At 44.1% G+C, this 140,419-nt stretch overlaps 3 protein-coding genes across 3 annotated transcripts; 2 read left to right on the top strand and 1 right to left on the bottom strand.

Moving 5' to 3' along the window:
• Positions 1 to 28,664: 28,664 nt before the first annotated feature.
• On the bottom strand, positions 28,665 to 38,486 carry CCDC77 (coiled-coil domain containing 77). Its single transcript, XM_088521528.1, has 11 exons — positions 38,401 to 38,486; positions 36,526 to 36,715; positions 35,597 to 35,739; positions 34,576 to 34,672; positions 33,712 to 33,778; positions 32,896 to 32,990; positions 32,187 to 32,335; positions 31,600 to 31,840; positions 30,665 to 30,790; positions 30,375 to 30,527; positions 28,665 to 28,837 (listed from the first exon to the last, which is right to left on the bottom strand). Exons 1-11 carry the CDS (start codon positions 38,445 to 38,447, stop codon positions 28,691 to 28,693), a joined length of 1,455 nt encoding a protein of 484 aa, XP_088377654.1. The 5' UTR covers positions 38,448 to 38,486; the 3' UTR covers positions 28,665 to 28,690.
• A 2,602-nt stretch (positions 38,487 to 41,088) lies between these two features.
• KDM5A (lysine demethylase 5A) lies at positions 41,089 to 89,755 on the top strand. The gene is made up of 28 exons (XM_088521561.1): positions 41,089 to 41,262; positions 43,097 to 43,174; positions 44,246 to 44,368; positions 45,278 to 45,448; positions 45,913 to 46,047; positions 51,220 to 51,325; positions 51,877 to 51,965; positions 55,037 to 55,195; positions 58,839 to 58,958; positions 59,988 to 60,146; positions 61,724 to 61,905; positions 63,659 to 63,821; positions 64,394 to 64,513; positions 65,773 to 65,967; positions 66,079 to 66,264; positions 66,534 to 66,654; positions 66,902 to 67,052; positions 69,861 to 69,978; positions 73,103 to 73,458; positions 73,974 to 74,112; positions 75,064 to 75,243; positions 76,723 to 76,884; positions 78,093 to 78,644; positions 79,426 to 79,569; positions 82,921 to 83,080; positions 83,298 to 83,518; positions 85,430 to 85,840; positions 87,065 to 89,755. Exons 1-28 carry the CDS (start codon positions 41,095 to 41,097, stop codon positions 87,275 to 87,277), a joined length of 5,082 nt encoding a protein of 1,693 aa, XP_088377687.1. The 5' UTR covers positions 41,089 to 41,094; the 3' UTR covers positions 87,278 to 89,755.
• An 8,781-nt stretch (positions 89,756 to 98,536) lies between these two features.
• LOC104564538 (sodium- and chloride-dependent GABA transporter 2) lies at positions 98,537 to 133,247 on the top strand. Its single transcript, XM_088521546.1, has 15 exons — positions 98,537 to 98,914; positions 103,232 to 103,493; positions 107,425 to 107,559; positions 109,070 to 109,210; positions 109,842 to 109,926; positions 113,013 to 113,145; positions 118,563 to 118,697; positions 125,187 to 125,290; positions 127,859 to 127,983; positions 128,574 to 128,686; positions 129,304 to 129,441; positions 130,849 to 130,951; positions 131,430 to 131,530; positions 131,949 to 132,119; positions 132,752 to 133,247. The coding sequence occupies exons 2-15, from the start codon at positions 103,262 to 103,264 to the stop codon at positions 132,869 to 132,871; spliced, it is 1,836 nt and encodes a 611-aa protein (XP_088377672.1). The 5' UTR covers positions 98,537 to 98,914; positions 103,232 to 103,261; the 3' UTR covers positions 132,872 to 133,247.
• The last annotated feature ends 7,172 nt before the right edge of the window (positions 133,248 to 140,419 follow it).

Here is a 140,419-nt window from a genome sequence, read left to right as displayed (position 1 = left end):
GATAGTCTGTGAGCTTATGCATTCATCCTAAATAAAAGCTATACTGTGATGCAATATGCCAGCAGGTAAGCTGAAAAGTTCAAACAGAATGGCCCGCACCTGGTTCATTTCTTTACAGTTGCGCACTTCATCTTGGTGACACTTAAGCCGGAGAAGATCCGGCTTATTGCAAGGAACAGATTCAGCAGTTTCAGAACTGACAAGCCATTCCTAAGTCTTAACCTGGTCAGCTGATGCCATGAGTAGCGACTACACCTGATTTTTACCACTCTTAAGGGTCTGGTCTGCTTGACTGAACTTTTTCATGTTTTCTGCAAGGCTGACTGAAGTCATTCAGAGGTGTTGGTTCTGCACTCTCTTTGCCAGCTCACCACTTAAGATGGAGCTTCTGCCCTGTCTGAGAAGCTGATATATAGGATGAATGAATTTTCATGCATCAAAATGCAACACAGATGAAATATTTAGACAAGCACTGGGAAAAGTAAACCCAGAATGATTGTGAACCATTACTATACCAACATCAGCAGAGATGCGTTAGCCCACCACGTACGTGACTGCATTAGTGCAGCTGGTGATATCTGGCGTGTCCTAGATGCTGGCTTCCTCCCCTTGACTGTTCTTCAGTCACCGTATGGTGGTGAGAATAGCATTTAAGAGACTGCCTGCTTCCCAGGAGTGCAGGAAGACTTGATTGTCTCACTCACTAAAACACTGAAAATGAAAACACCAGAAGCCTAATTCACACGGTCTGCACATTCAGGACTTTATGCAGAACTGTTGCTGGTCATAACTGAAAAGTTTGTCCTCTAGGCATTCTGAGCCGCATTAGCAATAAAAGACACTTAGTAAGATAAAAAAAAATCCCTCATCCAGGAATCTCTGCATCTCTCCAGCTCCAAAGCTGGCAAAATAAGCCTCAAGCAAATCGAATTTTAAATGTTTATAATACTGCATAATTGGGAGATGTCAGAATAATATTCCTATGCATGTTTACACATGATTAAAAGCGTGATTGTCACTAACCAGATCAGAGACACAGCTGTCACAGGACCTTGGCAAAATGAAGTTTCAATTGCTGTAGGTGACCTTTGCAGAGGGATGCCCTTTATAAACACCTCCCATAGTTTTGGTCTATGACGTATGCAAGAAGAGTTTAGTTAGTAACTTCATCCACACCACACACTGTTAAATAATAGTTACAATACACTTTTAAAACACTAACAATTTTCCATTGAACTCTGCAGAATTTTTTAGAGTGCTTCTAAGTTTGAGTCTCATAATTAACCCTTGAAATTGCCTCCTGTTTCTCCATGAAGGCAGAGCTCACTTATGGTAACCACATGGCAAGGGCTCTGTGGGTAAGCTCTTATCACACACCACTACAAACAGCAAGAAACACACCCTAGGCATAACACTATCATGAAGTTAATAGCAAACGGGAAGAAGATGCCAGAAAAGGAAAAAAGAAAGAGGCTTTTCTACCAACGCTGCTATAACAAGCTCACTGCTCAGTCTCTACCATCTCCTCTCCACATTTCCTTTCCCCTTGTCATTTGCTCATTCTCTAGGACTCTTCCAGCCTTTTCCAGTTTTCAGGGAGCATCCAAATCCCCCCAGCATCCTTCCAAAACTTCTTCAAGTGCTCTCACGTTTCTCTGTGAGCTCCATCTCCTCTTTCACCAGCTGCCTGCAAGTCCAGCCTCAGTCTCACAGCACTGGAAAGAAACACGACCTGATGATATTAATAAGTGATAGCCAGGCCCTTCCTTTCCTTTTCATCTCCTCTTCTCTGGGTGAAAGCGATCTGCCTGTTTCAGAGGCAGGGAGCAAGAGCCCGGCCTGCACTGCTGATTTCAAGCCCAGCCGACATCCAAACAGCTTCACAAGTGAGCCAAGACCTCGCTTACCTCATCTGCTCCATGCCAGCACTCTCAGGTGGAGATGACCCAGGAGGTCCAGCTTGGGCTCCAGGTATCCAGATCTGCCCTCCTAGGGAGCATCCCCTGGAGGAGACTTCTACCAAGTGCTGCTTGAAGTGGCTCAGGCAGCTGTTTTCCCCCAGGGCTGCGATCCTGACATGTTTCATCTGGAGATGGGGGGGTATCCATCTCTCAGCAGCTGCTCCCTCTCCTTTCCTGCTGGATGCCCTATTTTTATTCCTAAAAGTCAATTAGATACCTGACTCATATCTCCTTTCTGGAGAAAGCAGAGGAAACAGACTATGGCATGACAGAGCAAAGGATAATTAAGGTGTCATATAAGAAGCAATTTCTAAGATATTCTTCCCTCCCAGGGCTTTCCCATATAAAACAGAGAGGAAAAAAATCCCATGGGTTAAATGGCTCCAGCAGACTCCTGGAGCCATGGGAACGGCTGAGTGTGATAGACATCAAAAAGCCTTGCAGATCCCCGAGCTGTACAAGGGCAGGAGACATCCTTAGTGCTGATGTGCCTGCTGATGGTGCGGGATTAGACTTTTCACAACAGGAAAAGCAACAACCTCTGCCCGGTCTGACACGCTGTAGGCCTGAACTTGAACAGGTGAGCTGGGAGCAGGATTCAGGGAGGAAGAGGCACTAATGAACCTGAGCTCAGAAGCTGCATCACTAGCAAAACCCTGACAGCTCCAACGCCACCAGCAAGACAGCAGCCTCTGGCATGGGCTTTAATCAGACCCCTCAGGACACCGAAATGCAGTTACAGTCGGAGAGGTGATACAGGGGAGCATCTCAGCACCCCACACTTTGTCTCTTCTAGTTGCTTGTTCCAGTTTGCTCCATTTCTGAATCAAAAGGGAGTTTTCTAACTGATAGTGCTGAAAACCACAAGCCGAGAAAACAAGCTGGGTTATTTTTTGCTGAGAAAAAAATAAAAAAAAAAGAAAAAAAGAAACCCACACCCACAGTCACACAGAGGTCTCATCCAATGGTAAAAACTGACCAGCTGCTTACGTGTGGATGCAGCTGCATACAATTTGCAGGGAGCTGCATAGTTATAGGAGTTGAAGGAACAGAGAAAAAAAAAAAAAAAAAGGAGTTGCCACAAACAGTAACATTATTTTTTCTTAACTATCCTCCCAGGGATTAAGGTAGATTTCTTTCCATTTTCTAGAGGATTGAACTAACCTAGGAATGGTGCAAGGAAGAAAGAAAACATATTTTAACCCCATATTTTAACTCCATGATTTTGTTTACTCAGAGATGGCCAGTTTTTAATTCACATTCTACAAGCATTCCCAATGGAGCTACACGGCCAAGAAGCTCCTCTTAGCCAAACCAGGAGAAAGGAAGCAGAGCCTGTGTAATGTGGCTGCTGCTAAACACCATCAAACACATTTGAGGAGATTCTGATCCTGTAAGTTCCATGAACAAAACACACAAGTGAATTAAAAAGATTTCATTATTTAATGCAATTTCTTCACTCAGCTGTAAGAACTTCTGCCAGAAACACAGTTAACGTGCATGGAAAAAAAAAAAAAAAAAAACCCACAGAGGCCCGCCCAGGGGGGCCAGTTGTGGTCCAAATTTACTGTATTTTGCTGGTTTCAATTAGGGACCAGAGCTGGTGATTTAACTCCAGAATGAAAACCTCTCTCCGGAAAGTCACGGCACATGCACAGTACCTCCCTTAGCATGAAATTAAAGCCTTACACAGGAATTTAGTAATTAAGAGATCAGATCAGAGCATCAGTTCATCCCATCAGATAATCTAGCTTTGACCAGTGGCCAACATCTAATTCTTAAGAGACAGAAGAAAACAACCTTCAAAAGCACCTTCAGCTGTATTACTTTACAAAAGAGAAAAAAACGTCCTCATGACCTATGCAAACAGTCAGCTCATACCCTGCAGCACAAAATCTAATTACTATTTTCTTACCATGCATAGTTGCTAGTGTTATTATTAGTCATAAAACTACCTTGCTTGTGAAAAAAAAAAGAAAAAAAAATCCAGCCACATCATTTGCATCATTGACTCCTGTAGCACTGAATTAATGATGTTGAAATTACCTTGCACATACACGATAGATTTTTTTTTTTATAAACAATGTTTTTTAAATTTAATGGAGTGACTCCTTTACAATACAGGGCAGAAGGAAAACAAGAGACTGATCAGGTTTTGTAGCCATTTTGAATCCTGCTGGAGCATCAGCTTTAACTCCACTCTTTTCACAGCAAAATAAAAACCTTGCATTCTCTTACCACAAGTAAATTTATTTTGTCCTCAGCCATAACTGTGGTTTCTTCCCCTTGTTCCTTTTCGCACCACAGGATATTTTATGAACACTGAAGCATTCAAAGTTAACTGGGCTGTTTGAGATGGAGACATAGTGGAACTCCATAGATGGAGTTCAAGGGAACTGCTGAACTCTGAGTTTCCTTAATTCTCTTCTGTTTTTAAAACAAAATTGCTCTTGATCACATTGACTTCAGCATCTCTAGGATGCTGAAGCCTTCACCTTGACTACATTTTAATCTGCTGCAGCAACCAAAGCAGGCAGCTGCGTTGCTTAGCCACTTTTTTACCATGAAGCCTAATGAATAATTTCAGAGTCCCTTACCATCCAGGGCAGCTGGGCAGCTCCTTACATGACAATTTTCAGAAGAGTCTTGCTTGGATTTTTCAGATCCAGGTAAACAGAGTCTAGTTTCCTAGTGAACTTTCCCGAGAATTCCAGTAAGTCGGAGGGATTCAATTACCCGATGAAAGATGTATTGGTCTGACCATATCAAATATCACACTAGCCTAGCTTTAATAAGGTTCTTATGGCCTGGTTTTGATCTCAGAGGCCCTGTAGTAAAACTGCAGTCACTCTCCTGAGCTGCAGAGTGCCGAGCACAGAACTGCACCCCTGCAGTAAATTCTGACCTTTTCATATGCTCCGTTAGGAGGTGATCAGCAAGAAGCCATCAGAACGACTCGTATTAAAATCAAGCTTCCAGGGCTCAGCTTTCAAACCCAGGTGCCATAAACCATCAAGTTCCTGTCCAAAGAGACACTACCTTGCTGCAGCACACTACATTCGCCTCCCATACTGACTCTTGGGAACGTGGCAGTCAGGTCCCGAGCCAGGAGTTCTGGCTGTATCAGTGCAAGCACGTGAGGAAAGGGAGACTTTTGAGCTCAGCTTCTGGAGAGTGCAGAGGCCTGCAGGGTGGATGGTGTCCCACCCGGGGGCGAGGTAGGTGGCTAACCCAGCAGCAGCAGATGTCCCAGGGACAAGTCCCCGCACCCGCTTGTCCTTCCAGCCTGCAGCAGCATCCGACGCCAGCTGACACCTTCCTGCCACAGCAATACAATTCCTGATACAGCCAGCCAAGCACCGCAACTGCTTAGCTGCTACCACAGCCCTCTGTGCCACAGACAGCGCGCCTGAGGTAAGGGCCTGCTGAGGGTCTGGAAACTGGAGGAGGTTCTTGGAAGCAACTGATAGCATTTGGCCTGTCATGTAGGAAATACACTTGTACAAACATGAGTGCAGACAGTTCCTCATCAGCTTCCTATCCCATAGAGTGCCAGGGGTTAGTTCATCCACCTTGGGGACGCTGCTGACCCGCTGCCCCTGGCCATTCCTGCTCTGCTGCCCCTATCCTAACGTCTTTTCCATTATGCACTAATCCCGACTGCCTTGTACTTGTTTCTTTGGATGCTCATCTGTACCCTTAATCCTAGCTAAAGCTCTTGTCGTTTCCACTTGGCTCCAGGCCTCCCTGTATCCTGTTCCCTTTGCACCCTATCCAGGGGGCAAAGTCCAGGTCTGGCAGTCTCTTCCTCAGTGCCCTCCCTAACAGGCTGCTGACAATTTCGTTTATTTGAAATTTCCCTCTCCTCTACCCTTTTCCCCCAAGCTACATTCTTTAAACGGCATCAGGCTAATGTATCTGAATTAATACAGGTATCATTCAAATTAACCAGTGCAGTAATGCTCCTACTTGGGCTTGCACGGTGGAAAATCATGCATAATCTTCCCAGCTCTCTGAGTCCGTATTAGCACCTGTCAAGTGTACCTATGGAGGAAAGAAAGGGCTCCATTTTGCTTTATTGGCATTTTGCCTCCACTTCTCTCAAAGTATTGAAGAATCAGCTGCAGTGATCTCTGCTTTGGTCCACTTTAGATCAGTAGGATTTTTGCCATTGACCTCCAGGGAAAACCATCAGACTAGCACTGTTTTGCTGAAATATATTTGGAGATGCCTGGAAATGCACAAACACTGTGGTTGATGCTGGCTTCTTCTCCAGATATAACCCCTCCTCACACCACATTTTCTGTTGTCTCAGTGCTAAACAATTTAGTCTGTCTCTTTACTGAGTATCTCTTGACTGTTCATTTTCTTAAGACTCTGCCATTGCCAGGTACCCAAGCAAAGTGCTCCATATATTTGTCCACACTTGTGCTGGGAACACAAATAGACTGCCAGAAATTAATGACTATTTCGCAGGACTGGGGGCTCTTTTCTTAAAGTGACATTCTTTTCACCTTAGTGAGCTACAGCCCTTCAATGTCTTCACAAATATTTCTGCCTGCTGGGACGTAAGAGGTTCTTTATGGACATGCCTAACACCTCTGGGTACTTGCATACTTGACAGCATTTGAGAACTACAAAAACATCTGGGGAGAGAAACAGGAAGATCTTGTAACTTTAATTAATAAAATGAGAGTAAGAAAGCTTTTGTTAAACAACTGAGGAACAGGATGCTAAGAAGAATATGGATACACTCCCCTAATTAATTACAAACTCTAAATATACATGTGTCTCCGGGTACAGTTCCAGAGTTGATGAGGTGTATACATTACAGACAGACACTTCCTTATTAGGAGCTGGTTGATAATTCAGCGTAGAAAGCTCCAAGACTGGAACAGCCAAGAATGCTGCCCATCAGGACTAGGAAAAGCTGTACAAAAGCCCTGGATGAGTCGCACTAAGCTGAGAAAGAGAACAGCAAGTGATTTTGTAGACGGCACATACATCATCTGCAGTCTGTTCTCCTTATGGGCAAAGGGCCTGCCTTTTCCAGCTCTGCTACGCCAGATGAGTTAGGTTATCATGACTGAGGCACGCACTGTGGTGCAAACAGGCACGTATGCAGCCACATTAGTTGGCTGTGTTGTATGTAGTAGGAAAGAGAAGACAGTGCAGAGGAGGAGAAGAGAGGGAAGGTGGGCAGGCTTGAAATAGCACAGTGGGTTGCTGGTCTGCATTCAGATGCACTGGCAAAAGCAGTGTTGGTGTAAGCTGCAACTGTCACACAGGGCAGTGACAAAGTCGTCCTGACTGGTGTGGGACAGTGCAAGAATTTGAAACGGAGCTGCACAATTGCAGCCCTAGAAAGGAAACTTGCAAGTGCCATGTCCATGTCATGTCTTATTTATTTCAGGATCTGACCTACCACATTCACAACCACTCTCCGTCTTGAAAGGAACAAGGAAGGGGAAAAACACTGTAATACATATTAAGCTGTGCTGTCCCTGGAGCTTGGCAGGACAAAAAGGCTTTCAAGGTTGTATAAACAGGCAAGATAAGAATATTTAAGTGCAGAAAGTAGATAAGGTCAGCAACATACAAATACATACCTGCTGGGGTGGTCAGGTATGTCCAAGAGGGGCAGCAAGTACATGGGGGAACACATCTGCACACTCAGAGGGCATGTGGAGGTGCTTGCAGCAGTGAGATGAGGAGGACGGACAGCCTAGGAGATGAAGAGGTGGAGGCTGCCAGAATGAGGAGAAGGAAAAGCGAAGTGATGCATAGGAGAAGGAGAGGCAGAGTAATGCCTACCTCTGAGTGAGGAAACCTGCCGAGTGCTGCTGGTTTCCCATGGGTGGTGAGCAGGTACAGAAATTGCACCACACACCTATGATGTGCCTGGGTATGTGCAGTGATTCCTTAGAGTACTTACAGAGGAGACATCAACATGTATTAGATCATCATTGTTTTCTGGAGTCTCTCACCTCTGGTGTTTTCACTGCATCAACACCCCACGGCGGGGAATCCTTGACTTATCCCTATGTATGAGGGAAAACAGGAGAGGCCCTATGTTGACAGGGAACCAACATTAGAGGTAACCTATTCAGCTGTGATTGTTCCTTGTTCCGCTTGTTCCCCCAGTTGACTGCAACAGCAGAGCATAGCTGAGGTAACTTGAGCAATTTTGCATCTATTCCTGTGGTCTCATAAATCCCAAGCTGGCTTTTAATGTTAACCCTAAGAAAGTGGACAGAATAGAATAAATGGAGACTCGTGCCCAGGCTTCATAAGGGAACACCATCCTACTTCACACCATAGCCACTCCAGGCTAAGTTAGACAGCATTTTCCTTGAGAGCTTCAATTGCTACTTCCATGAGTTCTGGCTGATTTGGTGCTGCTTAGAGCACACAAGGACCATCTCGAGGAAGAAAATGCCTTTAGAAACTGATAGATGCATATCCACAGTGACTAAAGTTACAACCACTTCTTTGCAAAACTACAAATCAGACATCATGGTCACATATATGAAAAAAAAAAGTCTTACTTATGGACAAACGTATGCACAGAAACACACAGCATGTTTTAAATTAAGCTGAAGAGTGAAGTGATAAGACCCAGGCGCCAACAGTCATAGCTGGGAAAGTCTAGCTTAAAAAAAAAAAAAAAAAAGAAAGAAAAATTAAAGAGAAACAGGGTCCACACGTGTGCAGCTGCACATATATACCCAGAATACTCTTGCTAAAAAGCACCCTGGACCCAAACCCACACAGCCCAGGGCACAGCAGTGCCAAGCATCCCTGCCTTGCCCTTGCAGAAGATCAGCTTGATGGAATTACTGAAGCAACTGGCATCAGACCAGGTCTTTCCTTAGTGTTTGTCACCATCCTGAGCAGTGACACAAGGACATATCACCATCAAGAGGTGTTTTTTCCTCTGCTTTTCTCATCTCTATCTCGCTCATTCATTTTTCCCTTGAACATGCCTACCTTCAAGCTCTCCCCAGTCAAGGCACCAAAGAAGCCACTTGCCCCCTGTAAAACGCTTTAGAGAGCTGAAGCCTTAAGATGCCCTTGCACTGAGACCCCAGACCTGTCACCAAAGGACGTGGGAGCTCCTGCAGCAGTAAGAAACACAGAACAGGGGAAGATGAAGAAGGGGCAGAAAGAGGCCACTGGGCACAGACCCTGGTCTCCTGTGCCACCCAGGACCCCTGCATAGGGACTAGCAAAAGACATGGGACAGCTCTGGAACTGAGCTTGGAAAGGGGGAGGAAAGGCGGTTACCCCCGCATTTCTTTAACTGCCTTCTTCACTTAGCTGAATCAGTAATTAAAAGTTTGTTAGCTGGCAATAAATTAAGTTCCCTCAGTCAGGACTGGCTTAACCACAACAGTCATTCAACTTGATCTGCTCTAGTTTTGGGGGCTAAGCCAAGAGTTACAGGCACTTTTTAGATCTGCAGAGTCCAGGAGACAAGACCTTGACAGAGCGTGCAAGGCAGCTGAGCATCGTGATGGCAGGTTTTAATCAAGCTGTTCTCAGAAATACGCTTACCACAGGAATATGGGAGCCACCTTCCCCTTTTGCTCCAGCCCTCAATTCCCCTGCCAAAGCACTAGCAATTCCTGTTGTCCCCCAGGGAAGCACCAGGCCCTGCTCTCAGAGCAAGGAGGATGGCCATTGCTACCAGCAAGCACAGGGGAAAAAAAAAAAAAAAAAAAGGCAAACCAAACACACACTTCTCCATTGCAGAACAACATTCCACTCCAGAAAAAAAAAAAAAATCCTCAGGTTTACAAATTGAGGTGATGCAACTGGCCTAACCTCCTTTCCCAGCAGCGCCGCAGGGTCTGTGCGTTCCTAGTGCCAGCTCAGAGCTGCAACCGCCCTCTTGTCCTTAATCCCTCCAAACCAGAGGTGCCACCATAAAGTTGCAGCAAGGACCCTGCGTTGCAAGGGTGTGAGAGCCTGAAGCACAGGGTGTTGGCATGAGGGTTGTCTCCCATGCCTCCCTCCCTCCCTTGTACCAGAGGACTTGCCAGATTTCTGCTAAAGGGAAAGAGCAGGACAGAAGTCTTTTGCTCTCTCAGTTTCCCAGTAAATCTCGGAAATTGGGTGGTGCTGTTTTTTTTATAAACTAGTAGCCCTGAGATGTTTTGGCACGGAGTGCAAGTCCGCTTGCAGCTGCCCCAACATATGTATTTTGCCTTTATTTATCCATGCTATAAATACTTTGATTGCCCTCATGTAGATGTTCCTCATTCTGATGCCAGCAGGGAAAAGGGAAGCCAGGGACCCACTTGAAAAGTTTTCTTTCCCTTATTTCACTGGAATGAAAATTACAGAGTGGTGCTAAGAGGGAGGCATCTGCAGCTGGAGCTGGCAGAGCAGCAAGGATGGATCCTGCACCCTGGCCAGTTCCTGGAGCTCTCCCTCCTGCACACCTAACACAGCTGGAGAGGACACATTGCAGATGAGCTGGTTAAACATGCAAGACACAGATCAGGCAGCTTTCCTGTTTGGGGAGGGGGGATTTGAGGTTTTTGTCTAATCTTTCCTTCTCTCCCTTTCCTTCCTGCCCTTGGCCTGCTTTTCCCCATGAGAAGCGCCTGCAAGCATCCCTTCCAAGTTCCCTGCCCCTCCAGGCTCTGGACATGCAGGAAACAAGAGTTCACTCCAGCCAAGGAACCTCACAGAGTGCACTGCACATTTCCCAGCACCCCCACACTAAAACCTGGCTCTGCTCTCCTGTGGCTCTGGCATCCCGACACCCTCCGGGCACAACCCTGCAGTGCCTCGGAGCATTGCTGGAGCGAGTCTGCACCCGAGGCCGTTGCCTTGGTGTGGCAGAGCCCTGCTGACCCTCGCACTGCCTCCTCCTGGGGCACATGGTGCCCGCAATGTGACACAGCTTGTTGCAGTTCTCTGCGGGATGGGTACCAGGGCTGCAGCACTGCCCCGGGCCACACCGCAGAGGGACGGTGCTGGGGACGAAGTCTCCCCACTCGGGGCAAGTGCTCTTTTAGGGCGGGCAGTGAAACCCTCAGCAGCTTGTTATTATGGGGACGGCAGCAGCAAGCACGCACGAGCGCAGCCAAATCCCACGTGTGTCCGGAGAACGGCTCCCTGTGCCTGCCATTCCGAGGACATCCAGGGACAGCACTTGACCTCCTTACCGGTTTGTACAACGCTTGGAGCGAGACGGAGGAGGAAGCAGAGCCTGGAGAGTCAGGATTTCCTCCCGTGTCCCCAGGCTGCCCCGGCCATGCCCCATTCCCCCGCTGCTCCAGCATCCTCCTGGCTGGGCAACGCACCCCTCCGGGCGGGATGTCGGAGCAGGGCGCTCCGCGCAGCGGTCGCTTTCCTTGCTGCCTTGCCAGGCTCGGGTGGCCCGGGCACTGCGTTTGGCAGGAGAAGCACATTCTGCTAATTTTAGCATCCAGCTCTCCACCCAGGCAGCTCGAAAGCTACGGAAAGCTGGGCAGCGCCGAGGTAATGAATGACTGGGAGAGTCTGTCTTCGAACAGCCCACACGGCTGCACGCCGCCAGCTAAATATAACCCCGCGGGAGCAGCAGGGAGCCCACACGGGCTCCGGCTGCAGCAGAGCCCTGCCTGCGCGACACGGAGATAGGGAAAGGCCGGATCACAGCTCCTGCAGGGAATTCTCTCCAGGGGTCTGGGCGGTGCTTGCAGTCTGCCCAGGGGCACCACCGGTAATTTGGTCTGCGAACTCTTGAGCTCTTGACAGTTGCACGAGCTTTACATATTTATGGGCAGAGCGGAGGCTCGTGCCCCAGCGCGCCAGTCAAGGCAAGCACTGCTTGCAAGTGCAGCTCGTACAGCGGGAGCGAGTGGCTGGTACGGGTCTGTACCTTGCCTGTCCCTTCCGTGCCATGCATGGACAGGAAGCCAAGGCACGTGGTGCACAGCATCCTTGGAGGCAGCAAGAAGTCCGGGACATGCGGCAGGGCAGGGCCAGCAGCCTCTTCTCACACAGGCTCCAGCAAACAAAACCTGTCCCTCCATATAACAGGCCCTAAACAACCCCCCAAAGCATGGGCATAAAGGCCAAAAGAGAGGCCTAACACTTACGACAGAAGCACAGGTAGCCTGAACCTCAGTAAAAGTGGGCAGAGTTTCTGGATTAAACTCTACCTGCAGAAAGGTTTAATATGATGCACAGATAAACCATCTCCTGTTCGGTTTTTGCTGTACTCAAGGAAAAGGGACTTTACAGATGTTTTGAGAGGGACATGTGTGAAAAACTGATCCCTACATAAGGGAATCTATTTTTTCCCCTATGGAAAAAAATAGCAAAGTGCTGAACATTTGCTAGACACTCAGGACAATACAGGTAATCACACTCCGAGCCGAGTAGAGGGGTTGCAATGAGAGAAAACAGGTGTCTTGGCAGACACAGACTGCGGGAAAGAGCTACTGTGGTACCAATTTTCAAGGCACTAAACATCCTCATGACACAAAATACCTTGTTACCCACCTCAGCACAGACAGAAGCTGTTCATCAACCCTGCCATCTTCCGCAATTGTTCTTCCTGCATTTTCCTCCCCACCTCCGCCCTTCAAAACTGCGAGTCAGTGGTTTACTCTGTGCCTTGCAGTCCTTTCTGTCTTCTCTCTTTTGATCTCTGCAACCAATACTGTCGATTCCAGCTTCCTTGAAATCCCAAGTATTTGCTTCTAATGTAGTCTTCAAGTCTTTCCTTCCTATAGTTTCTGGTGGTCCTTAGCCTTTCTAGTCACTCCGTTCTGATGCTCATCTTGCCATGTCTCATTTTTGGCTTCTTCCCATTTTGTGAAATAATCTCTGATCTCCAATTTCCTCAAGTTCTGCCTCTTCTGACCTGCTTTGTTCGTCACTCACTTTACATTTCTTACCTCCCATTAATTCCGCACGAGCCACAAGACTTACCAAAATGTTTCTTTCCGCTCAATGTAACTATAGAAGGTGTCTAAGTAAAACACGGGGTTGGAAGGAAAAGGTGAAGAGAGTTTATAAAAGGGCTAAGGTTAAAAAACGAAAATCATCACCACCATGCCATTTGGGAAGGAAGCGGTTTTGGGACAGACTGTTCAGAGATAGTACTGGAAGACCCAGAATTAACCGGCAAAACAATTACAATTTGCCAAGCAAAGGAAACCATCCAGCAAGGCTGAATCTTGTGGAATGCAGACAGTGATCAGACGTTACAAACCAAACTAATACCGAGACCTGAGACAGGGAGGCAGCTGGAGTTCCAAGCTGGAGAGCATCCTCCCCAGCACCACGAAAACACACACCATTGAGAGGCGTTTGGAAAAATATTGCAAGAAAGGCAAGAAACTCTATCATGCCAGGAGAACTTGCATGTGTTGGGGAGGGGGCACAATAAAACAAACAGGGTAAACTGCAGCATCCTTAGGACTTCTTCAGAGGTTCATAGAAGAGGAAAATTAAGATTTAGCAGGAGGTAAAACGAACCTATTAATTTCATTTCCTTAAATGCCAAAGCATTTATTAACCATTCACTAGACACAGATATGCAGTGTCAGCAATAGAGAAATTGCCACTGGCAGGAGAACCAAGGAAACTGTAGCCTAGTACGAAGACAATTGTAGTTCCACTACTGCAGCAGATGAACCACAGGGACAGGTGCAAGGGAATATACATGCAAGGGAAAGAGAAAATACCCATTACTGAGGCTACAAACTCCTCAAACCCTGGTCTCATAAAGCAAGTCCCACTCCCTGAAGATGCAGGAGACCGAAACAGAGGCAGAGGTGCAGTACCTCTATGGGAAGATAAGGAAACTCCCAGCGGAGTGAGGTACAACTCAGTTGCTCAACCTGCTCCTCAGCAAGCTCCTGCCTCCTCTAAGCAGTGGTTGAAGAAGAGCTGGACCGGGTAACTGTCCTGGGAACCAGTCACCCAGCCAGAGCAGCCCAGGGCGGGCAGTGCCCAGCGCCCTGCTGTGCAGAGCAGGAGGAGAAGGAGGCAACGAAGCAAACTCTGCTCCCTGCTCCTTCATCCACAGGGCTGTTTGCTGTGGTAGGCACTGAAAATACCAAACACCTTTATAAAGAGAATGTCACCTCCGCCTGTAAGGAGAGGCAAGAACAATGGCTAATATCAAATTATTTTTGGTGCTTCAGGAGCTCGCAAGTGCAGCCTGGTCAACACACGACAAATAACAAAACTCATATTTGACAGATGCCATTTTTCTCACCTGCTATGCAGGTTGCATTTGGCACTGAAGATACTTCTAGGCCCATATGAGCTTTAGTCCACTTAGATACTCTGGGGGAAGTCCTTGCAAATCATTACCTGAGGATCTGAAAGTGCGAGACTTGCTGGATCAAAGCTAAAAAGAAAAAGTAGTCTGTCCAGACCAAAAAAATCAAACACCAAACCAAACAAAAAGTTAACAAGGTGAACAGGAGCAATGTTGAGGCTCTTGCCAGAGTACCTGTTCTCAAAAGCAGAAGGAAGGGCAAAAAGATTCCTGAAACAGGGGATTTTAAGAAAATTTACTAGTACGTGAAAAAAAAAATGACCTATGAATAAAGCATCCTGTAGGCATAAAGTTTGACTTTTAACTAGGAAATGGAAGAAGAAATGAATACTGGCTTATGAGTCCAAATGAAGTTATCCACACATGGGTTTCTTTTTGATGTAGTTTTTATGTACTGATCTACTTTACAAACTTGAGTGTAAACACAAAAGGGAGAGATGGTAACTGCAGACACTTTCCAGCATACATGACAGGGGAACAAAGTCCAGCAGCAGATTACATAATTGCTTGTGTGACTGAAAACAAATTTAAAAACTGTCCTGCTGAGGACAAAATATGAATTATGATGGGCAATGTTAATGCAGAGTGAGTTGCTGTAGAAGATAATCGAGTCTATTAGTACATGGTGGTCTGGACAGGATATTCTCAGCCCATTACTGATTTTGCTCTGTGTCCAAGATTGGGTGAATAGCACCTAGACATGACTTATACAATTTTACAGAAAATAGTATTAAAAAGCAAATAAAAATAAGCTAATTTAGGAAGTGAAATATTTACGAGAAGGGCTGGAGATCTCTTTACTAGCCTCAAATGAACAGCAGCACTGAGGAAGCTGTCAGAGTTGCCAACACCAACCGTACAGGCCAAGTCAAACAAACAGTCCACATTAGCGTCATGAAAACAATAGGCCTCTTAAAGAAAAGCAGAAGCAGATTTGTTCAGAACAACAGGGAAAATACACATATTAATGTAGATTATTCTCACTTTAGAGAGGCCTACCAAGCAAATCTATAACCTAAAAGATCATATATTTACTGGTAAATGTGATATAATAGTGCCTGATAATGATTCTAGCGGCCATTTCAACAATATCAGTGAAACACAGGTTTGCATGCATCCCTCATAGTCCCTATTACCTACAATCCAGTGGGTTAGTGAAAAAAAGTTAAAAAGACAAAGTGTGCCTGTTTATGGACCTTATATTCAAGTCTCTCATCTATATTTAGTGTTTTTAAATTACTGAGCAGCATCAGCTGCCCACTGCACAACCTAAAACACACCAAACAAGTTGTACTAAACGAGTGCAGGAAAGTTCTCAGGGGACCAGAAGTACAGAGGAGCTCCAGTCAAGATCCTGGCTAAGGCTGAGAGGCAGACCTAGTTTCCTTGGCTGTCCTCATGCTCATACTCCTTCCTTTCCTCCCTCCTCCATCCCTAAAAAAGAGAAAAAAAAAAAGAAAAAAATACCACACAGAAATTATTCAGAAACAAGTCTGGGAGGAGAACAAGAGATGAGCTCAACTACAAAGGCCCAAAGCTAGAGGTTGAATAGACTCAAGGTCTATGGATTTCTAAGCTCATAGAAAGTAGGGCTGTCTCAGGACATGATTCACACCTGTTGCCACCCAAGATGATGAATGGATTCTTTCTTACATCATGCACCATATCTAAATAAAGCAACTTTTTTCCTTTTCTGGAAAGCCCTTCTCAGTTATCACTGCACGTCTGGGGAAAAAAAAAAGAAAAAAAAAAAAGAAGAACTGGGAAATAGCTGGAAAAGGGAACATCAACATACAGCAGGAACAAACATAAAAGGGAACCTCACAGTAAAACACACAACTCCCATCAATTCTTGAGGAAATTGTTACAGCAGCTGGAGAAAGAACTTTATCATCATTTCACCCCTTACTGCCAGAACCCACATGGCGGCCTCTGCCTTTAGGAAAACTTCCTGCCATTTACCTTATTGCAACCACTGCCAATGAAAGATGATGTCAGTCATCTCTCAGAGCCACTCTACATTTGCTTGAACTTGCAGAGGAAGGAAGGCAGAGCCTTCGCATTACCATTTCAGATCGCGCACACAGTTTGTTTGCATTGAGCTAACGAATCTTCAGAAGACAATAGCGCTACTTCACTATTGCCAAGACTCTTGCATTGCTCTTATAGTAAGGAGGAGACGCACAGGAGGGTGCAGCTCCATTATACCTGACTCAACCCGATCCCAGCTGACTCAACAAGGCGGGAAGGTGCAGTGCAGGAACACACCGCTGCGTTGGCACATCTCTACGCAAGTCCATCACGGGCAACATATGTACATAAAGCGATTGAGCAAGAGTCTCTTTCTAATGATCGCATGCAATGCTTGTTTGGCCTCAGAAGATCTCCAAATTGCTTGCACAACATGGGCAGATTCCACGAACAACAAACTCATACAACTCTCATTAGCCCCTGCACAGACACTCAGCACCTCTCCTGAGGAGGTGCTCACAGCTACTTTGGAGTCAAAACTTTGCCTGACTTCAGGTCAAAAAAGGGGAAAAGTTAATCTCACAAACAACTCGCAGTACAGGCCTCAGCAGCAGTGGAAGGATAGCGTGGTGCTGGACAAGCACAGCATAGCCCTTGTGAGGAACAGGCATCCCCCAGCTGCTCATTGGCCAAACTCACAGCCGAGCCAGAACAATCATTTGAAGGATCTAGATTGCTTTCAGAGGCCCTGGCTTCTCCGCCAACCATGCCAGTGAGGATACCGGTTCTGCCAGTAGCTCGTGTGCCCTCGATATGGACTCAGAGTACCAACCCATCTTACTTACAACACTGCAGAGCAGGATGTGAGGGTACTTCTGGTCATTTTCCCAGGGATGACCTTGAAGTGGAAAACCTGTCCCATTTGAAGTGACTAAAGACATCTACTGCTCACCCTCCTAGGGTTGCTAGGAGGGTGATAGGGTTGATAGGTCTGCTCAGCACAGGTGCCTGTGAATGAACATCATTAGCATCTTCAAAAGCAAAGGGACACCAAATGCAGCCTTCACAGCATGGATGTTCCCTTGCTGCCAAGACTTTTCTTCAGTCAGGGTGAAGTGCTTTGGGGCTTTAGTTTAACTTGTCCTCTGGGCCAATGGTTTCCACAAAGTGAAAGCAAAGATACTTCAGCCACATGGTTGAATCTCTCTTCATGGTAACCTTCTGGAAGCAGAGATACTGCAGCCATATGGTTGAGCTTCTCCTCTATGGGCCCACAACAACCTTCTGCACAGTTATCTATGCAAAACAGTGATACTATGCAAGTACAGGCAAGTAACCTTGCATGTGAGTGATTGCAAAAGTCAAGACTGTGTGCATGTGAATGAACCTGTGTAGCAAGTGTGCTCCATTTGGTACAGGTGATTTGAAGGTGCCTGGGCACAGCAGCTAGAGAAGAAAGATGATGCATTGCTTTAAATGAGCAGCTTCAGCTCTCTGCCAGCCATTTCTCCTCATGCAAACATGTGCACCTGACTATGGTTACCAAGATTCAGGCCAGGATTTAAGCAATCCACTCTATTTCATAGCAGTCTGGAGAACTGGAGATCAGAGATCCCGCCATGGAAGGGGTGCACAGGGGTGGAGGGAAGACAGTTTTTCTGGGGGAAGGAAAGGGGGGCATTTTGAGGCTGCATATGTGGGTAGATAGCAGCCTTGCTGTATAGAAACTGTGGCCCTTCAGAAGGAATTTTATTAGCATGTCTCTACTGTTTCATCTGGGCCCTTCTTCGGACAAGTCTCAGCTCTGCTTAGATGCAAAAGCAGCACTCCGAAACACTAACAATGAGACAAAAACCACTGCTGTTTACCTCAACACAAACCCGCACTGGGAGGCAACACACTGCCTGTGCTATTTACACACAACAGAGATGTGGGGGAAGAGGGGCGAGCTGTGGCAGCCGGGAAGGGCAGGTTGCAGCAGGGCCCCCGTGTCCCTTGCTCCTCCACGCTGCACCCCCAAGCAATTCCATCTAATCCCACATGCTCTGCTCCCACCGGGTGCCCTCTCATTCCTGACAGCCTCCAGGGGTGCCTGCTCTGTGAGCTTTGGTCACCTCATTCACCCTTGGGAGAAAATAAAATAATAAAAAAAAAAACTTTCCGTCTACAGCACGGGCTCACACGTGAGTGCCCTATTGCCGTGTGGCAGCTGGTAAGATGAGAAAAGTATTTCTAGCCCACTCCAAACTGGCCGGCTCCTGACAGCAAGCAGGGAGTAAACAGACGGCCTCTGACTCCTCGGGTTTCTTGGCAGGGAGGCAGCATCCTGCTTGTTAGAACGTGTTTTGGATGACAACAAGCCACATCTCATGATGGCCGTGGACACCTTTGACTCACATCAGCCCGCTTGTTTTTCCCTGCTCACCGTAAATATGTTTAAGATACCTATAAATGCCTATTGGCAGCAGACCAGCAAAATACACACTTTTGAAAGGGGAGGAGGGGAAAAAAAAGAGAGCATAAACTCTGAGTACAAATTCTGCACCTCACCTTAGCATCTCCGTATCTGACTTTAAGGTTACATTAAAATGAGCAGTCCTTCTTCCATATAAGGTTATAACAAAACACGTCCTCCTTCCCTCGTGAGCTGGTGAAGCCCCGTAGAAGCTAGTGGATATTGATTTATAACACCGGTATTCCAAGTTATTACAATATTTTCTGTTCAGAACTTATCCTGTTTAGCCAAACAAGCCTCTTCACAGGCCTAACCTTCTTGTATGGTAGAGCTGCACATGCATGAAGGGGAGGACAGTCAGGGTCTCAATCTTTAAACACCCCTTACTTTAACTCCCACACTTAGGCCATCTGACAAATGCTCCCTCCATCACGCACGGACCAGGCGAGGAGAAGAGGAGAACAAAGCTCCAGAAGAAGAGCAGTGACTGCCCTGAGTCACAGAGCCTCAACTCTTTGGGAAGAGGAAAGGTGCTGACCTATCCCTGCATGGGCTACCCAGCAATGCCTTCTAGTGTCAAAAGGAGAGATATCTGATACAGACATGAAAGATGCAAGAGCCATCTCCTGTAGGGCTCCTTCCAAGTCTAACAGCTCTCAGGTTTTCTATGTCCAAGAGAGAGTCTCTCTCAGGTTTTGCCTGGAAAAGTTACTGAGTAAATGGCCTTCTCATTTCATGAACACCAGCTGGGGAGGCTCTTGCATCAGCCAAGCCCAGACCATAGCCCCAGGATTGGTCCCCAGGTGAGTTACCGAAAGGTTCCCCTGGGACACCATGAAGGAAAACAACACAGAAAGGAGAGAGGAAGCAGCATTAATTGCTCGGAGGACCGACCCGTTAGGTCACTCGCTGCCACCTCTGGAAAGAGTCAGGATGCAGAGCCACCAATGCGGCCGCCCCATGCGGTCACCCCAGTCCTGCTGCAACAGCCCAAAGAAAACAAATACTATTTGTTTTTCATTCCAACCCCTGATTTCTCTCAAAACAAAACAGCCTTTTGTAGGTACTTGGGTGGGTAAGAGGAAGGGTGTGGAGGGTCATGTTTTAACCTTTCTCCTGCTAACAATTTCCAGGATCCTCCCCACATGGGCAGGAGAAAAGGGGCTGCTGAGCGCCCAACACACCCACAGTCGCAGGCACTGCAGCATTGCATACCCTGTAAGGGGCTGCCAGCCACAGAGCTCTCTGGCGGTAATTAAATGCCTTCCACAGGCAGTAGGCATCATCTTGGGTGCCTCTGGGAGAACCTGGAACTTCTATATAATTGAACTTTTATGTAATGTAATTATTTTTTCCTCATCTTTGGTTCCAGGCAGCAGGGACTGTAGTGGTGTCACTGCTTACAGTTTCAGGCTGAAAACAGAATGACTTTTATAACAAAGATGTAAAAATAATCTCTGTCTAGAAGGGAAAAAAAAAAGAAGGAACAACCCAAATCATAATAAAACTTGCTTCCCCCTATGCACCTCCTCTGTCCTTGGTCTCCATGCCTTTTTTCCCAGTTTCTTCCCTCTGTTGCTTTGCAAGGCTATTAGCAAAACAGCCTCCAGCTGCATGGCTCCAACCACCTGATTCAGGTCCTCTTTCCTTATAACCACTGTTTTAAATACCTCACTGTGGGTTGTTCTCTTCCTGAACCTGTACCTCAGAAGTCCTCTCTATACTTTTAGCATTTACTCTAAGGATTTCCAGGCAATGCTGTACTGGTGTAGATGGCTTGGCTAGATCCCATGGAAGATGTAATGTGGAGTAGGCAATCTGGCTTTATAGTGCCCAACTGCCCTTCCAGATTATAACTGGAGGATCTGTCCTGGCCAAAGTCATCTCTGTCACTGTTGGAAGCAGGAACCTTAAGCCTTTAACCTGCGTGCCGCAGATAACTCTGAATGAATGGACAAGTTTAAATCCTGATCTTGTAGTGGGCTTTGCAGGAACAGGCACTTGTGAAGCCCCTCATACAGCCTAAAGATGAAAACACCAAGTGACCAGCCAGAGCAGCAATCAAAAATGCTCTGATGTGCGATGACCAAGGTGCCTAAAGACATTGATAAGTAAAAGTTCTCATGTATTTAAGATAATATTATCAATTTAGATCGGCACCAGTCATTGTTTTCAGTAGAAGACAGCAACCACAAAAAGGCAAAACCTTGGGCTGTACAAAACATGCTTGAATTGTAAGAAAGAAGAGAAACTTCAAAACCCAAAGAACGCCGATAGAAGTAACCAGTTCGGAGCAGTAAGAGCGGGGAGCCCTTTGATCGCAGCCCTCCACTTCGGGAGGGAAAGACCCCTCCTGCCTTTGGCTGAGCCCTGCTGCACCCCCGAGGGTGCACACCACGATGCCTCCCCAGGGCGCACATTCCCCTCGTTTCCATCCTGCTGCCTCTGCTCACGGCCGCGCTCAGGGCATTCCCGCTGCTCTCCCGGCCGGCTCCCCACGGCGGCTCCGCAGCCCCGGGACGGTCCCGCTCGGCCGCGGGGAAGCCGAGCCCGGCGGAGGGGCCGGCCCGGCGCCGCTCCCGCGCCGGGATGGGACGGGACGGGACGGGACGGGACGAGCCCGCTCCGCCGCGTTCCCCGGCCGGGCACAAAGCGGGCGCTGCGGCGGGGGGGCTCCGGGCGCCGCTAGACCCGGGTCCCCGCGGTCCCCGGCCGCCCCCCGCCCCGGGTGACTCACCGCGGCCCGGGGGGGCCCCGCCGGTCGCCGCCAGCTCCAGGTAGGCGGCCCCGAGCCCCAGCGCCAGCAGCGCCAGCGCCAGCAGCAGCCGCCGCAGCCGCCGCCGCCGCAGCCGCGCCAGCAGGCGGCCCCGCATGGCCCCGCTCAGCGCCGCGGGGCCCCGCCGCCCCGGCACATGCTGATCCCGCTGCTCCCGCCGCCGATCCCGCCGCTGCTCCCGGCGCGGCCCGGCGGCTCCCGCCCCGCGGGGCGGGCCCAGGTGCGGGGCGGCGCTCGCTCGCTCGCTCGCTCGTTCCGGGGGAGCAGCTCCCCTTTGGAAGCGGCTCCCCAGGCGTGAGGTTCCCCTCTTCAGACGAGCCAGAGGGAGGACGTTTGAGGCCCCCACGAAGACCTTCCTTGGCTGCCTTTAGCAGCTCAGGTCACGTTTTGCACCCACTTTTATTAAAGCGACTCCCGTCCCTGAGCTCTTGGTTCACTTCCCAGCACAGAGTGGCCACAGAGGCGGCAGAGCCGCTCCCTCCTGCATGGAGGGAGCTGGAAGGGAGTCTCTTCAGTGTGGATAGTGCTGTCCTGGGGGATCCTAACATCTTCCTGCAAGAACTGTGGACCACTAGCACTTTTCCTGCACAGCTCTGCTCCACCCTGTGACTGCCAACAGCCCCTAATGCTCTGTACACTCAGGAACAGGAACTCTGGGACCAAAGTGAATTTTCTTAGGTCCTCGCTAGCTGCATCCACTTTCCGGAGGGCTGCATTTCACTCCATAGCAGTCTTCTCACATGTGCAACAGCAAACAAAATTTGCCACGCTCTAGCTTCAGCGATGACGCTCATGGCCTTGGAAAGGTCATGGAAGTGCTGGCAGAGCAGTGCAAGTTCCAGCAGGGACAGGCAGCATCAGCGGGTGCCAGCACCCCCAGCACCGCACAGGCAGCCCTTGGCCTCCGTTATCCCCACGCTCCTTTGTCCAGACATACAGGTTTGCTGTGATCCACTCCATCCAGTTTTAAACAGTGCAACATTTACAGCTTTCCTGCGTTGACAGAAGTTGCAGACAACCGTGGCATGAAGGAAAAGGTGAATGAGCCTGTGTGTGGTGCTGCTTGCTCGGGTGCAAAGAGGATGGGCTGCTGGCGCCCAGTGCCAGACACAGACACATCTTTCTCCTGTGTATATCTTATCATAGGGGTAACCCCCATGTGGTTGACTTTTAAACAAACAAAGGAAAAATTCCTGCTGGAAGGACTATGCTATAAGGAAGATACGGAAAAGAGCCCATTGCTGGAGAAAATAATGGAGGAAATAAACGTGTCATCCCGATGTGTATCTGCTACGCTGTAGTTACAATAGAAAAGTATTAAGGAACAAACTTAATGTGGCTATGTATAATAAAAACAGGATTGAGGAACTTGAATACCTTCATACCCTAGTACTAACAGTAACTTATTTTGGAGAACATATTAATTGCAGAAAGTATTTATGTCCAACAAGATTACCACTAAAAAAAAAAAAAAAAAAACTCAAATGTTCTCACCTCAGCTCACCAGCAGTTCTGTACTAATTTCTCTGAGCCAAGCTACACAAAAAGGAAGTATTTTTTTTTTCTGTTTGCCTGATTGTTTCTGTGCTCTCTAACCCCAGACTCCCATATCTCTGATCTTAACCGGGTGCGCGGCCATAGCGGCTGAAACTTTTACTTGCAGTAATGCTGTGTACCAGAGAGAGCCTCATTTGTGAGAGAAACAGCTCGTGAACTAGCAGTAGGAATAGTGACTTTGTCATGCTCAGCTAGCTCAGACACGAAACAGACACCGTTTCCTTGACTGACAAGCCCTAAGTGCTGCCCAGATTGCTGCTGCTTTCAGGACAAGTCTATCCTAGCCTAGCCCAAATATCTGCCTCAGAGGAGCTGACTATTATTTGCCAAATGAGCCAACTGGAATATTTCTTTGTTTGGGGTAGTGTTTGTTTTCTATTTCGACTACATTTCCTGATGATAAAAGCAGCCTTTGATATGAATGCGGTATTTAATGACACGCGTCTCCTGTTGCTTCTGGCTCTCCGCTCCAGCTACATCCCTGCTACCCCTGCCCCTTCTGGGCTGCTTTTGCTTCTGGTTCTCTAAACAACCACTTCTCTGTTCTCTGAATTACTTGCAGGTCTGCTCCAACATCCATTCTCTCTAGCCTCAGATGTTCAGTAATCTGCCTCTTGCTCCCTCCCTTTTCTGCATAATTTTGATTTTAACACCCAGTTAGCAGTTCCACAGCAAAAATACCTGGCCATCCACTGCTTGCACTAGCCCTGCTGACTCCACGCTCCTCTGCCTGACCTTACTTGTGTTCCCAAAAAGGTTTTGCTGTCCCACTGGTGTTACGCTAAGGGGCATTATTTTTCCCAGCAAATAGGCTACCAATATTCTTATTATGGGCCTGGGTTTGGGTTTTCCCGCTGTTCAAACAACTGCTATCCCAGTGCTGTTCCTGAGCGAGCAGCACCGCGGCGCACCATCCCTCCCCTGCGCTTCCAGCCGGATGGATGGGAAGCGCCGTCCACGCGTTTCTCACGCTGCAGAGTGATGCTCTCTGCTCCAGCCTTAGCCCTCCAGCTCACGCTGCAGGAAAGGCCCATCCTTCTCTACAGGGGCAAGGACAGTTCACGCGACTCCCTCCCAGTATCTCTAGCAGGTCCTGCCCTGCAGATTGGCCCAAGTTGCTGACAGCCCCCACTCCGCGTTGGGCTTCAGAGCAGCCTCTCACTATATAGTGCCCATCAACCGCTGCTCGGCTCTGCCTCCCAGAATAAACCGCATTCAACCTTAAGTTCATCTTGTTCAAAAAAAAAACTCTTCAGGATTTAGACATACTATCCCGACGAATGATACGTATCTACATTTTTTATCATAGGGAGGAAGACCTCTTTAAATCTGACTAGAGCCTTGCCTGAATTTCCTCCTTTCCCAGCAAGGGAAATCCTGCATGTCCTGGATGAGCAGCCACTGGGCCAATTCAGAGCTCTTTATTCAGACCAAACCCTTTTTCACAATGCAAACCTTGTAGGGAAGCCCTCTCTGTTCTGAATATTGGCAGGTAACTTATCTACCTATTTGTATTCTATCCACAGTGCACTATAATGCGTAAAGCGCACTGTGTGAGTGAATATCAAGCCTCCATTGAATGCTCTGTTTATACAGCTATATTTGGAGCTCATTTGAAGGGCAGCCACTTTAACTGTTATTCAAAGACTCCCTTTCTCCAAACAATTCATCAGATGCTAAACAAGAACTACCACAAGCCCTAAAGTATTTAGGGTACCCCCTAAAGTACTTAAGGTATCATAGCAGAAACATTTCCCTCTCACGGGAGAAGTTTAAGTTACTTCTGACAGATTATTTCAAATAGGGGAGAAAAAAAAAAAAAGCCACAATCCACCACACGTACAAGCCCAGACTTCTGGTAGAGCAGGAACTGAAACAAACTTTGTTCTGCATCTAAATCCTAGGAATACAGCAGCCAGAAGGAATCATTGTAACTTCCCTCTCATACCTTGTGCTGCACCTGAGCAGACTTTGGCAGATAACCCCAGTCTGTGCAGTAAGCACCACACAAACCTATGCACTTCATACAACAAAATTCAAGAGTTTAGGAATAAAGAAGCTTCATGCCCCAAACAGTTAAACAAGTCAAAGGAAAAATATAAAAGCAAGATACTGTGGAAAAAATAATTAAAATAAATTTTAATAAAATAAATCTTAATTAAATTTTGCTTTTACAAATAAGCTATTATGCTTCTTTGAATGGGGACAAATGTGACATCTTTATTAGTGAGGGTTTTGAATAGGCATGAATGCACTCTAGTGTAGCAGAATGAAGTGTGTTCACATGCTGTAATTAAAAATCTGAAGGGCATGGCTTTTCATGAACGTGAAGAGACCTGAGAGCACCAAGCACACCGGGATATTGCTCCTACAGGTCTCAGAGGGCTTGCTTATTTACCTTGGAATTACTCCCCAACCAACGGAGAGGTAGTACAATTCTTGAACACGAAGCCGCCTACAGCAAATGCATCTACATTGGTGACTGTTTCTGAATACAACTATTTATGCAAACAACTTCCAAGTATAGCTGTTGCTTACAAGTACACATTAGATCCCTTCAGACATCTGTCACCACTAAGGTTACAGTTAATTTGCCTCTCTAAATGCAGTCACAGCATCAACACACTTACTGCAAGTTCTGCCCTTGAAGAGGAGGATTTTTGACCTTGGTTAACCTTATTGTGAAGGGTGAGCTGCTACAGCATACATTCCTTTAACTACAGCATGAGTGCTGAAAAATCCTCAGCATTGCCTATAAAAAATTAATCGGTTTAGAGCCAGAAGGGACCATTAAATGATATATCATTTATGTCATATATTGTTACATTTTTATGAGTTGTGCTAGACCCAGTAACTTAGTAAAACAAGTTGGTTTTTCCAGAAATGCAATAATTTTTGTTTGCAGGTTGAGAGCTATTTGCCTCCAAAAATAGTTTGTCATAGTGAGAAAAAAAAACCTCCATTAAAAACATATACTCTATTTAGCATTTAAAAGCAGTTTGAGGCTACTGTTTTTCCCGCAGTGCTTCTCTGCAGGGATTAGGGCCTCTTTTTTTCCTTCAAGGTATTTGCATATTAATCAATGTTAACTTAGTACAATTTGAGTTCTTACACAGCATTTTTCCTCTGCTGAATCATGTGTTGTTCTGTCTTGCCCAATATGTCAGCTTTTGTAAAATAGGCACTCTATCCTGATTCTCTTGAATCATATACATGAGAGTTTTAACTCCTGACCATTTCTCCCCATTTACACAGGGAACATTTTAGCATCCTGATTTTCAACAAAAATATTTGTGTATTTGCGACCTCTAATCCTTGCCTGCTTCCCCATTCCATGGTCCACAGCCTTTAGAGCACAGGCTTAAAAAAAAAAAATAAAAAAACACTTATTTCATATTCAATCCCCAAACCCTGGAACAAAGCTTGAGCTACCCTGGGCCTTTGAACCTTTTACAGGAACCCCCCTTAGACATGTCAGTTCTCCACTGACAGAGGGTAGCTGTCTGGTTAAGACCACTCAGTTATTTAAAGCAACTTGTGGCCTGAAGGTCCCCATTTGTTTTGGCAATAGCATGAAAGCAACATTTTACATGGTCACAGGAAGGTATCCCAAAAAGTATAGAGTACTTTTTTTTTTTTTTTTTTTTTTTTAGGACAAAAATAAAAACCAAAAACCAAACAAACCCACTGAACACTTACAAATCAGCACTATCAGCACTAGTGCAATTTCCCTCAACTTACTGACCTACCTAGCAACAAATCAATAATAATGTTTAAGCTGCACTATGATTTTGATGCATCAGAAGAAATAGTAGAAAAGCAGCCCTTCTTGCTTGAAAAAGTGAAGCAGGTAATATTGGTAAGGATGTCAAATATCCCTTTCCCCATCTGCCCCAAACTTACAGTCCTAAATATGAAGTGGATAGAGACTATGGGCTTGGACAGCTTTCAGGTGAGGAAAAGTTATTTTTGCAGGCTGCTCTGGCTTGCGAGAACTGAAAACAAGCAGAAATCAATTTCTACAGATTCAAGAGACTAATTTGCTAGCTTCCTGATAGCAGAATTCAAAGTTGATGCATTCTGCAAAATCAGCATCTAGCATTTTGTTATGTGGTCATTTTTCAGAAGCAAGTTTGCAGCAGATATCCATCTCCAAAGTAGCAGCATGTTATTCCAGAAAAGCTGGCTAGCTAAATAAAGCTTATTGGATAAGCTATGAATCAACTGAGAAATAACAAAACTGTGCCTTTGTCATTCAGAGTCCAATAACCTTCCCCTGCTTGGCCACATTGCATCAGCACCCAAAGTGTTCATTAATCAATTTTTGGACCACTACAGCATTTTAAGCTGAACAGCTCAGTGAATACAAGAGATAGATTGTTAAATGTGTAACTTGTAAAAGTAAGTCGGCAACATATGTTTGAACATCCAGGCACACAAGTGGTCAGCCACCCACACTAAAGTCACTGCTTGTGGAGAGTTTGGCTTTAAAAATACATATGCCCAACTGAAGCCCCATTAGAGGGCTGTAAGGGCCAGGGAGCCCTTTACAGAAACACATAATTGAATTCTCTCTCTACCGCTTTAGCTGGCGCTACAGAAAATAATTCTTTCGCCAAATCTTGACAGGATTTTCTTTTTTTTTTTCATCCCAAACACTGAGTGAGGCTCTCCATGACTACTACCTAATCCAAAAGAAACCACTTTCTTTGACAAAGGCATGATTACTTTTTAAATGGGAAGGAAGTTTTGGTAGTCTATGGATGTGTATTTCAGGAAAGCACCCTTCTGCTTCTCACAATTAACAGTGTGAAGTTCTGGTAAGAGATAGTCATACAACCTGACACCATGTAGAATCATTGCCCACCCCAGTCCATTACTTGTCAGCAACAAAAGCTGATAATGAGTGTGTTCATATGCATCTGTCACATTGTTAGAGCTACAAAGGTAGATAACAGGACTATTAAGGAGCACAGTAACTGCCTTTTATTATGCGCTCCTGTACATTAAGATAACTTGAGTGAAATGGGAGGGGCAGATGACTGAGATAGTCTTTTACCCCTACTCAATATCAAGAAAACACCAATTCGGTTTGTCCCAATTAGGTTAAAATAAAGGAAAGGGAAGCCATTTTAGAACAGTTATGCTGTGAAGATTAGATGACAAATGTAGTACTGACTTCCTTTCTCTAAAGAAAATTTCCTCTTACATCCTGAGATGCCTAGGCATTTTCATCATTTAAATATCTTTAAAAACTGATTGTCTCACATATAGAAACATCAGACAAGCAATTCAAATCTAGAGAAAAAGATCTGGAGAAAAGATCTTTTCCAGATCTTTTCATGATTATTAACTCCACATGTAGTTTGTACTGTTCTCTAAATATAACTGAAGACCAGCATGCAGTGCCCTCTAATGCAGATAGAAAGAGGAGAAGAAGTTCTAAGCAAAGTCCCAATAAGACCAACAAAAGTACATGACCAATTATCACTATCATCTCTCAGCTGAAACAGCAGCATAGGCCGGACATGTTAGGAATGGCTGGTATAGGATACCATGTAATTCATTGCAGATTTCCTCAAGCCTTCTGTCACTAGATGACCCTTAAGGATGACTATTCCAGTCTAGCAGTGGTCCTTCTCTTGGTCAACAAGATGCTCCATAATATCTCAGCATCAGCAGACCCGTAGTTCCTTCTCCAAGCCATAAATTTTGGCTTTTAACGTTTTCAGTTCTCCTTGGATTTTATGGGTTTGTCTGTTTCCTTGGCGGACCTCATGCAAAATTGCAAGATCTTGATCTGGTCCAATATTTAGAGTCACCTGCAGAGGATAAAAATAGACTTATAAGAACAGTACAGAGTAATTCGGAGAGTATTACAATAGGGATACAAGAGAGAATTCCAAAGAAATTACTTGGTAACTAGCTGAGAAGATGCTTAAGCTAATGTCACTAGGCATAGGACTAATAGAAAGGTTTTCCAGAAAAAAAAAAAATCATAAAGCACCAAAAAGCTTTGATACATCATGGTATTACAGCACTGGAGAAGAAACTTATGCAAGAATGAGTCCAAGCTCACCTATAAACTACTGGCTCATTTTTATTTCCTGAATTGCCTCCTTTGAGTCTCTTTAAGGAAGTTACAATATTTAACAACTTATATTAAGTTGATCTTGGCATATTTTGTCATTTTATATTACTAGCTATAAAGCTAGCTTCTAGCTTTATATTACTATAGCTAACTAGAAGCTTTTTTTTTTTTTTAATATATATATGACCATCAAGAGCTTATCCTGTTTAGCTGCTGTGGCCAACTTGTTGCCTCTTGAACTGCATGCAATTCAAAAGCTGTTCAAGTGCAACTCCTTGTTTCAGGCCACACCAGAGTCAGCAGTAATGCTGTGCTGGGGAGGAGGCTGCTAGATAACCAGCATTCCTGGTGCTGAGCTAGCAGGGTAGGGTCGTATTTCTTGTCACTGTAGAACCGGATTGCCCCATATCCGATAGGGAAGAGTCTTGGAAGCTGCTCCTAAAGCCCTTTATTTTCCCCTCTCAAACTTGACTACCTCACTGTTGTGTAGTTTTTGTTAAGAGATTTTAATATCCACATCAGGGAATTTAGTCATGTATAATCATTTTGACCTTAAATGAGATGGATTTAAAAGATCATGATAGAGATTCCTAACAATTGTATTATTTCTCTGCCCTCTTGTGGTTAAATGTGGAAAGAAACTAAAAGATAACAAAACTTTTGCAGTATTAAATAGCACCTCTGCACATTACATTAGAGATGGGGAAAATTGCAGTAATCTGAACATTTTAGATCATCCAGACACAGTGATTCTCAGTTCACCCATACACATCTATTTTTGCACAGAGCTCTAATTCAACAGGAATAGAAAAAACTTGTTTAACACTAACAACTCACTTTAAAGCTTGAAGTTCTTCTATATCATACAGTTCTACAGTACAAATGTTGTAAGATGTTCCCCCCACACAGCAGTACACCAAGTTTAGTCCCAAAAATTTAAATTTTTAGTGAGAAAAATGCTTTAGTCTACAGGGATAACTGTCAGAAGCAGATACACAAGAAGTTTCAGATACTGCCAAAAGAACACAGCTACTGTATGAACAAAATGATCCCTGGACCAATTTGGTCCATGATTAACAATGGCAAATCTTTTGTGCTTCATAAACATACATAAAAGAGTCACATTTTATCAAGTATTTAAGCAATACATACAAAAGAAATGCTACTCCCCTAACAACTCAGACTCTAGTGAAATATTCAGTTTAAATGCTGAGAATACACCTCTATACAGCAAGTCCACATCAGTCTGCCCTCGCAGTAGCCATTACCCTGAAAAGCTGCTTCTCCACATCTTTCAGCCTCTGCCGAAGCAGCTTGATGTCATTTTTGAAGCCTTCCACTTCCATATTTCGGCGTTTTTCCAAGGCTTCATATCGCCGAGTCATCAGCTGCAGGCGCTTTCCCATCTTTTCTGAGCGCTCCTATGGACACAAAAACGCAGTGTGGTTTACAGAAAGAGGAAGATGAACCCCTTTTCCATACTTTGTGTTGTAAGTGTGCAAATAATCAATCCAGGGATGCAAAAATAGCTAACAGTAGAGGATTACAGGATAATTACCTTAAAGAGCTCTCTGCCAACATCTCCCTCCTCGCGAATCCTAGCCAGCTCACCTTCTAGGGTGACACACTGCTCTCTGTACATGTTCGATAGGCGCTGCTCCTGCTTTAGTTTCTCCTGCAGTGACTAGGACATAAGGAGGAAGATCAAGAATTAACTCAACAACCAGTAAGTTGAGAATTTCCCTTCCTTTAAAGGATAAATATGAAACAGAACAACTACAGTGTGATAAATAGAATAATAAAATAAATAAATGATAAAATTAATTGGCATCAGAGCTAATGAAATAACTAGGTAGGGAGCCCTCCTACTGCATCTAAAAACACTTCAATTATTAAAACCATTTAGTTAGATCGTCTCTGTGCTCAACTGCTCATCAACAGTTACAGAAAACTTTCTCCATCAAGGAGAACACTGTAATTCTGCTTTTCACAGCTGCTTGCCTAGTACTTTCAGAGGCAACTGCGTTTCAGCAGTTTATGAAAGTGATTTCATATCATCTTTTACCCACTTCAGGTCACCAAACTTTTCCCTGAAAGTGTATTACTAAAGGATGAAAAAATCCCAGGCAATACAGAAGAGTGATAGGGACACAGCAATCAAATAGAATTCATTCTCCTTAAAACAGCAAAGACAGAATGTTTTTAGGTTCAACAGCTTTCATAAAAAGGTGGCATGCACAACAAGCAGGTTAACAACTTTCAGTCAGGTCATCTGCCTTGCAAAACTCTGGAGTACCTTTGCTCTAGGCATTAACAAAATGCCCAACACTCTCTGAGATTTGCAAACAAAATGCACTGTTGCCTTTAAAATTAGCGCCAGCAACAACGTAACCTGCAGTAAGCTAGTCCAGCTTTGGAACAACTATCGCTTTCTATTACTTGCAACTTTCTATTCAAAGAGTTTTAGAGAGCCTCTCCCCAGGAAAGATTTACCTTGACTTCTCCACTACGGAATCTCCGATCTTCATAATCCTCCTGAGGAATCTTCTTGACATCTCTTTGCTTTCTCTCTCTCTCAGTCTTTTTGCTGATGGGCAGATCCGAGCCTTTGTCAAGTTTCCTCAGCAGACTGTCCTTCTCTGCCATCCATGCTTTCTCATTAGCTCGAGTGTCAAACTTTAGCTGAAGGAAGTCTCGGGTACTCTCATATAAGAGATTTTGGGTCTTATGAAGCCTGTAAAGAGATCCCTGTTAAGTCAATTCACTTTTCCTAGATGTTACTTTAATTTCCCCAGTTAGGGAAAGTTGAAAGTAGAGAAAAAAAAAAAAAAGATAGGCGCTTCCTACTATATTTAGATTTTCCTCATTTGATGTCAGTGATATTCTTCCAACATGCAACAGAATTTTTAATATGAAGATTACTCCATCCATCTCCCTCCATATGCCAAGCAGCTGGCTGCATAATTTGCTTTTCTGCCTACTGCAGCAAACAACATAATGAAAACCAGAAGACTGATGTTTAGATTGTTTCCCCTTTCCCCCATCCCATGATTAAATCAAAGTCATTCTCTTGTACTCACTTATCTGTTATATTTTTGATCTTGTCCTGGTCCCTCTGATGCTGGACCTTGGCTTCTTCCATATGAATCCGTCTGTCCTCTAAGAGTGCCTCAAGCTGTTCCTTGGATAATTGTGTCTGTTCTTCCATCTGAGCCTGCAGAGCCTCCACCTGGATAGGGGCGTAGAGAAGCTGCAGAATAACCTCCTACATAAGACCCAATCCTGTCGTTTTAAGTCTCTTTTAAATTCCAAGATTCAACTTAGACTCCTTGCCCTATAAAGATTTGAAAGATTAAAATTGTATATAGGATGTGATGAATCCTGTAGAACATAGACCTAGCAAAGAACAGTTCACTGACCTAATGAATCACAGGAAGGGCAGCACAATTCTGAGAGACTTCCACAAAATACCTAATCCTTCAGCTTTTCCATGGGTCTCATGTAAGTTGAGTGCCATGTCAATGAGATAGTTCTCAGCAAAGCTTACATTTAAAGACACCATATTCTACTTGATTTTATGGGAACATGTGCTTATAGAAAGCTTCCAGAAACTGGCTTAGGTTCTTAAATCTAAGCTCAACTAAATAAACGGAAAAAGTGGAAATCCACAGCAAGACTTGGGGGTTGATAAGTAAAATGCAGACATACTGATTTTAAACAGCTGGCATAATTGTCTATCAATTGCTGGACAGACAGGAATTATGCCCTTTAATTAGCAAATGTTTTTACCTGGAGTAAGAGTGTTTGATTGTCCGCTTGATATCTCTCAGGACTTTCTAGATTCTCCATACTTGCTGCTGATTTTGAAGTGCTCCTCTTGGTTCCTATTGCAAAAATCTGTATTAGAAATGGTTGAGTGTTCTCTGTTCTGCAGTACTTTTTATTTCAGCAGGAAATACTGCACTGCTGGGATGTAAGAACGTGCAACTACTAGTCACTAGGGCCTGAGGAATAACTTTTCATCCAGTTTCAAAACTTATGGTGATGATTACCTTGTGTCACCATGTTGCAATACTCGGATACTTTCCTATTTTTCTTGGCATATATGGAAATTAAACTTTTAAAACAGTTTAAGTGATGCTTGTGCAGCTGTCCTCTGCTTATTCATCAACCCCTTAGTGAGTTTGAGGAGCCCACCAGTCAACTTGAATCACCTTGGAAAAGGGAGTTCTTGCAAAGGTATCAGAGCTGTCACAACAAAACCAGTAAGTAAATGCAGAGACTCTAACTGTCTACACGCCAAGTAAGTAGAATACCCCCTCTTGAAAGGATACGGGTTAGAATGGCTGTGCAGTTCAATGCCTGCATACCAAGGTCCCCTCCTCATTAGCCAAACAGATAAAAAACAGTTCCTGTTATTGTCAGAGACTTCCAAGAAGAAGCAAAATGCACTATATGCATATGGATGCATATATGGCTGCATCTAAGTAACTTAAACAAGGAAATTGGTTTTCACAGGAACAATTGTTTGGGATACAGGACACAAGTACCCAGAGAAGCAAGTATTGATAGCTGTGCTCCTGTTAAATCAGTTTGGTTTGGTACCTGTTCTAGAAATACCATTTCGTTCATGAAGATCCCTGGATGTAGCTGGTCTTTGCAGAACAGTGACCTATAGAAACAGATTAGATCTCAGCTGAATATTTACACTTCTCCAAAGCTGTAATAATCAAGAATTTAAGAGGACTTAAAGTGAAAACTCCAGAAGAATAATGCAAGGATGACATTCACAGAAGTAACATCAGTAATGAAAAACTTCTCCTCCACAACAGCTAGATTTTGACATTTTTGTCTGTGCCTTATTCCATGGCAAAACTCACATTTCATCATACTCTGATATGCCCAAACCAAGTCATTGCTTCCTGTGACATATAGGTTCAACTACATTACTACTCTTATACTACCACTTGAAGAGTTTGACACCATTGCTGAGATGACACACAATTGCCCAGCAGGAATGACTCTTCTGTAGTCTCCTTCTCAGGAGATCTCAGTACCGACCCCAGCATTGCTTCACTCTTTACTGCAGACCTAGCTACAGATTACAGCGGTACCTGGCTGATCTTCAAAGAGTCTTCTCTGATTTTCTCCAGCTCCCTTTTCCTTCCCTTCAGCTTTTCAATGGCCTCTTGCCACATGGCCTTAGACTTCTGCCTTACATTTAAAGGTGCAATTTGCTCGTGTGCTCTGGAGGCATGAGGGACTGGATGCCAACAGCACTGATCTCCAGTTGTTCCTGTTTTGTCTGCAGCTATACTAATAGTGCTACAGATACCTCCTGCTTTGCACTCACTTTTTTTTTTTTTTTTAATTGTGGGCCCGATCTCCTCTATGTTCAGTGTCTAGAATATGGATATTCCTGGGACAGAATATCAAGAACAGTTCTAAAAGCCTTCCCTGTGATCTTACCTTATGTGGAGGTTCCTTGTGAAAGTACGTAACTTCTCCCTTATCTGGTCCCATTAGAGCCAAAAGATGTTGAATTTTTTTTCTATCTTCCAATTCCCTGGAATTCAGAGAAAGGCATCAGAATACTGCTCTCTTAGTCATTTACTAATTAAAACCCCTGATTTTTTTCCCAACAGTCAGTTTGTGAACATACTGCTTTAAAAAAAAGCAACACCTGAAACACACTACTCACATTGCCTATACAATGACACCAATAGCCATTACACTGGCACTTTCTTCTTTTCAAAGATGACATTTCAGCTCATACAGTAATCGCGCATACTAGTAAAGTATTCCAACAAAATTATTTACTAAAAGTCCTGGCAGATATTTTGTTCCAAAGACAAGTGTCCACTGTTTTTAAAGAAGGTGAGATGAGGACTGTGTCTGATTTTAGTCACCCTCTTGAGAAACATCAAAGCACACCAACAAACCCTGACACAAGCTCTTTAAAACCTAGCACAGAGCCTGGGATTAGCACCTAACAGTGCTCCAAAGCAAGTGGGGAAGTCCCTGTCCAGGGGCAGCTGCCACAGCAAGACACACTCCAGTAGCTAAAAGGCATGAAAAAAGGAATGGCTGCCAACATGACACTGCAGGGTCAGGGGAGATCATTTGCTTTGATGTGTGTTTTCTGTCTTAGGGTTTCTATAGCCAAGGGAGGAAATCTCACAACGTTGGTGGAAGCTCTCATTAAGTCAAAACCTCCACATCAAAGCTGGCAACTTGGAATTTAAGCCTGGATCTATGTTCAACCTCTGCTCTTTCCTGCTACTGGAATAGAATGAATAATACACAGAAACATATTTGGCAGCCCAACAGACTGTATTTCAGTTCAAAGACAGATATGATTTTATAGGAGCCAACTGTGTAAAGTGCAGCATAATTGCTTCTCTGGGGACTCCAGATCCCTGCAGAACTAGAACAGAGCACGCGCAACTCTGCTGGAGCCAGTTCCACAGACCCCATCTAGACAGCACACCTGATTTTCAGGCGATCGTTTTCTGAGTAAAGGCGGAGGACTTGCTCCCTCTCCTGGAAGAGGTAGACTTGCATGTCACTCAAAGCCTTTTGCAACTCCACTATCTCTTCTTCTCGCTGACGTACTTCCCACTGCAGTTTGTGCTATGCAAAGAGAAAGGAGCAACTGAAATGACACCAAGATTCAGGCAACACCAGCAAACAGACTATGTGCACCAAGGAAAACCCTGTAATCAGTTTATAACAATTGCAGTTCCAGAGTATTATTTTATACTTCTACAAAGAAAACAGAAACAAAAAAAAACAACAACAAAAACAAAACAAACAAACAAACAAAAAAAAAAAAAACAAAAAAGACCAGATGAGGGCAGTATTAGAAAATTATTAAAAAGGTTCCAGGGAAAGCATTTGGAAGCCTTCAGAGAAGGCAAGTACTTGAGTGCACATGTGTGCACACGGGCAGGCACCTGCACATGTGTGCACCCATGGGAACATGCCCAGGCAGCCATGCACCTGCACATGCGTGCACATGCACCCACATTCCCAGACACCTGCATGCACACACAGGCACACGCACACCCACGTGGGTGCGCCGCAGCTCACGCACAGCCGCACGCAGGCACACACAAACTGGCACCTATATGTGCAGTACCTCATGATTTTGCCTCTTAAAACACAAAGATTTTCAGGTTTTTGAATGGTACCTTTCATTTATTTGTTGGGTAGGTTTTCCTTTTGTTTTATGACAGAGGACAAAGACAACTAGAATTCACAACTTAGCTACTTTTTCTTAGCTTAGTTCTACCATGCTACTAAAAATCTCAGTATCACCTGTGTATTTTTTTTTTAAAAGAGATTTATTCTTCACCAAACAATAAAGCTTAAACAAGCGTATATAGTCTATCACCACTTAAATACTCTTCTCCTTACCTGCTCATCATACGTTTCTTTGTATCTCTCCAGCCTTTTAATCAAATCTTCTTGTTCTTCATCAAATTCAGCAATCTTCCTGCGATAGTATTCCAAGAGCTCCCGCGAGGGGAGGAGGAAAGCAAGGCGCTCATTGATGGAGGGAAGAGGAGTAAAGTCCTCCTGACCTGGAGGTGGAGATCCAGTACATCTGGAAGAGATGTGAGAAACTGCTAGCCTGGGCAGAAACAATTTCTAATGACATATAAACTCCAGACAATAATAACTGCTAAAACAGTTAGTGATATGACAACACAGATATCTATTTATTGCGAATTTTAAACACAGGCTAGTATTTCTGACCTCCAAGGAAGTCACAGCATTTATGAGATATAAAAGCTTTCAAATAGATAGTTTGCAGACTTACTAGGCTGCAGAGAAAGGGCCTACTGCTGGAAAAGCAGGAAAGAAAACTACTATAGGAAAAAAAAAAGTCTCTTGGAGTATTTGAGGAGGATTAACTTGAAAGGAAGAACCTGAAAAGAGGGCTAGAGAAAGAATGATAAGAGTTCATAGTCTGGCAATCAGAAGAAGCAGACACTACAACAACAACAACAAAAAAAAACAACTCTAACAGTCATTGCCTGTCTTATTCATCTTCTCTGGGTTTAATTTTGCATATGTTTTAATCACAGAATGTTTGCAGTTGGAAGGGACCTCAGAGCTACTCAAGCAGGATCACATAGGATATGCTGCACAGGACTGTTTCTAGACAGCCTTTGACCATCTCCAGGGATGGAGACTCCCCGGCCTCTCGGGGCAACCTGTTCCAGGGCAATTATTCTCACAATAATGATTTTTTTTTCTTTGTATTCAAACAGAAGTTCCTGTGTTTCAGTTTGTTCCTTTTGCCTCTTGACCTACTGATGGGCACAACATAAATGAGTTTTATAAAGAATAACTGTTGATTGCTGAGATAACATCACATTACCTAATGGATCAGTCATCATAGCTTTTTATAGCATATGTCCAGGTATTTATATGTTTCTCTTTCCACTGTACATGGTGGCCAAACAGCATCATTGATAGTGAGGGACAAAGAGAAACTTTGGGAGCTTGGGAAAGTTCGGGAATTTGATGCTACAGTATCATATTGAAGAGAATAAGTCAAGTTGAGGGTGTGCATGTGCAGTTACCTATCTGACATTCATTATAGACAGCACATACGGCATTCAGGTACTTATTTTATTTACAGAAACAAACACCAAGTTTGCATGTGCTACTGCACACAAAAGCCAAGATTTGCTTTGGAAAAAGTATTGTCACTTATGTTGACTACACAAACACCTTTTTATAATACCACCAGTAACCAACATAGAGAAGCCTTCCAAAGGTAGCTAGGGAGATCTTTATTAAACAAACACACGCCACAACCCGACTACCCACACCAGAAGGTTGATCACAGAGCAACCTGGTAGATGACATAGCAGCAGAGCTTATTTTTATAGACTGCTCATCAGAGTTGCTTGGATGGGAAGCTCAGCAGCCTGCAAACCTTACACACTCCACAGCAGGAAAATATTACATGTGATAATACTTTTTCAGCTACAGCCTCCCCATCAGCTGTACCCCAATTTACCTCAAACAATACGCTTGGAAAAACAAACAGCAGCAAGAGAGGAAAGTTATGCAACTACAAGGCAACTAATTCGTGACTGAGGCAAAGAAGAGCACAAATTGAGAGAATGGATGAATTAAAAACAAAACCTATAAGAGAACCAAGAGAAGCCTGTGCAGCAGGCAGCAAATAGGAGCTCAACTATGCAGGGCTCAGCGTCGGGACCCGGCCCGCTAAGGGCAGTGCAGCAGCAGAGAGGGACACAGTCCCCACGGTACCTTCTAGAGGGCGGAGAGGCCCCTGGGGAGCAGCCTGTGGCGCTCATGTCGGCCGAGCAGACACGGCCCCTCAGGAGTAACGACCGCAACAACCGCCAAAAGTGGACAGCCAACCGCCCGCAAACTTAAACTGCGGGGGCAACGTATCACCCGTCCCCGCCCAATCGCAGGCAGCCTTCCATGCCGACCCACAGCCTCTGCCAATCAGCGCTGGCGACACGGGCGGCACCCTCCCGCCCCCGGCGTGCCTGGGAGTTGTAGTTTGCAGGGAGGAGGCAATGCGCATGCGCAGCTGTCGCGCCCCGGCCTTGGGTTTCCTAAAGCGTCTCCTCATGGCGGGCAAGGGCCCGTTCTGGGGCTACGGCGGCGCCTCCACCGTTCCCGCGCCCCGGGTTTGGCCCCAACGAACCGGGTGGCCGGCAGCCCCGAGGAACGCCTCGTTCGAGCTGCGCCTGAACGGCCCTGAGATTATTGTATCGTGGGCTCAGCAGGGAAGTGATAAATAGCTCCAGATGGCCAAGAAAGAAAAGCAAAGATTAGCATGGGGCACACAGCTCCTAGCGTGGGCTGATGCTTCAGCAGCTCATAATGCCCAACATGGAGCTGGTAAGTGAAAGAAGCATAAAATTCTGATGCAAAAATGAGATCCTGCAATGAAAAACAATGCCCCCTTTCAGGTTATTGGGGATTTTTACCTCTTCAGCCTGTCAGGATAAGAACCGTCCACTAGCCCACGCATCCAAAAGCAAAACAACCTTGAACAGTGTCCAAGGAAATCAATAAGAGGCTGGTTCTCAAAACTAAAGTTTTGCATGGATTAGGCCCTTCACACCATCAATTTTTCCCCTTAGTATTTCCTGATTAAATCACTGCTCACCTTGCTAACTGGAGGTGTTGGTTATTCAGCTGTTGACAGTGATCAATCTATATCACCAAATGACGAGGATTTCTCTAAATATGTACATTTTTGGCAGAAATGCCTGGTATAGTTCTTCAGAAGAGAAAGACTACAAAAAATTGGCAGCAAAAAGTAGAAAATATAGGATAAGTTCTACAGATCCGGTTAAGGAAACACTCCACATGCTTTTCCACTCAGAAAAATCTTGCGTATCCTGGTAAAAATATAACAGTGCAACAACTCAGCAACTATCAGTAAACTTGCTCGATACTTGGGGGGGTGAGTTTGCTGTTGCCTCTAACTTTTTCCAAAATTAAATGTGTGTCCTGAAAGCATTTGCTTCTCTCATATAAAATACATGTAACACCTCTTCTATCGAGCAGGGAAGTGGTGCCAATAGGTTTTTTAAACTTTGTGAAGCAGATGCTATAGGCCTTATTGTAAGAAGAGAAGGGAGTCAGTATTATTGAAGCTGAGACTTAACTGATATATCAAAGCAGGTTCCAGGGACCCTGGAACTATGTAGCAAAGAGAATAAATTAAAGCGTGAAATGCTTCAATATTTAGTGAACACTAAATGAGGCCAAGGGTGTGGTTAAAAAGTTACTTTATTTTGGTAAAGATTGCTATAATAGATAGGTTAACTGGGTATCGTGCAAGCAAGTTCTAACTTGCAAGTGCTTGACTTTGAAAATGGAACATTTTTTTAGGGGGATGAAAGAGTGCCCAATAGCTACACTTAATACACAATTTGAGAGGAAACCTTCACACAAGGTAATTTATTGCTTACTCGACTGCCGAAACCTTAATAAAAGAGCCTTGAACAGTCAATAGCAGGTAGCAGGCGTTATTAAAAACAGACGAGATTAAATTCAGGACTGGCCAGAGCATGGTGGAGCAGGGCAGCTGGTTCCTGGGGCTGCTGAACCCTTGGCAAGGAGGCACCCGACATTTCCTTTCTGCGGTGTGAAAATCAGAGAACTGCAACAAACCAAAACAAACCGAAAGAGCATCGAAACTCGGCAACGAAGCGCAGGTCCCCAAAGAAGAAGCCCTGACACGGCGCGGCCCGTATTTATTATCGTTATTATTTATGATTGTTATTACTTGTAACTCCCCTCCCCCGCGGGCGCCGGCCCCGGCATCATGGCGCCCTGGGGCGGGGCCCAACGGCCGCCGTGGGCGGGGCCCAGGGCCGCCGTGGGCGGGGCCCGGCGCGGGAGGGGCGGGGCTGGCGGCGCGACCCGTGACGCGCGGCTCAGACAATGGGGGGGGAATAGCCCCTCGGCACCGGAAGTGAATAACTCCGTCCTCTCCGCACATTCCTCCGCGCCGGAAGGCGACGGGAGCCTCCCCTCTCCGCCCCCTTCCTCCCTCTGAACCGCTGTGGGGGCCGCGGCGCGGCGCGAGCGGGGCGGAAGGGCCTCCCGGCGGGGTGTCTCGGCGGGGCCGGCCTGGGCCGCCCGCTCCGCGGCCAGGGCGGGACTATTTCGTCGAGCGGAAGACCACAGGCACTAGAGTTCCGGGGGGAGGGCTTCGAGGCGGCCGCGTAGCTTCCGGCGGGGAGCTGGAGCGAGCGCCCGAGCGGCTCCGAGGGGGGAGGCGGCCGAGGGGGACGGGGCGCGACGCGGTGCAAGAGCCGCCCCCGCCGCCCGGCACCGGCCCCGCCGCCAGCCCCGCCGCAGGATGCGCCCCGGCCCCGCCGCGCGCCCCTGAGCGGCCCCCGAGCCGCCCCGGCGCCCCTTCCCCCCGCTCCGCCGCGGCCCCGCAGCGCCCTGCCCACCCCCCCGGCCGCCATGTCGGGGGGCGGCGGCGGGTCGCGCTACGCGGCCGAGTTCGTCCCGCCGCCCGAGTGCCCCGTGTTCGAGCCCAGCTGGGAGGAGTTCAGCGACCCCCTCGGTTTCATCGGCCGCATCCGCGCCCTGGCCGAGAAAACCGGCATCTGCAAGATCCGGCCCCCCAAGGTACCGCCCGGGGCTGCGCCGCGACGGGGCTGCCTGGGCTTCCCGACGCGGAGGCGGCTGCGGGGGCGCCCGGGGAGGCCCCTCGCCGGCTCCCGGCGGCCGTGCTCGGAGCTGGACCCCGTGCGGGGTCTCTGTCCTGCTCCTTGCCCGGGCCTTCGTGCGGGTTGGCCCCTTAGGCCGCGGTGCCCGGGGCGGGTATTTTATCTGAGGGCTTGCTCTGGGGCAGATAAGGAGCGGGTCATGCATGGTCATGTCCAGGGCTTCACGCCCTCCTTGCTTAAAACAAAAACAACATCAAAAAACAAAGCAAACAAACACCTTCTGCTTTCTTTCTTCCAAAAACCCACACGCTTACAACTGCCAATCTCAACTCTGTAAAGGTGTTACATGAGAAATAAAGTGTTTACTACTTAGCAGGAGGTGAGCGGGGAGGATTTTGTTGTTTAGTGGATCTTTATCTATAAACATAATCCTGTGGCTATTAATAGAAGAGCTGCCTACCTGTTTGAGCAGAGGAATCATGTTTATTCCGAGCAGCTTAGAAAGTACAAGCTCAATATTTCGGGTGACCTGGCGGATGGATTGTCGTTTATCATAGTTTGGTCTGTGACCTGGGAAACCATTTGACAAGATCACAGGGGACCTAGAAAAATGTTTTTAGAGCCCATCAACATCCCAATAAACCTTAAATACATCCATAAGATAAGAGAATAACGAATGCGGAGGGAGAAAGAAGAACCTCAAATAAGAGAATGTAATTTAGAATATCCTGTGCCCAGGAGTCTGATTGGATTTTATGACCCTTCCCTTCTTCCTGGTCTGTCGGGTTGCTGGAATCTGTTTAGTGGGCTTAGTGACAGTGTGAAAACTTGACCTCCGAGGGGCTGCCCTTTCTAAAATAAGCAGAATGGCTTAGATTGAGAGGCCACAAGAAACTGATCCAGACCCTGTTCGTTGAGGAAAAACTAGAACTTTCTTAGCGGTCAAACATGATGGTGTTTCTGCATGATTATTTAGCTGTTTGTGGTGCAGTGTTTTGCAGACGCAGGGGCAGGTCGACTTGCAACCTGCAATAAGGGCTATATCAGACACTTTATACTGGCCTTACGGGTTCATTATTCTTTTCCATTATTAGAAGCTTGAGGCTATAATAAATGTTTATTTGTTGTCCACTTAAAATGTACTTACTTCATTGTACCTTTTTTATTTTGCCAGGCAGACTTTATACAAAGATTTAAGGTGTCTTAGTAAAGAGATGAATGTGTTTTTTTTTTTTTCTTTTGATGACATAACTCAGTTTGAGGAATGGTGCTGAGAGGTATTTATGGCTGAATGACTGCTGATCATATTAAGAAAGTCATTACTTGGCTATGTTGATGTTAGACCCCTGATTAGTCTTCCTATCTTTATTGAAGTATGGTTGTAGGTAGACATGATTAAAGTTAGAGACGTAATAATGTATTTTATTTAGTATTTTAAACTGTTGATAGTGAGATTTTGCTCTATACAGGATATATAGATTTTTATTTATTAAAGAAATAACCAGAAACCTACAGGGCATTTCTCATATTTTAGTTCAGGATAAGGAACTGCCTTAAACCATATTTCTTTTATATTTTGAATTTTATGAGGATCTGTTGCTTGTGACTCTGTTATGGGAAGAACACTGTGTTAAAAGCATAATAATATCCTAACACTGGAAAATCATATTGCAAAATGTACCAAGAAACTCCTTAACTGTTGGAAACTTGGTTGCTCAGAAGTTAGGGTTTTTTCTTTGCATATTTTTCAGAGGTTTCTTGAAATACTAAAAAGTCTTTCTGTCCCTGTTTAGGACTGGCAGCCACCATTTGCATGTGAAGTACAGAGTTTTCGTTTCACTCCACGAATCCAGCGTCTGAATGAACTGGAGGTGAGCTTTTTCCTCTGGTGATAAAATGTTGTATTTGCACTGAAAGCAGTGCAAGCTCTCTCCTTGCGGTGATTTGTGTCTTGGCAGGTTTGTGGGTGGCAAGACTTTAGAAACCTATAGACCACATCAATGTTTATACTTGGCACGGGCAGAGTTTGGGTAAAATAGTTCTCCGTGTCTTTGAGAAAAGTCTGTTTTTTATTTTATTACCCAAAATAACCACAAGAGTTTTTCACATTCAGCTGCAAATGTCTAAAATGGATGCCAAGTACCATATTGTGTAGTAAGAGCAGCCAGTATCTAGCCTTTAAACCTCCACAGGCACTCTGTGTGTGTTTATATATATGTATATTTTCTCCAAGAATGTATACTGCTATTCTTATGCTTCTGGCTACCTTATGCTTAAATACCTTGATAATGCATTTTAAGCCTCAAAATTAAGTATTATTTTGTTGTTGTTGTTTTTTGTTTATTTGTTTTTATAGGTTTATTTACGGTTACTTAATTTTAAGTTTCAGAAAAGCATGGAAGCTTTCTTGAAAACAGTGCAGGTTCCAGTCTGTCTTGTTTTTTTCCTTTCCTTACAACATTCCGCAAAAGTCTTGCTCTGTTTGTGTACCAAAAATGTAATGTATTTGGCTGTGATTTTGATACTCCAGAAATTCTCAAGGGAATAGACCCTTTTGCAGTGTTAAGGTATGCAGGAAAACTGTTAATAACTATTTATCTATTTTTTTAAACATCGTATGTCTATTTTAATAATTTTTCTTGTGTTTCTTCCTGAGATGCTGCTGCTGCTTAAGTCTTTTTTCTTCAAAAAGAGAAATTGTTAGGTAGGATTTGGCTTATAGGATCTTGATTGTGGAGAGAGAAATATATATAATATTCTGTTTATGAAGTCTTCTCTTTTTATGTATTTTTGACAAAACTAAGAAAAGCATCACCTTGCAGGTCACATTTCGTAAATATGAACAATTATAGGAACTTGTTAGGTGCCTTCTCAGGACTGTATGGTAGTATTTTCATGCTTGTTTTTGGAAATGCACATTTGTCTTCTGTTTTTGATTACAGGCAATGACCAGAGTGAAGCTGGACTTCTTGGATCAGTTAGCAAAATTTTGGGAACTCCAAGGATCCAATTTAAAAATCCCTGTGGTGGAGAGAAAAATACTGGATCTCTATGCTCTAAGCAAAGTGAGTAACCACTTGCAGGACTTAGCCAGGAACTTCTGTGACCTGAGGTTGTATTTCATGCAAGCTCAAGAAGCCAAGGATAGGGAGTGCGTAGAAAATACAAAGATTAGTTGAAAGAGGGGAGAAAAAAGAGAAAAGTCTAAGCATAGACTTCACTCCAGTAACAAAATGTTTTTGCACTGAGATTTCCAGTAGTCTGTGGAATGTTAAGTGTGGAATTTGGACCTTATGTATAAAGAAATATAATGAAAAGCTACTGCTAATATATAATGATATAAATGAAATTACATTTTGTTTTGGTTTTAGCTGCTTGGTAGTGAAACTACAAAGTGGCATTGTGGACAGTGGCAATGTGGCCTGTATTTCAAGGGAAGCAACTCATATGCTATCATCATTGCTTTGTGACAATGAATTCATTTTTAATTTTATGTAAATATTAATCATAGATAATCAACAACAGTTCTTTATGTTTAATTACTAGACCCAAAACAAGTCAAATGTAATAGCAGCTGAGCTGAATTAATTGGAAGGTGAATTCAGTTTCTCACCTGAAACTCTCTTGGGGTGAGAAACTGAATTCAAGTGAGAGTGTGGTTGGTTTGTTTGTTTTGTTTTGTCTGAGAATGTGTTTGTATTTTTTTTCAACATGTCAGAAATCTTAACTGTCAGACTCTTGTTGTCTGGGACAGTTCATTCCTTAATAGTCATTTACGAGGAAATTTCTCTTTTTAAAAGTATGAAATAACTAGGTTAAATACAGTCTTGAAATACCAGTCTTTCAAGAAGCAAAAGCTGAATTCAGGGCTCTGTTGACTCTTAATAGACCTTTTATCATTTGGTTGGTTTAATCAGTTCTTGGTTTATGCAGTCAGAAAACCTCCAAGTCCTTAACTTTTTTGTGTGTTTCAGATTGTTGCCAGCAAAGGAGGCTTTGAGGTGGTCACCAAAGAGAAGAAATGGTCGAAAGTGGCAAGTCGGCTTGGCTACCTGCCAGGAAAAGGCACAGGATCATTACTTAAGTCTCACTATGAACGGATTTTATACCCGTATGAGCTCTTCCAGTCTGGGGTCAGCCTTATGGTGAGCCACATCTCTTTCAGGATGTCAAGACAGGAGCCAGAGTGTACACAGAACAATGTTTTTTGTCACTGTAAAAGAAACTATGGCATAGGGTTCTACACATTGAGAAGCTTCAGCTGCATAAACAAACTTAGGAGCTCCCTCCTTCATTGCTGTGGCGGAATAGCACTATAGACTGTAATTTGACCTGTAATCTGCTAGTAGATTGTTTTTTTTCTGTAAGACTTAACCCTATTGAGATGCAAAATAAGGCTACTTAAGGATGTTATATGTGATGGAAAAGATGTCTTTGTCTCACTTGGTTAGCCTATGACTGAGATTCTTCATCTTGTTTCAAGTGTGTGTGGATTTATTCCAAGGGTTGTGTGTAGTGCTGTGTGACTTCATGCACTGCCTTGATTCACAGGCCACAGAATTTAATACCGTGTTTAACCAACCTGGTGTCCTGTGCTCTGATCCTCTAGGGCATCCAAAAGCCAAATTTGGACCTTAAGGAAAAAGTGGAGGCTGAGGACCCCAGCTCTGATGCTCAGGCTTCCCCAAAGCAGGGTACAAGAATGAATGTGGTGCTGAAGAGAACCAGACGTGTCAAGTCCCAGGTACCCATATTATTTGATTATTACAGACAGATACAAATTATTACAGATTATTTGATTATTACAGACAGATTATGCCTTGTACCAATACAATAGTGTTGAAAGTGGAACAGCCTTTGGCTATTGGAGTTCACTCAAATGCACTATTTAAGTCTTCACTTAAATAAAATCCAGAGAAAAATGTCACTTTGAGGCCTGGTTTGCTTGTGGTCCTGCACTGTTTAGGTAAAAACTTTAAAAAAACACTTTTTATTTATTTGCAAGTGGGCTATGTACCTTGACAGTGAATATGTTTGTAAAAACTGAACAAATAAAAATAATTGCAAAATGTTCTTTAGTTATATAAACATGTGTGGATAAGTCTTTATTAATTGTGGAAATTGCACTTAAGACTGACTTACCTCATGCTGGACAGGCTTTTTTTGTGGAAAAAAAGACACAGATACAAGTGCGGATGGTCAGTGATGGCTAAAACTGCAGGAATTCCACAGTTTTTCTACTGAAATGCAGTTTTTTTTCATCTGGATTAGTGGTATTTTGGAAACATCTGGTATTTACTAGACTATATTAAATCCTAGGAGTAACTCCCACTAAATCTTGCTTCAGACTGCTTTACTGCCACTTTGAATACTGTATCATTAGAAGTAGTCTGGGAGGCTTGTCCTGACGTCTCCAGTCCTTCTTTTGCGCTATTTTAAGCAGGTCTTCTGATTTTGACAAGTAAGTTTTCTATTGGGGATGACATCCTCAAATTTTTTAGGTCTGGTCTGTGTGGCATATGGATAAAAGCTGGGTTTATGTGTAACCAATTCTTAGTCCTTGCTTCATACTATTCTAGAAGTCTTGAATTTTTTTTAGATGCAGTTGAAAGGATGTTTTTTTTCCAAGTGCATGTTTCTTGTCACTGAGATTTCCCTATTTTTACCTTCTGTGAGTATCCTCTGCTGTTATAGACTGTCATCTTTTTCTCTGATTCAGAGATTCCTGTCATGTAATGACTCATGTAAAGTGTGTTTTTAATCTTATTTCCTTTCTTACTGGAGCAACTTCACTTTATGGTAACCATATAAAAATGCATCACAGAATCAGTTCAAGGCTGTGATCATCCTAGATCTCTGCAATCATGCATCATTAGTGAGCTACCCAGAATGAGCGAAGAGTACTGCAGGAACTGCTGTACTCATTCTTTAGGTAGAATGCTGCTTTGGATAGGAACCAGTGTTGTGGGGTGGTGTAGTATGGCCTTTTTTCATATGTCACTGCATTAAGATCCTACAGGATATTTCTTTCCTGCTGGTTTCAATAGAAAAATGATACTTTTTATTTTACTTTTGAAGTGATTCTGTTTTGATCCTGGCACTGTACAGCTGCTCTGTTCCATTTAAAGGGCCTGAATTTCAATACTGAGAGGGATGATCTTGGACAATCTGCAAGAAATATGTATATATTAAAATGTCTTTTATAAGGTCTGTAGCTGTACTTCATGCGTTACAATTATTAGAATGGCTGAAATTAATTCTTTAGTGCAAGAGAACCTCATTGCACTTGGTCAGATTTTTTTTTTTTTTGGCTAAATTGGAAGCTGGATATTTTTGAGTCCAGCTCCAGAGCTGATTTAACTGAATTAGAGAGATTTGCCTTCCAGAGCCCAGGTATATATCTGTATATGTGTATCTGGGGAATGCAAAGAAAAAGTTCCTGATACCAGTGCAACTCCTCCTTATAGATGGGACTGTTTATTGTTTGAGGTGTATGCGTGGTACTGTGCCAGAGAACACATAGTGTTCGGAGCACAGGTAATTTGCAAGTAATGCAAAATCTTGCCAGAATTCTGATATAGCTGAGACGTTTGAGTGGTAGTCTGCTGCCTGGGTAAAGAGCATGATTAACTATGCTCTGCATCTTCTCTTCAGAGATAACTTACCTAAGAACTGGGAGATGAAAAAGAAAGCAGGAAAAAAAAAGTTGCTGATTTAAAAAAATGCTTAAAGTGGAAGGGTGGCCTATTTTAGAAAAGAAAATTTTGAATTTTTAGAGTAAGTGAAACATGAAAGAAAATAGGCAGTGAGAATTCTCCTTTGTTACAGAAGATTGGAAATCTTTGGATACTAAGATTAAATACCGGTTGGCTGTCTTGTCTCTGAATAATAGTGGAAGAAATAGGAAGAGGTTAATTTTGGTGATGAGGGATTCTGCTTAGAATTGAATTTAATGCCTTAGCTTTCCTTAGAGAAAAGGGAATGAAAATATCCAAGAGAGGAGGGAGAAGGGAGGATACTGTGGAAAAGGGGCAAAAAGAGGCTTTGTAAAGGAACGGGCAAGAAAAGATAAAGTTTAGCATTTGAGAATAGCCCTTAAGGATAGGTTAAATTTAGGAGTGAGGGAATTCTTTATTAGAAAGAAAGATTTTCACAGATAATCTGTGAGGGTGAGTTTTAACTGGCAAGGATTTTGTCTGATGAGGTTATGTAAATCATGATTACTTCTGCAAAAGAGATACAGGACTGAAAGAAACTATATTTTCCAAGATGATTACTGTAAAATTGATATTAACTTTAAGTCCAAAGAAGTTTCCAAAATAATTAAAACAATTCTAAATAATAAAACTGCTTTGAGATTTCTTTTACAAATTCTGATAGTTTCAGAATAGCAGAATTAATGAAATTTCCCTTTTATGATTTGAGAATACTTCTGTGCCAAGGAAAAGCACTCTGGGAGATGGAAAAAAAAAGATTATTATTCCTGATTGCAATTATTCTGGTTTTACATATAGTAGTTGAGGGACTTGGAAAGTAATTTTTCTGAAGTTGATGGGAGGACATCGGGACATCTTATATTCTGAAGTTTTTGAATCAAATTAACAGGATCATGTTATTGGATTCTCTCTTATACAGGAAATCTTTGGGGGTTTGCTTTCAGTTGAGGAGGTAAAAGGAACAGAGATGTCTGCAGGAAGAAGAGGACTTGAGCACAGAATTTTAGTTTGTTCAAGTTGATTTTTGTTGCATGCAAAAATAGAAAGGAAGAGCATGGCTGAGTTCCGTGTCGTTAGCAGTGTGCAGGCGACCGGAATACAAGGGGTCAGTTTCCATACATTTGCAGCCTTCAGTTTGGTTCTTATGCAGTCTTGGAGGACACTGCAGAAAGCCTGCCCTTTGAATGACTTTGGTATTCACAACTTAAACTTTCAGTAAGCAGGTACTATTTATGAAGTTTTGTGAGAATCTGTTTCTTTTTTCTGTTTTTTTTTTTTTTTTTTTTTTAAATACGTTTCTGTTTCAATATGTAACTTGATCTTTTAAAGCCATGTACCTTTTCTCCCCCTTAGGTTTGAAGCAGGTTGCATCTGCTTAAGTTTGATGGAATCAGAATAAATCTTGGCAATAGATTCATGAAGCTGTATTTTGGCAATATATTTCTAAACATAATTCTAACACCAAAGAGAGAGTGCCGTTAATAGTTAAATTGTGTTTCAGATATCATGGATCACAATATCAGGAAGGAGAATTAATGCTACTGAATGCTTCTGAAATCAGTGTTACTGAAATGATGGAAAATTGTGCTGTGGTGAAGAATGTTATGGGGGGGATCATGACAACTTCTGTTAGTTGAAAGAATGGATGTGCTGTGGGAAAATGGGAACTGAGGGGCTATGTAAAAAAAAAAAAAAGTTTTCTCAATTTTGCTCAGGGATATTGGTAAGTGATGTTTATTTGTCATTTTATATTATTTGGAAGTGAAAGCCTTCGTTTTGTAGGCTTTCCTGATCAATAAAAAATAGTCATTTTTACCTCAAATTTTATCAGCCAAAAAGTGAAAAATTCATAAGAAAAATCTCTTTGAGCTAGTTAGAGTGCAGTTTCAGACCTGTTTCTAAAAAGGCCAGGTTGATAATATACATTTAAATTGAAAAGAATTCTGTAGCGACATATAGAGCAGCAAAATTAGAAAATTTCCAACAGTTTTCAAAGGTGCAAGGCAGTATAACGAATGCTGCTATACACAAATCAGTGGGAGTAATTACTCTAAACATTGCTGAAAAATTTCTGCAAGTCATAATGACTAGCAAATTAGATTTTTTTAAGGATCTTTTGGAAGAAAAGCAACAGATTTAGCCTGAATGCAGGAGAATTATCTTTGAAGTTCTTTTTTCTTCAATTTTTTTTTGAGAAGTTGTTTATTGCTTTTTCAGTGAGATGTGATCGCTGGGAGCTTTGATAAAAGCTGCGACTGAATGCCTGCCACAAGGGAGCTTATTTTATGCTGCCACAAGGGAGCTTATTTTATACGTGATATATCAGACCATAATTCTATAGAGAATAACTGTTGCAGTATCATCTATCAACCACTAGCTTCAGAATTAAACTCTTAATTTTTAATTTGGTGGGCTTACTGACATCTTTTAAGATCACTGAATTTGGGGTTTATGAATGACGAGAATTTAGTGGTCTCCTATACCAGCTCAGAAAGGATTTTCAAGGCATAGGGAGGCAAGTGTAAAAAAAATACCAGGGTGACTGCAATGCAGATAAAACAGGATATGGGGGTTCTTTTTGCTGTTAGGCGAGTGGCAATGATGTGGGAAAATGATCCTGATTAGGAATGGGAAACAGGAATAAGTTGAATTGAATGAGGTACTTCAGAGAACAGCCAAACGCATGCAAGGAGCATGGAGTTGTGTTACTTAGTAGGTCCTTTCATCTCGGAAACTGTAAGGGCACTGTGGGTAGCTGTGATGTGAGAGAGATGTAGTCTTAACATTTAATCTCATATCAACCCCAACCAGACTTAAGGGAAACATATTGGAGCTCATTAGGGTTATGTGTGTGTATTCACTTAAGGAAGCAGGAACAAGGTAAGTGTTAACATTGAAATGCTTTTCCTATATCGTGGTGATTTTTTTTGGAAAACATTGCCATGGCATTCTTACTGTTGAATTTCAGACCTATTGTTTGCCTTATAGGTGATCCTCTGTGATCTCTCATAACACTAGATGGGCAAGGATTTGTAAAGTTGAGAAAATGGTCCCCATGTTGCCTTTCCTCTCCTCCCTCTTGCCTTTTTCTTCATTGGCTTTAGGAAAAAGAAAATCATGCCTTGTATTTCCTTTCTTCTGATGAACTCATGTTGGGTATTATGGGACAGTAAAATATGTTGATGTGGTCTTATTTTTAGGCTGAAGCAGGAGAAATGAGTAGAAATACCGAACTAAAGAAGCTGCAGATCTTTGGAGCTGGACCTAAGATGATGGGCCTGGCATTGGGAGCGAAGGATAAAGAGGGTAACTCAGTCTTGAGTTTATCAGTTTGTAAAGGCGTGACATAGCTTGGAACAGACTGAAATTTTTCTGCATGTCTTTAGAGACAACAGTAAGCAGCAAGCATATCATTGTAACTGGAAAAAGAAAGCTAAATGTTTTAGGGTTTAATTCATAAGAAAGATTTACAGGACGCTTCATGTAACTTGGCATAGTTTCAGCTCTGTATTATATAGTACTCATAATGATTAAGCAGCTTTAGCATGTACTTAGAGACTGGAAATGAGAACAAGATGTGAAAAATTTGACCTTGTTCATACTAGCTAAGTGTTCAAATTGTGAGTGTAATTTACAGTTTCCCGAGGCAATTGGATCACCTCTGAGGATCAACAAAAATGTTTTTCTAAACTGTGTTTATTTTATATTGGCATAGGTATAGCAAGGCATTTTGGCTTTTCTGAACTGTAAGGTATTTCTGATGTAAAGCAGGGTGCCAGGGTGGACATCTATGTTGGTTCTGCACACTAGATCTATCTTTGTGATATTAATAACATTTAACTTTATTTTACTTAAAGATGAGGTGTCGCGAAGACGCAAGGGAACCAGATCAGAAGCATTTGGAATGCAGATGAGGCAACGGAAAGGAACACTTTCTGTCAACTTTGTAAGTTTGGTTTTCCTGGCAGTGGTTTCTGATAATACAAAGCTTGTTTATTGCCTAAGATTATTTTTGAAGGCTTTTCTTTGTTCTTGGGAAAAGATGAATGGATGTACAGTGCAGCAGGTTATCTTGTTAGTATGGAAAAAAAGAACGATATTTTGTACCGTGATATATATGTTAGGTTAAGATTTCGTTTTTGATCATTCAGGCAGAAAAGGGCATTGTAACATGAAGGTACTTACCGACCACGAGTTCAAGGCCTTGGGTTGGCACACATTTTTTACGTGCCATGAGTACCTCCCTTTCTGTTCATTTCATCTCTGCTTTTAATTGTACTTCTGTTTTGTAAAGGTATTTTGAGGTGCACTGATAGAACAGCATTTTGTTTTTCAGCAACTCCATCTGTCCATATCTCAAATTACTATTTTGTGTTTAAACCAGCCGTTTCATTTCCTAAGTCCAGCCAAGAGAAAATTCAGAGGAACCATTAAGGGGAAAAGTAAAAATTATCAACGTACCACTTTGATATTTGAGCTTGGAAAAGCAGTATATGTTTGTTCTTAATCGCTTTTATAGTTCATGTGACTTTGTTTTTAAACTGCCATAGTTTAGCATATGTACACAGTTGTGAATGACAACGAATGCTTTTGATGTCTGAAGAAATAAGATTTTAGACCAGTAATTAGGATGTACTGTTTCTGTTACCCTGAGAACACTTGAAAGATTTTGTGGTTTAATTTTTAACCATAGAAGGTCAATGCAATGAAAAGTCTCAAATAATCATATTTTTCTATGCAGAAATGCCTCCTGGGGAAAAACATGGGAGGAGTTGGATATTTAAAAGCAAATCTCTGTACTGTTGTGGCTAAGTTAGAATTAGTGGGACTTTTTAAGTTTGACTTCTTTTTCAACTGTGTTATCCCCTCAGATTATATGATATTCCTGAGCTGTGTAGGTGCTGTGATCATTGTGTTTTTCTGAAGTATGATTCTGTTTAAGTATTTTGTTTAGTCTATGCTTCTTTGTAGGAAATAGTAATTGTTTTCTATTTCTATTTACCCCTATTCATAAGAGAAAGGAAAATACTGCTGCAGCACAGCTGCTGTTTTGCAATTCTATTGCTGTAACTGTAATTATATGAAATTCTGTGACCTGGTACTGTCCTCATTTGTCCTACTGACTTTGGTGGGTCCTCATTTGTTTAATAATTGGATGAGAGTAGTCTTTAAAGTGCATGTGATATGTTAGCCTTCTACCTTCTATCTGAAAAAGTTTACTTCAGTTTTGAAACCTTTCTCTTATCTTTGTTTTTCATGTAAAATGTTAGCTGTGAAATAAAAAGATCTACATTATCCTCCCATGTCCTGAAAAAAAATATGTATCATCATAGTCTTACTGTGTTTTAATTGTGTAGCTGGAAGGCTCTATAATCACAAATCTGCTTTTTCTGAGTATTTCTATGCAGTCTTTATCTGAGAAATCTTCACATGGATTGATGTGAAAAAGATTGATTCTGCTCATAAGAATTTTGAGGGGAGAAGGTATTTTCAAAAAGGTTATTATTTCCCTTTATGCATAATTAATTCCTCATTATCCCTAAGATAATGTTTTTGATTTGGGAAGAGGACATGGAAGCATTTCTGCCCATCCCTCGTTCTTCCGTTTAAATACCTGTGACAAAAGTAACTAGTTTAATGCCTAAGACAGACACGATCTTTCATGAAGATTGAGCTTAAAAAAAAGGGGGGAGGGGAGGAGAAAACAAGGGGTTTCTTAATAGAATTACATTATTTTGAAAATTCTCTCTTGAGAAAATTATTGAGCAATCTTCTATTTGAGAAGTGTACTACTGCAGAGTGAGGAAGTTGCCTGGCTGGCGTAACTTTAAGATGGGAGTGACTTCAAGTACTGAACTCAGCTATGTGAACCTAAACAGATGAAAAGCATACACTTTTTGTGGCAGTTTGGCTAAGAGGGGCAAGGGGAGAAAACATCTCACTGTCCAAAACAGTCCTACCACTTCCAGTGGATTTTGAGCTGTTTGAAGGAGATAAAACAGCATGAGTCACCCAGTGACCGAGGAGAGTAGTGAGAGTGTCAGGAACAAGTGTTGCTCGTGATAATTGTGTTGTTAAATGCTTATGTATAGGATATTTTTTTAGCTGTCATAAAGTAATACACAATTTCATCATTCAGATTACATTGCAGATCTTCAGTGCTATACTAAATGTTAGCTAAATATCTTCACTTGAAAATACTTAATCCCCCAAGTGTCTTTGGAAAACCCATGAGGCAACAGCAAAGAAAACAAAACCTGATGATGGTGTTTCTCTTAGTCCCTGAGGACAGGTTCCAGTGTCGTCCAGGAAAACCTCTCAAGAACAACATTTTAAAAATTATTTATTTAAGTATTGGAATTAATACTTTTATCCTGTTGTTTGGAGTTCTTATGTGTTATTTTGGAGAAAAGGAAAAAGGAGTTAGAACTTTCATATGTGGTTTGTTCTCCTTCCCTTTGATTTTTTTTTTTTTTGTCTGAATTCTGCAGGTATGGTTTTCTGTTATATTTTCTTGCCTGTTGCAAATGGGAGAATTTTGCTCCTAATGATAGAATGTATGTGTCCGAAATAGTTTTTGGAGATACTTGGCAGCCATGTTGTCTGTAGGGCTTTAATTTGAGTTGTTCTTCGTTACTGTGTCCTGAAGGAGAGTTGACCTGCAGTTCTAAATATTCTAAGTGATCCTTTTGCCTTAAATTAACATAAATGAACTGGTACTTTGTGTTTGATAAGAAATAACTGTCCATGTGAGTTGGATAGTTATTTTCCAATATTTTCCAAAATAACTATTTTTATAGTTATTTATTTTTAGCCCTTAAAAACATGAATGCTTCAAGAGAGTGAAACGTAATTGATAATTACCAGTGCTTCTCAATGAGCAAAGGAGATGGTGTGAGGTCCATGTATCAGACTTTGGAGTTGCACCCTTTCTTACTGTAAAAGAAGGCATGTACTGGATGAGGAGGCTTTTTGCGATTTGTATTATTTTGTTTTTTTTTTTCTTTCTCTCCACAGGTTGATCTGTATGTTTGTTTATTCTGTGGCAGAGGAAACAATGAGGACAAATTGCTTCTGTGTGATGGGTGTGATGACAGCTATCACACATTTTGCTTGATTCCACCTTTACCTGATGTACCCAAAGGTGACTGGAGGTGTCCAAAGTGCGTTGCTGAGGTACAGTTTCAAGAATTAGTCAAGCTTTGAATGTATTTTTGTGATCCTGAAAAGGTCAGGACCAAGACCAGTTCAGGTCCCATTGCCATTCTGTTTAAATAGAAGCTGTATTTTGTGTGGAATACTTCAAAAGTAAGTTGTGAATTTCCAGCTGCTTCTGGCTCATGAATCATAAAGAAAGATCAAGGAAGGGGCAGAAATGTGACTTCCTGAGCCTTGATATAACCTTTGTTTATTATGTTGGTATGTGAAACACAGACCTTTAGCCTTTGCACACTGAGAACTGAACTCAATATGATGAACTGGTGATGGAAATCAGGGTGAGCAGCAGGGCTATTGAAAGTCTAGAGGGAAACAAAAAGGTATCATAAGGATTGGGATAGGTGATTCAGCATAAGGATAAGGTATTTTCTAAACCGTTAAATAACTGAAGTATTTTACTTCGGCCTAGGAAAGAGCTTTGTTTATTGGTAAATAATTATGACATTGCTCTATTTGTCATTTGGGATATGTCCAGAACAGCTTGTTGCAGAAAGTGAAGGACCCAATTTAAAATGTAGCTATTTTAGATTTGAGTTAGACTGAGAAAAAGAAGCTGAGGCTTTGAAAGTGGAAGCTAATTTGAATTTAATTGCTTGAGAAACAGGAGCTCATATGTCAAGAAGAAAGATCAGCAACCTAAAGGCTTTGGACATAATTTGACTTTTTTTTTTTTTCTTGATTTATGTCTTATGAAAGTAGATTTTTGCAAGCTCAGGAAGCTGGCAGATATTCTGAGGGAAAAAAAAAAGTGGTTTCTAAGACTGTAATTTTGTGAATAGCTTAAGCTTTCTACACTATGTTTTCCCAAAAGAGACAGTCACACATACATACACCCAACCCCCTGGCTGTGGGATTTTCTGTTGTTTCCTTTGTGGTGGTATGAACGGTTGCACAGACACGTAACGAGGTGGATTAACTCACTGATCTCTATCCCTCCGCCAAGAGAGATTAGGGTGCCAGATGAACTCATGTGAATGCTGTTGTGAGAGGTGGAAAGTTGGGGTCACAGGCAAAGGGAGGATGGGACTAGCCCATTGGACTGCAACTCCTGGAGTTGATTTAGCTGCTCATTAAACCTTCCCTTAAGAGGGAACATTGAACGAATGTTGGCAAACTACACCAGTCCGAAAGTGGTGGGTGATGTAAAAACGTTAGATGTGGACACCCATGAGATATGTCAATAATAGTGGTAGTAGTGAAAATGTGGATACCTTGTTGCCAAGGGTAAATGACACCTGTAAGGACAAACTCAAAGTCATGGTGCAAGTTAAGCCCTTATTGGCAAAAGGTACAAAAAGTATTTGAAAAATTCTATCAATACATAAAAGTAAAAAGAAAGGGAAAAGCTTAGGTATTTCATGCAATGGGAGCATCGGCATAAGTTTGAAGTGCTCAACAGTACCTTTTTGTGTCAGTTCTTACATTAACAGCATCTGTTTTAAAGTAATGTTAACAGCAGGATGCCAAAACAAGCTAGAATAGCAGGATAAGGATTATTTAGATGCTTTCGGGTCAAAAGCATTTGATAAACTTTAGAGTATTTACTGCCAGCCAAAACAATTTTCGAACTATTAGTGGTTATCCTTGAAAACTGCTGGCCAAAGGTGAGGTGTTGTAACTCTCATTTATAGATAAAGTGGCGTAAGAAAGAAATGTCTGCAGTTGAGGGAGGGGATCCTCCCCCTCTGCTCAGCTCTGGTGTGGCTGCACCTGGAGTATTGGGTGCAGTTCTGGGCTCCCCAGTACAAGAGGGACATTGAGCTTCTAGAGAGGGTCCAGCGTAGGGACACGAAAATGATTAAGGGACTGGAGCATCTGTCGTATGAAGAAAGACTAAGCGAGCTGGGACTGTTTACCCTGGAGAAGAGAAGACTGAGAGGAGATCTGATCAACATGTACAAGTACCTGAGGGGAGAATATAGGGAGGATGGGGCCAAACTCTTCTCGGTGGTGGTCGGTGATAGGACAAGGGATAATGGGTGAAGTAGAAACACAGGAAGTTCCATCTGCGTGTGAGGAAGAACTTCTTTACTGCGAGGGTGACAGAGCTCTGGAACAGGCTGCCCAGAGAGGTTGTGGAGTCTCCTTCTCTGGAGATCTTCTAAACCCGCCTGGATGCCACCCTGTGCCACGTGCTCTAGGTGTCCCTGCTGGAGCAGGGGGGTTGGACTAGATGATGTCTCAAGATCCCTTCCAACGTCAACCATTCTGTGATTCTGTGAAATGAACATTAAAAAAAAAAAGCATCAAAAGAAAAATCTGGTGGTAATAAACACCAAGTTTGAACTTGGTTCAATATCAATTCAGGATGTTCTTCAAGAATTTAAAAGACTGAAACAGGGTGAGGGTGAAATAGTGAGATTTGTCAGTTATCTGGAAAGTCTTATCATAACCTTGAAGGAACAAGATTAGGGTTAAAGTGATCATGATAAATTTGAGGAATAGTTCAGATAAAAGCTAATATAGGTAAATGATATGCATGGAGATAAAGTGCTGTATGCAAGTATATACAATGGGAAATAAGTGGTTAGAGAGCAGTGCAGAAAGAAAAAGGAATCTTGGGGTTGTTATGGAACATAACCGAACATCAGTTAGTGATGACATAGCAAAAAGGGCATATATAATTTTGGAAATCTCTTTAATAGATTCTTGAATATTTAGAGTCAGGAGTGATATGTCTTCAGTTGAAATTTCAGAGGATAGTTGGATAAGGAGAAAAACTTTCAACAGGAAGGAAAGTAACATTTTGATAGATTGCTTACGGAGCTTGTAGGTTCTCTGTTGCTTCCCACATGCAAGGTCTGCTTTGATAAATGTTGGGCATAGCCTAATAATAGTTCTTGGGAGAGGAGGGGGGGGAAAAAAAAAGATTTTTTTAAATTCCAGTCCTGCTTCACTATCATTAAAAAGCTGATCATCATTTTTTTAAAGTCTGTGTTCCAATGTATCTTGTATGTATAATAATGGTCAGATGGGAAGGGGTTGAAACAGACACTTTAGAAGCAAATAGGTGGGGAGAACGGGGCAGAAGTGTGATCTGGTTGCTTTTTGCACTCTGAGATATTTGTGGATAAAATGATGGAGGCCCCTTTAAATATTTTATCTGTTGGATGGACAATGCCTGTTATTTTCTGATATGTCAGCTTCATGGGTAAGTTTTATGTTGCCTTAATAGAGTTCCTGTTGTTGTCTCATGCCTTGGTAGTGCCAAATCAGCCGATGACTTGTTGATTTGTTAAAACACTTGGGATTTGCTCCTGGGATTTGCTCCTGTGTAGTTTTCCTGCAGGTACTTGATTCTACTGTGTCTCAGAAATCCCTTAAGGCAGTCTAAGATTCTTCCTTGTTACTCCTTTGTTTATCAAATTTAGTTTTGGACAGGTGAGCAGAAGCCTGTAGCATTGGGGTTTACCAGGTGGTTAATTAACTTCCCTTATTCTGTTCTGTTTCCATTTTTGTAGAACTTTCTTGTCTGAGAAAAGCAGTGAAAACTGATAGCTTACTGAGTTTGATAAGGACTCGGACACTCTTCTTTTTGCTGAAAGTGTGATTGTTTGCCACTGATGCTGAGAAAACAATATTTGTATGTTCCCTCTTCCAGGAATGCAACAAACCCCGTGAGGCCTTTGGATTTGAACAAGCTGTCAGGGAATATACTCTCCAGAGCTTTGGTGAAATGGCTGATAACTTCAAGTCTGATTATTTCAACATGCCGGTTCACGTGGGTTTCAACATTTGTTATGATTCCTTGTAGGGAAAAAAGAGAAGTGGTATCAACTGATGCTGAGTTTCTGCTGAGGCATCTTAGCTTTGTTTAAAGAGGCACCATAAGCTTGAAATGTGTAAACAAATGATTTAATTTTCTGGCATCTGGTCTCCTTTCAACTTTGTTTCACCCTCTTCCTGTGATAAATGCATAGCTTTACTGCTTGATCGTTTACTGCCCATGGCCTCTACTCCATTTAAGCTCTTCTTGATTAATGGAACTGCGTACATAATTGTTCTTGTTTGGCAGAGGATTGTTTCTCCAGCCCTTTTTGTGTGTGTCTTGTGTTTTGTTTTTTTTAAGTCTTAGTTTAGTTTGTTCAGAGGATAAAACCCCTCCTCCCTGCAATCTTTTCTTCTAAAATCAATAGACTGAGTCTGTCTGATTGCAGCTTTTTTGGTTCTGCATCTCAGCAACACTGGCTGGTCTGCTCTGGCCCACCTGGATAATTCTCCTCTCCTCTAGGCAGCACGGCGCTCCTCTTTCCCATGAGTTGCTTTAGTAACTCAAAGCTGTTCTAATCAGGGCTCCTGCCTGGTGAGCACGCCAAGTTACAGTGTAACTAGAAGCTGCAGTGACCTATGTGAAGACTGCATTCTCTTAAACATAATTCCTTGTCTGAATTTCACTGCTGTTATTCAGAACTTTTGGTCTTTATCCTCTGAAATTGTTTGGAATGTCCAAGTTGTTTGTTCTGTTTAGTGCCCAGCTTCTGCTGGTTGTCTCCTCCTCTATTCTTTGCTATCAGGGTTTTAAAAACTAAACCCTGCTTTAGTTTTTTGCCAATCCCACTCCTTATAATGTGGCATCCTGTTTCTGTTATATAGCAGCCACTGCTAAGGAATATAAGCCAACTGAATGGAGGGTGAGAGGCAATGGCCTTGATGCCTCAAAATCCATGAGGATTTAGTGACAGGGTGGTTAAATGATGGTTTTTAGAGTGGAACTTAACTACACATACTCTAATGGCTTTTTCTCTTGCAGATGGTTCCCACCGAACTGGTGGAAAAAGAATTCTGGCGGTTGGTGAGCAGCATAGAAGAAGATGTCATAGTGGAATACGGGGCTGATATCTCATCCAAGGACTTTGGAAGTGGCTTTCCAGTGAAGGATGGCCGACGAAAGCTGATGCCAGAGGAGGAGGTGAGGAGGAAAATATGCAAACTGACCTCGCTCTTTACCCTGCATAAAATTTCACATTAAGCATGTAGGCCTGGAATTGGGGTGGATTTTTTTTTTAATATAAAAATTGCTTAAGGCTTTTGAATGTGCTTTCCTTTAGCATTCCTTTTGAACAGACATTTTAGATTTTTTTTTGATATCTGATTCTGTTAGCTAACCATTTATTCCATGATGTATTCAACAGCTGTTTTGTATCACTTAATCTTAGTAGGCAATTTGATATCTTTTGGTAAAAATATGCAAGATGTTATAGTATGTCCAAGTGTAAGGAGACCGATAAGATATTTCTTTCTTATTTTGAGTGCCTTAGTTCAAAAGGTTCAAAATAAGGCTTAAAATAGACAAAATCTTTAGATAATTTGATTTAGCTTGTTTCTCTGAAAGTGTATAGTGGATGAATAAAGAGATACAAGTATGCTGCTATTACGGAAAATTATATTTTTATCAGGTCTTCTTCATCTTATCTATTTTCCCTCATATCTGCCATACCAATTTTATTGTCCAGGCTTACTGTAGTGCCTAAATCTTCTGGTTGTTCATATGTATGAATTCAGTTTAAGAGGGAGAGTTAGGGTCTGTTTTTGTGGTTACAAAGCCCGAGATCAACTTGTGCTCCCCACTGAAAGAGGTAATTCTTACTCTCACCTGCCACCCATGCCTGTACTTTCCCACTTGCATGTTTGTGTTGGCTTTGCATTGATTGTTTGGTTGCCTGGTGAATTGGAACCTCTTATTGATCTATTTGTGTAAGAGTCATAATTTAAAATAATTTCTAGACAGATCACTGAGGTAATCTGACTCCATGTTCTGAATTTAGTGTCAGTGGAAAGGAAACAGGAGGAATGTGCCTCTGAGTAGAGCTTGGGACCGTCCTTCTTCAGCAGCTATGGGATATGCCTAAACTGAAGCTATACGCTAACAGTGAAAGTAGGCTAATGTAAAAGGGTGATAGCAATCTTTTTGGGCAGTTTGTTTGATTTTTTTTTTTTTTTGTGCAGAATGTATTGGAACGTAAATGTGAAATTGCTTATGAGAGAATAGGAAGTTCTCCTCCTGAGAAAAAAATCTAGCATTATATATAAGAAGTTCAAGATAAACTGCCCTGCAGTAAAGTAGGCCTTTAAAAAGCTGAAATAACAACGTAAGATTGTACAGGATACAGTGAAACTTAAGCTATCCAGTTTCACTGAAAACTTAAATGTTTTGTTCTTCTGCTAGGGTTACTAGTATTTTATCCCCTCAGAAAAGAATGAAAGCTACAAAGTAGGAGGGGGAAAAATCAAAACCTAAACATATAAGCCTTCATCCAGTATAACCAAGGATTCTATTGAAGTTCTAATAGCTAAAATGTTAAGCTTGATTAAATGCTGAGATATTTAAGGAAGTATTTCCTAGTTTTTAAGCTTCATTGTTGCAGAATACGGATCCCACTGTCTGGTATAGAAATCAACTGTCTGATCCCTTCTTTTGTTCTTTTCTAGATTTGGTGTTCTGATTGTCTTCCGACTTGTTCAGAATTTTCTCTCTTTGTTTGGCAGGATTATGCACTTTCTGGCTGGAACTTGAATAACATGCCCATTCTGGAACAGTCGGTCCTTGCTCACATCAATGCAGATATCTCTGGCATGAAGGTACCTTGGCTGTATGTAGGGATGTGCTTCTCATCGTTTTGTTGGCACATTGAAGACCACTGGAGCTATTCCATTAACTACCTGCATTGGTATGTCCCCTTTGCCTTTTGTCCATCTACCTTCTACAGTCTTGTTTGTTAGTAAATTTGCAGTTCTACTTGAAAATACCCGCTTATGCAGATGATTTGTTCTAAGCAAAAAGCTAAAAATGATGAGTTGTCCGTATTCTTAACTGCAGCTGTTTGAAAGAGTATATAAATATTGTTTAGGCTCTTTGGTTTTAACTTTTTAATTAACCTATTGAATATTTTTGTGTTGCCAAAAATCCAGTGTCAGTGTAAAATCTTGCTTTATGGGCTTACAGCTTTTCTGGGAAAGTTTTCAGTTTTGAACTGAGCAGCAGTTTGTGTTGCCTCCTAACCTGTGCTTTATGATTCAGAGTTGATATGCCGTTGTCCTGGAAATGGAGGCAGTTGCCTAGAGCCTATCTAGGCATTGGGGCTAAAAGTTGAGCAGCAGATCTGTGTGTACAGAGAAATAGCCCTATTGATTAAAGTGAAGTGAAAAATTGAAAGCAATTTTGACTTTTAGAGCATTTCCCAAAATGTTCTAGTGTTCATTCTTCTGTGCTTCAAAAGAAGAGTCATGGCAGATGAATGACTTGCACTGCAGTCTTTCCAAGTCAACGGGTTCAGTCAGTGTGGGAGAGTGGGAGGAGAAGAGGAGCGAGGGGCAGCTCCCCTTCAGAGTGAAAAGTTTGTTGTGCATATGGTAAGGATCAGTTGATGGCCTTTAGACTGTGCACATCTCCAGAGAAGCGTGTTTGCTGGTAAGATCCCCTCCATAGGCTCAGGAGGGGGATTTGTTTAGTTTAGAGTTCAGTTATTGTCCTCAGCATGCTATTAACTGAAACAGTGTGTGGGTTGTATCAGCTGGTGAATTCCTGCAGCCCAGTCAGATACAGAGGAGTTATTCTTCTGATCTATTTATTTATTTATTTGTTACCGAGGTTTGCTAGCTATGTCCTACCAGCAGGTGTCACTGAAGCCTGCCAGAAGCAAAACGATGCTGCCCTATTCCTTGCCTAGTTTTCCAGTTAATTGCTGACAAGCATAGTAGTATAGTCAGTGTTATGTAAACTGCTTCAGATTCGCAAAGATAAAATTAAAACAAATAAATCCCGACACCACAGGTTCTGGTTTGTTACAGCTTGCTTTGGTGAGGCAGGACTAGAGGGATGAGAGCAATATGTTCTATTTGCTGTTTGCTCTTGCTTCTTTGTTCCTTTCTTCCTTCACAATTAGCGAATTCATGTCATTAGGCATTTTCTATTTTAAGAGTCCAGTGGACCGTGGGTTTTCAGCAGTAATGTATGTTAGGACTGTTTTACTTCATCACACTGGTATTTTGATGTTTCCACCACTGATTCCAGACACTGGACTTCTCCAAGCCCAATTAAGTGAGTGGAGGAGTACTGTGGTCTCTTTTCTGTTAGATATTGGCTACGATAAGCTTCAATAAACTTTTCTAAAGAGAAATACTCCCTGTTTTATCCCTTTAGAGAGTGGTAAATGACAATTTCTTTTCATCTTAAGCTTATCATAAAAAAGCTTCTGACAGATTTGTTGCGAATTATATTGTAGAGTAATCGATTTAGCAGATTGGAGTGATACATCCTGGAAAAGACTGTGTTTTCAGTTAAAGAGATTTTGTGAGGTGCATACAAAATATATCTGGCTTAAGCAGCCTGCGATGTGATATTTGAGTTGTACTTTGCAGTTGGATGGCATCCTTGCTTTCCCTAGAAATGAAGTGCTAATTACCCTGATTGTGGTTTTGTAGGGGAGAGCCGAAGACGTGGTACGGCGTGCCCTCTCACGCGGCAGAGCAGCTGGAGGATGTGATGAAGGAACTGGCTCCTGAGCTCTTCGAATCCCAGCCCGATCTCTTGCATCAGCTCGTCACCATCATGAACCCCAATGTTCTGATGGAGCATGGTGTACCAGTGAGCACTGCAGAGGCATTTTTTTACATAAACGACTTAGGATCTAGTTTTTGTTCTGATTGTGTAACAGTGGTTTGGAGCAACTGAAGATTTTTATGTCACTTGAGAAGATATTTATTTTATGTTTTGTAGAAAACTGAGTTTTCTGCAAACTCTGTTTTTGACTAAATGTTAGCTTTTAGGAGCAGTTGTAACCGTTTGCAGTTGTGTTAGTGTGAACTGCTGCTCTGGCAAACATTCCAGCAGAGCAAACACTTCAGTTTCCATAGGCTTTTGCGCACTGTGGTGTGATGGATTAATGACAATCTGTTAGCTGATAATACAGAAACATCCCCTTTGGGAGTTACAAAGAGAATTCTCTATGCCTTATAATTTCAACTGCTGACTTTTTTGAATCAGGCTATAAATTGAGGATTCATTTTAAGAAGACAGAACCACACATTGCCACTTTCGGTGTGACTATGTTGCCTATGGTGTTTTATAGGTCAAGAAAGTGATTTCCAAAGGTGTTATTACAATGTGTGATAACTTCTGCTGCAAGTTTCTTTTCCTCTTATACTCATTTGTATTAGGTGTACAGGACCAATCAATGTGCTGGAGAGTTTGTTGTGACTTTTCCTCGTGCCTATCACTCTGGATTTAACCAGGGATACAACTTTGCTGAAGCTGTGAACTTCTGCACTGCTGACTGGGTCTGTTCTTTTGTTTGTTTGACATGTCTCTGCTAGGTGACCTTTACAAGGGGAACGATAGTAACTTGTTTATTTGAGGGATAGTCTTTTATGTTGCATCATATGTTTTATGTTTATAGTTCCAGGTGCAAGAGTTAGACTGATTCAAGTTTGCTTTACAAAAAAATATTTTGATGAGCACATAGTTCTGAACAGCTTCCAACCAAAATTGAGTATGGTCTTTCTTTTAAGCATTCATCTAACATAAGGGTGATATTTCATACTTTCTTTAGGTAGCATTTCTTTGATGCATCTTTCTTGATTGGTATAGGTTAATATACCGTGTTGGATTGCATATAACTTTTCTAATCCTTTTGCGTGAACTCTCTGCAACTTGTAGTTAAATCTGTGCTTGTTTTAATATCTGTGCCACAGCAAAGCATAACTTAACATGGATTCATCAGTAAGTTCTCTAGAGAAGTATGTGCTACTGCTGTTCAGGACTAACACTAGGAAGCTAAGATCTGATCTGTACTTTATTCATTTAACTTCTGTTGATGTCCTACTAAAAGTAGGACTTTTAGTCCTCAATCCTTAATCAGAAAATTTTAGTCATTAATCAGAGTAGTTGTCTGCAGGCTTGTCGTAGTGTCACAGTGTTCTTGTTTTCTCCTCTACCCATTATGTAATCTGTTTATAGCCTCTGGGGAATCTGCAAAACTCGCATTAGCCATGTGAGATTTCCTTTGCTTATGTAAAATATAACCCAGAAATCTATGTAGCCAAATCCTCTAGTGTTTTTTTTTTTCCATCTCTAAAAAGAACCAAATAGTGATGTTGGTTCTGCTGAATTTTAGACATCATGCAGTTAAATGTCTTAAGTCCAAGCATAGTCGTATCCAGAGGCAATCCATTTCAGCCTATTAGAGGTCATCTTTACAGTGCTAGTTTCCCTCCATTGTCAGTAAGAAGTACTTAGGACAGCTCTTAAACTTATACCTGAAAGTTAGGCTTGTGAGTTTATGAAGGATGACTCTCACCCAAAATGAATGTTCTCTTTGAACCTTTTGTTTTTGCTGTGACATGATTTGAAGCCTGTTGTAAGTGACTCTCTCCCATAAGATATTACTCTATTTCTGAGACTCTTTTTCTCCAGGTTTTGCAAAGGAAGGGAAAGTGGGAGATTAGAGTTCCTCTTGGAATGTCTTCCTAAAATGATAGACATCATGAATGTGGATTTTTTTCTTTTCTTTTTTTTTTTTTTTTCTTTTTCCCTCTAGCTTCCTATTGGACGTCAGTGTGTGAGCCACTACCGAAGGCTGGCGCGTCATTGTGTCTTCTCCCACGAAGAGCTGATCTTCAAGATGGCTGCAGATCCAGAGAGCTTGGATGTAGGGCTTGCTGCCATGGTCTGCAAGGAGATGACTCTAATGATAGAGGAAGAAACGCATTTAAGGGAGTCTGTTGTACAGATGGTGAGTAGAAAAAGAAACCTTTTTCTGTTTACTTGAAAAGGAAAATGGAAGTGCTCCCCCCTCACTTCCTGGATCTTTATCAAGTTTAACATGTTTGTTCATTTTTATTAGGGAGTGTTGATGTCTGAAGAAGAGGTGTTCGAACTAGTTCCAGATGATGAGCGTCAGTGCACAGCCTGCAGGACCACATGCTTCTTGTCAGCTCTTACATGTTCTTGTAATCCTGAGCGTCTAGTGTGCCTGTACCATCCATCTGACTTATGTCCCTGTCCAATGCAGAACAAATGTCTAAGGTACCTGATGTTTTTTCTCTTTTTATCCAGATGTGATCTTTTCCAGGAGAGCCATGATGAAATGCAACACTAACTGTAATTTTGTCATCTTTGGGCTAGAAAGAATATTTTTATCCTCCTTTTTTAGCTTCCTGTTCCCAAGGCAGAGGGTGTTAAACAAGTTCTATCCCTCTGGCCTTGTTTTAGTTGGAGAATCTCAATATAAGCAATATGCAGGCTTTTCTATGAGCATATAATATCCATGTGTGATTTTCTTTCCATATCTTCAGGTACCGGTACCCACTAGAAGACCTTCCTTCTTTGCTCTATGGAGTGAAAGTGAGAGCACAGTCCTATGACACTTGGGTCAGTAGAGTTACAGAGGCTCTGTCTGCCAACCTCAATCATAAGAAAGGTCAGAATTCTCTTTTTCATTGAAGGAGCTCTAGGACATCCTGCTTTTAGTCTGTGTGCTCATTTGATAAGACTGACAGTGTTGTTTGTTCTCAGTGGAAAAAAGAGCTAATTTGAAAGAGTATAATATAACACATTGTTGTGCGTTTCAAATTGAAGTAGGCTGTCAGAACCTTGATTGAAGGTTTTGGAAACATTCTAAAATGTCTTATTCCTGCTTACAAATTATTTATATACTGTTGTTACAGATGTGATTGAGTTGAGAGTGATGTTGGAGGATGCTGAAGACAGGAAATATCCGGAGAACGATCTTTTCCGCCGGCTCAGAGATGCTGTGAAAGAAGCAGAGACTTGTGCTTCAGTGGCACAGCTGCTTCTGAGCAAAAAGCAAAAACACAGGTAGGACAGGATTTTTTTTTCAATTGTTTCAGTGTCTTTTTACTTGCTTGGATCTGGAGATGTAAGAACCCTGAGATCTTGCTGCATACTAACTTTTTCCATGTTTGCCCTTAGTGCTGTGATTCACCCAGAAATAGGAGGGTAGATGTAGTGACACAAAGGGCCAAAATGCAGACTTGGGTTGTGTTAAATGTACTGTTTCTTGCTGATTTCTCTACTAAAATATAAAATACTTCGAGAAGGTTTGTGTTTGGTTGCTGATCATGGTTTTCTCTGTGTCGGAGAGTTGTAGCGAAAGACAACTGCAAGAAAAAGTGTTACGAAAGTAAGTCTTGACAGGAATGTTTATATTCTACAGGATTGTTTGATGGGTTTCCAGGATTTCCCCAAGAAGCGCAAGGAAGAGAGAGGAAATAGCAGCTTTGAAAGGTGTAAAGCTTGAGAGAATTCCGAGGGGCAAAGAAAAGGACTTGTGTAGTCTGAGGATAGTTGTATGCTGAAGAGCAACGTGTTAAAGACTGAAGTGTGAGAACTTTCTTAAGATTTTGAATCCTTTTTGAACAATGTTAGGAAACTTAAATTTAGAGGTCACCTTCAGCTTCTTTAACACTTATATCCATATCTACTACACTGAGAGGATAACATCTACATGGAGGATAAGGTATATAAATAAAACAGAAATTAAAAATGAGTCTGGAAGCAGAGCAACACAGCAGGGATTAGCACCTTGTAAATTCACAGTCAGAGCAGTTGAAGTAAGTCTGTCCCTCATGTATCTGGTTACAGACAAACCTGAAAGATAAGTAACATGAAACTATGAAGATACGTCCCACATCCCAGTGGCGTGTCTTCCCGTTGTTGAAAGTGGTGCAGTTTTGTAGGCATGAGCCCTGTGTCCATGAGCACAAGGTCTCACCTGGTGGCCGCTGGGGTCTGCCTAAGGTGCCTGGGTGCCGGAACGCAGGAATGATGGTGTCAAACGCTGTCCTGTCCAGGGGGTCCTGGCGCTCCGGCGGCAGCGCATGTGTTGGAGCTGTGCTCCCCAGTTCGGGTACATTCCGCTCAGTAACTGCTCCTTCTTGAGCTCCTGGGGACAAGTCAGTTTTTGGTGCAATTTTTTTCCCCATATCTCTTTGTGAGTTTTAGATATTAGATTAATCGTATTTTACGGTTAATCTAAATTTTACTTTTACAATTAGAATTAAGAGTGTTGAGAGGTTTAATTTTGTTTTTCTTGAGTGTTCTCTCAGTAACAAAGTGTAGATTGACTTGTAGGGAACCGGCCCTTTAGTGTTCAAAAATGTCCTGCTTGTGAAATGATTGTGCCTGCCAGTGATATTTATATCAAGCGTTTAATTTGGGCAGCGTGTCATTTGTAGGTCTTTTACTGCTTTCATCATGCTTGTTGCACTTGCTTCAAATGACTTTCAAGAGAAATGTCTTTGCAGAAGGTGTAGCAATCTCTTGCTTTTGCAAGGCCAGCTTTTTCAGTGCTTTGGCTTCAAGAGATACAACTCTAAAAAACAGGATTTCTTTTGAGAGCTTGTTGCTATTACACATGAGAGATTTCTTGTTCGTGCCTGTCATGGCAATCAGTTGCTCCAGCTGCCTTGAGCAAGCAGGAACAAATCTCCACATGGATCTTGGAAACAACTTTAGTCCTCAAGATGAACAGAAAGAGGATATTTGCTGAAATAATCTCCTTGGGAATGTGTGCCTACTATGAACTCCTAGAGATAGATTGTGTCAGTGTTACTTTGTCCCTATATTTTTGATGCACATAGTTACCTGTCTGAGGGTCTCCTTGTCAATTCCATACCCTTGGCTTCATGAGATGGCTCTCATGATTCCCATGAATTTTTATCACCGTCATTTGATCCAGCATCCTTACAGCTGGATCTTTCTCTTGCCAATGGTGTCCATGACTCAAGTTCAGAAGTTGCTCGTCTCCGGTATTGGGAAGTGCCTGCTTCTCCTGAGACTGTTTCCATTTCAGTATTTTTGACGTAGGCTTCTCTGTTCACGAGTGTGTCCTGTATTTTTGTTTTAAAGACTTTTTTTTTTCTCTATGTTCTCTTCTATGTAACCCTGAGATCCTGTTATAGATTTTGTCTTCAGAAAGGCCTTGTTTTTGAGTTCCATTTTCACAATTACCCATGACTTTCTCCCTGTTATCTCATCAGTCTTAACTTTTGGAAGGTCCCCCGCTCCATCTTTCCCCCCTTTCTTTCACTGTCCACACTTCAGACATCTTGAATTACTTTCTTTGAAGCCTTTGAGCCTTTCATTTGTAATTTATGTAGTTGCATTTTACTCTTGTATAGTATGTTCACAGTATTTCTTGTTGATAGCCATTTCAACCCGTGTTATTTTGCCTGACCCATTGGCTTTCAGAAGGGGACACTGATGGTTTAACCAGCCATGTGTGCAACTTGGCAGAGATTTAGGACTGTGCCCAACATTCTACCAAAAACAGATTTGGATTTTTATTCTAGTCAAAATTTAATAGTTCTGCTGCAAAATCTGAGCTCCATCCATGCTGCCTTGTTGGCATGTTCATCTACCTGTTCAGAACCAACCCAGTTCTCTTGAAGATGCTTGGTGATATTACTTTTTTTTTCTGAGTTCTGAAGTAATGAGTCGTGTGTGGCAGTGTGGGGTGGTTGTTGTGATTTTTTTGTTTTGTTTTGTTTTTGTTTTCGTAACTTATAAGTCATCTGGGTTGTTTTCCATCACTGGGAGTAAATCCAGGGTAGCAATCTTCTCTCTCACATAATCTTGTCTAACTGTGACCTCCTATGCATACAGCAGACAGAGCCAAGATAGTGGAAGAACACGGACCAAGCTAACTATGGAGGAGCTGAAAGCATTTGTCCAACAGTTATTCAGCTTGCCCTGTGTTATCAGCCAGGCCCGACAAGTAAAGGTAGGTTTACGTCTACTTCTTGGACATATTGTGTGTGAAGGTTTTTTTGAACGGATAAGATGACCTGGTGGCAAGAGCTGATAGATATTTTTCTTTAACAATCAGCCCTGCACTGGCAGAGATAAATTGAATTGTTTCATTTCAAGCTTTCAATAGTAAGCAAGTAGCTGCTTTGCAATGATATGTGTGGCCCAAAGGAAGGAAATAAAGTATTTTGGATAGATCTAGCTTAGTATCTCTGTGCTTTACTGGATAGTCTTGTAGTTGCCATTGCAGTTTTACAGATCAGATGTTTGCGTGTGTACATAAAAGAGAGGTAACATGCATTCCCGTGCATTTTCCTGCTCATTTGCAGGGATGATTCTGTGTTAGGCAACTAAGCAGAGCACTTAAAAAACAAATAGATATAGTAATGCAGAGGTGCCTATTACAATGGTCATGGTCAAATGTGCTGATCTTGCTGTGTCTAAACCAGGTAAGACAGCTGTCTGCTATTGTCTAGGCCACCTGGATTTATCTTAGCAAACCAGTTATTGCTTTTACATCATCGTTAAAACTACCTATGGAAACAAAGTTCTGCTAAATCCTGCTCTTTTTGTACCTCTCTATAAACTTCTGAAGGTTATGCTAATGTGCTTTTTAGGGAAGAGGGAAGGCATTACCACATCAGTGATTCTTCACTTGAATATCTAAATACTTCTCAGTATACCCTTAATTTGTATGCGTGGCCTGTGCAGCTTGTTTCTTCATATGTAACTTTGCACCTGTCTTTGAATGAATCCATACTGATAAGTGATCCAGATCATACCGATTCCCCTGACTGCTGTTTTCATTTATCACTCTGGCAGTCTGTATTGTAGTAAATGTTTTCAGCAGTGATCTTATTTGCTTTTGTCATTGATGAAATGTTAAATAATGTTTTACTGTACTATCCAACTTCTGAAAAAAAAACCTTCAAGAAACATCCTGAATCAATAATGCTTTTTCATCTGGAGAAAAAAATATTGAGATGTATCTGTTAACTGTTTGTTAACCTTCACGTTCTCTAGCAGTTTTAGTACGAGTGTTGTCCAGCCCCAACTTCTATAATGCTAAACATACTTCTGTATGTGTAATTGCAGTTACATAACCAAACATGTGATTTAAAAATAATGGCATTGCTGTGCTAAGAAACTGTTTTTCCATAAAGTACTATTTACAAGTGTTAGTTGGGTCCTTCTTAATCCATGAATTCTGTATTGACATTACCATGGTAATTTATTGTTGATGTTGAACAGAGACTTAATCCTCCGTTGTCTCCATGGAATATGGGTCTTGACATGTTGTTCTTGAAAACGTGTATAATCAGAAAACTCTCCAGCAGTCCAGGGTTTAGATTATCCAAGCTCTTGACTCTAGTCTTTATCCTTCAAAGATGTTAACATGTTCCTCAGTTGCTAATGGAGTGGAAAGTATATTATCATCCTCATATGAAGATTTTACAGCATTTCTTTCCAGATAAAAAATAGAAATATTTACTGAGCATTTTCTGCCTCATGAAATTTCATCATCTTTTATTAATGGACCTATAAAATTGCTAAGATTTCTTTTTCTAATGTATTTAACACCTGCTTCTAATGTCCTCAGCTCTGTCATCTATGTATTTTCTCTCTTAATGTCTTTAATTATCTTTGCTAATTTCCTAATGGTTTGTTGGTTCTTGTTTAGTTATTTTTTTGACTACTGCGTTCATTTGCTAGGGAGCTTAGTAAGGCTTTTAGGCCACACAATAAACTCTCTTCACGGTTTTAATTCGTATTTCTATCTAAACTTTTCCTCCCAACTAATCTCTCTTATTTTCTTCAGCCTTAGGAAATTAGCTTGTTGAAATACTCTTATGCGTGTTCATGTTTTTGAAGCTTCAACATCATCACTAACCCGTAAAATAGATAAATACACAATTTTACTGTTGAAAATTATAGCCTCTTAGCTTATTGAATGAAGTCAGCTAACGATCATTTATGCCTAAGCACTCACTAACTTTTAGGATGGCATTTGAATGTAATTATCCATTGTAATGAATTGCAAAACAATTATGTCATGTTGGATGATGAGTATTTTCTAACACAAAAGACATTGTGATTATTAAACTGTAATAATTCAGTGTTGTCAGTATGAAGCATTCAGCATATGTTTCCTAAGTCAAAATCCTTAGAATATGGATCTCTTTCTCTTTGTTGGTAAATGCCTTCTCCTTCAGACAGTTGTGAAAAACAGCGTCAAGACATGAAGAGCTGTAAACTGAGGGTTAGGAAATCCAGGCTTTGCTTCTTATTCTGCCGCTGACTTGCTGTCAATAATGTGTCTTTTTGTAAGAGACTCAGGCATGAATTAATTGTGTGTGCTGGTTGAATGTCCTTGAATGAATCTCCTGCAGGGATTCTTTCCCTTCTGTTTGTATTATTGGTTTATATTTTCACTGTGGTGGCAAAAGGCACATAAGGACAAGGAGAATTGCAGCAGTACAGTTGGATTTCTGTAAAAATTATCTTCCTTGGTCAAATAGCTTTTCATTTACACTTCTTTCCTGCATAAGCTAAGACTATTAAGTGGTGAGCATACCTTGGGGGATTAATCACTTTAAACTTGACCATCATTCTTTTAATGATCTTACGGTACTCATGTCCCTATACAACTGTAACCTATTTTTTCTCCTCAAAAAGTTGAATTCTGTTGTGTATTATCATCATTAGTGTCTTTGACCCTAGTCTGAAAGGATGATCTATTTGCACAAGTTTCTCGACATTTTTTTTTTTTTTTTTTAAAAAAAAGAAAAGTAGTGTCTTCTGAGCATTGCCATTTTGTTTTCTGGGGATCTGCAATGAACTGAGGTTGCACAATTTTAGTTGCAGACTTTGATGCAACTAAGATGCAGTGTCTGAGATATTAGAGCAAATCAGTTTAGTCTGTTATTTACATCTGTCAGACTTCATGGCCTATGACAATGCAGCTGGTGTTGTAGAAGCTCTGACTCGTTATTGGCTAACCACTTAGAAAAATCACTGCTAGTGCATCCTCCAGTCACCTTTCCCGTTTGATTCTATGTGCTTTTCTCCTAATGGTTTTTTGCTGCACTTTACTTCAGAATCTGCTTGATGATGTTGAAGAATTTCATGAGCGTGCTCAGGAAGCTATGATGGATGAGATCCCAGACTCCTCCAAGCTGCAGGAGTTGATAGACATGGGCTCTGGCCTCTATGTAGAGCTTCCTGAACTGCCGAGGCTGAAGCAAGAACTGCAGCAAGCACGTTGGTTGGATGAGGTGAGATCCACCCTCTTGGATCCTCAGAGGGTCACCTTAGATATGATGAAGAAGCTGATCGACTCGGGTGTTGGCTTGGCGCCACATCATGCTGTAGAGAAGGCCATGGCTGAGCTGCAGGAGCTGCTTACAGTGTCGGAGAGGTGGGAGGAGAAGGCCAAGGTCTGCCTGCAGGCACGGTAAGTGTTCCTTGGCAGACTCTTCCTACGTGTCACCCTCTTGGGGCTTTTCGAGGAGTGTGGTGAGAAGCAGGGGCTTTGAAACTTTAATGTGTTTCTTTACCTCCCAGCAGTTTGATGCTGTTTGATTGCCCAAGAGTTGATTTGAGGTAGTTAACGAGCTGCTGAAGAGTTAGTAACCTGTTGGGCTGGACAGTGGCAGGAGGGTGTGAGTGTTGCCACTATCTTTGCTATTCTTTAAAACATAGAGCACAAACTCCGAACACTGAGTATGCTACAAATGCCACCTTCTTTTATGTTAAGGAGTTCTGACTAACTGCCCGTTAGTAGCACGCAGCCCCTCAACTTTCTCGCCTTTGCCCTTGTCTGATAGCTAGTAGCATCCTCCACGAATAGAGCCACGGTGTCCCACACTGCAGGGCCGTGCTAAAGTTGCACCACCAGCCTGTCAGGCTCATGGCTGTAGTTGACTGGCATTTTGAGAGAAGGCTGGAATCAGGTTTTTCTTACTCTAGACCACGCCAAAGCATGATGGCTCTGGAGGGCATCGTGAATGAAGCAAGGAACATCCCAGCTTACCTGCCCAATGTGCTGGCACTGAAAGAAGCCCTGCAGCGGGCTAGAGACTGGACAGCCAAAGTGGAGGCCATTCAGGTAGGGGTTACAGCAGGGACTGGAATTTACTGCTTGCTTCCTTTTCCTTGCAAGTCCTTCCAGACTTGCCCTCTCTTCCTAGCCACTCTGACCACAAAGGTGACCAGAAGGGAAAACTTGCTATAACTATTAAGTCTGCTAACTTTAGTTGCTGTGCTTGAATTCCCTTTCCTTTTCCTGTGCTGCTGTTTCCCCATTGGCTATCCAATTTCTATGTTTCCCTTATTTTAGGGCATTTCCCAAGGGGTGTAAAGGTTGACAATTTTATTATGATACAAACTGTAGAAGGCCCTTATTTAATACTAAAGCTGTTTTTCAGTGACAATACGTGGAACATCCTTAGTTGTCATGGGAGATGTTATGCTAACAGGTCATTAGTTGTGCAGCTTGCTATAGAATTGTGTGTGGGGTCTCCCCTGCCAACACTTTTTTTTTTTTTTTTTTTTGGTCATCTCCAACGTGTTAAATAATTATTTAAGGTACAAGGTGTAACAGCACTGGTGGATGCAAATCTCTGTTTGAAATAGATGTATGTAGTTATGTAGTACCTCTTCTGTTGCCCTGCGCGAATGATTCAAATGTGGTCTGAAAGGGACATGGGTTTTGTGGTATTTGTAGGTCTTGACCTCTGGACTGCAACTGGTGTTCTTATATCACATGTGCTTTGGGAATTGAAGTGAGATTCCTAGCTCATTTCACATCAGCTTGCTGTTAATGGGATAGATTTAAACCAACCATTTGGAGATGAAACGTTGTCTTATTCCCCAAGCCAGCTTGCCAGGTCTGTGGCTGTTAAAATAGAAACTGTACGAGGTAGAGGACTATTTTTTTAAAGTACCTGTAAGATTGCAACCCTGCCCTTCTTTTCATGCCTTTGGAACCCTATTAATTGAAAAGGTCATTAATTACAATGGTGGAAGCTATGGCTTAGCAAATTGTCTTTTACCCCAGAATGGTAGCAACTATGCCTATCTGGAGCAACTGGAGAGCTTGTCTGCCAAAGGCCGCCCAATACCCGTGCGTCTCGATGCCCTGCCGCAGCTGGAGTCGCAGGTGGCAGCAGCGCGGGCCTGGAGGGAGCGCACGGGAAGGACTTTCCTGAAGAAGAATTCAAGCTACAGCCTTTTACAGGTGAGCAGCAGACAGCTCTATATCAGAGTGTTCTCCTCGGTCCCCTGCAGACTACAGGGAACTGCCGTTTCAGTTAAAGTCTCGAGATATAATAAGAATTCCAGCCTTTCTCAAGTTGAATCTCAAGGAGATGAATCAGGCAAAATGTGTGTTTCACCAGTGCTGTCTGACGTCTGGACAGTCTTGACTGTTAGTTTTGGAGAAACAGCTTAAAACTATGTTACTTGGGGAGGAAGGAAATGTGTGAGGAAGTGTTGTGTGAGCCCAGAAATACAGGGCTGAAAGGGAGTCATGTTATTGACAGATGCTAAATTTGCTCCACTTTTATATTTAAGAAATTTGTGAAATACCTAAATTTTATTTTAGAATTTGTCGCTTACTGTTTATTTCACTTCAGAGAGATTGACTACAAGCTTTGTTGTTATAAAATCTTTCATGTATTTTGAAGATCAATCATGTCTACTTTGACAGACTTTCCTTTTTTAGAGAAAAGAAATCCAGCTCTTTTAACTCATTCTCATAGGCCATGTTTTTCAAATGCTTGCCTTGTTGCTAGTCTCTGCAGTTTGTATTCACTTCTAGTGTGATGTCCAAAACCAGATAGAATCCTCCCACTATGGTTTCTGTAATGCTGAGTAAAATGCAATCATAAACTTTTGTATCTCAAAGGGCATAATGCTTTTTAATATTTCCAAATGAAATTTGCTGCTTCTGTAATTACATCCTGTCAATTTTTGTTCTGTTTCTGATGCAATCTATGTCCAAATTTTTCAGTTATATTTTTCTAACTAGTTGTTTCTCTATGCTCTGGTCTGCATTTGAGTTTTTCCTGAGTGTATCAGTTTTCACTTCATATTGAATGTCGTTTACTAGATTTCATATTTCAGCATACCTTCCAACTAATCAAGATTATTTAAGATATAATCCTTGTCCTTGGATGCACATGCACCTTGTCACGGTTTGATATTATAAGATTTATAGCACTTTTTGGGGGATATTTTGATAAAGTCATCAAATTGCAGATATAAATATCAAATCATGGCAGATCTTTCAGATCTGCAATTGATTAAAAACACCTAAAGTGAAAGAAAATAGATTGATATTTTACAGTGTACAGTTTCTCGATCAGCTGTGTGTCTAACAACATAATCTAGATTGGTTTTGTACCATAATTAGGACAATGCAGTGGTCTTCAAATTGACCTGCCAAATAGCTTTTGTGTTGGCTTTTGTCTAATTCTAAGATATGAACTGCTTTTATCCCTTTCTGTTTATTCCTTCTCTTCTACCACTGCTTGATAAGTATGGTAGTTGATAGATTGCTGAGAATTTTTGCTTTGCTCTTGTGTGACTGTTGTAATGCAGGCATTATGTGTTCTTACGTATGTGCCTGAAATCATAGCGTAGGTCAGAACTTCTGTCTTTTTCCATTGCCTGGCATCCTTGGTTCTGACAGTGTGAATTTTCCTTGTGGTTCCAGGTTCTGAGCCCTCGGACCGATATCGGTGTTTACGGGAGCAGTAAGAACAGACGGAAGAGAGCAAAGGAGTTGCTGGAGAAGGAAAAGGAGAAAGATCTTGACTTGGAATCCCTAAGTGAACTGGAGGATGGGCTGGAGGAGGCCAGAGACACTGCAGCTGTGGTAAGGAGCAGCGAAAGGTAGTGTCTCCTGATACGTGGGTTCAATAAATCTATATACTATTTTCTGTTGAAAACTGACAAGTGAATCTCACTGAAGCAAATACTTCTCAATGATGTGCTTGGCGCAGGAACAGAGGTCTGCTTTAATTGCAGTGAAAGTAGAGGGAAGCACAGTTCAGAGCAAAAACTGCTGGTATTTAATATGTATCTGACTATGTAAAAGACTTGAATGCTTTCAGATTAATATATGCAACCATTCATTTAATATTATGAATATGCCTAGAAAAAACATAAAAATATCTGGAACATGATGTCGTTCTATCTTCCTATCAAAGGCATATTTAGCTAAGTGGTTGCAGTACTCCAACCTGAATTAAATTACATTTCAAGTTGACTTGACAATTGTTCCATTCATTGCTGCTTAAGATTTGAAATTGTTAATTTATTGGCATAATTTAGCAAACTTAATTTTATTCTGAATTCCCTGACTGCAGATAGTGCTTGTTGTAGTGTGTGAAGTCTTTTTGCCCAGATGATGACGTTCCATATTTCTTCATAAAAAATGAGCAAGGGTAATCTTGAAGGGTTTGGTCACAGAAAGTTGGTGGGGCGCAGAGCGAGGGAAGTTATGTGGTGGGGGAAGACTTCTCTGTTGGAGGGATGTTCACATAGCTTTTTGGAAGAATTTGCTGCTGTTTGGGTACCCTTTCAGTGGCAACAAAGAAAGTGTGTGCAGGCTCAGTCATCTGGTTTATATGTGTCACTTTAATATGCTTTGTTATAGTTAGCATCATTGAGTCACTGAGGAAATGTGAGTTCTTTCAAGAACGATATATGAAGCTCCTGCTGCAAAGTCTGTTTTGAAACTGTCATCTGTTGTATAGTCTTGGCAGATGGATGGTGGAACGTGGTTCTGACTTTGCTTCCTGGAACAAAAATCTCTTCTTCCGGTGACCTTAAAAACTTAGATAACACTCGAGAAAGTTTCCATTTATGTAGTATCTATTTCAGAAGGGCTTAGCAGGGCATTGAGAAAGTATTTTAACTAAAATTTTAATTAGATTACAGAATTTCTAAATTAGGGGCTAGTTTCACTAGGTAGATCTTTGTGGTATGTGTGTTTTTTCTTCATTCTTTTCCTACATTCCTGCTAAAATGTGATCTGCTAGCTGTGAAGCTCATGACCTGTTTTTGTCTTTTGGTGGGTAGGTGGCTATATTCAAGGAGCGAGAACAGAAGGAGATCGAAGCCATGCACGCCCTCAGGGCAGCTAACCTGGCCAAGATGACCATGGTGGATCGTATTGAAGAAGTCAAATTCTGTATCTGCCGCAAAACAGCTAGCGGATTCATGCTGCAGTGTGAGCTGTGCAAGGACTGGTTTCATAGTGGCTGTGTGCCTCTCCCCAAAACAAGTTCTCAAAAGAAGGGCTCTAGTTGGCAGGCCAAAGAAGTGAAGTTTCTGTGTCCGCTCTGCATGCGTTCCCGAAGGCCCCGGCTGGAGACCATACTGTCCCTCCTAGTGTCTCTGCAGAAGCTGCCCGTGCGGCTGCCGGAGGGGGAGGCTTTGCAGTGCTTGACAGAACGTGCCATGAGTTGGCAGGACCGAGCACGGCAGGCTTTGGCCACCGATGAGTTATCCTCTGCTTTGGCTAAGCTTTCTGTGCTCAGCCAGCGAATGGTGGAGCAGGCAGCACGGGAGAAAACGGAGAAGATAATCAGTGCAGAGCTGCAGAAAGCAGCTGCTAACCCAGACCTACAGGTAGGCATGTTGCTATCTTGCTCTTTGCCATGGTAGTCCTTCAGTGTGTGTGGAAATGCCTTATCTTTCTGTGAGAAGCTTGAAGGACAAGGGAGTGCAATTAGAGGCCGAGAATAAGGCATATCCAAGTTACCTAGGTCAGTGCTGCTCAGTCTTCTTCATCTGTGGTTCGCTTCATGCTTTTCCATACTTCTCCAGGCAGAGGTCTGCTACTTTGTGCTAACTGTCAAATAACAACAGATGTTAAGAAACATTGGTTCAAATATAGCAGTGAGCTAATATCCTGAAGATTACAAAGCAATGACTACTTTGGTGTCCTAATTCCATTTCCCTCTGACAGGAGTAGAGTTGTTAGTAACTTCTCATGGTCATTCTGCAGGCATTCAGTACCTTGTTAATAAATTTCAGCATGGATTAAAGGCAATCCCTGGTACTTCTACAGGTGACCTCTTCATTTCGAGGTCAGTAATCAGGTGATGCTGTGTTGAAGAAGAAATGTATACAATAACAGGATATATTGGATAGTAATGAACAGTAGTGTCTATGAAAGAAATGTCAGTAGGTCAGAAAACAGAAGAGGAGGAAAAAAAAAAAAAAAAAAAAAAACAAGGACTTGTATATTTCCTTATCTTTCTTTGCCCAGGCTTTTCTGTGACTATCTTGGCAGTTCTCTGGTGGCCAAAAGGGCACTGTTTTCTTTGCCGGTTACTCTTACTTAAACTCTTACATGGATCTGTCTGGAGTTTTATTGTTTCGTTCTTGTATTCAATTTGTCTTTCAGGGACACTTAACTAGTTTCCAGCAATCAGCCTTTAACAGAGTGATAGGGAGTGTGTCCTCATCCCCGCGACAGACCTTGGATTATGATGATGAAGAGACAGATTCTGATGAAGACATCAGGGAGACATATGGCTATGAAATAAAGGTAAGCAAACCAATATGGCATCTCTGCATGGAGCTAATCCACAGCACCTGTTTTCTTATTAATTCACTTTAATCCACAATATTTTTTTTGTGTATCTTAAGGCTTATCTACATACGTTCTGTCTTAGTTCGTGTTGTGAAAGAGTATTTTTGATTTTATCTGAAAATCTTAGATCTGGAATACTGTAAAGTTTTGTAACGTTTTTATTTAGAACCCTCAAATTCTGTAACTGAATTTTAAAAGTTTTTTTTATGCTAAGTAAAAAGTTAAACCTTTTATCGGGGTTTTTGTAGCCACAGTCAATTGTCCATCCTCCACAGTGTTACAGACTACATTTTCTGTATGCCATTGTTAAACATGTTACGTATCATAAATATAAATAATAGCCTGGGGAAACCTTCATCCGATTTTACTAAAACAAAGAATCACTCCGTGTAAGAAATACAAAAGCTTAGGAATCAGGAAACCTTCCTCCTTTTCTTTTTTTTTCAGCCCCCACATAGGGAGGTACAACTATACAGTTTCAGATGTGTGGAAATATCCAGGATTAAATCTTTGTATCGTGTTGATATGTGGATTAAGTTCAGAAATTAACTGCTGTTAGAAGTTTTTTTTTTTTTTTTTTAATATTTTATCTAGAGAAGATCTGTCATGAGAAGAGACAATTATAGAGATAGCAAAGTGGGCTTTTCTGGTTGTTTGGTGTGATGTATTTAATTATAAAACTTCTAAAAATGTCCCTTCAGAGAGAAAAGCAAAGCCATGTTTTTCCTCTGTGTAGTTTTTTTCTAAGTGATAGTGTCATATCTCTCTCCTGAGCTAAATTAATACTGAAGAAATGAAGATGTTATATAAGCTATCCTAAAAGGCGATGTGATCATATAAATTGTCTTATGGCAGATTTTCTGTTTTCTAAAGGGATTGCAAATATTTCAGGTATGGTCTGCCTCAGTCTCCTTTTTGACTATTTTGTTTTAAAGCAGCTTTATGAAAATACATGCAGTTGTTTTACAGTCCCATATGAAATGCCTCTGGAAGTACATTGTAATTAGATGTTACATATTTTAATTAAATTAGTGTTAACAAGGAAAAATCATGTATTTCCAAACTCTTCTCAGAATCCGGGGTCATAATGAGGCGTTTCTGAAAGACCTGGCATTTTCTGAGGCTGAGAGAAAGCCTATGCCAAGAAAGGTGGTATATGCTTGCCAGGATCTGAGGGTTTTGCAGGAGTGTAGCTTGTGCTCTGTTTAGTGCATTCCATTGTCAGGATTTCAGGATCTGCTATTTCCTCTTTTGATGTGGATGTCCATGGTCAAGCAAAGCTATTAGGGTCCAGAAACATCTTTTGTTAGCTCAACCAACATAACTGGAGAAAAAAAAGATAATTTTTCAGGCGACCAAATCATTCAGGTCTAAAATGGAAGCATCATACTTAATTGAAAATTGCAAAGTTGCTCAGAGTTTAATTATCTTTGTACTGATGGCTTTTTTTCTTTCCCATTTCCCCTGATTTGTAAACATTTTTTCAGGAGAGAGCTCTATTTAAACAAAGAAACACGTGTGTCAATATTATTTATGATGATATTGCTTATTTTTTTCTGGGGCCTGTGGAAGCAATCCCTGGATCCACAGACTATAGGTTAAAACCATTGTCTTGGACATCTCAAATATCAGTACCAAAAACAGATGCGAAGAGACTTGTTTGGTTATGTTATTCTACTTTTAATCAACACAATTCTTTCCAACAAAATACTTTGAGTACAATACCTAGACTTTTTTTTACCTTTTTTAAGTCTTGCTCCAGAAATTTGGACTGATATGCAGGTCAAACTTGCTGCAGTTTTTCTTGGCATTTAATTTGCCTTTTTTTTTTTTTTTTTGGTCAGTTTTACTCATTTGTACCATTGTTGCTTGTAGCCATCAGACGTTAGCACTTTTTTTCCCAAGAAATTCTTTACTTTGCTGCAAACTTTCTTTAATCTGGCTATATAGTGTCCAGAACAGGATACTGTAAAAGAGATGTCCTTACTGTGTAGGAGGAAATACCTTTTCCTAAATATATTTACTAGATGATTTTTCTGGTCAATTTAAACTTGAATTTCCTACTTATTCTGCACTAGTATCATTAGTATGCACTTCAGTTCTGTTTTAACGTGTAACTGGAAACCTGAAGGAGATTACCATTCCTAAATCCCCTTTATATGTCAGCATAAAGGATAGCAGCATCAGCAGCATTATTGGAGTGCTGCTTTTTTACGCCTTGGCCAATTTGGACCCATGAAACTAGCATGTAGCTTCAGTTGAACGTTGTCAGTCACCACTTCTTGTTTTCTGAAAGATCCAACTCTTACATTTCATGCTAAGTATATCTAACCTGTTGGCCAATTTCATCAAAATTTAACGTAGTATATAAGTTTTGGGAAGTGCTGTGAAAACAGGTAACTTGTTGAGGAAACTATCCTTACTGATTAGCGCTGCTCTGGGGTGAGGAAGGAGGAGAAAAAAAAGTATATTAGTATAGTATGTATCAGGGAATCAATTCTTGTGCCTTTCCAGATTCTCTGTATAATATAATGCAAGGTCAAAACAAAGCTTCTTCCACTGATAAGGGATTCCTAATTTCTCTTCTCCTTGTGGATCCACCCACATCAAGGCATGCATCATATTTCCATCTTTGTGTAATCTATTTAAAAAGTCAAGCTAGCATATGCAGTGAATTGAACACAAGCCAATGCCTTCATTATTACATTCACAAAAATATTCACAACAGTCTTAAGGATTTCAGCCAAAAGGAAAAATCCTTTCAGTCTTAAATTTAAACCTCAAAATTATTCAGAAGACGGATGTAAAAATCCTGATCTTGGGGCAACATCTGTTTGTTTTACCGTTATGTAGTCATCTGTCTCATAGTGTGTTGCTGGGCTTGAACAGAAACTACCTTTTCTTCCCCCTTTAAGATCTTTAATCATTTTGCTCCATGGTATCCAGACTCTCCATACCTCTGCTGTACTAAAGATGTCAGTTTTCCTGATTTTGCAGTCAAATTTTTCAAGGAGAACCTCAGTCATCATGTGGATTTATGAAGACCATACTCAAGGGACTTATCAGCGAGGAAACTTGTCAAGTATTTCTCATACACTGACTATAAATCTGTTAGCCTCTCTCCAAAGTTGCTACATTCTTCCATTGTTTATGTAGGGATTTAACTTCCATCTTATGCAGATAGTCTTGATATCTATGGGATGATAGTTTAGAGCAGGATTTTAGAAACAATAATTTGTCATTTTTAGTAGATTTAAAATTGAAATTGGTATTTTCTGGATCCATATGTTAATTTTTATTTTCCAGGACAATGCCAGTGTGAAGTCTTCCAGCAGCTTAGAGCCAAACTTGTTTTGTGATGAGGAAATTCCCATAAAATCAGAGGAAGTGGTAACACACATGTGGACTGCTCCCTCATTTTGTGCTGAACATGCATATTCTTCTGCTTCTAAAAGCTGCTCTCAAGGTACTTGCTTTTCTCCACCTTGAAAAAGGGTTAAACAGACATATGAGCAGTCAGTAAAGGGCAGTGTTTTGTTTCTGCTAGTTGTAGGGGGGTTTATTCTCTGTAAGTGGGGATGGCAGTGATCAGTTTGCTTGAGCAGATGCAGTAGAGTCACACTGCCATTTCTCTTTGATTTTATTCTGCTCAATGCTTACATGAGCTGTCTCCTGTTTGAAAGCTTCTAGCACCCCAAGGAAGCAGCCTCGGAAGAGCCCGCTGGTACCTCGCAGTTTAGAGCCCCCTGTATTGGAGCTGTCACCTGGAGCAAAGGCTCAACTGGAAGATCTAATGATGGTAGGAGATCTACTAGAGGTGTCACTGGATGAAACTCAGCACATCTGGCGCATTTTACAGGCTACTCACCCACCTTCTGAGGACAGGTTCCTTCATATCATGGAGGTATGGACTTGAACTGTGCTGATATTGGGGAAAAAAACCCCCAGATCTTAACATATTAATATTTTGGGGTTTGTGATATACTCTTCAGTAGTTGAATGCTTAGCTCATTTTGGGGTTTCAGCCAAGGAAAAGCAGATTACAGAGAATAACAGATCCAAAAAATTGATTCTGTTCTGAAAAGGAATTACAAAAAATATTTAGCCAAACTTTTGCTGTTGCTGGTGAAATAACATTTTTTGTCCTTTAATTAATAAAAAAAAAAAAAAAAAGTTTTGGGAATAGATGTTGCAAGATTCCTGTTCTTCCTCAGTGCAGCACAGACATAACGATTTCTATTTTAATATACTGTGAAGAAGTGCTGGTTTCCTGACTGAGTTGAAAGTGAGTAAGAATGAAGTGAGCTTATGTGCTGCTCCTGAGGTTCAGTCCAAATCACTTGAGCCTCATTCATGCAGTGGCTAAGTGACGTGTGTGAATAAGATGTGTGCTGGAAGAGTAAGTAAACTGTTAGGGTGAAAAGCTGCACTGGAGCTCATGCTTCCTCTGTCAGCTGAAGATCGGGGGTTACTTTTGTCCTTGCATGGCCACAGAGCTAATCAACTGCACTGCAGCTATATCAAAGATGATTCCTTCTTGACTCTTTGGTAGTGTGCAGTAGCCTCTGATAGAGATTACATGCTGAACAGTGCAGTTAGACAAGCATTGTGATCAGCAGTCTCATTCCCAGGGCACCAGCTATATATTTGAATTTGTCAGAGATGTCGCCAAAATGTGAGGATGGTTGTAGAAGGTGGACTATACTCCCAGAAAATCACAGCACTGGCATGTTTTGGGTCAAGTATCTCACATGACGCTCTTAATAACAGATTACGATAGATAATGTTTTGGGATTGGAAATGATTGAAAAATAGCTTGAATGCCAGCCAATAGTACTTTAAAAATAGCATGCCACACTGTTATATTAATAGTAAAGTACAGCTTTGGAGGGGGAAATAAAATCATTTCTTGGTCAACCCTTATGAGTACTTACTTGGCCAAAAATGCTCATTTTGAATTGAGTACTGTTATATTTACAGGCAAAATATGTAAATTTTGTAAAATAACCTTCAGTGGACTTGTTTTTAGGCAGAGTGGCTTTTTAAAGTAATGTATAATAAATGAAATGATTTCTTCCTTCTTAGATTGCAGTCTAATAATATTATTAAGGTTAATATATAAAAAGGTTAATGTAGCTGGATTGACTGAAATTGAAACGGTTTTGTACAAAGGGCCAGTACATATGTACCCTTTAGATACAAATACAACTTGCTGTGATTGTTACCTGCAGTGATGGGGTTTCCCAGTTTTAAAGCCCATGTCTGGTTTGAATCTACTATTTAAGAGCTGTTAATGATACTAGGATATTTGGAAGTTTTGTCAGTTTGGGAGCTGTTCAAGTAATGGATATATTATTTTGTTTTTTTTGATTGAGTTCATTTTTAAGAATTCACTGGTTGGTCTCTTAATCTCCAGAATAGCAATTACTTTTTCTGAATAATAATTACAAGCAAGACTGATCTAGGATGAGAAAGAAACAAGGACATCTAACGATTAATCTTAACTTCCAATAAAAAGGAATGTGAGAAGGAATTTGTAATAACAGCTTATCATGTCTCCTTACTTTTTCCTTTAGGCGTTTTTGGTTCAGTAACCTTTTACATAGTGGATATCAATTATGATTTTCTTTTCTAGTATAGTGATGATGAAGTCAGCACTTTTTAGTTTAGAATTCATATGTGTGTGGTTGGATGAGTTTCTTCATAATGGGTAGGGAATGGTAGAGGGTACATCCCTCAAAAGCTCAGGCTTACAAAATGTGAAAATTTGTGTTTGGGGAAAAAATACAGCCTTCTTTTCACCCTTTCTATGAAGGATGACAGCATGGATGAAAAACCACTGAAAATGAGAGGGAGAGACTCTTCTGAGAGGAAACGGAAACGAAAGCTGGAGAGAGCAGAGCAGTTCTTTGGCGATATGAAGCAAAAATCTAAAGAGCTGAAGAAACTGGAAAAACCCAAGAAGAAGAAGCTAAAACTGACCATGGATAAGACAAAGGAACTGAACAAGCTGGCAAAGAAATTGGCTAAAGAGGAGGAGCGGAAAAAGAAGCGCGAAAAGGCAGTTGTGGCAAAGGTGGAACTCGTGAAGGAGAGCACCGAGAAAAAAAGAGAGAAGAAGGTGCTAGATATTCCTTCCAAGTATGACTGGTCAGGAGCAGAGGAGTCTGATGATGAAAACGCTGTGTGTGCTGCGCAGAACTGCCAAAGGCCCTGCAAGGACAAGGTGAGTTTTTGCTTAATTCTGGCACAAGCAGGGTCATGAGAAATCAAAAACTTCAAGGCACTTTACTAAGAAGGTTAAACAACACGAGCAACAAAAAAGTGGTGTGATTTGAGATGAGAGAAGAATGAGTAGTAGTTGTGTAGATGTGCAAATGTAGTAAATAATAGAGTATAAAATTAGCTGCTTTAGATTCCAATAACATTTTCCAGGTTCATACCTATCTTGATTGGGAACCAAAGTCTCTTCAAGCTGTGGTCTTTTGTATTTTTTTTTTCCCCCATCTGGTTATATGGAATATGAGCTGCCTGATTCAGTGAATCTTGTGCTTCAGCAAGAGTTGGTCCTGACTCCAATGTACTTTTTAGCAGAAGCGGGATGTCCAGTGCTCCTAAATGAAACAGATCTTCCATAGTTTTGGGATACAGTCTGTGAACTATGATGCTGTATGCTGAGGGATCTGTGACCTTGAGTTCCTTACTTTTGTTGTGGAAGATAAATAATCAGTGTTTTCAACATGTACTTTTACTCAGAAAATTATATAAATCTAGTGGTTTGGCTTTTTTTTTTTTTAACGTATTCATTTTTTAATTTACTTGTGACTTTCTCTGCTTCTTCTGTAGCAGATTTGACTCTAAACTATTTTAGCTTATATATATTCTGAGACCTCGAAGCAATAGTTTGTGTGTGTTTTTGGCAATCAATGGCTAGCTATGTAGTGATGGATTTAGTGATATCTATCCATCAATATCTAGCTAGTCAACAGGTAGCAAAGCCCCTGAGGCCATGTGGCTGTTTTTTAGTCAAAGGCAGTAATCAGGCTTGAATGTTGCCAAAGCCACCACTTGTGTGCAAACTAAGCGGGGGATGGAAGTTAGGGTGTGAATTTGCAGAATATCAGCTACACTGAGGCAGCTGCCCTTGAGCAGGTTCTTACTCTGGTTTAAATGTGAGGTCTTTTATTTGAGAAAAGCTGAATGTCATCTTCCTTATTACAGTAGTGTTTGTTATAACTGTGATGTTCTAAAGATGTGAGAAGAGCAAGGTTTGTTGGAAGAGTAATACTATTTTAATTTAAGTACCCGGTTAAAATGGGGACACAGACATAATTTGTGCTTAAAAGCTTTTGGGTTTTAGGTATGTCAGGTGGGTTTAATAGCAGATATTTTCTTTGTAGAAGCCATTTCTGTCTGCCTTAACATCCTCTGTGTTGCTGATCTTTTGCAGGTAGACTGGGTACAGTGTGATGGTGGCTGCGATGAGTGGTTTCATCAGGTTTGTGTTGGTGTCTCTCCAGAAATGGCTGAGAACGAGGATTACATCTGTATAAACTGTGCAAAGAAACCTATGCAGGAGTCAAGTAGCCCTGCCCATGCACCACCTCCCCCTTTCTTACTGAGCTACAAACTACCAATGGAAGACCTTAAGGAGACAAGTTAGCAGCTACTTGATGTCTGGAACTCATTGGGAAATGGACCACTGAAAACCCCACAGAAAAGGAGGGTTTGAAGCTAATGTAGCCACTCAGCTTCACTTCCAAGGATGTACAGACCTGCAGCAGAGTTGGTCCCTTCCGTACAGCTGGCTTCTGTGGTACAATGGGAAAGTCAAGGCACAGTGGTACCGACTCACCTATGCAGACACCGCCTCATCAGGAGCCACAGCCAATGTTGTGACTTATTTCCATCTGTGAGTGTGGCTGTTGCTCTCAGAGACTGAGCAAACCCGAGGCTTAGATTAGACACTTGAGGGTGTTCACGTACATGTTGGCAGTGGAGTTGGCATGGAATTGGTGGGTGTAGATTGGAGCGTTTAGCCCTACGTGGTTACCTGCAGGAGGTGACTTTGAAGGCTGTCTTTTGCCTCCTCCATGCCAACGCAGCAAGCAGGGCAATGTCTTGGGAGAATTAAGTTGCCTCCATAGCAAGGCAGCTAACACTACATGATAAGGATGGGAGCAAGTGGATGAATTTTTTTTAATTTCTCTTTTATAGTTAAAGGGCAGAGGAGCTCATGATCTCAGAAATCAGCAAAGGTGCAAAGGTTCTGGTTACAAAAAAAAAAAAAAAAAAAAAAGGAAAAAAAAAAAAGCACCCCACCCTACTCCACTAGGCAAAAATTCTTTCTTAGTGGGGGACAATTGATCTTCCTGTCCAGAGGAAGGCAAGAAAATATTGATGAAGATGTCAAGAGCTTGGGAAAAGCAGAGTGCTTCCCTTTCTCCAAGGGATGCCCTCTCCTCTTCTGGGCTTTGCTTAGAGTTCTGCACTCCTGCACGTTAAAGTTGTCTCACGCAGGATGAAGCTGGCAAGGAGGTAGAGCGCCCAGGGCACCAGCTTCTCTGATCTGTACGCAGGGATGGGAAGGAAAGAAGACAGCCCACTTACCTCAGAGGTTACACTGACATGTACTTCTGTGAAAAGTTTCACTCAACTATTTCCAGTCTCACCAGGCTACAGGCATGGCCTCAAGCGATACCAGCAAGCAATCTGCAGATACTGTTGGCAGCGCAGATGCCCTCCCTGCTGGCTTTGCTGGATGTGTACCAGTGTACAAGCAGCAACAGGTCTGGCTTGAAAATGCCCCTGGCTTTGCCAGAGGACCAGAGGGCTTGGGGTCATCCTGGGTGACAGTTGTTTTAGTAAATCCATTTTTAAAGGAGGACTTGTTTTTACTTTTTTCTAAATGTCTCAGACTACTGACTTGTTCTATAAATAGATTATTTTTCTTTGATTTTTTTATACTTACCACTGTTAACCAGCAGCACAGACAGAGGTTCACAAAGCAAAAACCTGCCCGTGGGCTTGGGTTTTTTTACTCCATTCCTTCCTTGTAGTACAAGGAATTAGCAGTTACCTTCCCCATTCTAGCCTGACCAGCTGCCTGTGTTTAAATAGGTAAATACATTTCATGTGCGACCTTCGTGTTTGGGTTTGTTCCTGTTAGTGGGGCATCTGGGCCTTAACGACTCCAGTCCACGCTGGCTTTCTGTATGTGGAGCCGGCCCCTGGGCTGCCTCGTCCCCCTCTCCACTCGCTCCCCGTTGTGTTTCCATCCTTCTGCAGTTCTAGGAGTGTTGTAAGTAGTGTCCAGGCTTGCTAGGAGCTGGACTGGGATTTAAAAAAATATTGACAAAAACAAAAGTGTTCTGTCTTGACTGTTCTGTGTCCCTTCTCTCGTTCTCTAGTTTTGGGGGTTTTTTTATTTATCTGGCAGAATTATCCATCAAAAAAAAAAAAAGCTCAGGTAGATGAAGTTTTATCAGGATGTTTTATTTGTGCCTGCTACCTGGGAAGAGGAAGACGTGGAAAAGAGCTAAGACGGAGGGCAGAAGATACAGGGTCTTAAAAATCTTTTAGTACAAATTGGGCACAGACCCTTGATTTCTGTGCCTTGGTATTAAAAGACTCAGACTCATATGGTATTAAAAGCAAACTGTGGTTAGACGTGTGGCTGAATGGGCACCCTAGCAAATTTAAGAGTGTTATTTGTTGACTTATTTATGAAGGAGTCTATCCTATAGTTAGACATACCTTCTTTTTGCCTGCAGTTACATTTTTTTTTATTATTATTCTGAATGTACTTTTAGTTTTGGTAAACTGGTTTAAACAGATGTTATTTTCCTTCAAATTGATGGTACTACAGAAATGTTTCCCTGTATAGAGTGGATAGACTTCCTGTCACAGATGTTTAATAGTTCCAGAAGTAGACTAGTTTAAGATTTCTTAAAGAATCCCAGTGTTCTGTATTCTTTCCCGACTCCTAGAATCCATGACATAACAGAAAAAATATGGTTAGCATACCCTGTTAACCATTGAGCATATTCTCTTAACCATTCTTACATGCTTTGTCTTGATAAAGTCATTGTTATATGTAATTGCACCATCAACTGGAAAGAGATCTGTTAGTAAATCTGCATGAATGTTCCTGTTTCTCTGAGTAGGAGATGTGGAGAATGTTACCAGTAGCAGTAGTCATGATGAGACGGAAACAAACGGCTAGAGGACACAGCGTTCAATCATTTTGCTTGTAGCAAGCATAGAAAGCAGTAAACAACAGAAAGAAATGTGCAAATAATGGAATTTTGGCACAGCTTTAGTAGTTTGTTTCATGTTTTCACATTGAAAGGCTCTTTGTTATTACACTCTGAGAAGTAGATCCCATCTTTTGTAGTTATGGATGTGTCCCATCTGCATTCAGGTAAGGTGTTCATAAACTGAAAACCAAAACCATTGTTAGCTTTACATCTTATTGTTTAAATATTTCCTTTTAAAAGCGTAATTTCTCTCAAAAGATGACTGGTAGCATAAACTGAATAAATGTTAACTTTTGGAAAAATCTGTAGAGATGTAGTTAGTGGTTTAAAAAGCTAAGGTTATAGCTGCAGTATTGTCTCTAGATCTTGAGTTTTTGAAATTTTCATAAAACAAATGAAAAGAAACTGAAGTTAAGCTAAGGAATAATTTTTATACATGCCTACCAGAGCTGTGGAAAAGATTCTCATATATTTTGGATGCAACATTTTAGTATATACAAAAATCTTTTCACTTATGTATCTAGCAAGATGTGTCCTAGTGCTGTGTGCTACAAAGGATACTAACAGCTGTGTTATTCGTCTTTGTGTTTCTGACATAAAAGGTCAGTGAAATGACCCGGGCTGATTTGAGGAGCAAAAAACAATGGCTAAAGCTTGGGTTATATATTCTATAAAAAACATGTGGCTTCTAGTGATTTTTAAGAACCAATCTCTGAATTAGGCAGCTTTATCTGCATGGAGATAAACTCCATTCTTGAACTTTAGTACTGTTACCTGTAGGATTTGTGATGTTTTGCAGAGCAGACATACCTGAATGCGTGTGCAGTCTGGCCTCTTTGATCATGAGAGCTTGAGGATACAGTCACATAGTGTAAGCTAACAGGATAGACTTGTGCTTCAGCAGCCATGCCGTGAAGCTTGCACAGATATTTTCAGTATTTAGAATTATTAATAGAGGTGTGTAGGGAAAGACCTCTGGAGGTGTCCTCTAGGTTCCCGATCAAAGAAGGGTGGACTTTGAAAGTAGATCGAGGTTTTGGGGCTGTGTTGTCCCATCAAGTTTTGAGACTCCACAGCCATTCTGGGCATTTGCTGCTGTTCTGCACCATGTTCCCTGCAAATATTTTCTCATGTACATGTTTGTCTCACATTGTTTCCCTTGCAGCATTTTTTTGTTGCCTCTCTTGTTTTCTTCAAGAAGAATCTGGGTCCCTCTTCTCTATCTTCATCCTTTACATAACTGAAAACTATGTAAGGTCCTGCAGCCTTAGCTTTCAGGCTGAGCAGGCCCTCTGCTCGGCTTGCTTGGGGTTTGTCAACACCTGTTTTTGTGCTGAGCAGCTGAAAATTGGGTATGAAACTCCACATGTGGCCTTAGGAGTGTTGAAGAGAGCTGAACGGTCACTCCTTTTAACCTGCTGGCCATTTCCTTACTATGCAGCCAGATACATGGTTGGCTTTTATCACTCCAAGGATGTGCTGCTGACCGATCATCAGTGTGTCTACTGTTACCCTCCAAGTCCTTTTCTGTAAAGGTGCTTTTTAGCCAATGTGATCCCGGTGTGTTGTTGCGTGGGTTGATTTCCCAAGGGCAGGGCTGAACTTGGTGAATTTTCCCTCCTCCTGTCACTCCAGCCACTGAGTGTGAAGCCAGTCTACCCACGGTTTGAGTTTGGTATAACCTGCAAAGTTGCTGGGTTGTGTATTCCAACAGCGAGCTGGGTAAGATGCAGAGCGGTACTGACTTCAGTCAACCCAAGGTACTCTGCTCGTGACTGGTTATTTCAAATGAGTGATTCGAAGTTTGAGCGCAGCAGTTCACCTAGTTCTTTCACCCGTCTTGTCTGTGCTCTCCATAACGGCCCATTTTGGCCAGAGGAGACTGCATCAAATACCTTGCCAAAGTTGAAGTAAGCAGCCCCTGCCCTCCCTTTGCCTGCGAGGTTCGTCGTCTCTGCACAGAAGGCACCAGGTGGTTCTGGCAGCGTGGTGCTGGATGGTGCTGGCCACTTACCCTTCATGTGCCTGGCAGAAGGATTGGTTCAGGAATTCTCTCAGGGTTCAAGGTGAGGACTCCTGCTCCATATTTCCCTGCATTTTCCTGTTCCCTTCTACTTGTGCTGAAGACAAATATGATGTGCAGAAGGCTTCAGCACAATCCATCAGGACAACGGTCTTCTGTACAGAGATTTTCCTAGGCTTCGTTATTAGGGCATGTAAGAGTTTTAAAAGAAACAAAATTGCTGCAAGATGCCTATAAAACTGTAAAGGACAAAGCCAAGCTTCTTTGCTGCTCGTGGCTAACTTAACATGAGCAAGGAAGCAGTTGGGTCAGGCCTGTATATCTAGGTACGGCTCCAAGCTGGTCTAGTTGGATTCAGCTTTAATGATGGATAGTCCTTTTGTACATGTTGGCTTGCTTGAAAGAAATTCATAATGCTCATGTATATGTGGATGAACAAGGTCATCTGATCCTTGTTTTGAGAGAACTGAGAAATTGTACAGCCTTGTTTGTGCCACGGTAGGCGGTTTACTAGGCACTTGCCCAAGGATGACTATCCTCTATCATCTACAGGGCAACTGAAAATGGTGCCCTAACAAGTGCTAGTTGTTAGAGTAAGCATAACACAAGTCTGTAAAGAAGTACAACAAAAACTATTTGAAGATTCATCAACTGCTTATAGGAGATGCCTTGCTGCCATTCCAGGCACATCTTGCACATTTCTAACCACAGTGATGGCAAGTGATTAAAAGAACTGCTGAACATGAACAGTCATGCACATCAACAATGAGGCATTTAAAACAGAAAGAAGATTTTTCCAAATATCATCTTTCCTCCAGATCACTGTTGATGCCTCTGTAAGAAGTTGAGGGTTTTGATCTGCTAAAAGCAAGAGGTGAAGCTTCTTCTAGTTAGCTGAAAACTAGACCGCTGGTTTAGAAAGGGTGATAAATGAGTAGGACAGCTGAAAACGGCACAGCATGAGATTTAGAATATTGAGCCTTATGTAATGAGATGTCGTGGTACAAATGAATGTTAAGTCGCATGCTAAAAGCAGCAAAAGTAGTAAGGATACATTAGAAAACAGAGATATTTCTAAGGAGACATGCTCTGAATGCCTTTGAAACAAACCTCTGCTGCAATGAGTAGTTTTAATCCTAGATTGAGTCTAAATTGAAAGCTTTTCAGGAGCCATTTTCTAGCATTAAGTGTGTCCCAAAAAAAAAAAAAAAAAAAACAACAACCATTTAAGGTCAAGTGCCTGGGCTAACTGCTTGGGTGTTAATCCCAGAGGAGCAGTTATCTCTGAATGCACAGGTCCCAGGATGATCACAATCTTATTAGACATCCCAGCAGCTGCTTTTAGTGGATTGGTGATGTGCCAGCAGATCGAGAGGGTATCAAGTATTTTTGAAAACTGCACTTTAGAACTGCAGCTTAGGAATTAGATAGTAAACACGCAGCACAGTGCCCTGAAAAGACTCTCCGCGCCTCCTGGATGCACAGGTATGTGCAGGGTATCCAAGATTTGAGCACTAACCTCCCTAGCAGAGATTTGCTTGAGAGGGTCTGTTTAGAGCTTGTACCCCAGGATTTATGTGTATTAAGAAATTACGGAATATTCAAAAACGAACAAGTAATAAAGAGTGGAAGTCTTCACAGTAGCAGCAAGGTAGTTCACCATTTAGAAAGAGGTGCAGCTGTAGGAAGCTAGCAGTGAAGTGGAAGGTGGGCACTTCTTTGTGTAATGTCTGTTTAAAGACTGTGCAGACTGGTGGTGACAAACTGCACATGGGACACGGCGATTTCTGCAGAAAGATTTAAAAATACCCTTTCCCTGCTTTGTCTGAAGACCTTTTCTAAATCCTTGCTTCTCTCCAAACTTCCTTTATCTCGAAGAAATAGAACTGCTTCATATCCTTTTTGATCTTTCTTCTCTCAGGCCTTTCCTTTACACCTCAGCAAATCCCTGCTCCAAGGGAAATGAAGCCAAAAGGAATATGGTGGTTTCCTTATTTTGCTGCTACTCAACTATTTTCCCTTCCCTGCAGGGGAAGTCCAACTTTGGACTCCACTAGGGCTGCCTGCCTGCAACTGTAACACCACAGACTGCCTCCCTCAAGCTGTTGCTACCTTTCAGCTCAGTATTTCCTTGCTCTACTGGGGGGAAATGCAGAGCTGCCATTCCTTACCCACGAGCAGGAAGCATCCTCCAAGATAGCATATTTTTGCTATACTGTCAGCCCTGGCTGGTCTCCAAGTTCTCCTAGTAAGCTGACTGCTGAAAATGGAGAGGGTCTGTAGACCAGTCTTCCAGGCAGCTGTGGGCTGAGGTTGGAAATGCAAGTAAGTGTATGTGCATCGTCTGAAGACCTTTGAGAGCGACTATGGGGTCGTACCTGACATGTCTTGGTCAACAAGCCATGTGGTACATCACTTCGGTTCCTTGCTACGTTTGCATGGACAAAACTTGTTTTCTCTCTCTCCAGAAAGTTCCTTCCTTCTGAAGTCCCTTTAGCTTCTGCAGTTCCTCCTCAGCGTGGTATGTCCCTGTATAGGATCAGATTTGGGCAGCAAAAAATCTGCAGTTCTATTGTAGCAGAAGGGAGCGTGCTAATACTGGTGTGTGGTTTGAACTTTGCAGTAGAAAAGTTGTAGAGCAAACAAGAATATTGAAGACCAGTCCTTTCCCCTGGATCCCAGTGATGGTGAATGCCAAGACTGAAGGCTTGGCTGGCTCCGTGATTTTAGCTATTCCCCCTGTCTGGACACCTCACCAGGGATGTTTGCATCTTTTTCTCTCATCACCATGCAAACTGCTCCTCTGGGCTGTGGTCGGTGACTGACCTAATGAAACGTTTCCAGTCCTCACCAGAGGACTGACAAACAGCACCTCAGCTTGCAGTGGCCAGAAATTTAGTCTGTCCTCAAAAAGTGCAGCGAGGCTCTGAGCCTGTGCGGCTGACAAAGTAGTTACCCTGTTGTGGAAACCTTGTGGTGTGAGTGCGTATAATTTTTCCAACTGCCCTCAGTCTACTTTATCGCAGATGTGCATTAGTATATGAATTCACAGTGGTAAAAGGGGTAACGTGGCTTGGAATTTGGTATTGGGAAGTGACGCTATGAGCTGTGTGAGCAGCGGCACCCTTTTTGCTCCTGCTGGAAAAGGCTGATCCCAAGCTCTGCCGCAGAGCTGCCCGCTCTGCAGCGCAGGGCTTTCCAGTAGCTCAAGTGCCTGGGCACCAACGTGCGCTTCTGCTTCTTGAGGAGCAGGGCTGGGCTTTGTGCCAGGCACCAGCGGGACCTCGTTGGATGCTCAGTTATACTCCTGTCTGGCACTCTTCAAGAAAAATGGTAAAAAAAAAGAAAATGATTACTTTAAATTGTCAAAACTCATAAATGACTCTTTACCTAAATTATTTTGGGGGGTGGGAGGTGGAAACATTTAAACCTGAAAGACAGAGACTCACTACTATGATGCAACTGGCCACCAAAACAGGAACGACTTGTCGTTAGGAGATCATACTCAGCATGGAGCTTGCTTCAGGCACAATCCATCCGTCTTTGGAGATGTCTGCAGGCTCTTTTGCTCGCGTTATGTTGCAAAGCCTCATTGACCACACTGACTTAGTTCAGTGTGTGAGAGGAGATCCTTTATCTGTCTGTAGCTCTGCGCTCTGGGTTTCTCTGCACAATAAAAAGCGGAGGTCTAGGCAGTCCAGGGAGGAGAAGGGTCGGAAGAGGGGCAGCACAGCTCCCTTGATCTCCTCTTGCCCTGCCTTGAAGGGGAGCCGGCTGCGGCGTCGGGATGAGGGGGAGGAAACGCCGCTGGGGAGCTCCCTGCGGAGCCGTCGCGCGGGGCCTCGTCCCCGCCATGTCAGCCACAGCATTCCTGATGCCGAGATTAGGGCTGCTTGGAATGCCTCAGGCAGATACGCCTCCCGGCAAGATGGGCTTCTTAACAGTTTTGTGAATTTCTGATTTTTGGAGGTTGGGAAACTTGAACCTGTCTTTTACTTCTTAGTGACCTTTTTAAAATGCCACAGTCTTTCACTTTGTCATCTCTAATTAGAGCATCATTTATTTCAGAGAAAGCTTTTTTAAACTTTGTCCCATTTTGTCAATAAATAGATATCTAGCTACTGGATTTCCTCCCGGAGTGGAAGCTTTATATTCTGAGTCATTGCTGGCCCATTAAGTCTATTGAATTAAAGTGTTCTTTTTTTCTTTTCGAGCATGTAAATAAATATGAACAGATGCTCTGAGAATGTTGCCTAACACCCTATTTAAAAACAGTTGTTTTCTTCTCCTTGTGGAGGAGGTAGTGGAGCAGGTGCAAGCCTCTTCCATCTCTGGGAAAAGCTTTTCCTTTCTGCTCTTCTAGACAGACAGGGTCCAGTGACACGTAAAATCCCAGCCCCAACCCTGTAACTAGCTTTGGTTTCATTCTTGCTGTGGAGAGTCTGTTTTAGCTTTATATGCTTCACCCAAGAGGAGCAAGCTTCGCTAAGCATAAGGAAAGATGATCAACTTCAGGTCCCTCTACGTTCTTTCTCTAACCCCTCATTTACTCTGGAAATGATCAATCCTATGGTCTCGTGTCTCCCTTCTGGGCCACTTGAGCTATCATTGCCCGTCTGAAATGATGTTTTTCTATGGTATATTTTTCTTGGTGCAAAAAAATGCCATCTAATTCACTTCTTGGCTGCAACAGCTAATCGATGAGTTTGATTTTCTTGATGCAAACTCTATTTTCTCATTGTAACTAGTCTTCCAAAGGGTTGTAGACCCTTTTCTCTGCCAAAAATGTGCTGAGAGCAGCACTATTTCCACAGTTATCCAGCAAGTGCTTGCTCAGGCTTCCCAGGCACAGTGGAACTAGAAAAGAGCCCTGGGGAGCAGGGAGCTGCTGGAGGTGGGAGGAGACCAGGAGATGCTGGAAGAATGGAAGACTCCAGAGCTTTCAGTAAACTTGCCCCTACTTGCTAGTTGGTCATTGTTTAAATTATGCCATATTAGTGTGATTATTATGTGTCAAAAACATGCATATATACACATATGCTTATAACAGCATAATCCTGCAGAAATTTTAAAGCAGTTTCCATTTTTGTCAAGAGCGTTTAGAATAGAGACAAGCTGCCACGCAGAAGCCCAAGCAGAGTTAAGATGCGAACGCTGCAGCTATGCCTGCCCTTGTGCTCCTCCTGCGCTTGCGCTCACACACGCAGTACGAATGCCTGCACATTCCTGACTTAATCTTGGGTTTGCTGGTTCCAGACATGCAAGCGGACCCCTAAGCTGTGCTGTTGTTTCCATCCTTTTCCTGTGAGGGAAACCACTGGGATTGGACATGTCTGAGATAGTGATTATGGGAATTTCCAGCTTTGTTGCTGCCGCTCTGTAACGGGACTAGGAATTAACAGTGCAGCCAAAGAAAGCCTGGGTCCACAGTCCTTTTGGCCTCGACTAAGACGCCCCTCGTAACGCTTTGGATCTGCAACCAGAGGTGCACAGAGAGGCTCGCAACCGCAAGCTGTCAGACCGTGCACCAAATAACACACAAGCAGCACCGCTACCTTCCGTGTGCCGAGGAGCAGCCGGTGCCTCCGGAGGGTTCCCTGCCCCTGTGCTCCCTGTGAGCCCGCGCGGCGGCGCTCGGCCTGGGAAGGGAGCCCCGGCTGCCGCGGGAGCCTCGTCTTTATCTTCCACGCACAGAGCGCGCTGTCCGCAGGCCCACGTGTCTCGCACACAGCAACCTGGGCACGCGCGTGAGGCCCTCCAGCTCAGCAGCTCTCCAGCGTGGAAAGGATTTTTCTTGGCCTGGGGTTCTGCTCAGCCACGGTGTTGTTTGAAAGCAGGTATTCGCCAGGGAAGATGAACCGCCTGGTTGAATGAAGCTGTTAAAATGCTTGTAATAGTATTTTCTGTCAGAGGAAACTCTTCCTATGTGTTTCACGCATATTCCTGCCATACTTCCTGCCATACTTAACGTTTCTGCCATAGTTTCAAAATACAGAAACTCATCTTTCTGTGAGCTTACTGGGTGAATCAGGGGTTGCTCCTTTGCACTTGTTGTGGCTTCTTTCTCCTCTGCGTGCCCTCTGAGTTCCCATAATGTGCCAATTACCATCAGCCTCTCTACTGCTTTCTGTGCCTATTTACAACAATTCTCCTTTCTGCAGCCACGCTCGCTTAAGCTTAATGACATTTTCAAGCTGGAAAGGCCAGTAGCACGCTGGTTATCAGACAGAGGAAACGCACTGTATTTGCTCTGGCCTTTGCTTCGCAGATAATACCGTGGCAAGCCGGTTTCTTGGAAGTGGGGAGGTGCCTTGCAAGATTACGCGGCTCTCGAGCGCTCGCCACGCGTGGCGGGGGGGAGGTGGACGCGAACGCGAACGCGGGGCGCCTACCTGCCTCCCGCCTGCAGCTCCCCAGGCAGCAAGGGCCAAACGCGGCTGGCGGCCTCCTCGCCTTGGGAGCTCCTGGAAGCGCTCCCGGCCGCGCTCCTGGAAGCGCTGCTGGGGATTAGGAGCGTAAGTTCATTGGAAAGGCACTGCTGCTTGCACTGTGGTAAAAGACTGCGCACCTCTCCCAGTCACTACCTTTCCTCTCCTCTTTTTTTTTTTCTCTCTAATTGTTGCTTTAAGCAGCTGGCTCTGAACCTTCCCTCCTCCTGGTTTGAGCCACCTCTCTGGGTGGCTGGAGGTGGATGAGTGCTTTGGAGGAAAGAAACCCGCGTGAGCTATTTTGCTGCTTGGCTTGGTGGAAACGTGACGCAAGAGCAGATCCGGGGGGACTTTCTGTGGCTTCCTACCAGAATGAGCAAGTCCAGGGCCAGCGCTTGCATGTGTCGGTTGTGCAGGATGTGGCTGGGGCCAGCTCCTGTGCACATCTGACCCATAAAAACTAAATGTATCTACTTATCTCCAGGCAAAGCTTGTCCCAGGCTTGCACATTCTGGCAGGGAATGCTTCTCTTGCAGCATGACCTCCACCACTAGTGGAAGAATGGGACAAAACTGAAGAGAGAAATCTTGGTAAGTGTCGTATACAGAAAGACGAGCAAAGTGGAGCCTCGATTTGAGGAGAGGAATTGGTAGCCCTTTCTCCAAAATGGTTGGGTGGCGAGGGGAGCAGGGGAGCAAGCGAAGCCGGATCTGCCCCACGTTTGCCCAGAGCAGCGGCAGTGCTCTGCCCCCGCGCCGGCTTGCGGGGATGCCGGAGCCACAGAGCCTCCCTGGGGAGGAATCACCTCGGAGGCAGGAAGAGGTGACGGCAGGTAAGTGCTCACCAGCCTGGCGCCGCGCTCGGAGGAGCACGGCCGCGCGAGTCGGCGCCGTCTTGAGCGGCAGCAACGCTGGGGGGATGATTAAATGCGCAGGCGCCCGGTTCCTGCCTTCGATAGGGTGAGACTGCTGGTAATGCAAACCTACTAGTGCCATCGCAGCGGGTGGCACCCTGGCGATGCGTTTAGGAAGTCACAGCACAACGGCCAACGTTCTGCAGCCCGTGGGACACCAAGAGAAAATGCTCTGCAGGTGCCTGGCCGGGTTGCAGATGTGTGACCCTTGGTGGCATGGTATAAAATTCCTACTTTGCTCTTCTCCTTCTCCTTATCCCTATAAATTAAAGGTATGAATGTGTGTGTGTGTGCGTGCATGTGCTTGTATACGTATGTGTATATATATTTAAATAGCGTCATCTTGGTAGGTCTGAGGATGAAATTATTCTTGTGTTATTACTACAGGATGCACATAATTTGCTCATTTTTTTAGTTTCACTTTCTTCTGCATCTATTTACTTGTTTCTTGCAAATTGAACTCGTAGAATTTTGCTTCTGATTGTCTCACGTCTTCCATTTGTCTTAGATATCATTACAAGCTCAAAATCTTAGACATTTAATTTCACCCTCTTCATTTTTCCCTATAGATTTTCATTGTTTCTGACGAGCTGGTTAAAGGCCCTTTCTTGCCTTCTGCAATTTCAAAAATGTGTATTGAACTCATCTTTTGCCTGATCTGACTTAACTCATTCTTTGTGATATTTATTGTTTCTCTTCTCTGAGAGAGATGTAAAGAGTTTACTTTTCTATTCAGTAAAATAAAGTATTTTTAGGCTCTCAGATCTATCAAGTAGCATCTCCCAGAACCATATGTTTTTTTTCTTGTTTTTCCCCAGAAGACATGAAAAGTGTTGTTTTCCTTTAAATATGCTTCGCTCAGGATTTTCTTTCACACTGATAGATGCAATATTTCTCCTTGATGCTTGTTATGTTTACACTGAACTTTTGTTTTCAGTTTTAACTTATTGCTGCTTTCGGTGCAGTCTTATCTGACTGGGCAGAAGTCTAATACTTTGTTATTGATTACACAGTTTCCTATCACATTCTATTAGCGCCTGCCAATTTGCTTGTCATCTTCTACTTAAACTGCTGATAAGAATATTGTCATTGGCACAGAGCAGCTATTGTTGTTATCCAGGGATATCCGTGTAGCAACAGAGAGGCATACAATAGTTTTGAGAATTTCCAGAAATGGCCCCATACTTTATGTCTTTTCTTCTTATGTCCATTGCACAAGGCAAGCTGTTATTTGGCTTCTCTCTTGCTTTTTAATCCCTGTGTCCATGCTCTAACTGCTTAACAGCGATGCTAGTCACACTCAGATTGTAACCCTGCACGGATATTCTCTGATGCTCATCCTCCAGCATAACTCTGCTGCTGGGAGAGTTTCCTCATTTCTGACAATCTCCAGTTTAATGACTGGGTTTGGGTGTTTTATTTGGACCATCCTGTTTAATAGCTGTTGTGGAACAGCCCTTTGAAAATGCGTCTATTCCTTTCTGACCAATACTCTGTGGCAATGGGTGCCATGCTTAATTAATTATGTGTAGTGGGAGGGCAAAAATGTATTTCCTTTTGTTTTAAATCTGAATGTTTCATTGGATGGCATTAGTAGTTACATTATGAGATGTTGTGCATGGTATATTCATCATCTTTGTTTCCTTGCTTTCTAGACCTCTGTTATCTCTCTGTTTTTATTCTAGTTGTCTCTTCCCAACTCCTTGGTTGGAACCCACCTCTTGCCTCTGCCTGACCTTGGGCCTCTTCTGCTTCTTTCGTAATTTTACTTTCTAGAGAGCCCAGCGCTGTGTGGACGTGGGGACACCTTAGCTTAGCATGGTGACACGGCGACGTTTGCAGTTTTGTTCCTGTCCATTTCCTCGTAACTCTTAGAAGGAGCCTGGGTCCGTATGCAGTCTGGGTTTTGCTGCTGCTGCTTTGCAAGCCTGGTAAAAGGGCTCTGGAGCCACAAGCTTGGTTTTGTTCTCTCTTACTCCAGGTACTGCTCAGTTGGTATAATAAAAATATTTTAAAGCCGTTGACTCAGTTATATCCGTGGACTATCGCAGCTCTAGCACAAGCCTACTATGAACAGTACTCTGCCTTTTTTATGGCCTCTGAGCTAACGCCTGCAGATAACCAGCTGCGAGAAGACCAGGAACTTCTCAAGCGGCGATAGCTGATTTTACAGCCCTGCGCCGGCTGTGCAGATCTTGGGGGCTGTTCTCTCCCTTGCGCGTTGTGTTGCTTGCATTGCAGTTGTTTTTTTATTGCCCAGCCGCTTGGTATCACCAATGCTGCGGCCATTTCCCAGGACTGCAGAAGTGCAACAAAAGTTTCCACCCGTTAGGAGGGACGCGCGAGGGGACAGAGATGGTGGCGTTGTGCCTGCGCCTCGGACCTGTGGCGAGGAGCGGACTTTAGCAGGATGTATTTGCACAGCGGAGTCCTGCTCCGGGCGCCATGGGAAGGGGTGCGGGAGGCCAGGACGGGGCTCTCCGCAGGATGGGGACATGTGGCCTCAGCAGAGGCTGGCAGAGGCCAAGCGAGACCTTCCTGCAGGCGGCGGGGAACGAGCCCCTTCGCCGTGGCCATGAAATCAGTCATGTGTAGGGTTTTGTCCAGCCCTGGGGGGTGGGGGAAGGAATGTGGGTTGGGCGAAGTCTAGGATTACACCACGGCACAAGTTTTCTTTGCACACTTTAAATAGCCAGCACCTTTCGGTCCTGCCTCCCCGTTGCCCTCTCGCGCGCTGACAGCCCCGCCGGCTCCCGCAAGGTAACGGATCCGTGGGGCTGCGGCCGCTGCTCCGCGCGCCCCTTCCCCCTCGGCGCCCACCCGGTGCCCCCCGCGCTCCCGCTGCGCGCGAGGGGTCATGGCGCGCCCTGCGCTCGCTTAATCATTTCCCAGGGTGGAAGGTTGCTCCCAATTCCGAGCAGCCCCTGTCAAACTCCCACAGCGCTGCCGGTGCCTCCACACCCCTCTCTTTGCCTCCCCGAGTAGGTGCGCGTGGCGGGGACGCGGCAGGGCACGGGGAGCACGTCGAGGTGCTGTGCTGCTTGCTTTCTTGCTTGTTTTCTCTCTCTTTCGCCATGGGGGCGAGCGCTGCCGAGGCGCTTTCCTGCTGTCGGGGTGAAGGGTGGCTGCCCGTCTGGCGAGCATCGTGCAAGGGAAGGTGCCCTCCTTGCTGCAGCGGTGCCAACCTAGGTGCAGGGCTCCCGGACCCCGTGGCTCTGAAGTACCAAGCGTGCAGAAACAGTCACTCAAACTAAGCCCTGGCTTCTGGGGAAGAAACACATCCTCTTGGAAGGTTTTAGGGGTGGTGAGAAAGCACAGGAAGTGCCCAGCTGCTCTGCCATGGCAGGAGTTCCCAGCTTTTGCTGTGCCAAAGTTACCCAAGACATGGTATGATAGGGGACATCTACACAAACAGGCAGCTGTTTTGACAGACAGAGCCTTGCGGTGGAGAGATGCCCTGTGGTCATGTCACCTGGATGGATTCTTTTCCACCAGTTAGGAGGACAGCATCGTCCCCCAGTCTAACCGTTCCACACCTAATAGTTCTCTGTGCTTAGTGGCATTCATTACACGGTCTGTGAAACCAGGCCTTTTGTAAGCAGCAAGCAGGGAGAAGAGAAACCCTGATAAAATGCACTGTTAAGGATGTAAACCTCCTTCTCCCCATGTCTCTTTACGGCGCCTGCTACTGTGGAAACTCAGTTCTGGCTGAGCCTTTGGGCCTGCTGCGTGCAGTAAAACCGCTCAGCAAAAAATGCACTTGAAGGACAGGCTTTCAGACACGGGAGTGTTTTCAGATGAGTCAATTATAAATAATGAAACCAACGGTGGCTTTTCGTGACCGATTTGGGGCTAGCCCCTGAGAGCGCACACGCGCTCCTAGCGCCTCTCCTCCAGCAGGAATCGCTGTAAGGAACGAGGCAGTAACAGTTTGGTGTGTGTGTGTGTGTTTGTGCGTGTGCATTCTCGCCTGCCCTGCCTCCTGCAGCCGCAGGTCCTGCTTGCGTGACATGTTCTAACCGCAATGAAGGAAACTCCTTCCGAAGGCGGGATGGATTGCAGAGTCCCTGGTGCAGTCAGCAATGGCGAAACGATACCTGCACATCCGAGCGCAGAAAAGGAGAAGGAAGAGGATCAAACCCTGGAACGAGGCCAGTGGAATAACAAGCTGGAGTATCTGCTCTCTGTGGCTGGGGAGATCATTGGTCTGGGAAATGTGTGGCGATTCCCATACCTCTGCTACAAGAACGGTGGAGGTAAGTGCAGCCCTGTCCCTGTTTGAGCCCAGATGTGACCTCCCTCTGTGCACATCTGCATCTCCCCTGTGGTCTAAAGACATGGTGGGGTGGCTGTACAGGAGCTGTGCTGGAGGCCACAGGGACGCAGGATGTTCTTAACGCTGCAGTAAGAGGCTGGAGCATTTTCTAGGGGCTTTTGGAGCCTTTGTGCACTGCAAGGCTTCGGTGCGTGCAGGTGCTTCTTCTTTTGCCCAAGTGGCCTGATGCTGATGAGATGGTATGTTCTTCACCCTTTTGCCTCCAGACTTGTCTATCTGCATGATTTTGTACAGACTTGCCTTACTGGGAGTTTGCCCATCTTAGAAGTGAGGGTGTCCTGGTGTTTGCCAAGGGCCCAGGGACATGTGGTTTCCATCTGGCTCCTGTTCTGCATGTCTTTAAATTTTTGCGAAGGAAGGCCCAGCCTGCCAGGGGGGTGAAAATCCATTAAGCAAAACGCTGAGGGAGAAGCCTGCCTGGGCCACTTGAGTCGGGGCCGGTAGCTTGGTCCCAGCATCAGCTCCATAGTGTGGCACATTGAAGGGTCTGGGTGCCTGCACCAAGGGGCACCTCTGGGTGCTGGCTCCTGGCGCTGAGGTACGCAGATCTGAAGGGTTTGCCTCACTTCCATCGCCGTTCCTGCTTCCCACGGCGCCTCCTGGCATCACACAGAGCTGTGCGTGCGTGGCAGGGGCAAAACATGTCTCTGAGCAGGCTGACGGGGCACAAGGATCTACGTGCTCAAGGGACAGAGACGGGGCAGAGCAGGGCGCTGCTCCCATCCTTGAAGGACGCACAGTGGGTGCCGTTGGGGCAGCAGGTCCCAGGGTGTGTGGGCTGGCAGAGGGGACCACAAGCTCTTGTAGTTTTGAGTTCCTGCTTTGTTTAGCCTGTGACTTTCTTTCAAGAAGAAGAAGAAATTATTTAAGAGACAAAAGCCCAAAGCTCTGCTCAGTTTGGCCACGTGTCTGTTTTCTCTGTGGCACACAGAGAAGGAATTACACTCCCTGTTCGGTGATTAATTGCTAATTGGGCTCCCCGGAAGGGATGGGGAGAGGAGAAATGGCACTTGGCATGGAGCTGGCATGAAACAAGTGCTGGGGACTCTGGGCTGAAATCCCCTGGCTTTAGCTTGAGGTAGTCTCATGGGCCTCACTAAACTGCTTTCATCCCAGTGGCATAAAAGAGGATTAGCTTCTATTTAGCTATTTTCACAGTGGATTTTGCTCAGTTTTGTTTGCTTCCTTTTCACCTGGTGATTGGGAATTTTATTTCTGAAAAGAAAGTTTTTCTTGTTTTCCTTTCTTAATGGGGAATGTTTCTTGGCTGCTTGCTGTGTGGTGCCCATTCCAGTGGCTGCACCATCCCTGTGTGCTCCCTGCACAGGGCACCAGTTTGGGATGAGCACCGCTGGCTGGGAGAGGACCTGGGAGCTCCATCTTCACAGCCCCTCTCAGCATCTTTTTCCCCGCCAAGAAGTGGGCCTGACCCAGAGCTGCCACATATGAGAGGCTGGGAGGAATTTGAAATCTCAGGCAAAATCTGTCACCTTCTCATGAGGTTGGAAGATATTGTACAGAAAAGTATTTCCCAGATGGCTTTTCTTGGAGAAGGGGATAAAATAAGGCTACACAGAACTAGAAGCATCCTGTCTGGGGCTACATCAAATAACCCATTTGTAATGTATTGAGATTAGTTTTCAGAGCTACCAGAAGTCTATCCTCCTTTGGGAAGGCTGGCGCCAGCACTTTTGCTTCTCTGGTGGTTAGAGACCTTTATTTAAAGTCCAGCTTAAGGTTAGTCACGGCCAGTCTGTATCCGACATTACCTTTGGTCTTAAATAGCTCTGTGGTCCTCTCACCAAGTGCCCTCACAGTGACGACAGTGAAGGTAACTCTTCTCAGCTTTTGCTTTGCTTGGCAAAATAAACCAGGACTCTTCTTCGCAGAAAGAAAGGATATCTGCCAAATCTTAGTCATGCAAATAAGGCAGCTTGTCACTTTTCCTTTCTTTAGAGATCTTTCTACTTACCAAATCAAGAATGGTCTCAAAATAAAGGGGAAAGAAGTAGTGGGAGGAGAAGGAAATAGCAGAGGATGTTCTACTTTCACTCTTGTTCATTCTTGCTTTTGCCCGTGCTGAGGTCAGGCCCTGCGCGTTGGGAAATACCGAGGAAGCCAGTCCATCCGAGTGGCTCCGTGTGCCGCACGCTGGCCCCTGCGCTCGCCTGGCACCCTCCTGTCCTGCACCCGCAGCCTCCCCGCGGGAGCGAGGGATGTGCCCAGCGCAGACACGTTGCCGCTTCAGCGGGGTGTCACCCCGAGGCTGCACGGGGGACGCGGAGGGCAGAAAGGCCACGTCGCGCCGCGGGGCTGCTCGGATGCGCAGCCCGACGTCCCGCCTCGCGCGATGGGAAGCAGCCGTGTCGCAACCTGCTGCAAGGGGCTGCCCTGTCTGCTGCAGCACACGAGGCCCCGGGGCCCTATGTGGTTGTGAAAGGCAGCTCTTCCAGCAGCCTTTCTCCCTTTTTTCCCTGCCTTGCTCATTGCAGGCCCTGGCTGGTGGCAGCCCCACTTGCCATGCCTCCCACCCGTGCCAGTGCAATGATGCTTCCTTAGGCCTGGCGGCAGTGGTTTTGTTCAGCACCAACTTTTGTACAGCGGTGATCTCTCTTGCAGAAATGCACCGCTTTTATGGTAATACGACTGCATGCAAGATGAGACTTGAGGGGACTGTGCTGATGCACCTATTCCCCCTCGCCCTCTCACCTGAGACATTTATACTTACTTGCACAGGGACAGTGCGTGGCCACACATATGTCCTCCTTGTGCTTGCCAAGGAACTGCATCCTACCCTTGGGCTGGCGCTTCCCACAGGGATGCTGTCCCATATACTTTATTGGTGCTTTTCTTTGCAGGGAGGGCAGGGTGGTGGCTGGATGTCCCTCTGGGGCAAGCATGGGGGTGGCCCTGCTGGCCCAAAGCGCCCCTTCCCTCTCCCTGGCCCGCCCAAGGGAGCTAAGCTCCTTAACTGGGGAAACAAGAGATTCCATTGAGCTCCACACCAGGATTGCTGTTCCTCACACTGCCCCGCAAACGTGGCCAAAGCCAAGTAGCATCCCACTCACTTAGGGAAGGACCGTGCAGGTCTCCCTGCCCCAGCAGCTGTGATGGTGCATTTGCAAAGCAGGGAGCATTCGTGAGGCTCTCTCCTATGCACCATGGGAGAAACGCCATTAGTGCATTTACTGCTAGTGTGACCTACTCATAAACGTGATCCACTTCACCCCTGTCTGGTTCTGTGACAGGATTTGACCAGGAAGGGAGCCCTGACTGCTTGCATGAGGGAAATCCTTTTCTGTACTGCTTTCCTTTCAGTTGCATGGCTATTTTTTATTTTATTTTATTTTTCATTTTTTGGTGAGTGAACAAATGAGCAAGTCCTGCAGTGAGATGAATTTATTATTCTGTGTGTATTGTTCAGTGCTTTGGTGTTGTCATCCATGGTAGTGTCAACAACAGGCATTCAGAAATATCAGATTAAAAGGAACCATCAACTTTCTGAAAAATCACAATGGTCTCACAGTAGGATGGTCACCTTTACTTATACTCAGCTAATGAGAATTTGTATTTGTTTTCTGCATAAAGATTAGGCCTATAAACATTTCTATATCTCCTCCTTTCTAAATGTTGAGTTTCTCATGCTGTCACATTGCTCTGGAAGTCAGATCTTGAAGAAAATCCCTTTCTCCTGGCACCTCATCTCTGTACCCTTCCCACCTTCAGCAGCCCATATTGCTCCCCTACCATCCTCCTTCAGTCTCTCCTGGAAGGTTTGCTGGTCAGTTCTAGCATTAGGATGGCCCAAATGCAGTAATTTATTTCTCTTGCACGCTGCTTGAATCTGCCAGGTGCCTTCTTCATCCCCTACCTCATCTTCCTCTTCACCTGTGGGATCCCGGTGTTCTTCCTGGAGACGGCACTAGGGCAGTACACGAGCCAGGGAGGGGTGACAGCCTGGAGGAGGATCTGCCCTCTCTTTGAAGGTGAGTGAGCCCAGGAGGGCAAGGCAAGGTGGGAAGGAGCGCCGGGACCTGGAGCTCCAGCCCTGCTGGAGGGAAGCTTCCATGATACCAGCCCCGTGACACATGGGGGAAAGGAGGTGCTGCGTGTCCTTGAGATCAGTTCCTTATGTGCCTCACCACATGCTCTGACAACCCTCACGTATGTCAGCCAGCTAAGGTCACTGGCTATCCCAGTCCCAAAATAATGCTGAGAAAATTGTTCGCTTTTCCCACCAAACAACGCCCTTGTTACATTGCATCCCGGCCTTCATCCACATCATGCCCAGCACGCTGGTCATGATCTTTGCCCAATAAAATTGTCTTCCAAGATCTAAATGATGAAAATGCTCCTGAAAGTTCTGAGGAACCTAAAATATACTGCTATGTTATAAAATCAATCCTATGTCATTTTTTTTCTGAGTTTGAAGAGGGCTTAAACCTTACTGGTGGAAAGTGTCAGCTGTCTTAATAAATCACGAACTGCCACATCTACTCCTTGTACTACCTGAGCACAATCATCCAATCTCAAGACACTTTCTATGATTTCTCAGGTCTGAAAAGTCTCAGTTGTCTCCTCTCCACTTGCCAAAACTTTTAGATACTCCTCTGTTGCCTTCCAGAGAGAGTGTGTATTTTTAATATTAAAAAATTCTGAAAAAGTGAAAAGAGTGAGCAAAACAAAAAGTGAATTTTGGTAAAAGAGATGCTAGTCAGCAGGTGGAGTGTTGTCTTACATTTCTGTCTCCATTCCAGCCTGCTTTTTAACCATATCACCTTTGTCCAGACATTTTCTTCTTCCCATCCTTTTACTAGAAAATGCTGCGATAAAGATAACAAGAGGATGGGTTTACTGGGGAATGGCTGACCCTTGGGGCTCATCTCTCAGGGCTGTTCAGCTGTCTTGGCAGCTTCCTCATCCAAGAGCTGATCAGTTCAGATGGAGTCACCTGGGGAATACACTAAACTCCTTGCTAGGGCTGGCTCCTGTGGACAAGCATTTCCTACCGACTGTTTGAGGCTTGGAGCTGGTTGGTACATTTAACACCCCACATGGTGATCTCTTCTCCCAGGCTAGGAGGGATGCAATACAGAGCAGCCTGTAGGCTCCCAACCACAGCCTCCAATCTGTCGGGGTTTACCTGGACTTCCTTTGTCACCCAACAGTAGGAGAAAGAAAGAGTATGCTAGGGTATCAAAGCATCTTCAATCTTCCTATGGAGAGGTCAGTTTTGCAAGAAAGCCACCTCAGACCTCCACTGATGCAAGACAGTGGAGTTTATGTAGCAATGGAAGGAGGGTGATAGGTTGGACAGTTCTGCTCACATTTAGCCATCAGCATGGGGAAAATGAGTAAAGAATTGAAATGTGAAGGAAGAACCACATGAGCACGGTTGAGAAACTTGTGTTGCAGGCCAGTCTGAGGGCAGGTGCCAACCTTAAGATGAGGCCTGTTCCTCCCCCTTGACGTATTTATCCACATTCAATTCTGCAGGAATTGGCTATGCCTCACAGGTCATTGTCATACTTCTGAACTTCTACTACATTGTTGTCCTGGCTTGGGCCTTGTTTTATCTCTTCAGTTCGTTCACCATAGACCTTCCCTGGGGCAGCTGTGACCATGAGTGGAACACAGGTAGGTGTGGAGTCCCCTCACAATCCTCATCCCCCAGCTCCTGCAAAAGAAAACCTGCTGCTTGCAAATACCAACTAACTCATGAAAGCAACTTACTGCAACGTGAGCCAGACTATGGTTGGTGGGGGGAGCAAACCCTGGTTATTTTCAGAGAAAGCGGCAGTAGCAGCAATTCTGTTTTGAGTCTCAGTTTTGTTTGATCACACAGGCCTTTGCCAGAAAACGCCCAGTGTGTCAGGTTGCTGCTGCATGCCTATTTGCTCTGTGTGCCCAACGTAATGTGCTAGACAACTTTCCAGGCTTCTCTGGCTCTGAACTCCAAACATGGAGGCCATCTTCTTTTTTGGCAGTGGTGGCAAGGATGAAAAATCCAGTCTTCCTGCACCATGCAGTCCTGATCAGGGTGGCTCACCATGTCCGCTGGAAGAAGAAAATGAAACACAGTCTGCTTAGTTGTCCTAAGTGTCTTGCCAGCCTCACCTTGGAGGGCACTCCTTTCACACATCCATGTGACTGTAGAAAATCTTGCTGAGAATTGACATTAAAGATGGAAAGGCAGTATTTTTGCAGATCTTCTGGTATTCCATTCTTTGCTATTTAACTTCCCCCTCTTCTTGGGCCTCCTCTGCAGGGACCTGCATGGAATTCCAGAAGGTGAACTCCACTCTAAACGTGACGAATGAAAATGCCACTTCGCCTGTCATTGAGTTCTGGGAGTAAGTAAACCAAAGGCCTATCTTCCCCTCCTCATGTGAGAAATACATTCCCTGGGCAATGAATGAATCTCACAGCATCGCTTCCTAATAATTTGTCCTTGTTAGAATAAGCCACAACATGGCAAGCCGGGCAGGCCAGCATTAAGGCGGATGTGCAGAGTGCTGACAGCATCACCAGACAAGGGTAATCTTGCAGAGCCTGGTGATGCTTGTCTGGAGCTGTCTGGCAGGCTGGTCTGCCTGAGAGAGAAGTATGACTTTGTCTTTCTCTTATGCTGTATTTCAGACTCCTCAGCCTCACCACCAACAGTGGTGGCCAGGTGACCCTGTATTTGTGATTGAACCTCACTGTTGCTCTGGCTTCTCTGGTTCTTCGTGTTGTTTTCTGTACTTCTTTCTGTTACTTCTGTCTTCCTTTTCTGCCACTGCACTTAACCTTCTCCACTTGTTTCTCTTTCTGCCTCCTCACATCTTCTCCATTGTGACCCATAACCTTCCTTATACAATTGTTTCCTCTTGCAACATATGCGATTAGACTGCATGTGCTGCTTCTAAATCCTCCTGAAACCTTGGGTCAGGTTTATGGATTGGATTGGACTGTGAATTGTATAGGGTTTATGGATTGGATTGGGCTGTGGATTGTATATCTGCTGGATTATCAGTTATGTTTGTTCCGGACCTTGATCTGCCTGGTGGCTGCATCCAGTGAAGATATACTCAGGGCACAGCCAACACTACAGCTGGGAATGGGGGCAAGATCTGCAGTGATCCACAAAGCAGCAGCTCTTCAATGGGTTTTTGTCCTCAAGTTTTCACAAGTTTTAACATGTTCAGTTGCTGGAGTGTGGACCTTTAAAAACATGTTGTGTTCTGGGACCAATGCTGATGATGCAGTAGGTGATCTCTTTGCTTTTGAATCTGCTAGTGTGTGATGCCAGCATGTTCCCGGGAGGTTATATCCTGGCGGATGGTGATGTTTGTATGTGGGATGGTCTTTACATTAAAAATAGAAAAGAAGGTGATGTTTTTATGTTAGTGATTAATATGCAAGCTATCCTGACACTGCTGGCTCAGGTTACCTCAGTGAAATTTGTTCCCTCATTTGTGATAGTGCATGTGTCTTAGTCACACTGAGGTACAAAGTCACTTTATTTCTGGCATGAAGGAATGGGTCTAATGACTTGTGATCTCTGATGACCCTAAGTGCTCCCTAGGAGAATGGGCACAGTTAAGTACGGAGTCCCGAGGAGTGACAGACTGTGCAAGAAATCTCCCTGCTGCCACCATGAATTCCCTTGTGCGTTTAGGCTGATGGAGCGCCCTGCCCTTTCTGTCCTCAACAGCACTCTGCGTGCTGTCAGAACACCTAGTACTTTTGACGTATCCCTGTTTCAGTTTTTTTTTTTTTTTTTTAATGTCTATGTGTGAACAGAGAGGGATCATTAGAGTAGAAGGTTCTGGGTAAATATGTTGCTGCTTGCTAATAAGCTTATAGCATAGATTTTCCTCTTCTACATTCCACCCCCAAGTTTTTTTTTTTTTTTTTTTTTTTTTTTTGTGCTTTCTTTATCTTCCTTGTGTTCCTGAGCCTGTGTTCTCCCTCAGAAAGCTGCTCGCATGGGAGGAAATGCTGGGCTCTCTCAGGCTGACCTTCCAAAGACTGACTGATAGAAAAGTAGATGTTTCAGCACTTTGAACGGCCCTCTAATATTATTGGGGAATCAGCACATAGGACTGGAAATTTCCACAGCTTTCTATGCAACATCTGTTTCTGGCCTCTGTGCGCAGCGGCACAGGGAGGCAGCAGCTTCCTGGGGAGGTGCTGACCTGCCAGCAGGGTGATGGTTTTCTCGTGAGGCCTCTTCTGGCTGCAGCCCAGTGCTTGGTTAGTCATGCTCTGTTAGCACCTGCTTCCTACTTGTTTCAGGGTCCATGTCCATAGATGCAGGGAAACTGCAATACTACAAAAGATATCTGCAAGGGCAGAGTGATTTCCTCTAAACTCCCATTCTCTTGATTTCTCTCACTCTCATACTCTCACTAGGCTGCAAGGTGGGAAAGGAGGCTGTATATCTCCAGCAGTGCTACTTTTAAATTGTAATAATTGCTGTAGAGTGCAGCAGGATTGGCTTGTGATCATGCTCTGTGCTTTGCTGCTGGGGCTGCAGAGTAGTGCCTGGCCCTCTTGGCCCATCTCCCTCTTGGCCTATCTTTGAGTTTTGGGATTGCGCCATGGTGTTTCATACCCACGTCTATCCATGTGAGGCAGGAGACACAGAAGAGGGGAGAGTCCATGTTTCCCGAAGTTGTGAGGAAGATTTGACACAACCGAAGCATAGAAAGCTGCTGAAAGCTCAGAGTGAGACCATGAAGACTGGACTGAATCAAGCTCCATCTAGTTAGGGATCTTATCTCCACAGTGTCTGAAAGAGGATCCCCAAAGCTGTTTCTTCTGTCAGTGCCATGCTGATTACTGTGGGCTTATCCTGGCCTTTGTCACAGTATGGGCGGATCAGCTGTTCTGGGGCCTGAAGTCACATACGTATCCGCTCCTAAAGACAACAGAAGGTGGCTATGAAGAATGGGGTTGGTGAGCCTGACTTCTTCTGTCAGCCTGATCTCTTCTGTCTCCTAAATGAAATGTATCCTCCACTTGTTTGAAGCATGTAAGAAAGGTGTAGGTGGACTTCGTTATGTGTGCGAGAGAAGGCTCACACAGAGCCTGTGTTTACTTGTTTGCACAAGGTGCTGTATGCTCTTGAAGAGTTCTTAACCCAAACAGGGCAACGCAGACAAAGAGTGAGAGAAGAAATACCTCCGCCAAACAGGCCTGCACGGGAGCAAGTGTAGAAGCAGGTGTCCCATACATGATCCCCCAGGCTAGTAGTACATTTGTCTAAGAGAAGAGCAACTGAGGACTACTGCTCTGTGGTTTGCAGCCCAGAGCTGCCTGTGTCTTTAGGATATTACCTCTCTCCAAAATGGTCAAGCATTGTGGAAATGTGGTGAGAGTCAATGCAGGGTTGAGGACACTAGTGGCCAACACCAGTGTCACTCAAGTACTATTTTGTGTCCTCCCAATGCAGGAGGAGAGTGCTAAAGATTTCCGATGGCATCCAGCACCTGGGCAGCCTGCGCTGGGAGCTGGCTCTGTGTCTGCTGCTCGCATGGATCATCTGCTACTTCTGCATCTGGAAAGGGGTCAAGTCCACAGGGAAGGTGAGTGCTTGGCTCAATTCAGGCATTTTCCTTCAATCAGAACTGGAGCACTCAACCCACTCAACTTTTGTATATTCAGAGGGACCCTGAGGGTCCCCTGGAAATGCCTTTCTGAGCTGGCAGAGCTCAGGACCCTGCAGGACTCAGCTGTCAGAGGGAATGACACCAGGCTCTGGGTTCTGCGTAGGAAATGTTGGAGGAGTTGGGATAGAAGTGAGAGGCTTTTCAGATTGCAGCCTTCCAAGGTGAGGATGGAGATCTTCCTATTTCTTGCAGCTGGTCCCAATGAGACCGGCTCCCAGTGAAGCCTCTTCTTACAGCTCCTCATGTTCCCCAATAATAAAGATTTTTTTTTTTCATTTCTCTTTTCCTTTTCTTCTTCTCTGTTCCCTCTTTTCTGTTTCCTCTTTTCCCTTTCCTGTTCCCTTTCCTTTTTGTTTTTGTCCCACACTTGTCACCACAGAGATTTTTCTGTAAATGCTTTTGGGAGAGGTCTGTGTGACTGTCTGTTGCCATCCTGTCCTGTCCCATCCCTGTCTTCTTCCTCCGTTACGGAGTGCGCCACTATCATTTGCACTGAACACATTACTTAGTTTCTTTTACCACCTTTTGACCCATTCCCAACCAGCTGTGTCTGGAGTCAGCAAGAACAGATGGAAATGAAAAGGTTTAGAATGTTATTGAAATGTGGCCCTCTCAGCACGCTTTGGTCAAAACACCATGCTTGTTGGGGTGTAAATTTTAGCTGCATCTGTATCTATCAAGTGATGGTATGGATGTTAGCAGTTTCTCCTGCTCCCAGAATGGTCTAGGATTATGAAACACAAAGGGGAAATCAAGCAGCTTGCAGAGTTGATGTTTTCTGGTTTCCATGGAGTAAAATTAGAAGAAAAGAACAACTACTTGCTGTGGTGGCCTAGTAAAAGAAAACAGAGGCAGTATAATAGCAGCAAATACGAGGCTAAGACATAGTAAAGTGTGTGAAATGCAGAGAACAAACCCAGTGTATTTTAAATATAAAGTCTATGTCAAATGCAAGTGCTTTTAACAAAAATGACTAGTGAAGTGGAAATCTTTTTTCCATGAAAAGAGGGATCTTGTTTCAGTAAAGAAACTGTGTTTGAGGGAAATCCATAAATTTATCATCCCTTTATGTATTTGACAAAAATGATGGCTCCAGGGATACCAGCTAAAATGACGGCTCTGGGGGTTTCAACTCATTTGCCAAGGGGTAACTCAATCCTGGGTGTTTACATATGGATTGGCAAAAAGAACAAATCGAAATCACCCTACTCAGAGCAGCAGCAGCAGTTTGCATCCTCTGACACAGGGACTGTCCATCCCCAAGGAGTACACACAGATGCAGAACGTTGTCACAGATGGAATCACTTTGCTGAGGCATGTGGATCAGCTTCAAATAAAACCCTGGATGTTATTGACCAGCATGTGACAGAATGATCATACTGATCCCGGCAAGGTTCCTAGTGATGTAGTTAGTGCTAACAATGCCCCCAAAATAAAAAGATTGGGTTTAAGCCAATCATTGAGTAATATGTCACTGGATCCAGATGTTCATATTGTTAGATAGAAGTTTGGCACTCTTAACCCAAGAAAACATTCTGCAAATTTAGGAAGTGATGTGAGTGACTGTTGACTGAAAAGCTTAGCACACTAGTTCTTCCAAGGTGTAAAGCACACATGAGATTACCAAGATCTGAATCCAAATTGTATGCCACAGAAATACTAGTCTGTGTTGTGAATTTCTAAGACTCTTGTTATTTAGAGATCCAGCTGAGAAATTGAAACCTGTCATGCTGAAAGAATATGCACTTAGGTTCCGAGGCAATAGGATTTTTTAAAGTTTTTTTATCTTATATTCTTTCATGAACTGAGAAAGGTAAGACTTACATTCCGCAATTTTCTGAAAGAAGAATTTGTTTGTGTCGTAAGTACAGAGATGATTGTTAAACTAGTGAAAACTAGCACAGAAAAGCTGTAAGTTGGAGCCTTCTTGAAACTTTTGGAAGAGAAGTGAATGATGATGTTTGCCAGCGTGGAAGAACACCATCCTTGGGTTCCTCTGGTGTCCAGGATACTGGTTCACAGGGATGGAGCTTCTGTTATAGACATCTCAGGTGATCATGAGTGTTAGCAAGTAGGCATTTTTCACCTGCTTCTGTAGTATTACCTGAGAGAGCCGTGATACATAACTCTGGTCACATGAAGTGCATAAAGAACTTGGCGCTGAAGACATAGATGATAATATAGTGCTTTCATTTTCAAAGATAGAACATCTTGCATATACTTCTATTCTCCTGTATGATAAAATTGAATCACCAAAAAAGCATATTCCTCTAGGGAGGAATAACCTCATGTACCAGTACAGGCTGGGGATTGACCTACTAGAGAGCAGCTGTGCAGAGAAGGACCTGAGCATCCTGGTGGCCTACAGACTGACAATGGGCCAGCAATGGGCCATTGTGGATGAGAAGGCCAATGGTATCTTGATGTGCATTAGGAAGAGCACTGACAGCAGGTCGAGGGAGGTGATCCTTCCCCTCTACTTAGGTCTGGTGGGGCCACATCTGGAGTCCTGTGTCCAGTTCTGGGTCCCCAGTGCAAGAGAGACGTGGAACTACTAGAGAAAATTCTCCTCCGGTAGTCCAGTGTCCACTGGACTGGACTGACTGGAACATCTTTCATATGAAGAAAGGCCAAGAGAGCTGGACCTATTTAGCTTAAAGAAGAGAAGACTGAGAGGAGATCTTATCAATGTGTATAAATACTGTAAGGGAGGGTATCAAGAGAATGGGGCCAGACTCTTTTCAAAGGTGACCAGGCAATGGAAGCTGGACAAGAGGCAATGGCAATGACAAGGAAATGGCCACAAACTGAAGCACAGGAAGCTCATAGAATCATAGAATCACAGAATGCTTAAGGTTGGAAGGGACCTCCAGAGGTCATCCAGTCCCCCACCCTGCACACGCAGGGTCACCTAGAGCACGGGGCACAGGACTGCGTCCAAGCGGGTTTGGAAGATCTCCAGAGAAGGAGACTCCACAACCTCTCTGGGCAGCCTGTTCCAGTGCTCTGTCACCCTCACTGTCAAGAAATTTTTCCTTAAGTTCCTATGGAACTTTTAGTGCTTCGATTTGTGGCCATTACCTCTAGTTCTGTCGGTGGCCACCGCTGAAAAGAGACCAGCACCATCCTCCTCACTGCCTCCCTTGAGGTACTTATAGACACTGATCAAGTCCCCTCTCAGCCTTCTTTTCTCCAGGCTGAACAGGCCCAGCTCTCTCAGCCTCTCCTCGTAGGGCAGATGTTCCAGGCCCCTGATCATCCTTGTAGCCCTGCGCTAGACTCTCTCCAGCAGTTCCACATCCCTCTTGTACTGTGGGGCCCAGAACTGGACACAATACTCCAGATGTGGCCTCACCAGGGCTGAGTAGAGGGGCAGGATCCCCTCCCTCGACCTCCTGGAGACGCTCTTCTTAATGCACCCCAGGATCCCATTGGCCTTCTTGGCCACAAGGGCACACTGCTGCCTCATGGTCAACTTGTCGTCCACCATGACACCCAGGTCCCTCTCTGCAGAGCTGCTCTCCAGAAGGTCAGTCCCCAGCCTGTACTGGTGTCTGGGGTTATTCCTTCCCAGGTGTAGGACCTTGCACTTGGCCTCGTTGAATTGCATGAGGTTTTTTCACCACCCAGTTGTCCAGTCTGTTCAGGTCCCTCTGGATGGCAGCGCAGCCCTCTGGGCTATCAGCTACTCCTCCCAGTTCTGCCTGTGAGGAAATCTTTGAAGAACTTTTTTACTGTGAGAATAACAGAGCACTGGAACAGCTTACCCAGAGAGGTTGTGGGTCAGGAATTCCGTTCCAATGTGAGGTGCTTTGGATGTTGCTTTGTTCAGGCAGAGCAGACAAGGATCAATCCACAATGAACCTCCTTTTGAATCACTATTTAAATCAAAAGAATTCTCTGGAGGCAGAGAGGTGACCATATTGTCCAGAGAGATCATGCACTCATTGTTGATAGTACCTTTTCTAATGAGGAAAGTACTGTAGGTGTGACAGAATCTGTGACCACTGCTGTGGGCTGTGGATTCTGAAATGAGTCATTCTGGATAATTAGACAAAGATTAGAAATAGATCATTTCACATTATTAGGTATTGTAGTTGCCCCAGAGACGAGATTTAGCTCTTTGGTGTGTAACTTCTAAAGCTGAGAAAAGAGCTGTGAGGTAGCATTGAGGAGTTCTGATGCAAATCCTCACTAAGCACATCGACACAGGAAAAACCTGAAGGCACATTGACATTTTTTTTTCTTTGCCCTAGCACTATCCAACGAACTGAACAACTGTTTTCAAGGTGGTCAATAAGTCTTGAAGGTACAGGAGCAACACGAAAGGATTAATGACAGTGAATTCAGGATTAGTGAATTGCTGAGGAGACTGCATCAGCCCTTGGGTATTGTTTTCTTTTTACGGGAAACATCAACAACAGTGTGCTGTTGTTGTGGAAGGGTATGGCAATTAGTCAGAACAGTCCTGAAAGAACCCCAGTAATCCCCAAATTGAAGGTTATATTTACCAGACGTGGAATCCTTGCAAGGATTAGCTGATACCAGCCCACAGCATTCCTCAAAGGAATGCAACTACTTTGCTAGAGCAAGGGATTTCAAACATATCCGAAGTAAGTCTGTGTTATCCATGGGGCCAATGGAGTAAAAAGCAAGAGGATGCAGGCTAAAAGCTGTGTTTGAGTCTGAGTCCTTTGTAGCAAGCCTGAGATGGGCTGCCCTACTCTCCATTAAACTCCTTTGTAGGGTAGTCAGGTAAGCATGGGTCAGCCAGACAGTATCTGTGAGTCATTCAAGTGCAGAGTTGTAGGCATAAGCCAGTTGTCAGTCCTGAATGGGGGCACATCAGTATTGTCTCTAGTGGTCCTTTGATAGCAGTAATGTTTCAGGGTCTATCACTTATTTGTGTGCTCCTTCACTCTTTCCAAGAGTGAAGACTTGTTAGATGTGTGATTTAGGCCTCTGCTTGGGGTAAGGACTTGCAGATGGATACAGATGGCAGATTGTTAGCTGGTGCAAATAGATGTTACCCTGATCAATTCTCTGACTTGAGCCTGGCTTGTGGTCTGAAATTTCTACTAGGACTAAAAAAAATTTTCCTGTCCCGAACGTGTTATCATTTTCCTGGGTGCATGCAAAAGGGAGTTTCTGCCTACGAGAGACTAAAGGAAGATGAACAAGGCAGCCCAGTCAGTTCCCTGCCACTGCCCGACTTCCATCTCCTTTAGGCCCTCTTCTCACTTCCTCCTGGGAATGGTGCTCTGCTCCCTGCTGGCACTCTGGCCTCTGGCCCCTCTGTTTGCTCACACATGCTCGCTTTTTCCTTCTCCCAGGTGGTGTATTTCACGGCCACATTCCCATACCTCATGCTGATAGTTCTGCTCATCAGGGGAGTCTCCCTGCCGGGGGCATCCCAAGGAATCCTGTTTTACCTTTATCCAGACCTCAGTCGCCTCAGAGACCCCCAGGTAAGGAGGAAGAGGGATTGAACGGCTGAGCTGCTTGAGCTGTACTTGGAGGGATGCAGGTTGCTTTGCTCTCTATTTTTCTTCTCATTGTCTTTCTTCTGATTTCTTCCTTCTATCTCTTCCTCTTCTCTCCCTTCTGTGAACATAACGTCCCAGCAATGGACCTCCTTCCAGGAGAAGGAAGGTGACACTGTATACTGCCAGCTCCCTTCTCCAATACCCTGCTGCCTTCCTTGCCTCTCTTTCCCTCGTTAGAAATTCCTGCCCATTTGGCTGGAGGTTTGGTACCCAACTGCCACTTTTAATCTCTTCAGGACAAGTTATTCCATGTTAAATCCTGGCTCCAGCTGAGCTGCTGTACCAGCCTTTGTGTGAAGGTGCTTCCAAAGGAGATTAAAGGGTGCCTGCCTGGAAAATAGGCCAGCAAAACCCTTCATAACCCCATTAACCCTTTCTGATCCATCCCCAGACTCGCCTTGGTGGTTAGTTTTGCAAATGGGAGCACGAATGCTGAGGGAGGAACGGCTCTGACTGAATCTGCCCTCTCTGATGCAATGAGAGTTGGATCCTTGCAGATGTGAGGTACAAGCGCCTGATGGGTCATATGGGATTCGTTTGGACCTATGACTTTCAATCTGAGGACCTAAACATGAGTTTGTGGTTTCAAAGTCTGTGTTTTTCTTTCTCTCTTTCCTTTTTTTTTTTTTTTTTCTTGTAAGGAACCTTGAGTTCCTTCTCAGCTGTTTCTCAGGGACATGAATTAAGCTCCTTTAGTCATAGCTTGGTTTTGCTGGTACTAGTTCTGTCCTTGATAGATCTGCACTGGCAAAGTTTCCGAAATAAAGCCTGGGTTTTAGAAGCACAGCTTATTTCCAGTCTGAAAAACACTAATGTGTTGGTGGAAGTGCAAGATAGCCCTTCAGAGCAAGATGATCTCTTATCATTGAGTTGGGGAGGAAAAACTGTTTTCCCCTACCTGACAGTCCAAGAAATCCATCATTCTCTGATGAGTGATCTTCTTTGACAGGAGAAAAGCAGGAGTCAGTAGAAGTCATCACTTTCCTACAGTGTGATTTAACCGTCCTACCAAGTAGGGTAACAGGGCTTGAGGTTTCTCTTGACTTCTTTATGGTTGTCCCATGAGAGCGAAGGGAAGGGAAGGGTTAGTGCCCCAGGTCTGATGTGTGTACACGACTGTGCCCCCCTCTCTCTGTCTGAGGACAGCATGAGTCCTGCTAGTCTACCAGGGGCCAAGTCGCTTATAATTGGTTTGTGTTCACAGTAGAGTGAGTGGTAATTGTTTATCCACAATCCAGTGCTACTTGGAAAAATGCAAGACTCTTTAGTGCCTTGGAGAGGATTCTAGAAATAAAAAGAATTCTCTCCAATCTAAGTCTTATGATAAGGAGTTTTAAAGGGAGGTTTAAATGAAGGGCAAGCCATATACAAGGTGACAAAAAGATAAGTGGTTAAAACTATATGAAAACCTACTTGAAAAAAGGAGATGAATTATTTAGCAGATTCTACCAAGGGAGGTGCATCTGAGATATGATCAAGTATCTGAGCATCAGACTAGTATGTGGAAGTCATTGCTTTTCACCTGCTCAATGACCTTGGACAGAGCCTTGAAACTCTGTGATTTGCCTTACGAAAGAGCTCAGACTAGCTGATTGATAATAGTATCTTCTGGCCATCTCCCTAAATATCCCTGCTCCTTTGTTTCCCGCCTCTGCAAAAAGCTAAGAATTAAAATGTTAAATACAATGCATTTGATATATAAGTGCTAGACTATACCAGGGCAGCTACTGACCAAAAAAAAAAAGAAAAAGAAAAAAAGACTCTCATTTTTCTAAAACAGGTACAGGTTAAAAAAAAACAGATAATTTATTTTGAATTATATTTCCTCCCTCCTCAATTAAATTTTCTGTACACCTCAAGGTTACTACACTTTTTCGTATTGTAGCTCGTGTTTTAATAGCAAGTGAATCTTAAGGATGTTCACCATTTCTTCTTTTGATCATTCCACTCGTTGCAATAACTCTAGCAATTTTATCAACTGCTTATTTCAGCAGATAATGCTGGGGATTTACTGATGTGATTAAAGGGAGATGTGCAGTGTGATCCAGTAGCGGGAAGCTGAAATGAGGGGAATTCAGATCAGAGATAAGACTTAAGGGTGGGAAATGTGTCATTAGAACAACTTTTCTCAGGCACTGGCAGACTCTTGATCACTTGAAGCTTTTATACCAAGATGAGACACTTTTTTAATGGACAGGTTCTGGGAGAGAACTAATGAGCTCAGTGCAGAAAGTGCTGGCTGGCGCTTTGGGCTTGTGCTGAAGAGAAGAAATACAATAGCCTCTTCACACTGGTGTGATGCACCTTTCGACGCATGGCTTGCGCAGGAGCAGCCCTTGCTGTGGTGGCCGTGTTGTATGCGCAGCCCCAGGAGGCCGACGAGGCGCTTGCATCTCCCTGGGCCGTGACTCGCTTGGTTACACACAGCCCCATGTCCACCCCGGGGTAGGGGTCAGAGTCCCCAGGCCCCCTCTGGGCTGCTGCTGCCCCAGGCCAGCAGGCTCTGAGGCTTCCCAGCAAGTGGCGGGGCTGGCTGGAGGCCGGCTAAATATTATTTTGTTCCTCATCTTTATTTCTTCCCAGCTTGACGCCCTGCCGGCGCTTGCTCTGCCGTGGCGGCCTCTGAGGGCGCCCGTGTGTTTGTTCCTTGGGCCGGAGACCGCTGAGGCCGGGGGTGAGCGCGGGGCCCTGGAGGGCGGCCGGCGTGGAGGGACCCGCTGGCTCCTGCCAGGGCGACCCGGGGCTGGCGTGGCTCCTCCATGCGTGGGGCAAACAGCTGTGTTTACCTTGGTGGCTTTCCTCCTCCTCCTCCTCCTCTGCGGCAGTGTCTGTGTTCTTGCGGCGGCGTTTGAAGGAGCACTTTCCTCACATGGGTAAATATCGGGTGCTGAGGAGTCAGCTGAGGTTCCCTGGGCTAAATTCAACCTGGCACTTTCCCAGCTGAGGTCCTCGGAGGCGCAGCGTGGACAGCTGCGGCTCGGTGCTCCGTACGTGCCGAGCGCGCACACTTGCACCTTGTGCAGAGCGTTCACCCGGGTCTTCCCCGCTGGCCGATGGGGATGCTTCCTAGCACAACACCCTCAAGTCATATGTGACATATCTTGGGTTTCAATAACATTTTGCTCTCAAAAGGTTTTTCACATTATTTGTAAATGCTTTGAGATCTTCTGAAGGAAAGGATCTGTTTTGGTACAGGGGGTTATTAAGTTCCAGTGCATGTAATAAAGTAAATATTGCTGAGAAAATTAAACGGGGTGCAGGGAGGAAAATATTCTTCTATAGCCCATAACCATCTTGGATAACTGCAGCTCAGGTCTGAAAGCTTTGCTTAAAAACAGAGTGTAGGAGGTTATTACAAACTGGAGCAAACAACACATTCAAGGAAATTGAATGATGAATTAAATAAACTGGATGGCCTAGAAAACTGCAGACAACTATCAAATCAAAATGCCCAGGCTGCCAGCGTGATGCTGAAGTCTGAACAACAGGATAAACTGCACCAGTCTCTTGGGGAACAGCGGCCAGAGGACAGCAGCTTGCTCTGATCTGCAGGGCAAACCAAGCCCCCCATTACTGCTGTCAGGCCCCTTTACACAGAGTGAAAGTATTGAAATAAAAATGAGAGGCTCTTGATCAACAGCACAGGAGGAAAAGTTGTGGGGGGATTGAAAGGAAAAAATCTCCTAAGTCACTGTTACAGAGAGAAAAGAGCGTTTTGGAGCAGGAATGATTTTTTGGGAAACACAGTATGATGGCATGATCTTTGACCCAAGATATTTAGTAGCTCTTTAAAATGGGAAACAAAAATGCATGCAGCCTGAGCTGGTGCTCTCAGTCATGCTCACAGAGTGGGACCGTAAGCACTCTGAGCTCTCTAGCTCTGTTTGTGCTGGTTCAGCTGCAGGCTGCCTTACTTTAAATGGGAAACTCTGCTAACACAAGTCCTGCGTTCCCACAACAGATCCCTTTAGGTTGAGTTGCCCTCTCAACCTGAAGTTGCTCCACAGGTGGTATGTTGAGCAGAAGCAGGCAGCTGAACTGGAGATGTGGGCCACATGCTATGCTGTCAAGTGTATTATTGCTGGGCTATAGGAACGAGTCACTTTATGAGCCATCGAGCTAATGAAGCCTTATGTCTTGATATTTGGCTTCTACCATGTCTAGCAAAGCATCAGTTATTTTCCTGCCCTTGGGATATTTCTCATGTCTCTTACTTCTGTGATTTATCTGATATTTAATGATGGCTGACTGTTCCTCCCTGTAGCTCTTGTCTCAGCTGGAATGCTGATTTTCTGTCTTTCGCCTGTTTCCTGGCTATATCATAAAGTCCTTAGGTAACTGATATCATTAAGGTTTCTACTCACTGTTAAATCTGTTTGAAACTGTACAACAGGGTCTAGTGTTATGGCAAAGGTGGGCAGGCAGTTTAACTTCATAAATTTTGGTATCTCAACAAATTGAAATAAAAAGACTCCAAAAAGCATGGGTTGGTGGGATTCAGGATAGAATTTCATGGAAAAAAACAGAGCTCGAAAAATGATTAGCAAAAGAAAACACAAACCTAATGAAACTTTCAACCTTGGTCTATCAAAAGATGTTTAAATTGTTGATGCAAAGGTGTCAGTTGGTCCTTCTGAGACCTGCTTTGCCCTAAAAGCAGCTAAGAAGTGAAGGCTATAACCTTTCTTTCTACAAGCACAGTACTTCTTTAGAAATCACTTCCGAAAGGACTTTGACCTTTCCAATATTCTTAAAATGGAAAAATTGACCAACATCTTGCTCCCCAAACCTCCCTTCCCCTTCCTGTCCTGCAAAAAAAGTAAAATGTAGTGAGGTCAACTATTTTTTTTTTAATTTCTCAGTGCCCAGAATTAACCGTTCCAGGCCAACCTCGTCATCTCTTTCTTCCCATTTTACCTATGAAAGGTCTGATCTCATTCCATGTGTAGTAGTGATCAGTCTTTCCATTGACTGAAAAGAAGATGGGTCTGAACATCAACTGGGTTGCTCACAGGACAGTCAATGAAAGGAACTTTGCCAAATTTAGTCATAACAATTTGGGGGGACTTTGCTTTCTTTCCCTACAGATCGAACTGTTGGATCTTGACAATGGAGCTGTGGGTGGGGAGAGGCTTTGTTCTGTGCAGCTGTTCCTTGAGATAAAACCAAATTTTGAGCTGAACAAGAGATTTGACATCTATTTAGAATGACCATCAACCTAGAAAGAAGAACACACACACACCAAAATGAAAAAAACAGTGATGGTGATTAAATCGCATTAATGCTGAGAGACACCATAGTCTGTAAGACACTGCTGGGATGCTTTCCACTGATTTCCATTTGCCTCAGGTGGGATCATGGTACCCACCTCTACTACTACCTGTGGGAAGAACGGCATGAACTGAGATGCCTTAGCCAGATGCAAACTCTTTTCTCATTGAAAACTTCCCAGTAGTATTTTTCTTATGCTTTTCTTTCCTGACTAGCTTCCCTTTTATCTCTAGAAAGTGGCTGCATGTCATCTTTGGTTGAATGATTGTCTTATCCACAGTTTTAAATCCCCTGGGGAGCCTTAGCGAAAATGATGCTATGCAATAGAGGATTTAATTAATAATCTTTGTCATTGTTTCTTTCCTCACTGATAATTCCTCCTTTTGCTGTTCTCTGCAGAAGACGATGGCTGTGGTTGCATCAGTGACTTCACAGAGCTAGACTTTCAGATCAAATTTGGCATTGACAAATGTCAACCTCGGAGCACTACCACATGATTTTGACAGTGAGAGTGCAGTTCAGAAGGGCCTCGTGGGACTAACATAATTCTTGTGTTTTCTTTCAGGAGCTGTCCTTCCTTTGCCAGAAACTCCATTTATTTCTAACACTTTCCTCCTCCATAGTTAGTTAATCTGTTTTCAAGTTTTGGGACTTTTAAAATCAGGTTTTGGAGTCACAGGCCTCTATCAAGAGCTCTGCTACCTGATGGGAGGAAAGGCCTACACAAATAACCCACCTCCCATCTGCTAGCAGAGGACTCCTTCACCTCCCATGGAATGAGTGCATCTGGTATCTGTTGCTACTGGGAGGTTCTGGAGAGTCACAGAGTGCTATAGATTTGATCAAGGAAGAATAAGATAATGAGGAAAACTTATATATGCTGTGGCTTTGCCAAGTTCTCGGTGCATTTCTTTGCGTGTCGCTCTTACCACCATATGCTACTTTGTTGACTGGCACTATGTAATCTAATCTAGTCCTAGCAAAGACTTATCTAAATATTGGGATTTGCTGAATTCCTGAGCACTGACATTTCTGCTGGCTACATCAGAACCCAAGTCTCTGCCTCTTCACATTGGTGTACTGCCTGCACTCTGTGCTGGCCTTCCCTTCTTCTTACCTGTGTTTGCATCTCCCTTCCAGGTCTGGATGGATGCAGGCACTCAGATCTTCTTCTCATATGCAATATGTCTGGGATGCCTGACAGCTCTGGGCAGCTACAACAAATACCATAACAATTGCTACAGGTAACTGGAACACAGCTCTACAATCTAGAGCCTTCCCTTCCCTGAACGTCAGTGCATATTGTCTGGTCAACTGCTGGTGGCAACTGGCCATTTGAGGTGCCTTGTTTTCCTTTTCTACTCAAGGCATAAGAAAACTCTTTCCAGATGTTTTATCTGATTTTTTTTCCTGTTGCCATGTTGCCCAATCCAGCTCTTTGTGCAATATACCCAAGGGGAATGCAAGGAACTTTCTGGCCATATCACGAGTGATAAATTCCCTCTTCCACCCCAGCTGTCAGCCAGTAAGCGGAGATCCTTCATCACTAGTTTTGTTATCTTGATCTCCCCTTATTAAAAACATGTATGAGTAACTGTCGAGGAAGCAGAGCTGTAAGAGCTAATGGCCCTGGACTGAAATCTTTTCACCTTGTAATTTATCATTCTTCCTGTTAGTTCAGACCTAGTATCTTGCACCATGCTACCAAATTGGAATGGGCTGTTGATTTGAAGTGGTCAGGGGAAAGTACACTCATTTCACTGCAGATATAGCCAGTATCTGGAGCTGTATCTCCAGAGGCAAAAGGCCAGTGTAAGTGAAAAAGCCCAATAAAACTACCTGCCTCTCTTCTCACCATTCATTTGCTGGTCTTCCTGCTCTTGGCCCTGGATTCCCCTGCCTTTTAAATTCTAATTTGTTGTTATTACTGTGGAGGGTCTGAGCAAACCAGGCTACATGATCCTTGCATCTTTATCTATCTCTCTTTACCTTAGAAATTTACTCCTGTTTCTCCAACAGAAACTGGGTGGAATCCACTCTACCTTTTCATATTCTTTCTCCCAAACCCCTTTTTTTTTTGAGAAAAAGAACTGTGGGAATGGAGGTGATAACAGAGCTCGTTCTGACCTGCTGCATGCCTTTGGGCACTAACCATCTGTATCTCCAGTCTGGATGTGCAACATGGAGATGATGACAAGGGCTGCCTAGCACCAGTGTTGTGTAGTTTCCATAACTTCAACTGAGAGATGTTATAGAAAGGAGAGAGATGTCTGTCTGCACAAAATTCCTTTCTGCTATTCAGCCATGCTAGGGAATTTGTTTATTGTTACAGTGTCACAGCTCTGTCCATCCTGTTCCCTAGGTATGGAGCCAGTTCTAACGAGTCTGTCCTATGTTCTGCAGCCTCAGTCTGTGCAGGAAGACAGGGCCAGTTTTTGACAGGACACCAGGATAAGAGTGTGGTGCTCCACTGAGCTGCTGCAGGCTAGATGTAGCCACCAGTGATCTGGAGAAGAAAAGGGATGTGGGGAGGAAGGACCCTTGTCTATGGGGCAGTACTCTGCGATGGCACCAAATGGCTCGAACTGTTTGCCCTCCTTCAGGGCAGTAAGGAGAATCATTTGGGCTCAGAGCATTCCCTTTCTGGTGGAAATCTGAGGATCACTGTTTGACTGTTCCCCATGTTACTGTACATCATGACACCCCCTTCCAAACCCCAGGTAACTTGAGAGCACCTCCCAGCCCATGCCTCTCCTAGAAGGGTTTAAACTTTCATTAATTCATCTGGGGGAAAGAGAAAGAAACACCAGGAAGGAAGAGGAACTATGTGAGGTAAATGGGTGCTTGCATAAACTGATTGAGGGTATAATTTGGATGAAGAGTAGGTAGTTTCTAGCAGTTGGAAGAATGAGTTTGTGGTGTGGGCTTCCAAATGCATTTGTTGACCCTGGCAGAGCATGAGCCCTGCATTAGCAGGGTGATCCGCTCTGGAGATCGCTCTCAGCCTCTCCTGCCTTAGCAACAAAATGAAAAGGTAGAGCAAAGACGTTAGGTGCTGTGCAGTCCTGGCAAAGAAGGAGTTGGGTTTTTTGAAGAAATAATCTGAACTATTCACACAGTCTGTGGGCTTTGTAGTCTCTCTCCAGAAATGGTGGCGGACAGTGAACAAATGTAGTTAATGTGTGGGGAGGAGCATGAAACCAAAAAAAAAAAAAACCCGAAAAAACCCCAAAAAACACCCCACACTTGATACCTTGATGCAGAAAAGCACATTAAATGAAGTCAGAGTAGGCCTTTATTTTAACTACCGGAAGTGTGTGTTCAATTTGGTTCAGAATCTCTTGGAAGAAAGCTGCAGATTTTGTTTTTGTCCCTAGGATTGTAGTCTTGAGAGGCCTAGGGAGACTGGAGTGTGAAAAGGAATCAGATGGATAAGAGATTTTTAGTTTATAGAATAGATGGATAAGAATGAAGTGAAACAGTGGCAAAAAAAAGATAGATCACAGAAAATAAATGGGATGTCTCCATTTATCTTTTTCTCGTAATGTGAGAACCTGGAGATATCTAGTAGTGCTGGCAGCCAAAAATTAATAACATTTGGAAAATCTATTAAGGAAAAAAAAATACTCTTGACCAAAGATAATCTCTAGTACTTATTGTCACAGGATATCAGACGAACCAGGAGAAAGAGAGGGAGGGCAAAAAAAGATCAAACATTTAAATGGGTCACCAGTCTACCTCATGGGCGCCTGTAGCTTGAGGTCTTGCCTTGCTCCTGGCGCCCCGCTGATGTTGCCCCTTCTCCTCCCCAGGGACTGCGTGGCACTCTGCTTCCTCAACAGCGGCACCAGCTTCGTGGCTGGCTTTGCCATCTTCTCCATCCTGGGCTTCATGGCGGAGGAGCAGGGTGTGCCCATCGCCGAGGTGGCCGAGTCGGGTGAGTGAGGGCCACGGTGGGCGGGCATGGCTGCAGGGTACCCTGCGATGCGCTCCACGTGGTGGCCTGCCCTGGGGCGATGGGCATTGCAGCTGCAGGCTCCTTCCCATGGGCAGCTTCCTCCTTGCCTCTGAGAAGGAGAGGAAAGGGAGTGCCAGCTGTGAGATGTGTACAAGAATAGCACCTGCTTCTCTCTTGGCTGGTGGCGTGATGGGCCTGCAAAACGTGTGTCCTGGCTTGCTCTGCGCTCGCTGGGACTCAGGCTCGCTCCTGCTCCCAGGCCTCGCAGTAGTGGTGCAGCCATTGCTTGCTGTGCTTCCTTTCCCTTCCTCCCGGCTGGCCCCACTGCTCTTCCTCCAGCTCTGGAAGCGGCTGGGTATAACTGGAGCAAAAGGCTGCATAGGCTGTGCCTTGCACCAGGGCGCTGCCCCACGTGGCTCGGGGCACACGGGTCTCATGCTGCGTGCCAGTCCTGCTGTGCTGGTGCTGGCAGTGATGCTGCTTCCTCAGCACCGGGCTGGGGTGCAAGGCATCCGGGAGCTGCCAGATCTGCTGTCCGCTGCCTGCTTTAAATGCCCTTCTCCTCTCAGGGCCTGGCCTGGCATTCATCGCCTACCCTCGGGCTGTCGTCATGCTGCCCTTCTCCCCGCTCTGGGCCTGCTTCTTCTTCCTGATGGTTGTTTTGCTGGGACTGGACAGCCAGGTAAAGGCACAGGGGGATTTTCTGCAGGACAAAAAGCATCTCCTCTTCAAGCTTGATGCAAATGGATTCAGCTTAACTGATGGAGAAGATACAGGGGAGTGTGGGAAACCAGATCCTGGGCAGCAACTTTCCCTGCTGAGAACACAGTGCTGGCCCAAGCAGCTATGGAGGATCAGTGGGCAGAGGCTGAAGGGGGAGGCATGAGGCTTGGAGGGTTTCAGCCACTTGGTAAGAGGTGAGGCCACTTCTAGATGTGCAGAGGCAATAACTGAGGTTCTGGAAGCAGTGTAACTACCTCAATGTGGCCCTGCACTGAGCCAGTTATGAGGACTCATCTCCACACAAGCAATCAGCCCTGTGCAGTGCACTGTGCTCCATGAGGCAGCAGCGGGAATTGCAGGGCTTAAGATAGTTTCTAGGTGGCAGTTTCCCGGTCTGGTCATGCTCTTTGGGCATGGCCTGAAGTACAGACAGCACCAGTGGTTCTGGCTGAGATCAGTTTTGATGGTTCCTTCTGGCTGAGGGGAGCCTGCCCTGAGAGCGGCAGGCAGGACTGAAGCTGGGTGCGTTAGCCCAGAGAGTGGGGTTGACAGAGGTGGTGACCCTGCTTGTTGCAGTTTGTCTGCGTGGAGAGCCTCGTCACTGCTCTTGTCGACATGTACCCCAGCATCTTCCGCAAGAAGAACCGCCGAGAAACCCTCATCTTGCTGGTGTCCGTCCTCTCCTATCTGGTTGGACTGGTGATGCTCACAGAGGTATTTTGGGATGGGGGAGAAGTGAGGAGTCTGCACCCCCCCGCTCCAAGCATCTGTGGGGTCCTCACTGGGTGTGAATCCCCCCACCAGTGAACAGTGACTGGATGGGCTGGGGTCTGGGGGAGGTGGGCTAGCTGGTGATCCAGCTGGCTTGTCCAACTGCATGGTGTCTGATGGGAGAGGGCCAGGGAGGCTGTGAGCAGTGGACCTGGACATCCTGGGAGGTGGCAGTCCTCTCCTCTCCCATTGCCCCAAGAGCATGATGCAACCCATCCTGCTGGTGGCTCTTTGCTGCTGGGTGAGGTTTGGGCCACGCAAGCGTCTGACCACTACATGGCATTAAAGAGCCCAGGGTGTATTTTGGAAAAGTGGATATTGTGTTGTAGCTCTGAGCTGTGCCAACACAAATCCTTCCCTTTCCAGATGGCATTTGAAAATTTCCCTTTCATTCCTGACCCCCTGTGCTATTTACATGTGCTAAAACAACCTGACACCTCTCCTGCCTAGAACGATAATTAGAGCTCCAGGCAGATGATGTTGTGGTTGAGATTTGTCTTTTCAGATGGCTAAAGCTTTGCAGCTGTAGCCTGTTGCATGGTTGGGTGAACACCTCTGTCCTTCTCTTTCCTACTGGATGGAGCTGCATGAAAGCTGAGATCAGGAAACTTGATGGATCTGAGTGTCCATTACACTGGTTTCCTGTGCAATACCCTCTTTACGAAGTGTGATTCATTACCTGGAGTTAAAACTGTTTTCATTTAAAATCTTTGACTTCTCCTCGAAGTGATGGGGTTGATGCTGCTATGATGGAAATAGGAAAAAACTATTTCCATCTTCTCTTTCCATTTGGACCTGATGTTGTAAAAGTAGCCTTTGATGTTGCATCTGCAGCTTTATGTCTGGCTTAATTATGAGCCTGTTTTGTAGACTGGCTTGCAGAACTGGGCAGTGAAACACCCAGTCGCTAGCCTGTGAGCTCAGAGCAATAGGTGCTTGCAAAATTGCACGCACATCTATTTCCCTGTGCAAATCAGAAGGCTGAATTTAATCAGGTGCATCATGTCTCTTGTGGGCATCTCCTCCACCCTCACTTACAAGATGTGATTTTTTTTATATATCCTGTCCTGAAATAGCCCCACGATTTCTGATGGTGACCTCCTCTCTCCTGCCCTGCCCTGGAATGAAGAGGGAGAGACTCTGGAGAGCAGGGAGGTTTCTGGGGATGCTGCGGGTGTAAGCACAAGGGATATGGCCTTTGCTGTTTCCCAGAGAGAAATAAAGTGCCCCCAGCTCAGGGGAAAATGTTCAGTTTGATTCCTGCTCTGGCTGGAGCTCTTTGCCTGTCCCTCATTCCTTTCCCTTCTCTTCCTACCCACCTTGCCTTGCTCCCTGATTGGCCTTTCCCAGGGTGGGATGTACGTCTTCCAGCTCTTTGATTACTACGCTGCCAGTGGCATGTGCCTGCTCTTTGTGGCCATCTTCGAGACCCTCTGCATCGCCTGGGTCTATGGTGAGTATGAACCAGTGCAGGGGGTCCCCAGCCCTGGTGTCTCATGCTCTTGCTTGATTCAAGCTCAAAATGCTAGCCCATAGCTGCTCTTGGCCATTGCTTTGCAGTGCAAGACAGCCTGTTGAACCTTGTTTTGGTGCCTGTGGACTCACCTGCTGGGGGTCTTCCTTCCCTGGGGAATCTGCTTGGCTTCAGGTCCTAGTTTGGTGGTGCTTGCTAAGGGGCTGGCCATGGTGACCTACTGTCCTCTTCTAGGTGTTTGAATGTTATTCCAAGATGCAGACTGAAGCTGTCCACATCCCCAGTGAGGTCCCCAACAGGGCTGCCAGCTGTCCTAAGGTTACTGCAAGTCTTTTGGGGAGCTCCTGACCAGTTGTCAAATGGGACCCCTGCTTACACAGGGGTCCTCCCCAGGAGGCACAGACCCTATTGCCCTTTTTGCTTGGTAGTGATGAGGCATACCTCCCCTCTTCTGCAGGTGCTGAGCGTTTCTACGGTAACATTGAAGACATGATTGGGTACCGGCCGTGGCCAGTCATCAAATACTGCTGGCTTTTCATCACACCTGCTGTGTGCGTGGTGAGAACCTGCGGGTATGGGGCTGGGTAGAGCTGGGTACCTCTGAGGTGTAGACACATGCATTCATACATAAATATGCACAAACATGAGAGATGCCTCTGTATGTAGAGAGGCGTATATGGTCTGAGCTTTGGGAGCCTGTTGCTCTGTGTATGCCTGTGACCTTTGGACCATGGCATGGGGCAAAGCGATGGGGACCAACTCAGTCTACTGCTTGGCTGAGCAGCTTGCTTCCATGCCCCGTGCTAAGCACGGGGCTCATAGCAGCAAAACTGGCTTGTGTCTCCCCTAATATTCTAGGGAGCTCTTTAGTGCAGTGAAACTCTATGCGGAGGTGCAGAGTTGCGAGGAAGAACCTATTTTGGTTAATGGTGCTTATTCTCTTGCTCTTTTTCCCTTGACTTCACCCCCCGGCCAGGCAACTTTCCTGTTTTCTCTGATCAAATACACCCCGCTGACCTACAACAAGAAGTATGTGTACCCGTGGTGGGGAGACACCCTGGGATGGCTGCTGGCCCTCTCCTCCATGGTGTGCATCCCGCTTTGGATCATCTACAAACTCTCCACCATCAAAGGCTCCCTCAAAGAGGTGAGGCTAGTGCTCTGGGCTGAAGGCACGTGTCAAAGTCCAATCCTGAAGGGAGGTTGTTTGTGTGCTGTAGGTTAATTATTAGGGAGACTTAGATTTAATTGACTCAATTAATTGAGAATCCATTGCTATAACAAACTGTTGGCTTTATTGAGTTCTGACTGGAGGGCTGCTCAGAGTCTCCTGTTGCCTCTTGGTGCTACTTGGCTATTGCTTCTGCGTCTTGCATGCACCATCAGGAATCAGCTCCTTAAATGGTGAGCACAGAGATGATATCCACTGCTCCAACTCAGTTTGGAGGTTGCCCTTGACTCAAATTTGAGGGCTTACTGACCTTCACTTGAGCTGCTTTCTAGTTGTGGCCAGGAATGAATGGGCGAACAAGCTTTCCCACTGTGTCTCAGATGTCCCATGTGCTCAGTGCTCATGGGGCTGTAGTAATTAGTTCAAAGGTCTGTGTGTTCTCAGATGCTGAAGTGATGGATGCCTCTACTTCAGGATGCCCTTGCTTTTAGGGAGAGGACTTGCAGCCCTGTCTGCCTGACTGTGTGATAGCAGTGACTAGGAGGGGAGGGCCCAGATTGCCTTTTGTGCTTGCAAGGAGATGTTCAGTACCTGCATTTGTCTTCCAGAGACTCCATCAACTCACTTGCCCACTTGAGGATTTGCCTTCCAGGCCGGGCACGGGACAACCTCTTCCTTCCACCAGAGCTGGCCTCCTAACGCTGACAGAGCTTGAATCTCACTGCTAGGACCAGTGTGGCTCTCCCTCCCCCACTCCAGGATGGCTTTTATACAGCCTTTACCACCTGTTGGATAACACAAGGATTCTTCACTCACCAAGGAGAGAGGGATTTTTGAGCTGAGCTCCCGTCCTTGGAAGATTTGAAGAGATGACGAAAAGGCTACCATGGAGATGGCCTTCATGGGTTGTGGAGTTAGCAATGCACCTTAATCCTCTCCTTGGAGAACATTCTAAATCAAGTACTGCTGATCCTGAGTGTCCCTGGGCTTCCAGTGGGCAGAAAGGAAAGACTGATCCTGAAGTGGAGAGTGTCAGAGGTGTTGCTCCTGTGTGGACTTTGGGAGCTTCTCTATTCATTCCATTAAATCCTTGTTTTTTTTCCCCTCTAGAATTGCTCTGTTTCGGCTTTGTCCTCTCTGTTTCCCTTGCTGATGGCCTAAGCAGGCCGTGTATCATGTATCAATGGAGTAGAACAGGGCTCTTTTGCACTGGCACAGAGGTATGGGAAAGTGCCCAAAGAGTAAGAGGCTTGGCTAGGGTGGAAAGGAAGATAGGGAACGCTGATTCGGAGGCACCCTCTAAAGCAATAGGCTTGGGATACTTAGGGGGAGAGTGTAATGCCACCTTCTGCTGAAGCCATTGCCAGCTCCCAGCAGAAACAGTCATGCGGCTGGTGAGTCACTGGGCTATTCCTGGGGTCTGAGAGAAGTGTGTGGGTTTCCATTTTCTTCATGCAAGTGGAGGATGATGGGAAACTCTCCCTCATCCCCACAGGTCTATGTCTTTTTTGTGCTGACTGGCTTCCTGGTGCTTTAGAGATGGTTATTTTGGTTTTCCCACGTATGGCAGGAGGGCTGCTCAGTTGAAATGGGATCTGCTTGTAATGTCAGCTCATATAGCCACAAATGGTCCCTCACTTACAGGCTGTCCAGGTAAAAATAATCAAAGAGCTGATGTGTTCAGTGGTGTAACCTCAGTATCTGAGGAGGGCAGCCAGAGGACATGTGACCGTGGGGAGCTGGATAACTCTCAAATAACCTTAAGAAAGCTGAAGTCTGGGAGGAGGTGACTGAGTGAAACGCACTCAGCTTTTCAGAGCATACATGGACCCTGGTGGGCACTGACGCATGGCCCGGTGTTCTGGAAACTGCTGGGATCATTTGGTGCAGCGAAATTAGAGCAGAAATTAAAACAATCCATGCAATTAGCCACAAGGTGGCCTCAGGACTTCACCTACTGCTGGAAGCCCAGCAGCAAGGTGCAAGGCGGCGGCGTCCCTTGGATTTGCAGCTGGACAGACGAAGGACACGGGGCATTTATGAGCAGTGAGGGTGGCCCAGGCTTCCTGCCGTCCACCTGCCCCACTGCCTCTCAGCATGGGCAATTGAGGAGCATCTTGCTTTCTGCTTTGCTGGGTAGCCAGGGCTGGGATCGGTAGGGACCTAAGTCTGATTGGTAGGTGGTCTGGGCTGCTGTAGGAAAGAGTTAAAGAAAGGTTAGGGCAACCCCTTTTCTCTGCCGTGGTGTCAGCGCTTACTTTTCACAAATGGAGTTTAACAGAAGTTTTTCTGTTGGCTTTCTTTTGTGTATGTGGATTGTATCAGAAGCTCCAGTAGCAGACATTTTTATCCTTGGAATTCTAAACAAACCAAATTTTCATCTCCCAATAGGAAGAACATCCTATAGATATTTAAAACCTAACAGAAAGCATCAACTGTTCACAGTTACCTCCAAAATATGGGTGGTTTAGAAACTCCTCTAGGTTGCATACAGGCAAAATGGGAGTTGGCCTTGCTTTATTTCATAACAGTCTTGTGTCCAGTCAGTTGGGCACATGCTCTATTGATCTGGTTATATATGAGACAGGAAAACTCCTAAGCACATATTCCCAAATGACCAAATTGCTGTGAAGTTTGAATGAGACAGATATGTCAGATAAGCATAAAACCAAATGTTTTGTAGGACGTTTTAAAAGAACTGGGTCTTGTTCATAATAAAAACTCAGGACAAAGTATTGGGACCCATGATGCCTGGTTTGAAAGATGAGTCAAATATACTCTGTTTTATTTATTCAATGAGCATATTGAAGTGAAGCTAAATTCAAAATGAATCTAAAGCTCCCAGGGATTACATTTTTTAAAGCATTTTTTAAGACTCCCATGGTTAGATCACAGCAGTAGCATTCACCAGTTTACAGTAAGGAATTTTCATTGCATTAAACATCAGTGATGCTGCTCTTTTTACAGTCTGTGGAATTTACCATTACTCATACCTTCTCCGTCTGGGGAGGCTTTGACATCACTTTAGCTGGGAGACATGCAGTTCTTGGAAATATCCTACCTTCAGAATTCAAAATCTGCTACTTAGCTTGAGAAGTGAATCCATTAATTTGAAGAAAATAGAGATGATTTTTTCCTTTGTGGATTTTTTTTTTTTTGTTTCAAATGAGAAGTTTACATAGAAATTTAAAAAACCCCTGAGATACTGACCTGGGTCGTTAGTGCTTGGAAAGAATGTCCGACCTTTCCATCCATCTGTTCATGAAAATCGTGCTCTGTTTTTCCCACACTGCAGTGTTTGCGTCAGTGGTGCCTGGGGAAGAGTCTCAGTCCTCTGACCAGCCAAAGAGACACTGGTGACGCTGTCTTTGCCTCTCGTGGAGGAGGCGCCAGCATTGCTAGCAGAAGCAGAGGCTTTAGGTGTTGGGAATGGGCCTATGGCCCTATGGACCAGGATACATCTGCTCCACTGGGAAGCAGCCCGAACGCTGGTGTTCCCAGAGGTCTTGAATGGTTGCCCTCTGTTTGCCACAGGGGATACAAGACAGTTTTTCTGAGGCTGTTGAGAACTGTGCAGTGTTAATAATATTGCAATTTGAGATGACAAGATAGTTAAATTCATGGGGAGAAGCAGGGAATGCTGCATAAAGGGAGAAAATACTTAACATCTTACATGTAGGATATTTAATCCTGTGAAGCAGAGACCCCCAAACCAATCTATCCTACCAGACATTGCAAATGAACCCAACTCCCAGAAGAGCATATTTGTAGTTAATGCAGATAACAGTCTGAACTATGGGGATGTGCATAGTACAGAGAAGGGGAGCATATGTGGGGAGGCACAAGGAATGGTTCAAAAAGTAATTACTTTAGAGAAGTCACTTAGTGACTTGGTCTACCCCGTTCCCCACCTGCCCTGTCCAGTGTTGTGTCATTCGACCATCAACATGCTCTTGTCAGTCCTCACACATCATCCTCGTTCCCTGCATCTCTGTGGCTTGTGAATCATAGGTGTTTGCTCTCACAGCACACATCTTACTGCAACTGGCTCAGCAACCCAAGGGAAAAGGAAAAGGAGGGATCAAGCGAACATGTACCTATGTGTCCTCTCTCTGCCATTCTACTGAGCTGCTCCTTGGTCTCTGATCAGCACTGAGTGTTGCTATTAGACTTGGAGGATATTAGACAGCAGACATCCCCCAGCATCTGTAGTCCTCCGTGCAGACCACTTATACCGCTAGCCCTGGCCGCTGGTCTGGGCTTTGTCCCTCTCCCTCTGCTCATGCACGCCATGGAGTAGGAGATGTCCCATCTTCTCCTGCTTCTGAAGGTGGAGGAACCAAGCAGGCTCCTCCTCTCCTACATTCAAGTAAAGGTGGCTGATGATGGCTGTGCTAAGAAGAGACATGGTGGAGCTCCAGTTGCGGGCAGCTGGTGCTGACTGTCAGAGCAGATTAAGGTTTTAGAGGGCCTAATTAGCACTTGTTACTTTGGTTATGTTCGCTTATGATTAGTTACGGTGAAATTGTTGTAGAAAGTCACAGGCTTACTTAAGCAGAAATTAGCTATAAACATTAAAAATAAATTATAAAAATGCCTAAGGGAAACTATTCTGGCTTCTCTAAAAATATAGCATTCAGTTGGCTAGGCAAATTCCTGATTAAGCAAGCAGCTGTGCTGTGTCCACAGGGGAACCAGCATTTCTCCAGTTTCATTAACAAAGGTGTCAAAAAGTGGGATTATTCTGGGTAAGTGAGGACAGTGGTGGCTTCTCCCACAGCCAGGAGCTGTGCTGCTGGAGAACGTCCCCTGTTTCTCCTGAATGGTGGCCAAGGAGGGGTGTCTCGGGGATGTAATAGGAACACAGCTGGGTAGAGATGCAGACATAACAAATGTTTACAGCAAAATACCCTGGCAGCATTGTAAGGGCAGCCCTTCCAGTCTCATAAACTCTCATTTGCACAGGAGCTCTCCCAGCACTACTGTTAGCTCTTCAGCAGCTTCCCTGGCCAGAAAGCAGCTACAAGGAGAGGTAACACCAGGAATAGGTGCTGTTTCCTGGCTTGGGCAGAAGGAGCTGCCGTCTGTGATGAGCAGGGTGCCAGGACAGGTGCTTGGATGCTCCTGGTGCTGGGAGAGTCTGTGTGGCTGCTGGAGGGCTCCTGTAGGGGTATGAAACGGGGTCGTGTGTGCCTGTTGGGTGGAGGGAAGGGGTGAGCCTGTGACAGAGACTGTGCTAAGGGCACATGGCCAAATACTTTCTGACAACTGCCGTTTACTTGGTTATAGAGGCTGGGGTGCTGGGGGCAAAGGCGGCCATGAGCGAAAGGGTGACACTGCAAGTCTGAGTTGTGCTGCTCTGGTAGCTGAGTCCCAAAAGTCACCTGACGGATCGGATCATCAAAGAGGAGAGCTGCGCCCTGGGGACATGCCAGTGTCCCAGGGGAGACCTGATCTGCAGGGCTGTGGGCAGCATGACCCTGCTGAGGGCTGGGGTGGCAGCCTCCACCAGGGCTGTGGGAGAAAAAACTATCACCCACCCTGAGGAAGGAAAGAGGAAGGATCAAAGAAGGAGGGCTCTGCGAGCGGAGCAGGGATGAGAAGGTCTTTGCTGATATGTGAGACTTCTCTGTGATCGGGGTTAGCAGTGAGGGCAAATGCAGCTTGGGCTGGTCTGGCAGGCTGAGCTGCAGCCTGCAGTCATCCCTGAGCAGTTCTGGGTTTCAGGTGAGTGGGCTGCTAGCAGCAGTATGGGTTGATGGGCTGAGGAGTGTCATTTTTTTTCTTTTTTTTTCAGGTAGAGAAGTCCCCTGTCTCATAGAAGAGGATGGAAATCTGTAGGAAATGTACAAAGTGGGCAGCCGCAGCAAAACAGCTCCCTCTGTGCAATGGAGACAACAATGTTTTCCCACTTGTCAAGCTGCTTGCTTCTTGTGCACCTCGTATTTATTCTGGATTAGCTGTGTCCCACATGGCTCACTCTGTTTTGATCTCCTGGGGTGGTCTCCAGGGAGCACAGGGGCACGGGGAAGCGTGTCCCCATTTATTAGATCCTCAGGGTGGTGGGCTTTATTTGGCTAAAAATGGCAAATGCAGCCATGGGCTGTCTGGGACCAGTTGTGTAGTGAGTTCATTTATCCCAAATCAGTGAAATACCCTATGCCTTGAGGCTGTCTGTAGGATTAATTGCGTGATCTATTGGCTGGAGCTGTGCTCAGGTCTGACACAACCTTGTCTCAGTTTTCCTGCCTGTAAAATGGGGTACTCAGATCCCTTCACTTGTGAAGCCCTTGGAGATGCACCATAAGGAGGTTACTCAGAGCTTCACACTGCACCTGCATCAGAGCCCTGTACCCAGGGGGATTTCCAGCTCCCACCTATGACAGGTTGTGTGGGTAGACCAGGGGAGACACCCTGGCACATCTGACTATGCTCCTTGCCCGCTGCAGCCAAGGCTCAGAGAGCTAACATATCCTGTTGTGATCCTTTGGAAAGCTTCCCTCTGTATCTTGCCTTTTATTATTTGAGAAACATGTACAGGACCGGTGGAGAGGGTCAGAGGGACAGCAGGAATATGACCCTAACCTGCCTCCAGCCCAGGACAGGAGTGGGTCGAGGGTTTGGCCTAAGCAGACCTTGCACAAGCAAGTGGGAGATCTACCCACCGTGGGAGCTGCTGATCCGAGCACCGCCCAGGCTACCACAGTGATCCCTTCCAGAGACCTGGGTGGCTCTGAAGGCCCAGGGAGTGGTTTAGATGCCGTTGTGATGACTACCCCTCAGCTTGTATGGAAAGGAGGAGCTGGGTTCCTGCAGCTTGATGGGGGCAACCTTGTGTTGTAGGACTCACTTACGAGGTGGCCATGCTCATCTGCCACTGCTCAAGTGACGGAGGAGGCAGGGTCGGAGCACACGTGGCAATTTGTGTTCAGGGAGAATGTCAGCCCTTCCCTTCAGCACGATAAAGGTGCCTTGTGCCTCTAGCAGGATTAAAACTACAGTGAATTACTGGCTGTTAAGAAACTTCAGAGTTTGAATTTTGTATCTATGGGAAGAAAAGTAAAAATCACAGCCTTTTTTTACCTTGATGGAGAATGATCCTCACATGTTTTGTTGTGATAAAGGCTTCATTTAGGTCTTGTTTTACCTTAATGTTACAGGTCATTTTCCATCTGCAGTTTTGAAAAACACAGTGGTGTTCCCACAAAATGCTTCAGTGCAGATAAATTGAGTTTTTAGGTCAGCTCTGTATGCCCAGGCTTATCTCAGTCCTCATTTCACTCTTGGACGACCTCTGTTGCACCTTTTCACCAGCTGCTCTGGTCATAGTCGTGTCCCTGGCAGGATGGTCAGCGGTCCTGTCCTTCATCTGCAGGAACTGCAGCAGTACAACGCTTGTGTACAGCCGGCACGTGATACTCATGATTTAGTCTTTCAGGACTTGAGATACAGCCCTCAAGCCAAGAGATGGAACTTGACCCTGCAGGCATTGATTCTGGCCCATGAAAGAGAAGGATCAGGCCTATCTTCCTTGTCTGGATGTACTCCATCAGCCCTAACAGGTAGGTGAAAGCCAGTGCCACAGGAAGTGGTGTGCTTGGGAAACTGAAATCTGGAAATAGGCTTCTGCGCTCTCTCTCTTTTTTTTTTTTTTTTGGTCATGGGTGCCAGGGAAGATACATAGTCTGAGCAGTTATCACATCCCTGCTGCCCTCCCAGCTGTGCTCCCTGACTGCGACCGCAGGGATGGGGCTGGCTGGCTCAGAGCTCTTGGGACCCTGGAGACAACACCTAGCACTTGTCCTGAGCTGGTTTGCCTGCTCTTTGGGCTACCCAACAGGACGGAACTGGAGACCAGGCTATCTTTAAAGTCTTACATGAGGTAGCAGATAAATGCACCCCAAAGTAGGAGACATCTTCTCCTGGTGAAGATGACCATCTTCCTCAACAAAGCCCTCGCCAGGGCTCCTACAATCTCTGTTTTTTTGTGTGTGTGGCTGCTAGGGAAAAGGCATAGTCTGTCCAAGCTGTTACTGCAGCCTCACTAGGACTTTTGTCAGCTCTCCAGTTTGACTGACAGGTTTTGCGCTGTGGGGACCAGAGGCTGCTCATCCGGTGAGCTCTGACATAGGTGAGCATATCAGAGCATGTGCTGGACACATCCCCCCTCTGATCTTGTGCACCGCTTTGATTTAACCACATGGGTGCATGGAGAGGTCAGTAGGAGTTTGGCTGGCACATTAGCAGACAAAGCACAAAGATGAGACAGTAATAGC

The sequence above is a fragment of the Tinamus guttatus genome, unplaced genomic scaffold (genome assembly GCF_059628265.1).
Source record: "Tinamus guttatus ecotype Peru unplaced genomic scaffold, ASM5962826v1 Tinamus_guttatus_pri_ptg000125l, whole genome shotgun sequence".
NCBI classification, from domain to species: Eukaryota; Metazoa; Chordata; class Aves; order Tinamiformes; family Tinamidae; genus Tinamus; species Tinamus guttatus.
Note: the sequence above shows the minus strand (reverse complement) of the source record. Positions and strands in the feature narration are given on the sequence as shown.

What these genes read in the sequence shown, in the direction of transcription:
- CCDC77 (XM_088521528.1), bottom strand. Translation starts at nt 38,447, where the DNA reads ATGAGCGCCACAGGCTGCTCCCCAGGGGCCTCTCCGCCCTCTAGAAG. An exon ending in AAGAAACGTATGATGAGCAG is followed by an intron (nt 35,740 to 36,525) that starts GTAAGGAGAAGA and finishes CTCTTTGCATAG; the next exon opens with CACAAACTGCAGTGGGAAGT. An exon ending in TGGAGAAGCAGCTTTTCAGG is followed by an intron (nt 28,838 to 30,374) that starts GTAATGGCTACT and finishes TATCCTCTGCAG; the next exon opens with GTGACTCTAAATATTGGACC.
- KDM5A (XM_088521561.1), top strand. Translation starts at nt 41,095, where the DNA reads ATGTCGGGGGGCGGCGGCGGGTCGCGCTACGCGGCCGAGTTCGTCCCG. An exon ending in AGCGTCTGAATGAACTGGAG is followed by an intron (nt 43,175 to 44,245) that starts GTGAGCTTTTTC and finishes TTTTGATTACAG; the next exon opens with GCAATGACCAGAGTGAAGCT. An exon ending in CCAAAGTGGAGGCCATTCAG is followed by an intron (nt 74,113 to 75,063) that starts GTAGGGGTTACA and finishes CTTTTACCCCAG; the next exon opens with AATGGTAGCAACTATGCCTA.
- LOC104564538 (XM_088521546.1), top strand. Translation starts at nt 103,262, where the DNA reads ATGAAGGAAACTCCTTCCGAAGGCGGGATGGATTGCAGAGTCCCTGGT. An exon ending in TGACCATGAGTGGAACACAG is followed by an intron (nt 109,211 to 109,841) that starts GTAGGTGTGGAG and finishes CCTCCTCTGCAG; the next exon opens with GGACCTGCATGGAATTCCAG. An exon ending in CCTGTCATTGAGTTCTGGGA is followed by an intron (nt 109,927 to 113,012) that starts GTAAGTAAACCA and finishes CTCCCAATGCAG; the next exon opens with GAGGAGAGTGCTAAAGATTT.